Below are 144,179 nucleotides of genomic sequence, written 5' to 3' on the forward strand. Positions count from 1 at the left end.
GAAAATTGATAGGTACCATGCCTAGTCTTTCTTTGCTTGACTAATACCTAAGATTATTTCTCCATCAGAGCTTGCTTCATACTTTTACCTCTGGATTGTCTGTTCTTTTCCCATCGGCTCTTGATCTTTAAGAGGAAAAAGAAAGGGTAACTTCATGACTGGATTTAGATAGGCTGGATTTAATTTAAAAACAGATTCTCTGAAGCCATCTGAGGCTCTGTTTTGGTTGTTTCAACCTTCCAGATTTTCTCACCTGGGATCTCTTTTCTCCTTGTGGGGTCCGTGGTCCCAGTGATGTCCACCCAGTCAGGGCTTGTCCCGAACTCCCTTCCCTTTCTATCTTTTTTTTTTTCTCCTGGCTCAGATTTTACAAAACTCTCTCCTTCTCTGGGTTCTTTTCCCACCTTAGTGCTGCTCTTGTCTGTTTCTGCTCTTCAAACCTATGTCCACTTTTGGCTGGATCTAATCCAGAGTATCCATTATTATTTTGCCACATACAGGATGGCTTTCCCCGTTGTCCGTCCACGGGATGGCTTTCCCCGTTGTCCATCTACAGGATGACCCAATGTCAGTTTGTATTTAAAACAACATAGGTTTCCTCTAGTACCCACAATAATACCCAGATTATGGAGATCTTGATGGTGGCTGGTATATAAGTGGTGGGACATTGTTAGTTAGGCTTTCCTTCCCTCCCCAGTTCAGGAGGGGGCTCCTTGGCAGTAGATCTTGCAGGAAACCGAACGATAGAAGAATAATGGGGAAAACTGTGTAGAGGAGGGGTACTTCCCATAAGACTCTGCCCATTACATCCCATAAGCAGTGCCCTCCATGAATCTTCCTTCTCTGTGTACAGGTCAGATTTTCCTCAATGTTCAGCAAATGGCAGTGGCTATTTTTACTCAGACAAGAAAGGTCTTGGTCTTTGGACTGAAAGTAGAATAAACCAATAATTAAGGAAATGTAGTGCCCTGGATTGAAAAGTAGTTGACTAATTAGTCAACACATCATTGTCTACTGTGTACAAAGTTCTGTCTAAGGACCAAAGGCATATAAAAGGCTGTGAAAGATGTTCTAGCTCCCTTAGGACACGTATGCTCAACTGAGGAGCTATTTATGGAGGAAAACACTTTAGATTCAATCCCGTGATTATGATTATCTAATATTTGAAATGTGTAGGACTAGAAAGGTAAGGTCTGCTTCCTGAAAGAATGGAAGCTGCTCAAGGAGAATGTAAATAATTAAATCCTTTAAAAAAATGGAAAATAGATAACTGGGATGCACACTGCCTGAAAGTGAATGAAGGATAACGGCCAGAGCTCCCGAAGATGGCCAGTGAGGGTGGCCGGATCTGCCTATAAGTTAGGTCAAATATGCACATAAAGCCTCAACCTGGTGACACCAAGGAAAGCCTGGCATCAGACCTCACAGCTTCTTAGATATCATGCATTTGCTCCTCCAATTGCTTACAAGGGGGGTGGGTGTAATCAGGTTCATTCCTGGCTAGACTATCAACAGAGTCCAAATTATGGAGAGAGTCTGGGGCCGAATGAGCTCATAGCATCGACAGTGAAATTGAGAAAGAGATTTTTAGCTATAAAAGCAGTTGGCATGATCCAATCTCAGTTCTCTATTAACTCGACTGTGTCCAGGCTGTGAAAGGGGATAGAAAAATGAGCAGCTCATCCTGGGAGGTGCTGGATATAAAGGCATATGTCAGGTGAGGGACAGGAGAATCTAAGGGGCAGACAGCACAGGTATAACAGACACAGAAAATCTCAGATGCTACCAACCCAGAGCATCTCTGTTATCTGTGGGTAAAGGAGAGAACTGATAGAAATAACTATAGGACAGCAAATTCTGGAAAAGGGTGGAGGCAGATGGTGAAGATGCTGCTCTTCTAGTAAGAGCACAAATAGGCACGTTTTTGCTTTAGTGTAGCCTGTTCTATGACAGACCAGGTACATAAAACAGGTGAATGAACAGTTTATCAAATGAGAAAAGGAGGCTAGGGAGGGGATGTTTAATACCAAGGAGCTGCTTATGAATGTGTCTATAAGATGTAAAAGATAGGAGAATGCAGAGTAGAGGAAGAAACCTTTGGAAACTGTTTTTCATCCACTGGGAATGAGGGGGGGAGGAGTTAGAGTTCGCTGAGGACCTATTGAGTATCTGTGTATCTGGGGACAACGTAAGATGCTCAGTATGCAGGGGCGCTCACCTTAAACTGTGCAGTGAGATGTATACAGATTCTGGGGGGATGTATAGAGATGACCCTGAGAGAGACAACACAGCCATCGTGCATTTTGTGCCATGAACTTTTGTCATGAAAAAAAAACCAAACTAATTTTTTTTATCAAAGAATCAATAGCACTGAGATAATTTGATAAAATGAAAAAGAAACAGTCTTTCTTTCCTGTTATTTTAAGTGAAAAGGAAAGTCAATCTGCTCTGTCTTTCTCTCCCATATTGTCAAGTCATCAATTTTCCTTCACACCTGACAGGCTCACAGTACATTGTTTCTCATAATAACTGGAGGTAATAGACATTATAAGCTTTTAAAATATTAATTTAGTTACTTGGGCTGTATTCAAAGAATTTTTTCCCTCTTTGAAGACTCTTTGGATCACGAAGCCTGATGAAATCTTTTGTATTTTTTTCCTCCTCCAAACCAATGGTAAACTTAAAAAAAAAAGTTTCCTTCATTTTCTTTTGTTACTTCTTAGAACTAAATTTCTTTTGTGATTTGGTCATGCAAGCTTCTTTATGCCGACAATGAGGCTTTTCTCTAAGGAAACAAAAACAATAAAAATAACCTTTTAAATGTTACATGCAAGACATTGAAAATGGGTTTTTTAAAAGGAGAAAGAATCTGGGATACACGGAGCACAATTCCTCCCAGGGCCATTTGCATCATAAAATGTGATTCATCAGCCATTATATCTGCTTGGTTCTCCAACTGACGGACACACTGATTGCAATAACCAGCGGACGCTGCTATTCACGGCGCGTAATGAGCACATTTCTGAGGTTCGCTGCCAGTCACGGGTCAGGCAGAGGGCTGGAGTTCCCTGAAACTCAGACACCTAAACATCGTTGCCACCACCACCTTGCAAAATAAAACCCCAACAAAGCAAACACAAAAACACTCTCTCCTTTAGTCCCAGTTCTATCTGAATTTAGGGTAAGTTGTGGTAGCTCTCTAGCCTTTTCTTATAGAATGTATCTTGCCTGAGAGTTCAGACACTTCTTTCTGTATAACGAAAGGCATGGAATAGCAAAATTTGAATAAGAAAGATAGTCCTTGAAGAACTTAAAGGCTTGAACTCAGTCTAACTGGTCCTTGAAAAAATTAAATCCTCAAAAGATTGGATACAGTTACTAACACTGTAGTTTGTCTGAATCAACTACTTTCCTCCCCTCTTCTCACCACTGGCTTCATATCTAGACTGTCTAAAGACTTAAGCTGCATATCATCGTAGATAGACTCTAGAATTTTAGCAGAACTGAGCTTTAGGTGCAGGAATTTTTGTGCCCACACATCTAAGTCTTGTTTACTCAGTTTAAATTATACAAACACCCAGTCTTTCCGGTAGCTGTAGGTTATTTTTGTGGACTTCCATCAAGTTTTCAGCTTTCTAACCTTATTATAAAGGGTTAACTTTACAGCATAGGGCTGAAGGTTAAGAGGAAATGGTTTTCTAATGCTTTGCACATAGACTTACTTCTAGGAGCACATGTTTTTATTCCTGGTCCTGGTGAACTACCATGGATAAAGAAGCAAAAAAAAAAACAAAAAACCAAAAAATTAAATCCATTTTATTTCTTTTGGTAGGAAAAATTCTCCATCTATAGCTGCTAAAGCAAAAATCTGATGTGGATGAAGTGAAATATGTCCCTAAACGACTCCAAAATTAAAGAAAGATTTACTTGATGTTTCAAATGGATTTAGCAAATCTTTTAAGGTTTTACAAACTACCTTCAGAGTGTTATTCTACAAATATGCACAAGTGTGGGCCCATGTGCGTATGTGTGCGTTCCTACACACACAATAAGTGTGTACCTGGTTGAATTACATGGTCAATTTAGTTAAAGAACACGTCTTTTCAAAAAATAGCTTGACAGGTTTCGTATTCTGAATGGTTAATAAAAATTCTTAAGGGCATTATTTGGAGAAAAATGATACATATTCACGCTGTGTTGCTAGAAGTTACAGCGCTTCCGTAATCTGAGATTTTTCTTTCCTCCCCAAATTTTCTTTTAAGGGTTTTTAAATCAACGGATTTTTCTTTCTCTGGTTTCTATTTTGGTATCTTACCCTTAAAATGAAAGTGAATCTCCTCTTTTGGACATTTAAAGCTTACCTCTTTCAGGCATCGACTGACAGGGTCCCCAAAGATTGTTTCTAGGTAGAGACCACCGCTCCAAATGCCCCTAGATTTGTTTTTGTCATCGTGCAGAGGAAAACATAAAAGAGACAAGTGGGTCTGCAGTGCTCTGGGACCTTTATTGATCTCAATAAGCCTTGCTGAGGATGCGCTTCAAACGAGACGGCGTCCCCGGAAGGCGCACGGTTTGTCCCGACCAGATACTTTTGAACGTGTGAATTCATCCTGCATTCCGGCGTGGATGATTGATGTTTTCTCTCTGAAAGCACTGGGGCTCCTGTGAAATTTCTGAGGTCCAGTGCTATTGGGACAATGATAATTCTGGCGCCACTGAGTTTGCTGTGAATTGGGTCCGTGTTGCAAATCTGGGCCACGTCAGGATGTACGTTCTAACAACACCCCGACATCAGCAAGAGCCTTTTCCCTTTAGGCGACACAACCTCAACAGGCTGAGAGAGAAAGCGCTCGGGTGGTGAACGTCACTCTGCTGTGGATGCCACACCGTCTTCAGCACACAAAGCAGAGCGCTGGAGCTCCCAGCTGAGTGTCTTCATTCATTTTCACGGAGAGGCTAAATTCGTTTCTATATCGATCAAGATTTTGTGGGCTGAAGATAAAATCCAGATCAAGCTTGTTTAAGCAGAGAAGGGAATTCCCTGGGTCAGTGAAACGGAAGTGTAGATGTGAAGCTAGCTTCAGGCAAGGCTGGAACCAGGGCTCAGCTGCTTCCCTAGAGCACCGCCTCCCTGCCTCGCTCTGGGTTGACTTCATTCTGTCTCAGTGTGGCCACAAAGATGACCACAAGCAGCTCTGGCTGATGTGTTGCCAGTTTGGAAACCCTCGTGGAAAGAGAATGTATCTGCCAGCACCCCCAGCAAGAGGTCCAAGACCGATGGGCTCATTTTAGGCCTGTGTCACTGCTGGGTGGGGGTGGTGGGGGGTGCGGGGAGAGGAGAGTACAGGGGGCTGATGTGTCATGGGGTATGACCCACTTGAATCTCATAAACAGACTATTTCCCCATATGGATGCCATTCTGGAAATTAAAAAAAAAAATCCCATTAGCAAGCTTCTAATTGCAGGGAACTTTATACCATATTCAGCTTATTCCTTTTTAGCTTTTAAGGAAACCATTATGAAACCTGAGTCTATAAGAATCTATTAATTTGCAAAGAAGGAAATTTGTGTAGGCCACATTTTCTGAGAGAGTCTAATATAATTCGAAAGTGACCATATTTGTTGCATTTTTAAATAATATGTCTGTTTTTAAACTTCAAACCACTTGGAAAATCCCCACAAATACCTCTCAAATTAACCCTGGGTTAAAGGGAATCAGTATAGATGTAGAATTAGCCATTTCTACAAACAAAGCAGGACATTTATTTTGGTAGGAAATGATATTTCAAGCCGAATATCTGGGCACTAAAGATGCTTTCTGTTACTGTATTGGTCATTGATCTCTTCAGTAGACAAAACTAGAGAAAAAAATGTATATATTATATATAATGTAAAATACCTTATAAGTTCATATTAAAATTTACAATTCAAGTTTGAGTCTACAGGATTGCTGTTTTAAAAAAAACTCGTGTTTTATGTGTGTATATCTATCATCTATCTGTCATCTCTATATCTGTCTAGTATCTATCATCTACCTAACATCTATCTATCTATCTATCTATCTATCTATCTATCTATCTATCTATCATCTATGAGGGTTAGTCAAAAATTATCTGCACGCTGGGTGTAGAATTTATTTTACTTAACTTTTAGAAAAAGACAAATACATCATTTTCCCACATACTCTCCTTGCTTTTCAATACACTTTGTCCATCTGTCAGCAAGCTTTCATATTCCCTCATTAAAAAGTGTTTTAGGCTGAGCTGTGAGCTACCAATGCGCCGCTGTCTTTGTTTCTTCATCAGAAGTGAATCTGGCTCCTTAACACCTGTGTGACCTTCCTTGACCTTCTCTATCCATTCATACACACTTCTTCACGACAAAACACTTTCTCCATACTGCACACAAAGTCTTTGATAAATAACAGCACCAGGTACACCCTCGGACCACAAAAAACGAATCACTGCACGTTGCTCTTCTTTCGTGCAGATCACAAGTGGGGCATCCATTTTTGCTCGCACCACAGTTACACATGAACTGATGTAACACGTTCATACCTGCACAGCAGTGACTGGGGAGACAGTCGCCTTGAATGGAAGTGCTGATAAGACCGTGCAGCCGACAGAAGTTTTAATATAAGCGGAGTGTGGAGAATTTTTGACTCCCCTTTGTATCTGTCTATCTACCTATCATGTATCTATCATCTATCTGTCTACCTTTTCTTCCAGTTGCTCTAGAAATTAAAAGATACATTTCATAAAAACAGATGATTGAACCTGGTGTACCCCCCCAAAAAATATATATATATAATTTAAAAATCTAAATTAAAAAAAAAAAGATACATTTCACAGTTTATTTAGAATCAGTATTTTACCACTTGGAGTGTAATGTAGAAATTTTACCACTATGTAGGTCCCTTTGCTCTCCTCATCTTTTGTTGAAGTTCTCTTATGTAGGATATCATTTACTGAAAACTCTCCCAGACAATGTCATAACTTTTACTATTCTCTGTCAAATATATCTCAAGGAACTCAAGAGGAGAAAAATACCCTGTTATATTTACAAATATTTACTATTTCTGTTCTTTCATTAAGTTTTCGATGATTAAAATTTCCCTTCTTTTCACATTTTTTCCCTTAGGGCACTATTTTTGTTTGCTTGTTTAGTCTCTCTGTGTTCTCACTATTTTAAGTTTTTATTTCTCTTTTACTTTAGATTTATAAATCTTGTCTGAGTTTTGGCTCCTCATTTCTGAATATTTCTAATTCTGATGTATCTTGTATGATATACTTAATACCTTTTATCTTGTCTGTAAATGAGCTGTTGCAGTTCTAATATGTTTGGAGGCCTGCCTCTTGGCCTGCTCTCATTGTTGATGTAGAGATATTAGGCTTCTCACTATCTTTCATCTTATAATAAATTTTTGTGGGATGGTTTCTGCTTCCAGACACAATTTTGTAACTAGAACTGGACTAGTCCTCCTGCAATTAAACAACCATAAAGTTGCTAAAAATAAATGAGGCAATTGCTGAGCAAAGCGAAACCCAGGGCACAAGCCCTGTGATTGCCAAGCTTTTTTCTTTAGGATACTGTCCTGACTAAAGCACAGAAAACTGGACTCTGAGCCGAACATGGTAGTTCTGCTGAGCTCAGCAAGAAGACACTAGAATTCAGAGCAGCCAAAGCGGCTGGAATCCGTGGGACAGAGTAAGAGAGGGGACGAAGCTCTAGAGAGAGGCAGCCCCAGAAGACTGTGCAGCAGGGTCTCCTGTGAGTCTTGCTGAGAAACACACAGCACATGTGCCAGTAGGTCCGTCCAGGGCTTGACAAATAGCAGCTGGTTTGGGGGCTAAGATAGCATAGATCCTAGAGGTCAAGCAGTGCTGGGGGAAGAGCAGTGCCCGAGGGGTATGAGATTTACGGCTCTAACAGAGCAGAGGCATCTCCTTAACAATTCATTAATACCCTGGCACCCAGCTGAAACACCGCAAAGCCTATGCCTTGAGAATCAAAACTAACCTTTAGAATAAAACTAACTCTAGATCAGCTCTGTGTGCTGCACTTGCCCGTTGGCTTCAGTGATGCTGCAGGAGATTGCTAAGGGTAGAGTGTTGCTGCGGATTAAGTGGGGCAGGTGAGGAGCCCTGAGGGTGGTTCATGCCTACTGCTTTAGCGAGGCTGGGAGAGGGTTCTGGTGTGGGGAGCACATCGGTGGCTTTAGAGAGGCAAGAGAATATTGATGGGGCGGGGCACGCCTACAGATTTAGCGAGGCAGAGGATGAGTGCTAGGGTGGGGCGGGGCCCACCCGCAGCTTTAGTGGGGCCAATTCAGTGACTGCAGGGACGCTAAGCTTTGGCCTCCAGAGAAGAGCGATCACCAAGTTCTTCAGGGACTCTGGGGCTCCTCCTACAAATTTATTTCTTATAGCCGATAAAATAAAAATCTATATCTTCTAGACTCTGCTAGTGTGGGTGAGTAGGTCTTCAATGATAGGTCCACTCTCCATTCCAGTCTCCCTAATCCTTGAGGCCCCTCCTCAACAAGAACCAAGGCCTGGCCCGCATTTCCAATTAGCTCACTGTGGGCCAGCTTTGGTCCATGTTTCAGCCAGCTAACCAAACGCAGCCTTTTGCAAGTCCTGGAGTTGCAACCTTCAATGTAGGCTCTCTGCTCAGCGAGCCCGTATCAATAATTCAGCCTGACCCAACTTTATGTTGCTTCCCCCATTGCCCTCCCACCTGTGTTCCCCAGATCTCTTCTGTATAAATGAGCAAAAGCGAGCAGTTCTCTTGGGGTGCAGCGCACTTCCAGGTGAGTTGCACTCTGTAGCTCACCTTTCGGGGCTTGCTGGAACTCAAGTCTGGACGTTGGTCTAGAAGCAAAGAGGGCGGGTGGGGGGTGGCTCGGGAAGAGAACTGGGATTGTCTTGAGTGGCACCTGTCTCAGGGGAGGCCATTAGGGTTTCGTCAGGTAATACAGGTGAATCCCCTCAACAGAGGTGGAGCGGCTGCTTCCAGCAGCAAAAACAGACTCACCAGCATTTAGGGGCTCAGTAGCCCCAGCCTCATCAGGGTCTTCCAACACATCCCCCATTTCAACTTACAGGATCCCATTTCTTCTTGGTCAACGCCCTCACTTGCACAGCAGACACCTTGAGAGGCTGGAAGTTCAACCTGCTTTGTAATGCATCTAGTTGCATGTTGAGATTGTGTGTTTGATTTCCAGCCATCTCACCCTCACAGCTGAAGGAGGTAAGGTCCCCTTTAGGGCACACATAGAAGCTTTTAGGTCATGCGTGTGGCACTTGAGCTGGGATTCAAATCCCTGAGCTCATCCTCTTTCTTCACCACTAGGTCCAGTGACGTGAGGTACCACCTGCCAATCTCATTGCATTTATTGGTTTTTCAGAAATGTCTGAAGGTGTCGTATACACCGTCTCCTCATTCCTTGCCTCTTGTAAGTGGTTGATAAGGCGTATCCAGGGGAGATTTTTTGTGTATCTTGATGGTCGGGTCATGCCATGAACTGTAAACATATCCGTGCTTTGTTTAGTTCTTGAAATCAAGCCATTAGTGTCTTTAATCAGATTAGAGCTCCAGTTCCCAAAACCCCAGAAATAATTCAGGAAACTCATTCTTAAAATTCTGTTTCTCTAGAACCACCATTGGTACCCAAATCTCTATTAATCAGGGTTCTCTAGAGAAATAGAACCAGTAAGATGTACATGGTTAGACTGTGTGCTTAAAATGTGTGAATTTCATTGTGTGTAAATTACACATCAGTAAAGTTGAATACATGTTTATGGAATTTGATGTATGTATTTTCTCTTGTTCATCATTAGATGAACTTAGTTTGTCTAAAATTTTGAAAGAGGAGTGGTTCCAAGTATCTTTTCTGACTTTGCGATACTCTCTTTTTTCCTGTTTCTGTGTAATAATTTAAATTAAATTGTTGAAAAACATGGTAGAATGAAGTCTCCTCTCTCCTCCACTTCCTCTCTTTTATTGAGATCTTTTCCTTCCTTCTTCTCTTTTGCCTTTTTTATGTTCACTTTTGATCCAAATTCTAGTAGTTTCTCTCAGTACAGGGCCCTATCCTGGCAGTGGGCCTTGGCAGGTCAGTTCTGAGGGGTCACAGCAACCTGACCACTCCAGCTCCTTCTGACCTCAGCCCCTGGAGCTCACCTGCTGCTATAGTGGGTATTACCTACCCCTCCCAGTTTCATCAGTTGCTCTCAGATTGGCCGACTTGCCTTCCAAGGAGTTCCTGTTATGGGCTGAATTGTGTCTCCACAAAATTCAAATGTTGAAGTCCTAACCCCCAGTACTCATCATGTAACTACATTTGGAGATAGAGCCCTTAAAGGAGTCATTAAGGTAAAATGAGGTCATGTGGGTGGGGCCCCAACCCAATTTGACTGGTGTCTTTATAAGAAGAGGAGATTAGGACACAGGCACACACAGATGGAATAACACAGGAGGACACAGGGAGAAGGCAGCTGTCCACGAGCCTGGGAGAGACACCTCAGAAGAAAACAACCCTGCCAACTTAGACGTCTGGCCTCCGGAATTGTGAGAAAATAAATGTCTGTAGTTTAAGCCCCCAGGCAGTGGTACTTGATAAGGCAGACTCATACAGTGTATGTTGGATATTTCAGGCTTTCCTGTCCCAAGTCCCTCAGACACCACCCTGATGCTTCCTCTTCCATGTGTGGACCCGGGAACTGTGTACTCTTATGTTTGTTCTTAGACAGCTTTTGGTCTTTGTGGGGATACCTTGTCATTTAGTTTTATGAAATGCTGTCTGTGGATTTTTGCTTTGGCTATCTAGTTGCCTTGTTTTTATGTAAGTATTCAGAGACATTCAAAAACTATTGAACTGCCCCTTTCCTCTTCCCAGCAACCCAAAACTCTTCTCACTCTAAATTTTTAAATAGACACATAAATGTTTCTCCCTGATTAAAAGCATTGAAGCACCAACTGGGAAAAGATAGGTATTTCTTATGACATACAAAGTATTTACTTTCTTATAACACTAAAAATAAAATCACAAAGGATGTACTCTTCAATAAAAAAAGGTAACTTACAATGGCCAAATCTATGAAATATATTAATGTATTTAACTTCACTTCTTAGTAAAGAAATGCAAGTTCATATATATATATATATATATATATATTTATGTATATGTGTGTATATATATATATTTATAATGATGAGTGAAGCAAGTTCACTTTTTGTCAGCCAGGGGTGAGAATAAGTTGTACAACCATTGCACAACCATTTGGAAATATAGCCAAACCTTGAGAATGTACTTATGCTTGATGTAGTAATTACAACGGTATGATTCATCCACATTGCCATTACAAATGTGAAAGAATATATATTGTTAAATGAAAAGGCTAGTAGAATGATAGCCTCTTAGTTTTCTCTTCATCCAGAGATGTCTGTTCTAAACACACAAATGAGCACGAGCGTTGGTGTTTGACCAATGAGGAGGCAACATGCAAATAGTCGGGGTGGTCTCTGTCTTACTTCCCTTTTTCTCAGCTCTTCCTTGGACCCAGGCTTCTGCTGCACCCCTCCCGCAAACCAGGCATGCTGCAAATGCTTATCCGTGGTCCATGCGGAAGCATCCATCCTTTCACTTCGAGAGAGTTAACCTAAAGCCTAAGTCCCACTTTCTGAAGAGTGGACAGTGGAATTACCTCTAAAACCAATGGTGTGCCACTCTCTCTGTTCTAAGCTGGAATCCCCTAGTCTATGAAGCTGCAGTCAACCTACATTTGCACAAATCTACTGAAACAAGAGACAGGACAATGAAAGTGCTGGTTGTAGAATGCTAGAGCATACACAAAATAGCTTATTTTTTTTTAAAGGACCATAATTCTGTTGTTCTGTTAATTTTTTTCTTTACTCCAGAATTGATGCTCTGGGTAATGCTGATTCCTAGGCTACAGGATGGATGTGGCCTTTGCATTTTTTCTCACACACATTTTTGCCTGGGTTGCTTTATGCTTATCCTTTCCTTTTTTTTTTTCTTTTTTAAAAAATTTATTTACTTTATTAATTGTCTGAGTTGGATCTTTGTTGCTGTGTGTAGGCTTTCTCTAGCTGTGGCGAGTGGGGGCTACTCTTTGTTGCAGTGCATGAGCTTCTCAGTGGGGTGGTCTCTCTTGTTGAAAAGCACGGACTCTAGGTGTGCAGGCTTCAGTAGTTGTGGCATGTGGGCTCAGTAATTGCGTTGCATGGGCTTAGTTGCCCACGGCATGTGGGATCTTCTCGGACCAGGGCTCGAACCTGAGCTTGAACCTGTGTCCCCTGCATTGACAGGTGGGTTCTTAACCACTGTGCTCCCAGGGAAGTCTGCTTTCTGCTCATCCTTTTCTGCGGGCAGTGTGTAAAGCATTCTTGAAATCTCTTCCATTGTCTCCAAGGTCCTAGCAGGGACCAAGGACATGACCATCTGAGCATCATTCATAAAGGAACAGTTGTCAGAGGAAGCTCAGTCGATCTTGACATCAAACAATGAGGATTGTGGGTTCGAGCCTCCAGGATAAGTTTTATTCTGTTCACACACAACGACTTAGGACTTTGTCTCAAACTTATGACTACAAATGACCTTGCCAGGGTGTGAAGGACTCAGGGCTAACTTACTCTTCTTCTGGAGAACCAACAGTGTCTCCAGACCATGTGCTACGTTCCTCCCCTTCTGTTTAATGAACAGCAGATTACAGAGAGAAGCCCAGAAGCCCTGCACCGGGCTACCCAAAATGGAGTTATCCTAGCTGCTTGCCTCATTCCCCCGGATTGACAAACTACAAGGAGTATACTTTCTGCTTTAAAATTCCCCAGACCTTTAAAAAATTCAGCCAACTATTTAACTACCCAGTTGTAAAATCTGACGTTAAACCACCAGCAAAAAGTTTGAATTACACAAGTTTCCATAAAAGCATTTTTCTCACCAAACATTCATTTTATTATCCTTTTTTATGGGAGGACTGAAATAGTCAGATCTCAGGTCCCGCCTGCCATTTGGCCAGAACAGCTTGCAACCCAGGTCAAGGTTTCTGCTGACAACTGAGCAGACACATCTCTCAAAAAAGCCCTCCTCTCAGAGTTTACCTTAAGACAGGGTGCCTCTGGAAGACTAAAGGTTAATAATTGATTTAGGGATGATTGATGAGAGGATGTTGTTGTATCAAAGTGTATCCAACGGGTATGAGGAGAAAGCAAGGCGCATAGTGTTGAGAATGTAGATGTGGGTCAGAAGAGGGGGACGGGAGGATGCGCAGATGTAACTCCCTGGAAAGAATCCAGCTGTGGCTCTGTGTAAGGAGGTAAATTGGCTTCAACTCCTATCCCCAACCGAGGGAAGAAGTGAACAAGTACACCCAGAGTGCCGACTCAGTGCAGGCACTAGGCACATGCTGTCATGTGCATTTTCTCATTTCTGGTAGGTGAACCCAGAGTGATGGTGTATGGTTTTCTCCCATCCGGTGGCTTTGGCTGGGGTATTATTACTTACTGCAGAGCTGGCAAAGAGGAGCAAGACTTCTTTATCTATCTTTTCATAGAACCTTATGACAACTCTCTACTGTAAGGGCTAAACAAAAATAAATGCTACATGTAGTCATTTTAAGTGGGGTATGTTGCATTGGAGTTTCCAAGAATCAGCTATAAGATTTTGACTTTCGGCTTATGAATATTACAGCTGCATCTGGATTTTCCTCTAAGTAACTTCATGTCCCTTTCCTTTTCATTTGGATTCTACCAATAAGTCATTTTGATTCTGAGATGAAAGACAGTTATGTGTATCTTTTATGATGGATAAATAGACATTTGTAAAAATGCAAAATCAAGAGGAGGACTAAACATTTCTGAGAATCCGAGAGTCAAAAAGAAAAATGGGAAGCTTTTACTACCTTCTGGAACTCGAATACTTGAAAAGTAATAATTGAGGTCAATAAGACATTACAATATCTTGTCAATGAGTGAAAGATTCATGGGCAAAATATTCATGAAAGTATTTGTAAATTCAAGAAAATATTGCTCATGACAAATATGCATCTTTATAAGGTAAAAGCAATAAGAACAACAACAAAAAAAAAACCCCTGCACAGTAGACTTATTTGAAAACAGTCAAGTTTGTTTTATCTCCACAATTCCAGACACCACAAATTTTAAAACGCAAAGGATCAAGTCTGTTTCTTATGTTGTAAAATGACCTGGGTTTATTCTTTCTTTCAACAAATATTTGCATGCCTATAGGAACAAGGAATTTTCTGAGCATTGGGGATACAGAATCAGATATGATTTTGACAATAAACAACAATCACACAAATAAATTATAGCAGGATGAGCACCCAGCATCAGCAGTGCAATGTTGTGAGGGCACAGAGGATGGAGAGTGGACCATATCAGGCAGATCAGAGAAGGCTGGCATGTCTCAGTCCATTCAGGCTGCTGTAACAGAATTCCACAGACTGAATGGTTTATAAACAACAGAACTTTGCTTCTCACAGTCCTGGAGGCTGGGAACCCTGTGATCAAGGTGCCTGAAGATTTTGTGTCCGGGGAGGACCTGCTTTCTGATTCACAATCAAGATAAATGACCATCTTCACACTGTGTCCTCACATTATGGAAGGGGCGAGGGAGGTCCCCAGGGTTTCCTTATAAGGGCACTAATCCCATTCATGAGGGCTCCACCCTCATGACCTCATCACCTCCCAAAGGCCCCCATCTCCTAACATCCCGTTGGGGGTTAGGATTTAACATATGAATTTTTATGGGGACACAAACATTTGGTCTAAAGCAATGTGCTGCTCACACAGATCTCAAGGAAAGGAGTTACCAGGGAAAGGGTATGGGGAGGAAGAGGGGGCATCCAGGCAGAGGGACAGGCATGTGCACATCCTGGGTTTAGAAGAAACACATTGTGCAAGTGAAAGAATACACTGGGTTGAGTTGCAGAGACAGAGTGGAAGAAAGTGTGGATCAAGACCAAGGCAAGAGCAGGGGGTTCAGTTGGGTGAAGTTTCATGGGTTGCCTTAACATTTTTTGCCTTCATTGAAAGCCTAGGAGACGTTTAAACATGTTTAGAGAGGTTGAATGGGAAAACATTTCCAGTTATAAAGTTAATTTTAAATTTCCCCCAATTCAAAGCAGCATAGGACTTAACTCTAAACTATTTATTAATTCTCCTCGAAGGTTTATGGATCCAGTTGGTAAGACAGAGAAGGAAAAATTATTTAAAAGTACATCGCATAAGCTATGAGTCATTCTTCCCCAAATGGACAAATCATTACAGCTTCTATTTCATATGTTGGAATGATCCCAATACTTTTTAGTATATTCAGTCCTGGATTTCAGTAACAGCTGACAAACCTGCACAGAATTTTGTAAGTTTAGAAGAATTGTCAAGAGCCTGGAACAAAATCTATGTAAGGATTGTCCAGATTGTCAAGTGCCTGGACCAAAATCTTACATATAGTTAACGCCAAAGAAAGTGTGAGAGAGACAGAGAGAGAACAATGTTTCCTGTGTATATTGGGTATTCTTATATCTTTTTTTGGAGAAATGTCTATTCAGATCCTTTCTTATCTTTAAACTGGGTTGTCTTTTTTTTTTTTTGGAAGATTTTTTTTTTTTTTGATGTGGGCTATTTTTTAAAAGTTTTTATTGAATTCATTACAGTATTGCTTCTGTTTTATATTTTGGTTTTTTGGCCACAAGGCATGTGGGATCTTAGCTCCCTGACCAGGGATTGAACCTATACCCCCTGCACTGGAAGGTGAAATCTTAACCATTGGACCGCCAGGGAAGTCCCTGTGTTGTCTTTTGACCACTGAGTCATAGGAGTTCTTTATATATTCTAGATACAAGCCCTTTATCACATAAATGATTTGAAAATATTTTCTCCCATCCAGAAGGATGATTTTTTCGCTCTCTTGATGATGTCATTTGAAGCACAAAAGTGTTTAATTTTGATGATGTCCAATTTACTTTTCTTCTGTTGTTGTTGCTTATGGTTTCTTACCTAATGCCTAATTCAAAGTCACACAGATTTATGCATATTTCTTTTAAGAGTTTTATAGTTTTAGTTCTTACATATAGGTCTTGAATCCATTTTGAACTCATTTTTTTATATGGTATAAGGTTAGGGTCCAATTTCGTACTTTTATGAGTGGCTATCCAGTTGTCCCGGCAGTGTTGGTTGAAAAAACTCTCCTTTTCCTATTGAATTGCCTTGGCACTCTTGTCAAAAATCAATTGAACATAAATGTGAGGGTATTTCTGAACTTTCTTTTCCATTGATTTATGTCATTATATAAGTACCACACTGTCTTGATTACTATATCTTTTTCATACATTTTGAAGTTGGGAAATGTGAGTACCCCAGCTTTTTAAAAAAACATGGTTTGGATATTCTGGTACCGTTGGATTCCAAATGAATTTTAGGACCAGCTTGACAATTTCTGCAACAAAGCCAGCTGGAATTTTGATAGAGTTTGCATTGAATCAGCAGAAAAATTTGGGGCTTACTGCCATCTAAACAATATTATTGTCTTGGATCTATGAACATGGGATGTCTTTCTATTTATTTAGGTCTTTAATTTTTTCGATAATGTTTTTGTAGTTGTCAGAATAATTGTTCTACTTCTTTTGTTAAATTTATTCCCAAGTATTTAATTCTTTCTTGAGGCTATTGCAAATTGAATTATCTCATTTTCAGTTTGTTCCTTGCTACTGTATAGAAATACAATTGATTTTTTTTAATTATTATTTTTTTAATTTATTTATTATTTTTTTGGGGGGTACACCAAGTTCAGTCATCTGTTTTTATACACATATCCTCATATTCCCTCCCTCCCTCGACTCCCCCGCCACCCTCCTTCAAGTCCCCCCCATCCTCCCCGCCCCAGTCCTCTAAGGCATCTTCCATCCTCGAGATGAACACTCTTTGTTATATAACAACTTCCCACTGGGTATCTATTTTATAGTTGGTAGTATATATATGTCTGTGCTACTCTCTCGCTTCGTCTCAGCTTCCCCTTCACCCTCCAACCCCTCCCAAACCTCGAGTTCTCCAGTCCATTCTCTGTATCTGCGTCCTTATTCTTGTCACTGAGTTCATCAGTACAATTTTTAGATTCCATATATGTGAGTTAGCATACAATATTTGTCTTTCTCTTTCTGACTTACTTCACTCTGTATGACACATTGTAGTTCTATCCACCTCATGACATATAGCTCCATCTCATCCCTTTTTATAGCTGAGTAATATTCCATTGTATATATATGCCACATCTTCTTTATCCATTCATTTGTTGATGGGCATTTAGGTTGCTTCCATGTCCTGGCTATTGCAAATAGTGCTGCAATAAACATTATGGTACATGTTTCTTTGGGGATTATGGTTTTCTTTGGGTATATGCCCAGTAGTGGGATTACTGGATCATATGGTAGTTCTATTTGTAGTTTTTTAAGGAACCTCCAAATTGTTTTCCATAGTGGCTGTACCAACGTACAATCCCACCAACAGTGCAGGAAAGTTCCCTTTTCTCCATACCCTCTCCAACATTTGTTGTTTCCAGATTTTGTGATGATGGCCATTCTGATTGGTGTGAAGTGATACCTCATTGTGGCTTTGACGTGACCTAATGAAACTTAAAAGCTTTTGCACAGCAAAAGAAACCATAAACAAGACTAGAAGGCAACCCTCAGAAGGGGAAAAAATAGTGGCCTGTGAAACAACAGACAAAGGATTAACCTCCAAAATATACAAACAACTCATGCAGCTTAATACCAAAAAAGCAAATAACCCAATCCACAAATGGGTGGAAGACCTAAATAGACATTTCTCCAAAGAAGACATACAGATGGCCAACAAACACATGAAAAGATGCTCAACATCACTAATCATCAGAGAAATGCAAGTCAAAGCTACAATTGATTTTTATGTATTGATCTTGTATCTTGCAACCTTGCTAAGCCTATTTATTAGTTCTAACAGTTTTTTAGTGGGTTTCCTAGGATATTCTATAAGTAAGATCATTTCATCTGCAAATAGAGGAAGTTTTATTTCCTCCTTTCCAATCTGGATGCCTTTTATTTTATTTTCTTGATTAATTTCCTTGGCCCGTTTATTATCCAGTATAATGTTAAATGGAAGTGGTGAGGGTGGACATTCTTGTCCTCCTTGATCTTAGGGGAAAATATTCAGTCTTTCACCATTACATGTGATGTTAGCTGTGAGTTTTTCATATATTCTCCTTATCAGGTTAAAGAAGTTACTTTCTATTTCTAGTTGCTTAGTATTTTTATCATCAAGGAGCATTATGTCAAATGCTTTTTCTATGATTAATGAGATGTGTTTTGAAGTTTTTAATTTCATATGTGTCAAAATCCGAGAGATTTGTTTAAATAACACGATGACCTCAATCCAAAATTATGCATGCTACAGCTAAGGTGAAGACTTCTTTGGAATGAATGAAAAACTACAACAACCAAATTTTCATGTGGCAGAGTGTGAAAAATATTCACAAAGAAGCTGAAAGATCAAGTACAGTAGTGTTTTTTTTTAATTGCAGACTGTTTTCTTTTTGTTTTTTTTAAAAATTTTTTTTAATTGGAATATAATTGCATTACACTCTTGTACCAGTTTTTGAGGTACACCAAGTTCAATCATCTGTGTTTATACACATATCCCCATATTCCCTCCCTCCCTCAACTCCCTACCCATCCTCCCTTGAGTCCCCCTCACCCTCCCCATCCCAGTCCTCTAAGGCATCATCCATCTTCAAGTTGAACTCCCTTTGTTATACAGCAACTTCCCACTGGCTATCTATTTTACAGTTAGTAGTATATATATGTGTATGCTACTCTCTCACATCGTCTCAGCTTCCCCTTCACCCCCCGCCCCCATGTACAGTAGTGTTTTAAAAGAATAATACGCCATGACGAAGAATACTGAGATAGATAGCTCAATATAAGAAAGTCCACTGACACTATCTTTCACTTTTATACGTCAAAGGAGGAGAGTCCAAATACTTATAATTATCTACTGATGTTTAAAAACACATTTGGCAAAATTTACATTTATGATAATTTAAATTGTTGCAGTACTGAAAACATCTCTGGCTTCTATCTGCTAACTCCAGTAGCACCCCAAGGTTGACAAAGAGAATATATAACAAGCATTTCACTTGGCCCTGAAACACTGGAAACATTTCTATTAAAATTTGGGCGTCATTGTTTTCATCATTATAAGCATCACTCAATATCGTTCTTAAAGTCTCAACACGTGAAAACAAAAATGTGTGAATATTGGAAAAGCAGACAAACGTATTATCTTTACATGGCTTGATTGTATACCCAGGCAATCCAAGGGCCAACTGGGAAACTGCTAGAGTGAGAATTCCTGGTAAAATAACAAAACATCAATATTCCTCTCATAACTTAGCCATGTAAAAGGGAGAAAACAATGGGAAAATGCGTTTATAATGGGTAACACAACAAATAAAATAATGTTCCTGGAAAGATGGAGAAGCTAGAAAAGGTACTAATACCGGTCTGAAATGGTCCAAGGCAAGCTAAATAGCACAAAACCTTACTTTATCAGCGTTGAAACTAGGGAAGTATGTCTCATGCCCCAAACTTTGAGGAATTTGCCATAAAGACACAGTGCAGATAAGACCAGACTTAATGAGTTCACAAAAGCCAAATGATCACTCCTCTTCGTGCAAAAGAAGTGTAGCACCTTGGTAAATAAGTAGAGAAAATCTTGGCGGGAGGCCACTAACATCTTCCACTTTGGAGGTTCGGAGTGGGAGAGTGGGATAACTTTGGAGACACCGTTCCCTTTGCAGAACAATATGTTCAGAGACAGCTGCACCGCAGATCTGATAGCAGAGGTGACGGGGCCTCGTGTCAACAGCGGGACTCTCCCCACGTGGCCCCTAGCTTCTTCGGATGTCTGGCACTTTTTCCAAAACAGGAGCTTTGGCCCTCAGTCGACAGAACTCATAACCAAAAAAGACATTTATTTGATCACCTAAACAAAATAACCATAAACAAAACTAAAATAAATGATGTATGGAATGCATTTGCAGCAGGATTAGAGGTAGACTTACTATTGTTAACATTAATATGCAAGGACCCCTTACAAATGAGTTTAAAAATCGCCCAGTAAAACATGGGCAAGTCTACGTAAGTAGATAAGCCGTGAACACGCACACACCCAGAGACAGAGGGACCAAGACGTGAAAAGATGCTGCTCTTCGTTCATCAGCAAAGATAGTTGTGTAAATGTTGAGGATTCATCGAGTCTGTCATTTGACACATAATTCAAATGATTTAAATGTTGTAATACTGCAAAGAGTACCTATGTGCCTGGTGGGGTGAAAATTGCAACAACTTACCCAAAGGGCAGTTTGACAGATATTCCAGAAGTCCTTCCAATGTCCTTTCCCTGACCCAGGAATTCTACTCCAGGAAATTGCAACTGTCACTACACAGCACAGATCTAGCTTAAGAATGTTCACCGTAGTGTGGTTTGCACGGTGAAAATTTGGAAACCATTTACATTCCCAACAGTATGAAGTGGTTTAAAAGGTTAGGGAAGTCCTGTATAAATACCACAGAGCTATTAAGCTGTGACAGATGAATATTTGATGTTCAAAGAAGAGCTTCTTGATAAATTCAAAATCCACCTTAAAACATGGTTTTATAGACAGACACACACATGACAGTCCAGGAATGTTAACAGAGTTTTTCTCTTGGTGATGCATTTTTGTTTTTCTTAGGAGCAAAAGGAATAAAGGTTTGCAAATAGATACAGATGGAATAAACATCTTTAGGAGAAGGCGGGCTGTGTGAAATGGAAACCGGCTATTTTTGCAGAGCTGGTCTCAAGGATCCGTCACAATTTGCCCCAGTCAGAGCAAAAGGGTCAGTGTCCAGACTTCACTGAGGGAGGAATTTGTTTGGTTTGGACTTCATTCATTGTGTCAAGAGATCTGCTTATTCTCTGTAAGTGGCTCTTCGAGCTCAAACTCAGAATAAGAAGGGCAGTCTCTGGATAACGCCCTGCTTGCGCAAACACTTAGTGACTCGAGTTGTTGTCTTTTCCTGTGGTGCCTGTTGTTTGGACTGCAATCAGATCAATCCTGAACAATGCAACTGAGTAAACAGAAGGAGGAGGTGCCAGCTCTAGATGGGAGAGGCTTCCGAGTGATGGACGTGTCATTGTCTGCCTCTTTGAAGCGGCCAGGACCTCTGCAAAGGGCAGGGGAGAGAGAGGAGGAGGAAGAAGTTAAGGGGTCCGGAGTGGGCAGCCTGGGACAAGACGTGGAGCAGAAACTGCAATGCCCTTTCTTAACTACCCTCCAAAGTCGCACACCATCACCTCCTGCATACTCTCTTGGTCACGGAGGACCAGCCCTCCTTCAGTGCAGAAGATTACCCAAGAATACTGAGTGGTGAAGATGACTGGGGACCATCTTGGTGGCTGCTACCAAAGTCGGCCAGGTCCTCTGCATTATTTCTTTTCATTCTCACCTCCCTTGTGGTGACATAAGGGAAAGACAAAGCACAGGAGCTGCTAAGTGACAGAGCAAGGATTTAAACCCAGGGCCATCTTCTCCAAAGTCCTTGCTACGCCCGCTGCACAGTGAGCTTCTGGGCAGGTAGCTGTGTTCACAGCACCTGGGACTTCGGAGGAAGGACACGAGGCGTCAGGAGTCCCAAGGGACTTGACTTTGCAGGACTAGTAAGTGCCTGAATAGGGGTTTGCTCTCAAGACTAGTCACGTTCCACTGGGAGTTTGTGCTCATAGGGAGAATAGGAGGGGAGGGAATGGAGTGACAAGAGCAGGCAGGCCTGGAAATGAGCCCACGTTGGACAGACAGCAATGGGTGACAGGAGGAGAGCAGAAAAGAGTAAATCTGCTGGAACCAAGGCCACATGCTCTGCTTGAGCCGGGCAGTGGCCAGTTTAAGGGGGTGTAGGGCCTGTGGTTCAGGGGTCTGGGAGGGCGTGTGGCGGTGATGAGGAAGAGAGTTTCAATGACATTGTGTGCAAGCCTAGAGTGCGGCTACAGCTGGGATATCACCTGAGTCCAGGTGTGTCGTCTTCCCTGATAACAACTGCAGGAGCCACTTGTGTGCTGTCCAGGGTGCGTCAGAGATTAGGTCTCAAAGGGCTCCCCCTGCTGCAAAGCTCACACCTGGCACAGCTTTGAAACAGACCCGTTGCCTCCCCTCCACATGTGGACTCTTCTGAAGCTAGACTTCTTCCGGAAAGCATCCCTCTCTTCTGATGGTTCTTGCTCAGAGAACTCCGTGGATTTTTTTTTTTAAGCTCTTTATTGAAATATAATTGCTTTACACTCTTGTACCAGCTTATGAGGTACACCAAAGTGAATCAGCTGTATTTATACACATATCCCCATATCCCCTCACTCTCCTGACTCCCCCCCCACCCTCCCTGTCCTGGCCCTCTAAGGCATCACCCATCATAGAGTTGATCTCCCTTTGTTATACAGCAACTTCCCACTAGCTATCTATTTTACAGCTGGTAGTGTATCTATGTCTATGCTACTCTCTCACTTTGTCCCAGCTTCCCCTTCACCCCTGTCCCCCCGACACCGTGTCCTCCAGTCCATTCTCTGCAACTGCATCCTTATTCTTGCCCTGTCACTGGGTTCATCAGTACCACTTTTTTTTTTTTTTTTAGATTTCGTATATATGAGTTAGCATACAGTATTTGTTTTTCTCTTTCTGGCTTACTTCACTCTGTATGACAGACTGTAGGTCTATCCACCTCATTACATATAGCTCCATCTCATTCCTTTTTATGGCTGAGTAATATTCCATTGTATATATGTGCCACATCTTCTATACCATTTATCTGTTGATGGGTATTTAGGTGGCTTCCATGTCCTGGCTATTGTAAATAGTACTGCAATGAACATTATGGTACATGTTTCTTTTGGGATTATGGTTTTCTCAGGGTAGTTCTATTTTTAGTTTTCTAAGGAACCTCCAAATTGTTTTGCACAGTGGCTGGACCAACTTACATTCCCACCGACAGTGCAGGAGACTTCCCTTTTCTCCACACCCTCTCCAACATTTATTGTTTCCAGATTTTTTGATGATGGCCATTCTGACAGGTATGAGGGGATACCTCATTGTGGCTTTGACTTGCATTTCTCTTATGATTAGTGATGTTGAGCATCTTTTCATGTGTTTGTTGGCCATCTGTATGTCTTCTTTGGAGAAATGTCTATTTAGGTCTTCCACCCATTTGTGGATTGGGTTATTTGCTTTTTTGGTATTAAGCTGCATGAGCTGCTTGTATATTTTGGAGGTTAATCCTTTGCCCATTGCTTCGCTGGCAAGTATTTTCTTCCATTCTGAGGGTTGCCTTCTAGTCTTGTTTATGGTTTCTTTTGCTGTGCAAAAGCTTTTAAGTTTCATTAAGTCCCATTTGTTTATTCTTTATTTTATTTCCATGATTCTAGGAGGTGGGTCAAAAAGGATCTTGCTTTGATGTATGTCATAGAGTGTTCTGCCTATGTTTTCCTCTAGGAGTTTTATAGTGTCTGGCCTTACATTTAGGTCTATAATACATTTTGAGTTTATTTTTGTGTATGGTGTTAGGAAGTGTTCTAATTTCATTCCTTTACATGTAGCTGTCCAATTTTCCCAGCACCACTTATTGAAGAGGCTGTCTTTTGTCCATTGTATATTCTTGCCTCCTTTGTCAAAGATAAGGTGCCCACATGTGCTTGGGTTTACCTCTAACTTCTCTATTCTGTTCCATTGATCTTCCTTTCTATTTTTGTGTCAGTACCATACTGTCTTGATCACTGTGGCCTTTTAGTATAGTTTGAAGTCAGGAAGCCTAATTCCACCAACTCCATCTTTCCTTCTTAAGATTGCTTTGGCTATTTGGGGTCTTTTTCATTTCCATACAAATCGTAAGATTTCTTGTTCTAGTTCTGTGAAAAAATGCCATTGGTAATTTGATAGGGATTGCATTGAATCTGTAAATTGCTTTGGGTAGTACAGTCATTTTCACAATGTTGATTCTTCCAATCCAAGAGCATGGTATGTGTCTCCATCTGTTTGTATCGTCTTTGATTTCTTTCATCAGTGTCTTATGGTTTTCAGCTTACAGGTCTTTTGCCTCCTTAGGCAGGTTTATTCCTAGATATTTTATTCTTTTTTGTTGCAGTGGTGAATGGGAGAGTTTCCTTAATTTCTCTTTCTGCTCTTTTGTTGTTAGTATATGGGAATGCAAGAGATATCTGTGCATTAATTTTGTATCCTGCTACTTTACTAAATTCATCAATTAGTGCTAGCAGTTTTCTGGTAGCATCTTTAAGGTTTTCTATGTATAATATCATGTCATCTGCAAAGAGTGACAATTTTACTTCTTCTTTTCCAATTTGTATTCCTTTTATTTCATTTACTTCTCTGATCACTGTGGCTAAAACTTCCAAAATTATGTTGAATAATAATGGTGAGAATGGGCACCCTTGTTTTGTTCCTGTTCTTGGAGGGAATTCTTTCAGTTTTTCCCCATTGAGAACGATGTCGGCTTTTGGTTTGTCATATATGGCTTTTATTATGTTGAGGTAATTTCCTTCTATGCCCATTTTCTGGAGAGTTTTTATCATAAATGGATATTGAATTTTGTCAAAAGCTTTTCCCGCATCTATTGAGATTATCATCTGGTTTTTATTCTTCAATTTGTTGATATGATGTATCACATTGATTGATTTGCATATATTGAAGAATCCTTGCATTCCCAGGGATAAACCCCACTTGATCATGGTGCATGATCTTTTTAATGTGCTGTTGTATTCTGTTAGCTAGTATTTTGTTGAGGATTTTTGCATCTATATTCTTCAGTGATATTGGCCTGTAATTTTCTTCTTTTTGTGACATCTTAGCCTGGTTTTGGTATCAGGGTGATGGTGGCCTTGTAGAATGAGTTTGGGAGTGTTCCTCTTTCTGCTATATTTTGGAAGAGTTTGAGAAGGATAGGTGTTAGCTCTGCTCTAAATGTTTGATAGAATTCGCCTGTGAATCCATCTGGCCCTGAGCTTTTGTTTGGTGGGAGATTTTTAATCACAGTCTCAATTTCCATACTTGTGATTGGTCTGTTCATATTTTCTATTTCTTTCTGGTTCAGTCCTGGAAGATTGTGCTTTTCTAAGAATTTATCCATTTCTTCCAGGTTACCCAATTTATTGGTAATAGTTGCTTGTAGTAGTTTCTCATGATCTTTTGTATTTCTGTGGTGTCAGTTGTTATTTCTCCTTTTTCATTTCTAATTCTGTTGATTTGTGTCTTCTCCCTTTTTTTCCTGATGAGTCTGGCTAATGGTTTATCAATTTGGTTTATCTTCTCAAAGAACCAGCTTTTAGTTTCATTGATCTTTGCTATTGTTTCCTTCATTTCTTTTTCATTTATTTCTGATCTGATCTTTATGATTTCTTTCCTTCTGCTCACTTTTTTTTTTATTCTTCTTTCTCTAATTGTTTTAGGTGTAAGGTTAGGTTGTTTATTCGATATTTTTCTTGTTTCTTGAGGTAGGACTGTATTGCTATAAAATTCTCTCTTAGAACTGCTTTTGCTGCATCCCATAGGTTTTGGGTTGTTTGGTTTTAATTGCCATTTTTTTCCAGATATTTTTAGATTTCCTCTTTGATTTCTTTAGTGATTTCTTAGTTGTTTAATAGCATATTGTTTAGCCTCCATGTGTTTGTATTTTTTACAGTTTTTTTCCTGTAATTGATATCTAGTCTCATGGCATTGTGGAGAGAGTAGATGCTTGATATGATTTCAATTTTCTTGAATTTACCGAGGCTTGATTTGTGACCCAAGATGTGATCTATCCTGGAAAATGTTCCATGTGCACTTGAGAAGAAAGTGTATTCTGTCGTTTTTGGATGGAATATCCTGTAAATATCAATTAAGTTGAGATGGTCTAATGTGCCATTTAAAGCTTGCATTTCCTTATTTATTTTCTGTTTGGATGATCTGTCCATTGATGTAAGTGGGGTGTTAAAGTCTCCCACTAATATTGTGTTACTGTCCATCTCCCCTTTTATGGCTGTTAGCATTTGCCTTATGTGTTGAGGTGCTCCTATGTTGGGTGCATAGATATTTACAATTGTCATATCTTGTTCTTGGATTGATCTCTTGATCATTATGTAGTGTCCTTCCTTGTCTCTTGTAATAGTCTTTAAAGTCTAATTTGTCTGATATGAATATTGCTACTCCAGCTTTCTTTTGACTTCCATTTGCATGGAATATCCTTTTCCATCCCCTTACTTTCAGTCTGTGTGTGTTCCTTGGTCTGAAGTGGGTTTCTTGTAGGCAGCATATATAAGGGTCTTGTTTTTGTATCCATTCAGCCAGTCTGTGTCTTTTGGTTGGAGCATTTAATCCATTTACATTTAAGGTGATTATTGATATGTGTGTTCTGACTACCATTTTCTTAATTGTTTTGGGTTTGTATTTGTAGGTCTTTTCCTTCTCTTGTGTTTCCCACTTAGAAAAGTTCCTTTAGCAATTGTTGGAAGGCTGGTTTGGTGGTGCTAAATTCACTTAACTTTTGCTTGTCTGTAAAGCTTTTGATTTCTCTGTCGAATCTGAATGAGGTTCTTGCTGGTTAGAGTATTCTTGGCTGTAGGTTTTTCTCTTTCAGGAATTTCAGTATATCCTGCCACTCCCTTTTGGCCTGCAGAGTTTCTGCTGCAAGATCAGCTGTTATCCTTATTGGTTTTCCCTTATATGTTATTTGTTGCTTTTCTCTTGCTGCTTTTAATATTTTTTCTTTGTATGTAATTTTCATTAGTTTGATTAATATGTGCTTTGATGTATTTCTCCTTGGGTTTATTCTGTATGGGACACTGCACTTCTTGGACTTGATTAATTATTTCCTTTTCCACGTTGGGGAAGTTTTCCACTATAACCTCTTCAAATATTTTCTCAGACCCTTTCTTCTTTTCTTCTTCTTCTGGGATGCCTATGATTTCAATGTTGGTGTGCTTAATATTGTCACCAAGGTCTCTGAGACTGTCTTCCATTCTTTTTTCTCTTTCTGGCTCTGTGGCAGTTATTTCCCCCATTCTACCTTCCAACTCACTTATTCGTTCTTCTGCCTCAGTTATTCTGCTGTTTATACCACCTAGAGTATTTTTAATTTTGGTTATTTTGTTGTCCATTACTGTTTGTTTGCTCTTTAGTTCTTCTGAGTCCTTATTAACCGTTTCTTGTATTTTGTTGTAGAGATTGTGAATTCTGAATTCTTTTTCAGGCAATTTTCCTATTTCCTCTTCATTTATTTGGTCTTGTGGGTTTTTTCCCTGCTCCTTTGCCTGCATGGTATTTCTTTGTTTTCTCATTTTGTTTAATTTATAGGATTTGCTGTCTCCTTTCCCTATGCTGCGTAGTAGTAATTCCTCTTGTTTCTGTCCTCTGCCCCCTGTGATGGGGTTTGTCCAGTGTCTTGGGTAGGCTTCCTGGTGGGCGGAGGGGTCTGGTGTCTGTTTGCTGGTGTGTGGCTCTGTGTCTTTTCTCTCTGATGAGCAGGCCCATGTCAGGTGGTGTGTTTTAGGGTATCTGTGAGGTTAATATGGTTTTAGGTAGTCTGTGTGCTGATGGGTGGGTTTGTGTTCCTGTCTTGTTTGTAGTTTGGTGTGAGGTGTCCAACACTGGCAGTTGCAGATAGTTGGAAGAAGCCAAGTCTTAGACTCTGATACAAGGCTCTGTGAGAGTTCTCTGCAGTTAATCTTCCCTGTGTCTGAGGACTCCCTAGTAGTCTAGCATCCTGGATTCAGTGCTCCCTCCCCAGAGCCTCCTAATTGACTTCTGATGGAGTAGTCCAGACTTCAGAGGTTGCTTGTCCTGGCAATAAAGGGGTTTAAAGAAGGCTGTCCAAGCCCAAGACTAATGGCAGAGTGTCGAGTCAAACAAATACTAAGTCAAGGAAACACATACATGTATAAGACACACAAATACTGAATCCAATAGAACCTAAGGCACTAGAAAGACCTGACAGAAGAACCCCAGTATGCAATCAGACAATCAAAGAGAAAACCAACAGATATTCAAAACCAAAAAAAAAAAAAAAAAAAAAAAGAGAGAAAGAAAGAAAGAAAAAAAAAAACCACCCACACACAAACACAAATCCAGGGAGGTTTTGAAAGCTAGGATCAAATATAATAAAGAGCAAGAGTACCACCAGATAGACTGAAGAGTCTCAGAAAGAAATCAGACAATTATACTTCGAACTGAGATAAAGATAAAACCTAATAATAAAAACCAAATAATAAAAACCAAAGTGTGTCATCTGGAGAATAAGGCAAGGAAACAGAGCAGACCAATAATATTGATTATAAGTATATTAAAATGAAAGAAACTAAAAAAGGATAGAAGACAGGGCAAAGAAGAGTGTAGTGTGACTGGAAATATGAAAAGAAAAAGAGAGAAATAGAAATGTATAAAATATGGAGATGAAAAAAAGGTAGGATAGATACAGTCAGCACTACAAAAAACTTAGCTAGAAATAGAAATATATAAAAAGGCTAAAAAATAAAAATAGAATAAAAAATATCTTATAAAATGTGTAGATCCCTTAGGACTAAGATCATAATTAATAAAATTAAAAAAAAAAACAACAACAACTAGAACTGACCCCAGAATGGCCCAGATCAATATAATTAATAATAATATTTCTGTCTCCTTGGGGTCTCAGCTGTAAGTGTCCTTCTACCTGCCTTGGGTTTTTTGTATTACTCTGCGACCAGCAGAGCTTCCTTTATTGTTCGTCTGTAAGGGCCGGTGTGTGGAGAGAGAGGGTGCAATAGTGGCTCCTTCCCCTGGGAGTGAGTGAGCAGCGGTGCCCTGCCTGGGTCACGGCGGCTTGAACGGCTCAGGCCGAGAGCATGACTCCAACCACAGCTCCTGCCCCCTGCTATGACTCTGCCAGGTGCACTGCCTGGGTCACAGCAGCTCAGTCGGCCGTCGTGGTGCCTGTTGCAGAGGGATGCCAGAAGCTCAGGTGTAAACAGAATGTCTCCAGAGATGGGCCACTCTGTGGGCTTTTGGCTCTTGGCTGCAGGCACTCTAGGCCTGCCCCACCCGGGGGCCTTTGTTATCCCTGAGTGCATTAGCCAGCCCCACAAGGGTCCTTCCTTTGTCTGTCACAGGCATGGAGAGAGAGGCTGCACCCACAGATCCTCCCCACTGCTTGTGAGTCAGCAGTATTGAGCCGCCATGACCGCCCAACTTTCCGCGGTAGGCACTCTCCACTGTGCATTCCTTCCCTCCTGTCCTCTCAGTCTGTCTCCCTACTGCCAACAATGTTTCTCACCCTGAACCAGTTCTCTGGTTCCCACGTTCCAGCTCCCAGACCCCCTGTTCAGCTGTGAACCGATGTCTCAGTCCAGACACGCTGAGCCGCAGTGCAGACACGCCATGTGTTTCTCCCTCTTTCCCGTCTGCCACAGCTCAGCCGCTTCACCCTCTTTGAACAGTCCCAAATGCCTCCCTTCTGACCCAGGGAAATTCGCCATTGGGAAAGGGTTTCCCCGTCAGATAAGGGATGTTTCCCCAAATTCGGCAATCTCCTCTCTGTTTCAGATCCCTCCGCCCCAGGGTGTGGGACCCATCCCTTTCCTTCCTTCTCCTTCTCTTTCTCCTTTTCTTCCCCCCTCTGTCCTACCCAGTTATGTTGGGATCTTTGCAGTCCTTTCTGGTGTCCGAGGTCGTTTGCTGGTGTTCAGCTGGTTCTCTGTGGGAATTATTGTGTCTTTTGGTGTATTCCTGATGCATCTGTGGAGAGGGATGCATTCCATGTCCTTCTACTTCACCACCACCTTTCCGACCGAGCTCAGTGGATTTTAACTCTGATTTGTTTGATGATTATCTGCTTGGAAAAAACTACATGAGCCCCTGATGTTTCCTGTGGAACACACCTACTGAGAACGGCTGGACTGGTGTGGGAGAGAGTTGCTCTCTGAAAAGTAATGGTGCAGCAGAGGCTCTATCACCTGCTTTTAGCTTTAGAGAAAAGATTCTTTAAATGGAAACAGATTAAGAGGGCAAGTGGGAAGCCTGCAGCTCTGGCGCTCTTCTTCCCCATTAACCAAGGCTAAAAGGCAGGCCTGGAAATCCCTTTTCAAGAGCTACCAGTGACACAACTTCATGTTAATGTACTACAAGTCCTTACAGGCACATGCTTGATTTCATGTTTGCATCTGAATTTCTGATGTCAGGGGACCCAGTGCAACTTTTAACTTGGCCAGCGTCTGACAACCAGGCTGCTGGATTCTGAAGAACGCCATCGGTGGAATGTGTCCTTTTCATCTTTGTTCTCTAAATCTACTTTTTATTTGCCTGCATAAAGGGGAGAGCGTCCCTTTAATGTTGTGCGGATAAAAGCCACAAGAAAGAGATAAAGCATGGAGCATGTACTGGGCCCTTAGGGGTAGACAGAGCAGGGAGTTCGGGATGGCTCTTTTCACCAAAGAAAGGCGCTTTGCCAGTTGAGACAATTACAGACAAGACAACTGTGGTGTAATTTGCATTTGTGGAGGACTAGCGCATTGTGTAGGAAGAGATTTCGGCAATGACAGATGAAGAATCTATCACCCACAGTCAAACTCATGACGGTGATGACATTGATGGGAAAACAAACAGCTTCAATGCCATTTTAAAGCTATTTGCTACTGGCCCCAGACATTCACCAGAATCTCCAGGCGTGGCTTAGAGCAGAGTGTTTGCTTGTCTTCCTGCTTCCTCAAGATTGTTTATCAACGGCCAAGAATGCCCTTGGGATGATAACGCCATCGGCTCTGCGTACATTCCTCTTCCTCCTTGGTGCTGATTTCAAGAGGCCCCATCGTGGATGTTCCAGCTGTGGCCTCCCTTGTCTGACTGTATCCCATTAAGTCCCACTAACATCTTACGGAAAAACCTGAACAAACTTTTTGGCCAACCCAATACTTTTAAGAACAACAGAAGGCATCATTCATCCCTCTCCTTGTTAAGTTTAGGAAAGTGTCGTTTTTTTTTTTTTTTCACATTACAATAGCAAGAAGCATGATGAGAATTTTATGAAGGTAGACAAAGCCCTCCCTTCACATCTTTTAAATTCCAAAGTTGAGTTGAGTGAGATCTTTTTCCATGGGGAGAAATCAGTAAGCCTTCACCTTTTTCCCCGATGCCTTACTTTCTCCTGAGCTTTCAACATCTGCTCATTGCACAGATGGGCATACAGAGACTCGGGACACCAGCAACATAAGGCAGCCCAGAGGGAAGTTCCTAGTAATGAAATCCAGGAGAATTTTCTCACATCCTATTAATGAGCTGCAAGCCTGAGGCTACATGAAAACCAAGCCCCAGCAACTTCTGCCGTTCATTCACATTAGGGAGAAGCTATTTTGACGTTGCGTAGCCCCAGAGAGATCTCATGCTCCTGGCTGAGATTTAAAGGACTATTGGACATGCTCCATTGAGTCTTAAGGTTTGGGCAACATTTTCCCAAAATGCAGTACATGCGACACCCTGAAAACCACCCTCACACACTCCGGGCTTCTCTGTGAAAGCACCTCGCCTGGCCTTCCCCGGAGCCTTATTTATACCCTCCAGTAAACAAGTTGCACCAAAGGGCTTAGACTGCAATCAAAAGTCAAAGGGAGGCCCCTCGAGAGACTGGAGCATCCCTTCATTTCCATATTTCCAGATTTGGGGTTCTGTGTTCAGAGCATGAACTCTCCCCAACGGGCTGCTTCCTGTCAATGCGCCCTCTTAAGCAGCGAGATTTGTTGCTGGATGATTCTAAATGACCATCGCCCACTAACAAAGCCATCCTATTTAGACATGGGCAGACAAGATAGAAAAACGGGTGGTTTGGGTAGATTTCATGAGGTCTAATAAATCTTCAGTCAATTACAGCTCATCCCCACGTCTCCCCTAGTGGGCTTTGTGTTGCTAATACACATTATGCCTTGGCTGGCTTCACACTTTCAGGGCTTTCAGAGGTGAGGCCTGTACAAAGCTGCAGATGTGGAAACAGAGGAGGCCTTTGCCCCGAGTGTTACCCACTGACATTGGCGTGGCCCACGGAAGAATTTTACCACGGTTCTCTGGTCTCAGAAGAGCTCTCAACTTGAAACTTGGGAGCTTAAAGTGACAAGAAGAGAGATGGGGAAAAGAAGTAGAGGAGACCATTGTATTTTCTGGTGAAAAATTGCATGTTTTCAGTGTAAACTATCCCGAGAGAGAGAGAAAGGCGCGTGGCCTTTTAAATTACAAGAGTAATACGGTTAGGGAATTTTAAAATTATAGTACCCATGATGGGAAGTGAAAAGTTAATTACCTTCTCTCCCTGCATTTTGATAACTCACGTTAAGTTCCTCATACACGCTCCAAGAAAATTTCTAAGCATATGAAAGTAAAAGAAAAAAATGCATCATAAAGAACTAATCTCCTTAATGCATAAAATACTCTTATAATTCAATCAGATGCTGAATAATGACCTTGTGGGAAAATGGGCAAGATATACAAAGCAGCAGCTTACACAAAAAAAGTGATCAAAGGAGCCCTGCCCACTCAGCAGAATAAATATGATATTCAACAACGACATCACACTTCTCCTATCAGATTGGTGCAAATTTATAAGCTTAATAATTCCCAGCATTATCAAAGATGCAAGGAAACAGATATGTTCTTTTAATTCTGGAGGGAGTATATATTTTTGCACAGCTGTGTGGCTGCTTCCTGAGTGAAAATCCTTGGACTCGGTAACTTCCCCATTGGGGTTGATCGTATTAACGGAATTGGTACCCTCCTACGAACACTCCTACCGGAGGGTTCATTGCAAACCACAGTAGTAGGATAAAAGGGGGGATATCTAGATTTGCATAAATAAGGGATAGTTTAAATAAAAATATAGACTCTTTATGAAGTAGACTACTATACCTATGTTCAGGACATAGACAGTCCCGACTTGCAATGGTTCCACTTACAGTTTTCTACTTTAAGACGGTGTGAAAGCGATACTCATTCAGTAGAAACCATGCTTTCGGTTTTGAGCTTTTCCAGGGCTAGTGACATGCGGCACAGGCCTCCCTCATGATCCTGGCCAGGGCGGCCACAGCTCCCAACCAGCCCTGTGATCACCAGGATGAAAAACCCACACTTACAGCTACTCTGGACCTAGATATCTGTTCTGCTTTTTACTTTCAGTACAGTATTCAACCCATTACATGAGATATGCAACACTTTATTATCAAACAGGCTTCGTGCTAGATGATTTTTACCAGCTGGAGGCTAATGTAGGTGTTCTGAGCACATTGAAGGGAGGCGAGGCTAACCTGTGGTGTGTGGTGGGTTAGGTGATTCAGTGCATTTTTGACTTAACGATATACGGGTTTATTGGGATGTAACCTGATTGTAAGTAGAGGAAGGCCTGTGACGTACAACCCTGGGGAAATTAAGCTGTCCAGGATACAATATCAGGGATTTTGACTCCCAGACGCTCCCTCACAGCCTCTGTGACACCTACAGTGACCACACGGATCATTACAGGGGGCACATCCCCTGGGCGGTCAGGAGAGCTGACTCCCATCAGACTTCTTGGGTCAGAATCTCAGGTGTAGCACTTATTTTGGGCAAAATGCTTAAGCTAAGTCTTACATAATCTATACAGTGACAGTAATCATGTCTTCCTCACATCATAGTGAGTACTCCATGAAACACTGTATGCAAAGTGATACACATGGCGCCCAAATTCTATTTCCAGTCCAGACCTCTCTTCTGAACCTCAGAATCACATAGTCGACTGCCAGCATGCCATCTGCTTCTCTGAGCATCTCTACCTCTGCAGGCTCAGAACAGAACTCTCAACCTCCTCCTCCCCAAAACCTCTTCTTAATCTGCTGCTGCCTTGACTTCTCCCTCCAGGTAGATAATACCCCGTCCTTCCAGCTGCTCAAATCTGGACCCATGGATGCATCTTCTATTATTATGTCTCCAAAGCCTGGGAATGCATGTGGGCGTGCACACACACACACTCACGCACACACGCAAGCACACACATACATATACACACGCACACACACACGAGTTCTCGCCAACCCCATCTCATCTCTCGCCTGGACCGCAGTCCTAACTTCCTCGCTAGTTTCCCTACATCCTCCCTAGGCCCTCTCCGCTCTATTTTCTAACAATCAAGGGATCTTAAGATAACGCAAATCAGTTATGTCACCCCCCTGTATAACCTGTCTAAGCCTGCCCAAAGCTCCAGAATGATTCAACGATCAAGTCCAAAATTATTTCCATGACCGACAGCATGCTCCACGAGTCTGCTAACCTCTCCAGCTTCATCTCCCAATGTCTGCCTAGCGATAGCCTGCAGCCACCCAGGCCTCCTCTGTCCTCACACGTGCTCTTCCCCCTCAGGACCGTCTATGCGTGTCCTTTCTGCCGGACCTCTCGTCCCTCTAGCCTCCCTCTTCACGTCCCACTTCGTAACCTGGGGGCCCATATGAAAACTCTCTCCTCACTGCACCCTGCAATCCTTCACAGCACTTATCACAATTCTAAAATGATATATTTATTCACGTAAATATGTTTAATATTTGCCTCCCCCCCAAGACGAAATGCTCTCCAGGGCAAGAGAGGACCCTCTTGATAGCTTCTGGACCTGGAACTTAACACAGTGCTTAAAATAGAGTGGAAACTCAGTACGTATCTTTGGAATGAATAAATCGAATGAGGGTACGCAGGCACACCAAGCAGAACCATCAAAGCCCTGAGCAAGGTCTAAATCAGTGGCTCTCAAGTTGGGGGTCTCCAGATCGGTGGATGACGTTGCTGCTGGGAACTATCCGGGCGATAGTTTCATCTGCAAAATGGGAATAATTTCTGCCAAGCAAGGTTGTTGAGAGAGTTCAATTGCAACCTACAAGGAAACGCACAGAACCCTGTAAACAACTGGTGCTCAATAAGTGTTCGTAATCTCTCTCAGTCTCTATTGCTCTCCGTAAACCACTGCTATGCTATTAGAAAGGCAGCGTCATAAACAGGCTATTTAGGAAAGCATTGTCTACACCGAGACTTAGAAGCAGGAGGTGGAATTAAGGGCCTTCCCTTGACCAAATGGAATACACAAGGTCTTTTAGGACTATTCCAACCAATTTCTTTGTTTGGAACAAACAAACAAACTTCCTTTGTTCTCTCTTTTCAACTGGATCTTAGCTTCAACGTAATCGAGGAGATCTAAGCAACACTTAAACCCTGGTAAGTAGATAATGGTTCCCAGCACCTGTCAGAATTTCTGGAAAAGGAGAAGATCAAAAACTAAAAGGATTTTCTCCGCGAAAGCTCCTATCTATGAGCTCTTGTTATATCGCATCCTGTTGGGTCGTTCCGCGAGGTGGGCGCGCAGCCTACATCTGCTGCTGAAAGATAAACTTCAGATGGTGCGATTGGGTATGGACCCCCTCACACCCCCCATTAGACTTGTGAGACTCCAGCTTCCAAATTTATGGGGGGAAACCACTGCTATCTCATGGCTTTAGGAAATGCTGGCTGGAAACATGACCTCCTTGGTACAGGCTTTGCCATCATTTAACTAGGAATTTAAGATTTAGCAAAGGGAGATACATCCAGATCTCAGTGACAAAAATGGCCTTGGAGGTCTTTCATCTTTGTTGTGACTGCTAATGGCTGACAAGGGGTACAGAGTCCCTTTGCCCAAGTCTGTCATTTTTATGGCAAAGGGCAAATGGAACACGCTGGGGTGTGAAAGCCTAACCACCTCGGGGACTGTTTGCTCTTTTCTACTCCCACTGCCTTGGTTCGCTTCATCACCGCCTCTACACAGACATCACCTCTGATCACGCCTTTGGTGTCCAATGTCCTCCTTTCCCAAGGAAAGAAAATCACTGCCCTGCTCATCCCAACCCATTTCACTCAGTGAGGTCACACCTAAAGGACACAGCCCGCATCTGGCATCTCCACGTCTGTGATGAGTTACTGAGAGCTTAAAGATAAAGGACTTCCGTTTCTATTCCAATCCCGCAGGGTGAAGCCACTCGCAGGGTTACAGAGAGGAGGGTGGACAAAACGTCCGATTCTTCCCATCCCTAAGGTCAGTCTGAGCTCTCCCCCATCATATAGAAAGAAGTCACGAGTTCCTCTTATAATAGCAACAAAATATTGAAGATTCTAACATTAAAAAGTATCGTATAGAAGCACTAAGAAGCATTCACTGTCTTCTTTACTCCATACATACAGATGTGTGTATCACATTTCTAAATTTCATAAACAAGTCCATCCCCATCTTATGTAAGAATCCCATACTTTGTTTTGTCTCTCTCACTCAAAATACGCCTGAGAAATTTTTCTATCAGTTCATGCATAACAATCCCATTTTTTTCTTTTTTTCTTTGGCCATGGCGCGCAGCTTGTGGGATCTTAGCTCCTCTACCAGGGATCAAAACCGTGGTCCCTGCAGCGGGAGCTCGGAGTCCTAACCACTGGACGCCAGGGAAGTCCCCGCAGTTGCACCCTTTGGAAGACCTGCATCACCTTCCAACAACCACTTCCGCACCGAGAGGCAGGGCTGTTTCCTGTTCTGAGACTGAGGACCCACCGTGCTATGTGGACAGTCCTGCGCACAGAATACAGGGTCCTTTTGTGAAGAGAGCCACGTGGTAAATCCCAGTGCGGAATTGCCGAGTCCTTGAACAAAGTGTGTGTATTCTGCACACGGTTACAAGTCTGGAACTGGGCTCCAAAGGTTGTTCTGATTTATGTTTCCAACAAGTCAAAGTTGCATGTGTTTCTCCGCACAGCCTTTCCTAAGCCGGACATTTTTTTAGTACATCATTTGTGTCAGGCTCTGTTCTTTTTTTTTTTTTTTTTTTTTTTGGCGCACGGGCTTAGTTGCTCCGTGGCATGTGGAATCTTCCTGGAGCAGGGATCCAACCCGTGTCCCCTACATTGGCAGGCAGATTCTTAACCACTGCGCCACCTAGGAAGCCCCTCAGGCTCTGTTCTAAGTGCTTCTGTGTGTACTCTCCCATTCTATCTTCCTCGCAACTTTGTGAGCTGGGCACTGAAGAGGAAACAGACACAGAGAGGTTAAGTAATTCACCTGAGCACACATAGCTGGTAAGTGGTGAAGCCAGGATTTGAACCCAGGTAGTCTGGTTTGGGGAGGCCATATTCCTTACCTACTATAAATCTTAGTATTTCCCAACCTGGTAGGGAAAAACTGGCATTGCACCGTTGACCTGATATGCACTTCCTTCATTGTGAATGAGCCGTCATGGGTTTATTCTCTGCTGATATTTACTTGTGTTGACTACATACTCGTGCCCTTTGTTTTTGTATTGGGTGATTTTTAAAAAATTGATCTATATGAGCTCTGAATGTCACAAAAATTAGCCCTTCATCACATGTTGCAACTTTTTCTTTCCTTTACATTGTATGCCCTGACTTTGTATACGATATTTCAAGAACTTTTGCTATGCACTATGCAAGTTTTAAATTATATGTTTCAATTTATCAATTTTGATTCAGAGAATTTCTATAAAGTTTTAAAAGTCCCTCCCACAACAGGATCATAAAAAATAGTTTGCCTGGATTGTTGTCTAAAATACTATGGTTTTCTTTTTCAGTATTTTGATATTCAATCAATTTGGTGTAATAAGTAAACTGATACTCTGTTCTTTCCCTTCAATATCAATTCACCTGAACCAATATTATCTTTGAAATATTTCAAAAGGGCCACGCTTATCATATTCAAAATTTATATTTATGGATGTATATTTAGTGTAAAATGAAGTGTTTTTTGGTATATTCACGGTTGTGCAATCATCACCACTAATTCCAGAATCCCCGATATATATTGGGACTACTTCTGAACTTGCATTCAGTTAAAATTACTTGTGTCTATAGGGGTCCTAGCACCAGAATCTTTTACCTAGCGGCACTGTACAATGCATTTTAATAGATAAATCAATATATTAACTCTTTTTTTAAAAAATTATTTATTTATTTTATTTTTGGCTGTGTTGGGTCTTCATTGCTGCACGTGGGCTTTCTCTAGTTGTGGTGAGCAGGGGCTACTCTTTGTTGTGGTGCGCGGGCTTCTCATTGCGGAGGCTTCTCTTGTTGTGGAGCACGGGCTCTAGGTGCGTGGGGTCAGTAGTTGTGGCTCAAGGGCTCTAGAGCACAGGCTCAGTAGTTGTGGCTCATGGGCTTAGTTGCTCCTCAGCATGTGGGATCTTCCCAGACCAGGGATTGAACCCGTGTCCCCTACATTGGCAGGCGGATTCTTAACCACTGCACCACCAGGGAAGTCCTAATGCATTAACTCTTATATGTTCTCTTTTCTGGAAGACAGGGATGAATTATTCTGTAAAGTGTTAGTCATTTCTGGGATACAAATACCCCAAACATTTTCACTTTCGTGAAAACAGATTTTGAAGGTGCTTGATTTGCTTTGCCTGTTAACCCTTAGTGATCCAGATTCTATTAATTCAAAGTCCATAATAATTCATACATTTCTTATTTATTTACCCATGAAAAGTAGCCCCCATATGCTTGGTTAAGGGTTCAACTTTTGTTTTTCCGTCCCCTTATTTAACAAGCTTATCACAGACATCTTCTCTGTGAATTAAAGTTCAAGCCTCCCTCCAAGTCCTCTGTGGCTAAGATTTGTGTTTATCTCAACATCCCCGCTTATTGAAATAGATGCTGAATGCCCAGCGTTTCCCAGGTGCTGGGTACCAGGAGGTAAAAGGACGATAAAGACAGAGTCCTCACCCTGAATAGGGGTCCAGGAGGCATGTCATAGAAGAGGAATTCTTCTACAGAGAAAGTGAACAAGTCTGAATGTCAGACTTCTCACCGCCCAAGCCCTTATTTCTAATTTGAGGAGGTCATTCTGAACAGACGCTCGTTTCCATTCCCTGAGGGTGAAGCAGCATCCCTGCTTCCTTCTACGCTTGTTCTACACCACGCATCTGCCCCAAGCACAAGGAGTGCATGCATGAAGTGACACAAGGATGATGACATCTGCATAATTGAAACAGCTGGCCCCCGTGCACCCGCATCTGTCTGGGTGTCGGGGCAAACTCATCACCCTGTGCAGGTTGAAACTGCTGGTTTAAGATGTTACGTTCTTAGAGAAAAAGCAAGGCCCTGTTTTGCTTGTTTGCCAGTCCCCGCGACAGCACTGCACAGGTGGGTGCTGGCTTCCCAGTGATAAAATAGTAATAAGCACCTAATTATGGATAATTGCATAATGACGGGTGCTCTCACCTCTGCCAGTTCCCAGTCGCAGCTGGTACCTGAACCCTCTGCTTGTGGCAACAGGCTACTTTCTTCTTGCCTCGCTGGGGGGGAAAGGCAGCGAGCCAGCACACCGGCACGGATTCACTCACCCCAACAAGTTGGTGCCTGGCTCCCGTGTCTCCAGGGCAGGATGGGAGTTTGACTAGTCATTCTCCTAATTATCCAGGGAGATTAGTGTGTGCACGCAGGCTGTGGACTTGTAATAATGCCTTCCCCTTGGAGAGGGCCTTCAGTATTCAGGCTATGCAGCCATGCCCTCCCGGACTTCTGGTAACGAGCTACCCCTGTGTCATTCAGTAGCTGCAGGTATAGCGAGAGGTAAGTTTCAGCCCAGTGGTCCCTGAGTTTCCCTGTTTATACGAATCATCCTGGACATTTATTGAACACAGAGATTTTCAAAGCCCCATCCAAACCTAGTGAATGAAAGTCTGCCAGCCAATCCCAGATCTGCCACTAACACGACTCGGGAAAGTCACGAGTTTTGTTTGCTTGAGTTGTCTCGGGTGTAAGATGAGACGGAAGACTCCAGGATCTGAGAATGTGACTCTATGATGCATTGCCGCACTGGGCAGGGAGTGTTACTTGACTGCTCTCCTGGACCAATCGCCCTTTCCTATGCTGCATGGAGCGGACTGCGTTTCCCAAAAATGACTACAGAGGTGTCTCCAGTTCTGCGTGTTTTTACTGTGACTTGACACTCCTTCCAGTGAGGGATGCTGACAATGTCCCCTCCCTTGAATCTGGGTGGCCTCGTGACTACATGGACGTGGTGACTGTTTGACTCCTGAAGCTCGGTCCTGAAACGTGATACAACTTCCTCCTGGTCAGCCGGGGAGGCTGGTCCCCAGAACCCAGCTACCATGCGGTGAGGAAGCCCAAATAGCCTGTGGTCATGAAGATGCACCCATCCCACAGGCCTGGCTGAGGAGAAATTTGCCAGCTATGTGAACCGATAACCATCTTGAACCGATAACAGATGGACGGCATGACAGTGAGAGTAAGGGGTGTATATGAGCAGTGAAAACAAGATGAGTAGGTGGTGTCGGCTAAATTATAGATAAATTTCATGAGGGAATTGGACGTGATTTAATTGGCAATAATAGGTGTACCAAATGGAGGAGGTTAGAGATGACTTCAGAGGCGAGGGTTGTGGCCAAGGGGCCACCGCATTTACTCCCGCAGGAGCTGATGAAGTCCAGAATTAGGTTCGTGAGGACGGAAAAAGGGAGATGAGACAGTCAAAAAATCAACAGGACACACATTCAGACGAGAAAGGAGGTTGAGATTAATGCTGTTGATCTTTGAGCTCCGCTCACGGCTAGAATCCTGGTCCTCCGGGCGGAAACGGGAAAACTGGGAAACTGGTGTAGGAAAAGAATCTTTTCTTCTCATTTGTAATTTTCATCAAAGCATTGCTATTCATGTTTTAACTCGTTCTTCTAAGCAACAAATTTTAACATCTAAGTAAGTTTTGGGGTGAAAGAAACACCATCTGACACCCTCAAGAACCTCCCTCCAGAATAAAATGATGATACCCGTTCCTCCAGACAACCAAAGTCTATCAAAACCCAAACAACAACAACAAAAAGCCCACACAGAAAACCAAAAGTAACAAAACACATTCTAGGGGCTCAGTGCATTTAGCAGACTTTGCTGCGCTGTCCAATCATCCTTCAGCTGGCTTTCTAAAAATAACACCATGCCTCGTCAAAGTATACATTTTCCCTTTGCTTTTTAAAATTAAAGATAATAATTTAAAAAGGAAAACTCGAAGGAATTCATGACGGATTTCAGTGCCTCATTTAGTGCATGAAGGTCAGGATGGCTGGATGCTGCTCACGTGATGAAAGGTTAGCCAGCTTGAGGGATTAGGCGTCCATTTTTTCTTTCTCTTTTTCAGGCCTTTTGTGTTTTCTTCTTTAATTTTTTTTATCTCCTATCCTGTTTAGTCTGCCGTGGAACTCAGACACTTCCTAATTTCACTGGTGTTCATTTTAGGGCTGAAAGGATAAGTGCTTATGTGCTAAGCCAAAGGAATGTTCCAACCAAGAGCCTGATTTCCTAGGGGAGAATCACATATTTATTTTTAAAATGTTCATATCTTGCTGAATCCTTTCTCTCTCTACGGGAGAGGTCGCTCTTAGCAAAGTATTAGTGATCATGTGCTGCTCGGGGCAACGGAGTTCAAGACTTTGGAGTAAAAGGCTTAGAGAATGTTCTAGAATTTATTGTGAGATTTAGGTCTTCCCCCAGCCCATTACTTTCACAGGCAAAGTCCACTTCTCATCACTGGGCACCTAGTAGAGGAATGCTGAAGTCATTACCAAGTTCATGGCCTGCAGCCCACATTGGGTGCATTATTGGATATCTCCAAACTAATATTTCAAATTAGGGAGGAAAGAGTTCCGTGGAGATGGCAGGGGATCGTTATCTAAGAGCATTTTAGAGAGACCATCTCTTCTAGCGCACAATCACCTTTTAAAACAATATTTGCTTTCAAAACTCTCCCTTCCGTCTGATGTTCTTACTGTTAACCGACACTGTTTCTTCAAAGTTGTCACAGGCTTCGTGATAAACCTGGGATCTTTCTTCAAATTGTAGATGTCCCCGGTGCTTGGTCATTTTGTTTAAAAATAATGTACCTCAAATTAGTGTTTAAATGGGAATTTTTGTATGTGTTCCAAGAGGGTCAGCTGCCCCCTATGTATTCTGGTGTAAACCTATTTTTTCGTCAGAAGTAAGTCATTCGATAGGTTCTAAAGAGGACTGGTAACCTCCCATCCCATCATGTACTTTCTGGCTAATATTCAATGTGAAGAGGAGAAAGGAGGCTGTTTCAACCATGAATTGTTTAAGCATCATAAATTGTCAAGAAAACCTCTGATTAGGGGAAAGGACAATGAGACCCTAAAGTGTAAAGAATGGAAAATCTACCTTTCATACAGTTTCACATCCTAAGTCAAAGGAACTAGAGACGCCCTTTTGGAAGTTGAGAGCAAACTTCCGGGAGAAGCTTTAGTAATAAGTTTGTTCTGAATTTTTACAGGATCCCAGGAGATGTTAAAATACAGATGCAGGGTAAGCCAGAAAGAGTTAGCATCCAGATCAATTCCAGATCCAAACATCAAGGTTAGATGAAGGGGTGATCGATGTAAAACACATAAGTCACAGTGAAAGGCTTAATTTTCTGTCCCCAGGGTAGCCTTTGAATTTATCTCTCATTACAATGGACGTCCTTACCTGTTGCTTAAAAAAAATCTTGTTATAAGGAACCACACAGGAAGGCACACAGCCCTGGTTGTGGAGACTGGCGAATGGTCCCCCGACAGCCTCAGATGTCAGGGGCGTTGCCTAAGAATAAACAAACTCTCAAAAGGGGACAAACAAGCTTCAATCTACAAAGTGTATCGTCAGACCCTCTTGCGGCTGGGTCAGTAACATATGCCATTCTTGGCTTCTCTCTTTCGAAATTTTTCTCTTTTTGGTCCTTTGTCATCTCATTGCCTGCATTGCCCTGGTACTTGTTGGCTTGCATTTATGATTCTTACACTTTTTTTAGACGGTCCCAAAGCCTCAAAGCTTTGACATGATTCTGTGCAGGTTTCCCTTGGACACGCCTGTTCAATCCTTCAACCCTTTCTTGCTTAGAAATCAACCTCTCGTAGGAATCTCATTTCTATTTTCTGGTCCACATAGCTTCAAGGTGGCTCTCATGGGACACGGTCAGAACTATCTTCAGGCATCACCCCCAACACAAACGTGAAAATTAACTGATTTCCATTAGTGTGAGGTTGACACATCACGGACCCAGTGAGAGAGACGCTAGGAAAGAGAAGCAGAATGGCCCCAGACATTTTACTATAACCCCTTGTCCAGAGCAGAGTGCCTCGCTCTGAAAAGGGTGTGTATGGTGGTTCCCCAGTGAAGTAGAGAGATGGAAATGCCCCTGACGGTGTCAGGCATAGTCTCAGAGAGAGAGAGAGAGAGGGACTGCGGGTTGGATGTGGCTTCCATACCCATTGGAACCCATCTCATTACAGAGCCATCTGACACCAGCCATCCTCAGTCTGCTCATTAAAGAGTAGCCTTAGCTGCTTCTCTTTTTGATTTCCGTCCCCATAAGAAGACTGGTGATTATGAATTCGCTTCGTACGTAGGTCTGCCCATGAGGAAGGAATGAACTGTCCATGCTGACAGGTGAAGTCCAGGTAGATGACATCTCTCACTGTAAATCGTTGAGTTAGAACACTGGTTTTATAAGTTCACCTATTGATCTTGATTCATGCTTCTGTTCCTCAGCCCCGAGATGCTGAAAGAACAAGTTTCTGATCCCGTAAGGCTGGGAGCCAAACCTCGAATGTGGAAAGTCACCAGGTAATGCCACCTGACAAAGTCTTGTGGGAGACAGCTGTCCTGCATGCCATGAACAGTGCTCTGACCTCAAAAGACTTTGAACATCCACAGATGTCACGTTTGCTCTGTGTTCTTTCGTGAGAGAAACGCTCAGTAAATTCACCTTGACGTCAACTTGACTCAACCTGTCAGGGATGGGAGATGTTTCCTACACCGGTTTCCCAATCTTCCCATTTCTGCCAAGAGGACCAGGATCCTTGAAGGGGGCTGAGCAGCATTCATCTCAGCCTCATCACTCCTTTTCAGCCTGAAAATGTGTCCTGTGGATTTTTTTGACCCCTCGAATCTCTCGTCTCTCATACCTTCGTGAATGTCCCACAGAATCAGTGATTTTCAAGAGTTAAGCTCTTCCCACTGTGCAGACACAGTTTATGTGGTGTTTACAGAAGGACCACAGAGCATCTTGTAGTCTTAGACTTCCGGAAAAGCTCTTTATGGCGGCTCCTCCCAGAGCACTCCAGTCTCTGAAGTTTACACACCCTCCCCTGCAGGGAGAGCATCACTCTGGCTAATTTCTTCCTGCCCCAGCACACAGCCTCAGAAAGGAAACAGTAGAGCTCCTGGGCTCTTGTCACACCAGTCCCCTGCAGGCTGCAATCTCGGCTTTGTGGGGACATGTCATAGCCCTCCCCTCCTTGTCTGGTTCATAGCCTCTCTTCATCCCACTCCAAACTCTATCTTCTATCCGGGGCTGCCGGACGTGAGGCCCATCTGGGAGCTGAGTCACCCTCCAAAAGCCTTGGAGAAAGTCCACCTCGCACTGTAAACATTCCCGCCAAGTGCCTTCCTTTGCAGGGTTGTTTTGAATACAAAGGTCACCATTCCCCCAGCTCCCCAGCAGAACAGGGTCCACAGCAGAGACTCTGAGATCAGAGATAGGGGGCCTGGTGCTCCGGAGAAGAGCTTTCATCCTTCCTCCACTGCGTGATACCTGCTCACAGAAAGGTCCTCCCACTGGGGAAGGCTGCAGAGGAGGCATAGCTGAAAGGCTCCACCCACGGCTGTTTATGACCGCCTGCGGCATGCCAGGTAAGTTTTACTGCCTTTGGAGCAAGATCTAAAGCCAAGTGCTACACCGTTTCAATCACCAGTTATCAAATCCAGGTACAGTATTTGCATCACCAGTTGTCCTTCTGTGAAAGGCGTGAGCCACTCGCCATTCCTGTAGCCTCCAAGGCAACAGATATCTGCCCTCTGCACCCAGCCTAGACCTTGGGTGTTTTAACACCCAGTTACTGTGCTGCCTTCGGGAAACCCATCAACCTGTAGTGACCTCAGGGTGGAGAGGTCAGGCATGGGCAGGGCAGGCGTGGGTGAAGTGCCTCTTGGCAGACATCCCACCGCGAGCAGGACAGCCCAGCAGCTGGGGACATGGGGAGCTGCTTCCCTGCACAGCCCAAGCCCAGGCTCCAGGAGAAGCACAGAGAGGCCCCACGATATTCACAGTGGCATACTTACCAGGAGCCCTGCAATATGAGTCAATGCTTCCCGTTGCCCCAAGAGTTAAGGACTGTTATTCCATTCTACAGATGAGGAAACCGAGGCTAAGTGAGGTGAGATGACTTATCTAATTAATAGGCAGGGTCAGCACTGAGAGCCCAAGGGAGTGACATCAAAGGTGCCTGTGGATTCTGGGTACCTACCCAGCCACAGTGCCCGTGGGTTACTCTCAATTTAGGGCAGGACTCTGCTGCAAAAAGCTTGTTGTGGATTCTGAAGAGTTGCCCCCTCACCTGGAGTGGAGACTTGCTCACCTGAAGGATTCATCGCCGGAGTGGATCATCATCAAAGTCAGGGGTGGGCTACACTTGGGAAGTCGGGTTTAAGATACAGATGTCCAGGGACTTCCCTGGTGGTGCAGTGGTGAAGAATCTGCCTGCCAATGCAGGGGACAGGGGTTCGATCCCTGGTCCGGGAAGATCCCAAGTGTCGCGGAGCAAGTAAGTCCATGCACCACAACTACTGAGCCTGTGCTCGGCAACAAGAGAAGCCACCAAAATGAGAAGCCCACGCACTGCAACAAAGAGTAGCCCCCACTCAGAGCAACTAGAGAAAGCCCACGTGCAGCCACGAATACTCAACACAGCTAATGAATAAAATAAAAATTGAATTAAAAATAAATACAGATGTCCAGTCCATACCACCAGAGATTCTGATTTAATTGGCTGCTGTGGGGTATTTTTGGTAAGTTCTCCAAGGGATTCAAAATATGCAGCTAGGATCAAAGTGCTTTTCAGGTGCACAGGGACAGCCCCTTCATGAGAGGGTACACCTGTCACCCTGTACTCTCCTTCCCATCACCTGGGGATGACAGCTGTGCTTTTGGCCAAAATCAGAAGTAAGGGCAGTCCCCACAGAGGTCCTAGGAAATTTGCAAAGGAAGCGGAGAATTTCCATGTGTCCCCAGATGGGACACTTCAACAGGCTCTGTGGGTGGGGAGAGCCCATGAAGTCAGGAAGACCCCAGATTTGGAATAAGCAAGGAGGGAGGGGAAGGAAGCTTTGGAGTGAGCGGAAGAGTGGCTCAGCGGGCATCCCCACTCCTTCTGCAACGTCTTGGGCAAACTCACGACTGATGAGGTGGAATTTTCAAATTATGCCCACGTTTTCTATTAATATTTCTAGGGGTATTAATTCCTAGAAGTAAATTGTTCTAGGGCAATAGATCACTCACTGGAGCACATTATGACAGGTGAAAATTCACATGAGTGGCCTCTCTTGGGTTCGTGAGAAACTCCTGTTCTACCGGGAGGTGGATGTTCAGGGATCTGGAGGCCGACTTAAGGGCTGCCCTGTCCGAAATCCCTTCGTCCACTGAGCCCGTTTCCTCAGGAGGAGAAACAAACATTTACTCAGGAGCTGTATTCGTTTCCTTTTGCTGCTTTAACAAATTACCATGAACTTGCTGGCTTACAGCAACACAAATGTATTTTCTCATGGTGCTGGAGGCCAGGAGTCCAAGATGAGCTGGCAGCTCTGCACGCCTGGGGAACCTCGTGGGAGAGGCTGGTCCTTGCCTTCTCCAGCTTCTGCAGGCTGCTGACATCCCCGGGCTAATGGCCCCACATCACTCCAACTTCCGCTTCTCTTGTCACGTCTCCTTCTCGTACTCTGACCCTCCAGCCTCCCTCGTACATGGGACCCACCTGGATGATCCAGGATAATTTCCCATCTTGAGAGCCTTACTTTCATCATGCCTGCAAAGTCCTTTTCACCACGAGGGGTAATGTATTCACAGATTTTGGGGACAAACATGCACATCTTTGGGGGCCCTGTTCTGCTTGTCACAGGAACTCACTGGGAGGAAACAGATCAGGACCCCTAACCTTGGGATATTCAGGGTCACCAGAGTCTCACTTATGCCTTGTGGTGGTCCCCAATCATTCCACAGCCAGCAAACCATGACAGGGGCCCACAGGGCCCTGCCCCATGGCGGGAGGGGTGTCTGCGTGGGTGGCCGGGCAGTGCATCTTCAGCAAAGGCTGGATCAGGGGCCTTTAGACTCTGGCACGTGATTGTGCTTTGGGAACAGCATCCCAGAAAATGAGCAAGAACAAAAAGAGCAACTCAAGGAGCTCATCTCGGGGTTCACGAAGGATGCAAGGCAACAAGAGCATCCCTGCAGCTGTGAACCTGCGTCTACCCGGCGGGTTATGACCTGCCTGCCCACGTGGCTCTTGAGGGCCAGCCAGACTTTCCCGGGGTGGAAGGAAGGACTCACGAAGGAGAGGCATGGCTTCCTGTGCAGACGGTACATGTACAACCACCTGGAGAAATAAAAAACGTGGGCATGTGTGCACCGCAGGGAGGTGATGGGGAGACACTCCAGCACACCCCTGTGCTCTGGAAACCTGCCTGATGAAGGTGAGCACAGGTGGGAGGGCTCAGCGATGCCTCCTCAAGTTTAAGGGGCACACAGACCCCCTCCCCCCACCCGGGGGGTCTTGTCAAGACGCAGACTGTGATTCAGTGGGTTTGCGGCGAGGCCGAGAGTGTGCATTTCTAATTAGCTGTTGGGAAGCCAATGCTGCCGGCTCTGAGCCCACTCTGAGCGGCGAGGAGCAGTCACACGGCCCCACCTACAGAAGGATCCCCACCCCTTTGGTTTAATGCTCTTCTGCTGCCATCTTGAAATTCTTAATTCATTTTTAAACAAAGGGGCCCCATAAGTTACGTATCTGGTTCCTGATTCAGCATCAGGGCTGGGTTCAAATCACGACTCTGCCCCCCACCCGTGCCCAGCGCTGGGGAAAGGTCCTTCACTCCCAGGCTCGTTTCCACGGATGATAAACAGCATGCGTGGCAGTGGCTGGGAGGGTGAGATGAGAAGGGGGAGTCTACACGTGATGACAAGAGATGCTGATGTTACCCACACGGCTGCTGCTGCCCTTACCGGCAATTATTGAGTGCTAATTTGTGCCAATACTACACTATTAGTGTTACTATTGTTTTTTGGCTACTTAATTCTTCGTAATCATTTCCTCTTTAATCTCACTTGATTGGTATTAAAGCCCTGTGGTTACTTTTGTTTTAATGCTGATCCGGAGCCATGGCGTGCGGAAAGGAAACAGGAAGGACTTTTCAAAGAGAAACTGTGTAACCCCGAGGCCAGCCATCTCCTCCTAACAGTGTCGGCCACAATTCTTTCTAGATGTGAGTCTCCAGTCCTCACCAGGCTGGCTGGTCGCACCATCAGATGTCTTAAGTCTTCCCTGAAATCTACTGCCTGGGAACTGATGCTCCCTCACCAGGTAACACGCAAGGTGCAGAGTTTAGGCAAGAGGGTTCAGGTCAGACGTTCCCAGGTAAAAAATGGTATAGTTTTTTTCTGTCGGAAACAAGAAGGAGTACCAACTAAAAGCACAGCGAGTACAGCTGTCAGTGCACAAAGGTCTGTCTCATCAACAGTATCCCAAAGCCACAGGGAGGCTCATCCAGTGTCTTGATAGACCTCACCACGTGCTGGCCTGCTTCTTTCTTAGGTCTGGCTTTTTTGGAGCCACATCTCTGTAGAAAAGCATCAGGTACCACCCCTCTTTGGGTTCTCCTCCCTAGAGGGTATAGAACAGCCTTCGGCAATGCTGTTCTCCCAGCTGCTTCCCAAGAAAAATCAGCTAGGGATCAGCACAGTCACCCACCATTGTAGCAAAATGCTCTCCATCCTGGCTGCCGCCAGCATCATCTGGGGACCTTAGACACATACCAGTGCTCTGGCCCCACCTGCAAAGATTTGGCTTCAATGGTTGGAGACGGTCCAGGCATTAGCACATTGTAGAAGCCCCCGAGTTGAGTCTAATGCGTAGCCCGGTCTTAAACAGACGAGATTGTCTTAACCTGAGTCAGTTATCAAGGATCAGAGCCTGGCGGCTAAGAGCATAAATGCTGGACTCACTCTATCTCGGTTCAAATCCCTGGGCTGCTCTTTACCAGCTGTGTGACCTTGGCAATTCCCTTAACCTCTCTGTGCCACAGTTTCTTCATCTTGTAACATGGGGGGTGGGGTGGGGAGAATAACACCTCCTTCATAGAGAACTCAGTGAGGTTTCTTCTGCAGATCACTTTGGACGATGTCTGGCTCATGGTAAGCCCTGTGCAAGCTTTCGATGATTAAATACGTTCTACATACGGTAAAGCAATGTGATTTAGACGAAAGGTGTATTTCCGTCTTAAGCTGTTTTGGCTAATTACTTAGATTAAATGATTTAAAAATTTTGTGACGTGTCGAGTTTAACTTATTTTCTGATTCTAATTTTGAAGACTTTCTTGGGCTCAATTTCCCCCCTTCACTTTTTCTCCAGTTTACCTGTGTTGGTTGACTTAAAAAAAAGAAGAAAAGAAAGAAAAGAAGGTCAGATATTCTTTACATCTCCTAGCAAGACTTTATTGCTAACAGGTCTGTCCAATTACAGCTAATTAGAGAATGTATATTTTTCTTTTGCACAAGGGTGTATAGAAAAGCTTCTCCTCATTAGCAAGGCTTAAGTCCCAAAGACTGTGATCCTCACAGACAATCCTGCTGGTAGACACAGCAAGATGAAGTGGGGCTGGGAATCCAATCCCCGTATCTAGATTCAGCTCCGGGGAAAACCTACAAACCAGAAGGAGCAAGCCAGTGACTCCAGGGTAGCGGTTCTCAAAGTGTGGTCCCTGCAGCACCTACTCCCCCTGGGAACTTTAGAGAAATGCACATTGGGGGCCCCACCCAGAGCTGCTGAATCAGAAACTCTCCCTGGATGGGGCTCCGCTACCTGAGTTTGACCCTCATGCTGCTAAAATTTGAGGACCGTTTTCAGTACGTTCTCTCCAAATCGAAAATGATAGAGTTCTGTTTTCCCAGAAAATTAAAATGAGAAACTTCCTACGCAAATTCCCACCAAATTCTTATCTTTAACCTTTGAGAATGTATTTAAAAAAAAATAAAAATGCTGTACAGAACTACTGTAACTTTACTTAAGAGTATGAGTCGATTCATTTGGTTGACATGTTTTGAAAATATTGAGTTTAGTTAATTTACTGTCAGTGTCTCTGTCAAGTCAAAGGGCTAAATTGTATATTTATCTCTCCAGAGACATTTCCTTTCTATTATGAACTTCTGTGTTTTATTTACTTGTCTTTCCCCCCTTTTAGCTGTTTTTACTATTTTTGAGTGATTTTCTTCTTAACAGCGTAATGTTATATATATATTTTTTTATTTGTTTCAATTATGTTTAGAGTATGAAATCTGAAGTATCCTCTTATATGTACCTTTTAACTTATCTGATAGAAATCCTTAATAGCTAAAAAAAAAAAAGTGAGACGTATTTGCTTAGCATGTCCTGTGCAGTGACATTTATTTTTATGATTTTTCTTCCTGAAAATGATCTATTTTGGGGGCAAAATAAAATTGAATAGTCATAAAAACAATGAGCTTTACACAGTGTGTTTTCCAAGATACTATGATTTCCCCTTTCTAAAGCATGAAATGGTATAAATTAAATTTTTTTAAATGAAAGACAAATCTCAGAGAAAATATCAAGAAGTAATAACTATTAAATTATATTCTTACATTTATAATTCTAATACTCACCGCAGTGTTTTAGTATTATAATTTCCTTAGAGAAAATGAAAGGACATATTTATTGTACTAACATCTTAATGAATGCTGAGATTTAAATAAAATGGATCCTTCTTTAAAAAAAATTAGTTAATATGAAATTTTATACAAATAATATCCTGACTGACATAAGTTAAAAGTTTTAGTTTTGTGGCTTCTGTCAATATGGATTTCAGTGTAGTTCAGGGTAGTTGCTATATACGTGAGCCCAGACATTTGAATTTGAAAGATACTTTCCACATATCAAGAAATTGATCTCTTTGGAGTTCTGAGAAGAATTATACACGTAAAAGTTTAATTTCATCGTTTCCAAAGGATTCTGTGAATTTCGACAGAAGGACGCAGACTCTTCGTCAGTGCTCCTCTGTGATGCAAGCTCTACCACTTTATATTTGTGCAGTGTTTTATAGTTTTCAAACCCCTTTCGTGTGGACCCACTGGACAGTCTCCTGAGATAAGGCAGGGCGGGTATTCCTATTCCTTTTTGCCATGTGAGGAGACTGAGATAAAAACAGTTGACTCTCTTCTTCAGAGCTGGGTCTGCAGCTGGGGGCTTCTGACCTTGAGAGAGGCATTTCTACTTTCCATAAATCTTATGACATGCAGATTTTCTATCCAAATCAGAAGCAATTTCCTAGCACTTCATAAAACATAACTTCCCAGGACAGATGGCAGTGACTCCACCAAAAAGAGTGTCTCCATCCATAGAGTGTCGAGTGGGAAACAGAAACTTTTCTGCATTAGCTGCAAACTTCTGTGGAACCTTCTCTGTCCACATATGAACTTTGATCAGATGCTCTTCGACTCACTGATTAAAAAATGCTAAAGAAGATTGAAACTCCGGAACTTGGTGAAAGGCTGCAGAGATGGTTTTAAAGCGTACAGAACATTTCCTGATTCTTTTGGGGATTCATGTGAGAAGAGAGAAGAACCCTAGACAGAATTATTGGGGATCAGAGTGGAAATTGGGGTGCGGGATGGGAAGCCCTGAGGAGAGCAAGTTCTCCGTCACGTACCCATACTCTGCAGAAATAGTGGCAGTACGTGGATGAACCAAGCACAGATTTAGAACGGGGGTTTGTAGTCAGTGAGTAGAGGGAAATGTCTGCATTAGGCATTTTCCCAAATGTCAGACCGCTATCCTTTAGGTTTAGACAGTGAAATATCATAATGAACAACCCAAGTTCTGGAATCAGAACGCCTGGTACAAAACCTGACCCTGACACTTTCTTGCTGTGTGTCTCGGCCAAGTCACTCTCTGCGGCTCTTCATCTTTGCCGTGAGGATGAGCACCAGGAGGGGCGTGGAGCCAGCTTGCTCCTGCCTATGGGAGACCCTCAGGCACATCTGTCCCCAGCTCAGCATTCGGTGATGTAATGTTGGTAGCTTGAGGGTGGTCATTTGTGGGAGTCTTTACACCATGAAAACTGGCAGAAGCTACAGAGCAGCACTTTTTTTCTGTTGACATATTTGTATATAAATATACACGGAGGGCTGAGGCTTAAACATTTACCAGCACTGAGGACATCCTCCTATAGTTGTTGGCAGTGTTCATGGAAATAAGTTCCATCGCTGGCTGGCACAGTGGCTGGGACATGGGAGGGGCTGAATTAATGTGAGCTGCCGATTTTAATCACAGCAGAAATAGTAGAAGTTATAGGAATAGCCCTTCCTTTGTCTATAGGCAGCCTTAGGGTCAGAACCCAGCTCCACTTTTGTGTCACTTGGGGTAAGTTTACTTTGTGTCTCTGAACCTTACTGTCTTGATTTGCCTGGATGCCACTTTACTCCAGAGGGACGCCAGATACCAAAGCCCTGTCCTTCTTTGCTGCCTCCAGAATCCCTTTTTAATCTCCCCGGATGTCCAAACATTCCCTCTTATTGTACTTTTAACAAGCGCATCCATGAGAACACACTCAACAATTTTCAAAAACCCATCAATCAGGTAACATGGCTTTGGACCTGACACCACAGCTTCTGGATTTGGGCTTTAGGAACAATGGCTCACATTACCACAAACCTCGTCATTTCTTGGAGCTTGTTCTCATTTAGATGTAAATGACTTCTGTTTCCAAGTGGCTGAGACAGACTAGATGTAGAAAAGATGAGAAGGCTCTCTTTCCCTCCAAATTCGGTAAAGGAATTTCGTAGACGGCACAGAAAACCCCAAGGAGCCAGCTTGTGGATGATAGAGCCCTGAAATGCACCCCCACCCCCAAATTTCCAGAAGTCAGAGGATTTCCTGGCATGTCAGAGCTGGAAGGGACCTTCAGGGTGATCTCATATAATCCTCTCCTTTCATAGATGAGGAAAGAAATGCCTGAGACCTTAAATCACCTGCCCGAGGGTGCGCAGCTGGCTAGAGGCTCCGGCAGAAGGGGAACTGGGTCTCTCCTCTGCACCGTGTGTGCAGGATGCAAACCCATTTGTCAAACCCAAGAGTACTGACATCAAAGCGAACCCTCTCTGACCTCAGGGGTTATCTTCTGTAAACATCTACTAATTGGTTTTGCCAACCTGAGACCTTTATGGTCTTGCCATCTAATTTCCCTTGTTCAGTGTATTTCTTCCTCTATAAAAATATCCATCTTCCCTCCCTGTCACACCCATACGCTCACGGCACCTCCTTTCGGCCCCTCCCTCGGCTGAGGATATAAAGCTGTCACGTCCACCGGTGACGAGAGCCAGGCGGACCGCTCTGGTTTCTCACCTTCGTGTGGGGAGATGTGTGTGTGTCCCGCAGGCTGGCTCTCTCCGGAGGTCGATGGACCAGACGAAGGGCTGCGTGATAGATCTGCTAGTCTGCTTGGGGCTGGGGTCTCCCCAGCCTCACTCCTACCACCTATTATATCTAACCCTGTGGTCCAGAATGCGACGGGTGTCACGTTCCCAGAACCTTCCAGCAATTTTTGAAGCAAGACAAGGCAGTGGTTTTCCATTCTTGGGTGACTTAATGTCATTATAAAACATCTCACCTCTCAAGAATCCCACCTGGGGCTGGAATGACCTCCCTGTCAGGGTGAGTGAATTTTCCTTCCTTTGGGAAATGGTTTTAAAATTTAATTAATTAGTCATTTAAATACATTTATTTAAATATTATTTATTATTTTCTTTTATAAAATAAGAATTTCATTTTTATTTTAAAAAGCATTATTTAAAAAATGAAAGCAATGTGATGTTGATTTGCGTGCAGGGATGATGCTTCATGAGAAGCCTGGGTACTTGGGTGATTTTTTTCCCTCCTGGAATAAAGTGCTGACATAACCAATCACACCTCCTTTTTGCCCCTTTGAGGAAGTCCCCAAATGCCGTGACAAATAATCGGAAACCCATCGTTCTCTATGTGGAGCATGTGTCAGGCTCCGCTGGAGGGCTTATGAACCCCCAGCTTGCTGGGTTCCACCCCCAGGATTTCTGGTTAGCAGGTCTGGGTTGGGTCCCAAGAGTCTGAATTTCGGTACAAGGTGCCCGGTGATGCTGCTGCCGCTGGGCAGGGGACCACACTCTGGGAAGCACTGCTCTAGCGCTCGGGGGCCAAGCTATCCTCTCAGTGCTCATCCGCTCCCCCAGGTCCTGAATCGCTACACGTGGCCCCTTTTCGCAATGAGCTACATGCTTGAGCTAATTGGTCCAGATGTAGGACACACAGCACCGTCAGACCTCATTTCCGAACAGGCAGTGGGTGTGCTTCTGAAGACAGACAAGGGCCAGAGCTGTGAGTGCATTTCCGAGAGGAATTCGCAGCCCAGCGCTGGCCTGAGCACGAGAAGCGTGGTCCGTGCGGGTTGGATTCATGGGTCAGAGGGTGGCGCTCATCTGTGAAGATTCCACGGCAAGAGCAACGCTTTATTCTACCTCATTTAGTTTCTACGTAAAAGTATGTCCCCAAGGAGGAGGAAGCTGGCTGCGAACTTTCTAGGGAATCTGCACTACTTATATATTTGGCCTGGAAGAGTAGGAATCGGGGCTACTTAAATTACGGGTGATGTATTTCAGTGGAAAGCTTGTGGTTTTCAGAGTTAAAAAAAACTAGTTTATGTATTCATTCCACCACTTACCAGCCATGTGACTTGAAGGAGTCACGCTACCTCTTCAAGACTGATTGTGTGAAAAGGGGGACACAGAATCAATGAAGAGCGTTGGTGGCAGGGTTGACAATTGGTGTGTGTGACGTTCACGCCAAGGGAATGGGTCTGACTTGAACCTCGGGAGGTCTGTTGCACAAGCTGAGCTTATGAGCAGGAGAGTAAATGATGGTGAGTGTGCAGGCTGAGACACATGGTGACGTGAGCCGGGGGCCCCCCCACCACCACATGCAGCTTGCACAAGTGGATTCTGAGAAAGTCGATACATCACGTATCCTGAAACATCTTTGTGGTCCAACTGCAGGCACGTGGTCCCCTAAGAAAGATAAACCAGCACACACAAGCACACACACCGAAACCAACCAACCAACAAACACACACCCAGGCTGCCACTGTTCGATGCCGTCACCTCCGCCACGGCCCTTGTTTAGTCCCTCAATATTCGTTAGCAGACCATATACGACCTTTTCCTGACAAACGGGCCAGAACACAACTTGATCAACGTGACTTTGTATCGTCCCATAGGTAACTCAGTTCTGTTTAAGTTCTTTCTTACCCCAGTAAATGGTAAGCGTGCAATTCATAGTGACGTTTCCTTTTTTCTTATTATGAGAACATAAAGCAAAGGACGTGGCAATTGTCCTCCCTTCTCTAAAATAGTCCATACACACCAAGCCGACTTTACCTCCTCAAACAAAGCTACTCGCAAACACTATCTGAAAATGTGGCATTGGACACCCTGGGAAAATAAGTGTCAGAGACCCTGGGATGGGAAGGTGTAGCAGAAGTTGACTCGTTGCTCAAAATGTTATGATTGGGGGAAACAGGCTACATACAGGACTTTTTCCTTAAATGCTGTCTGTCACCACGAAGACACGGAAGAAGAGGGGGTAAATGAGAAACTGTCTAAACACGCTTTCTGTAAGAGCAGTGCATTAGTCAAGGTTCTGCTCAGAAACAGGACATCTATCTATCTGTCTATCTATATCTATCTATATCATCTATCTATCTATCATCTATCCATCTATCTATCATCATCTATCTATCATCTATCTATCCATCTGTCTACCTACTTATCTATCCATCTATCCATCCACCCACCCACCTACCTACTTACTTACCTACCTACCTACCTATCTGTCCATTCATCTATCATCTATCTATTATCTATCTATCATCTATCTATCCATCATCTATCTATCCATCCATCCATCTACTTACTTATCTATCTATCATCTATCATCTATCTATCTGTCTATCCATCCATCCATCCACCTACCTACTTACCTACCTACCTACCTATCTGTCCATTCATCTATCATCTATCTATCTATCTATCTATCTATCTATCATCTATCTATCTATCATCTATCTATTTATCTGTCTATTCATCCATCCATCCACCTACCTACTTACCTACCTACCTACCTATCTATCTATCCATTCATCTATCATCTATCTATTATCTATCTATATCTGTCTATCTGTCTGTCTATCTATATCTATCATCTATCCATCCATCCATCTACCTACTTATCTATCCATCCATCCATCCATACATCCACCTACTTACCTACCTACCTATCTATCCATTCATCTATCTATCTATCATCTATCATCTATCTATCTATCTATCTATATCTATCTATCTATCTATCTATCTATCTATCTATCTATCTATCTATCATCTATCATCTATCATCTATCCATTAGTAGAGAGAGAAAGAGACAGACAGATTTATTGTAAAGAATTGGCTCATGCAATTAGGAAGGCTAAGTCCAAGATGTGTACTCAGTAGTTTGGAAGCCTAGGGGAGCTGACGGTGTAGCTCTAGTCTGAATCTGAATCCAAAGGCAGGAGAAGATGGTTGTCCCAGCTCAAAGACAGTCAGGCAGAGAAAGCAAATATTTCATCACTGCAGCAGGCTGAATAATGTTCCCTCTGCCCCCGCCCTGCCCCAAAGAGGCCCCTGTTCTAATCCCCAGAACTGGTGAATATGTCACCTTTGATGGTAAAAGGGACGGTGCAGCTGTGATTGAACCAAGACTCGTGCGACGGGGAGATTGCCCTGTTGTTTAGGTGGACCCACTGTAATGACAAGGGTTCTTCAGAGGGGACGTGGGGGGCAGGAGACTCAGAATCAGAGTGGGACATGTGCCCACAGAGGCAGAGGGCGGGCCTCCAGAAGCCAGAAAATGCAGGGAAGTGCTTTCTCCCCTCGAGCATCCAGAGGGAATGCCGGCCGGACGGTTCATTTTAGACTTCTGGCCTCCAGACCTGTAAGAGAGTTTGTGTTGCTTTAAGCCACTAAATTTGTGATGAGTTGTTACAGTAGCCCCAGGGAACCAATACAGTCATTCAAATTGTTTTATACTAGCGGCTAAAAGAGGAAGAGTTTCTAATAGTGGTGGAAGAATACGCTAAATATCTGGAAAAAGGAAAATGATATGCAGCATTGCTTCACTCCTTGAACCACAATAAATGGTAAATGTATTAAAGATTTCTAATTAATTAATTAATTTATTTATTGGCTGCATTGGGTCTTCATTGCTGCACGCAGGCTTTCTCCAGTTGCAGTGAGTAGGGGCTTCTCTTGCTGCAGAGCAAGGGCTCTAGGCACGTGGGCTTCAGTAGTTGTAGCACACGGGCTCAATAGTTGTGGCTCACGGGCTCTAGAACACAGGCTCAGTAGTTGTGGCACACGGGCTTAGTTGCTCCGCAGCATGTGGGATCTTCTGGAGCAGGAATTGAACCCGTGTCCCCTGCATTGGCAGGCAGATTCTTAACCACTGTGCCACCTAGGAAGTCCTATATTAAAGATTAAAGAGGATTTAAAAAAAATACTACAGGAGCAGAAGAAAAATGGGATACTCAAAAAAATAACCTTGATGTAATGAAGGAGGCTTTTTTAAGCACAGAGAAGTTCATAAGCTTTAAAAGTAAAGATGACTAAAACTGGATATATGATAAGAAACAATCATCACAGGCAAAGCTGAAAGCAATGAACTCCTGCAAAAAGTTTTGTGACAAATGTTACAAAGGATAAATTTCCTAAATATATAAACAATCCTTACAAAACAAAGTTATCAAGTGTTCAATAGTAAAAAACAAAAATTGGGAGAGAATATAAACAGGAGAGTCACAAAGAAAGACTGACAGCTGATAAACAGATGAGAAGATAATCATTCTTGATTAGACATCATTTAAAAATTCACAATTTTAGAAGTGAAAAACTATTTTGCACCTAGGATGTTTGTGTTTTCCAAATTTTCTGTGATGAGCATTATTGTGCTTTAAATAGAAAAACACTTTCATGCTAGGCATAAAAATTGGGAAAATCTCTTTAAGATATAGTTAAAAAAAAGAACCATCAGATTCTTGAAGGCTTCCTGTGATTAAACCAAATGAAAACTCTTTTTCATTTTGTGGAATCATTTTTCAGAAAGGATGAGAAAATACATTGAGTGAGTAAGGGAACTTTTAACATCTGATTGGGAAACAGTCATTGGAAATAAAATCTGGAAGATAAAGCTGCTTTGAGGCGTATCCTTCCAGTTTGAGCTGCAGGGGATAGCAATATGAGAGTTTTCTGTGTCATGCTTTCATATTGATTGCGATTAAATACATGAAAACCTAAAGAAAAGAGAGCAGAACATCACGTACATGTAATAGACGCTGAACCTCTGTGATTCAAACCAGAAATGATTGTAAGGAAAGCTCTAGCAAGGGGCTTGGTGGCAGAGGTATGGGGTCGACGGGAGAGATAGCAAGAGAACTTAGCATTTAAAACCCCAAGTGAGGAACAGCCAAGACATGGAAACAACCTGAATGTCCATCGACAGATGAATGGGTAAAGAGGATGTGGTACGTATATACAATGGAATATTACTCAGCCATAAAAAGGAAGGAAATAACGCCATTTGCAGCAACATGGATGGACCTAGAGATTATCATACTAAGTGAAGTGAATCAGAAAGAGAAAGACAGATACCATGTGATATCACTTATATATGAATCTAAAATATGACACAAATGAACCTGTCTATGCAACAGAAGTAGAATCACAGACGTAGAGAATAGACTGGTGGCTGCCAAGGGGGAGGGGATTAGGGGACGGATGGAATGGGAAGTTGGAGCGAGCAGATGTAAATTTTATATACAGGATGGAAAAACAACAAGGTCCTACTGTATAGCACAGGGAACTATATTCAATATCCTGAGATTGACCATAATGGGAAAATACATAAAAAAGGATGTGTATATGTGTGTAATGGAATCACTTTGCTGTACAGCAGAAACTAACACAACAGTGTAAATCAACCATACTTCAAAAAATTTTAAGTAAATAAAAAGCCAAGTAAGAGAAGGACAATCCTATTTTTGTATTTGAGAGAGAAAGAAAAAGGGAGAGAGTGGGGGAGAAAAAGAGAATGAGAGTGGGAGAAAGCACAATCCCCTAACCTTTAAAATACTATAGGAGGAGATACTCATCTACGTTCATGTGCTTTTATTTCTTTAAACTTTGCTTAATAGCATATCTATTCATTTCCATCCTGATTAAAACACTGAGCAATAACCAGTCTCTTTGTGGAAGCTGTGCGCTAGTGCAGCGGAAAACCACCAAAAAAACCCTGCACACTTTTTCAGTGCCACATTAACATTTCATGTTCCCAACCTTACTGACTCACTGGGCAGACACATCTTAATGAGAACAGAGAAGAAGCGATGAGGCATAGGCCAAAAAAAAAAAAAAGAGAGAGAGCGAGCGCTTCTAGAAGGCATATTAAATTTTATGAAGAGATGAGTATTAAATTGGCATGCTTCAGGGGAAAATGGAAAATAATGACACCATTATTGGCAAATATATTTTTATTATGAAATATGGAAAAGAACAAACACATAGATAACCGCCAACACCCAAATTTAATGTGTCAAAGTTTTGTCACATTTGTTTCATGGTATTACCTTTTTTTTTTTAAGAAGAGATACTCATCTTTTTAAACTGTTTTTTTTTTTCCGTTTTTTTTTTTGACTGCACCATATGGCATGCAGAACTTCTCTGACCAGGGATCGAACCCATGCCCCCTGCAGTGGAAGGCACAGAGCCTTAACCACTGTACCACCAGGGAAGTCCTCATGTTATTACCTTTAAGAAATAAAATGTTACAAATACTGCTGGAGCCTCCCCTGGACTTCTGTCCTGGACCATTTTTCCATCCATCTTCCACCACATAAGCATTGTCCTCTTTCATGTTGCTGTACATATAAATTTCCATAAATAATATACACTACTGTGTGTGAATTCAAACTGTTTATAAAAATGTCATCTTGTATTTATTCTCCATGAGTTGCTTTTTCCATCTCATCCTATGTGGATAGGACTTAATCAGGTTGCTACATGAAGATCTAGTTCATTCATTTCTACAGCTTTAAAGTGTCCTGTGGATATCACACAACTGATCAATTCTTCCATTGGTGTATATTGAGGTCTTTTCACTCATTTACTTTAATAGGCAACAATGCCACAAATATTCTTTATCTCCACATACATCTGCTGCTCTTGAGTTTCTTAGGTAGTGAAATTACTGGGTCTTAGGGAGTATACAGCTTTAGCCTTAATAGACATTGTCAAATTGTTCTTCAAAGTAGTTTTACTCGTACAAATTTATGACATACTTCCATGAGCAAGGTAGCAGGATCTTTGTTTTCCTGTGTCCTTGTCAGTTAGAATTTCACACACTCTAATTTGTGCCCTTTTATTGGGAGTGAAAAAAAAGTGCATCATTTTGCTTGTTTTAGCTTTCATTCTCTTTATTATAAGTGACAATCGTACTTTTTTCATATGTTTATTGATCATCTAGATTTTCTCTTCTGTTAAATGTCATTTATGCTTTTATTTTTGGTATTTTTAAATTAATTTGTAGAATTAAAAAAATATATTTTCTAGATGATACTTCTTTGCCAGTTACATGGGTTGAAATATAATAGCCCAATCTGTAAACAATATAAATTTGTTACATTGTATTTCTTTTTGCCTATTATCATATGGAAATAGGTTTAAATGTAATGAAATTTACAAAAAGTATTTCCTTTCATGGTTTGTGTAATTTCCTCTGCATTGAGCAATCTTGCCCTATTCTAAGTTACGATGATACATTTCCTTTGAAAAGTTTTATCATTTAGATTTTCATGTTTCATTCATCTGTTCAGCTGGAATTTAATTTTGTGCACAGCACGGAGTAATTTCATTTTCTCGCTTGTGGATGGCCAATTTTCTGGTGCTGCTTGTTGAATACTGCATTGTTTTCTTACCCATTTGTTATGCTACCCCTCTGTCCCTTATCACATTTTCACGTGTGGTTGGCTTGTTTCTGCGATATCTACTCTACCCCACTGTTTTACCTGTCCCTGGATGCCTACTCTGACTTTATTCATATGGTTTTATAATAAATCTTCATCAATGGGAGAGCAGATCCTCCCTCCCACATCTTCCAGATCGCTGCTGGTTGTGTTGCTTTACACATCCGTATGCATCTTAGCATCCACTTTTTTTTTTAAGCTCTTTATTGGAGTATAATTGCTTCACACTGAGCATCCATGTCTTAATTTCAGTGAAAGATAGTATTTAACATTTGACTTGAATTTATGGACTACTTTGGAGAACAAGTTACCGGACACCACCATGCATTTTCTTTTTTTAAAAAATTAATTAACTTAATTTTACTTTTGGCTGTGTTGGGTCTTTGTTGCTGTGCATGGGTTTTCTCTAGTTGCGGCGAGTGGGGGCTACTCTTCATTGTGGTGCACGGGCTCCTTATTGTGGTGGCTTCTCTTGTGGAGCACAGGCTCTAGGCCATGTGGGCTTCAGTAGTTGTGGCTCACGGGCTCTAGAGCGCAGGCTCAGTGGTTTTGGCACGCGGGCTTAGTTGCTTCACAGCTTGTGGGATCTTCCTGGACCAAGGCTTTGAACCTGTGTCCCCTGCATTGGCAGGCGGATTCTTAGCCACTGTGCCACCAGGGAAGTCCACCACCATGCATTTTCAAATGTTACCTGTATAACAACTATTACTGAGTGCTTACTGCCTGTCAGGCATGGATCTAGGCATCAGCTATACAGCAGTGAATAACAAAATGGACCAAAAGTCTGCATTTGTGAAGCGTGTGTAATAAAGTGACCAAGTGAGGAGATGAATAAATGTGTTATAAATCAGTACCTGCTATGGAGAAAATGTTACCCAACTCAGGTTTGGCTGCTTATTGCTCAAAAATCCAATACTGAGAGACAAGTGGTGGGTAAAAGGAAAGACAGCGTTATTGAGGAAGCCGGCAGTCCTGGGGAAAAGGTGGACTCATGTCCCAAAGAGCCAACTCCCTGTTATCCATCAGGGAACAAAAGGTTTTAAAGGGGCGTTGCAGGGGTGTACAGTCAGGGGTGCTATGTGCAAAACAGCAAAGTCAGCTCCAACAATCACCTTGGAACTGGTCATGTGCTGGTCTGATCAGCATCCTATTGATTGTTTTAAGCACAGTTAATCTTCAGTTCCAGGGTCAGTTTGTTCCCGCTTCCTTGGGGTCAGTTTGTTCCCGCTTCCTTGGGGGCAGTTTTCTGAATCGTGTAAGATAGAGTGACTTATGTCATGACTGCAGTCTGGTCATCGTGCAGTTAGCTTTTTCCATTTAGTGGTGGTTTTAGTATCCATAAAAGAACTCAGGAATGTGCGTCAGACACTGTTGTCTATGTCCTTCAGGGAGGAACTAAAGATTCTGTAGCTCCGTATGGCTGATTCAGTGTTTAAATTGCTGCCCGTTCTCCAGGTCTCACTGCTGTCTTTGTCTCTACCTATCACTACTCTCACTCTCTATATTCACCAACAAAACAGATCATATTATAGAAATAAGACGATCACTAGTTCAGCCTTTTTTTCCCCTCCAGTTTATTAAGATATATTTGATATGTACGAGTGAGTTTGTGTGAGTTTAAGATGTGATGTGTGATGACTTGATGCACCTGTATATTGCAAAATGATGACCACCACAGTGTTAGCCACTGCCTCTATCACATCACATACTTGCATTTCTTTTTTTTGTGGTGGGAACATTTAAGATGCACTCAGCAACTTTCAAGTATATAATACAGTATTATTAGCAATAATTACCATGCTGTGCAATAGATCCTCAGAACTGATCCAAACTATACCTGGAAGTTCATACCCTTGCAGCAGCACCTCCCTTTTTCTTCCACCCTAGTTTAGTCTTTTTTTCCCCCATATTTTAATATTTATTTGTTTGTTTGTTGATTTATTTATTTTAAAATCTTCATTGGAGTATAATTGCTTTACAGTATTGTGTTAGTTTCTGCTGTACAACAAAGTAAATCAGCTATATGTGTACATATATCCCCATACCCCTCCCTCTTGAGTCTCCCTCCCAACCTCCCTATCCCACCCCTTTAGGTCTTCACAGAGCTTCCAGCTGATCTCCCTGTGTTCTGTAGTAGCCACTAGCCATCCATTTTACATTTGGTAGTGTGTCTATGCCAATGCTACTCTCTCACTACGTCCCAGCTTTCCCTTTCCCCAGTGTCCCCAAGTCCGTTCCCTATGTCTGCATCTCTACTCATGTCTTTAGTAGAGTACTAGTTGATTTCTATCCCTCTAGACTGATTTTTTTAAAAGACAAAAACAAAGGGCTGACATTGTTTATATGCATCAGAAATATCCCATTATCACTGCTTTCCTTTTCTGTTATTCCTTTTTTCTTATTCAAAGCCACTGTGAATAAAGAGCAAGGTGAGAGAAAGATTTCGAGAACCCCTCACACGTGCTTCGTCTCTGGGGGATGCTGTATCATAAGCATCCTTGGGCTTTGTTTCCAGAATTTCAGGCCTGTGGCAGCCAACTCATGCCTTCGGGAGCCATGCTCCAGGCCTCCCACCACCTGGACCTTTCTCCTGATATTCAGCCCACGTGTTTCTTTACAGGCAGTCCCCTACATACGAACTTCCAAGTTGCGAACTTTCAAAGATTCGAATGTGCTTCTATACTCCAGCTGTTGTACTGTGCTACTGTACTCTTCACGGTATTGTACTGTAAGATTAAAAGTGTTTATTTTTTGTGTTTGTTTTGTATGTATTATTTGTGAGAAAAATATTATAAACCTGTTACAGTTCAGTACTACATAGCCGATTGTGTTAGTTGGGTACCTAGGCTAACTTTGTTGGACTTAGGTACGCACTCTCGGAATGGAACTTCTTCATCTGCAGGGGACTTAGGTGTTAAATTCCTTCTGAAAATTTGGAATGATACCCTTGAAACCACCCACAGATGTCTTTCTCATTTGGTTGTTTATTTTATTAGCCTCATCAATCCCCCTCTTTCACTTGGTCTTCAGAAAGGCAATGTGGTTTGTATTAATATCTTCAATCGACCTTCATAAATCAATACTTCGCACTAAGTCACTTAACTATCTCTGTTCCTTTTCTTTCAGCCCTCTGCTGTTTATCACATGCTTCTCCAAACAAACATTTTAAAGCTGTTGTAGGTGTCAAATGAGATGGCTACAGGCATTTCATAGTGATCTCCAAAGAAATCCTTTACTAGTGAAGCGGACAGCGTGGGGGACAGGAGTGGTTAAAATTTCTCACCAGAGCAAGAAAAGAAGAATTCTGGTGCAAAAATGAAGTAGGGCCAAACAGTTGCCCTTGGAGAAGATGAAGGGATAATCCGGGGGTACAAAAGCCAGCAGATAATTTAAGCCAAGATACGAGCACACCTTCCCCTTATCTTGACCAAAAGGATTTTTTTTAATTTTATTTATTAATTTATTATTTTTGGGGGGGTACACTAAGTTCACTCATCTGTTTTTATACACATATCCCCGTATTCCCTCCCTCCCTTGGCTCCCCCCCCACCCTCCCTCGAGTCCCCCCCACCCACCCCGTCCCAGTCCTCTAAGGCATCTTCCGTCCTCGAGTTGAACTCTCTTTGTTATACAACAACTTCCCACTGGCTATCTATTTTACAGTTGGTAGTATATATATGTCTGTGCTACTCTCTCGCTTCGTCTCAGCTTAAAATCAAAATTAGGGGGGGAAACAGGGCAAGGTGGTTAGCATATGCTGTAAGGAGATTCTGCCAAATACAATAAAATTTGAACCAAAGCTAAGGAAGATAAAAGAACCTGAGAAAATCCCCCTCCCCTATGCCCCCAAAAAACAACGTGATTGCTGTGGGAAGCAAGTGAGGAACATTCTAGAAAACCACTCTACTACCCTACTCTGAAAGGACGAGGGCTGGAAGTTGGGTGGGTCCGTGGTGATGTGATGAGAAAAAACAAAAATGAAAATCCAAAAATAAGCTACCGTGTCTCACTTTACTCAGGGCTCTTTTTAATGACAATAAACATACAGTAAAATGTACAGATCTTAACCTCACATAAGTGGAATCATACAATACCTGACTTTGTGATTGGCTCACTTCACTTCACATAATCCCCTCAAGATTCATTCACGTTGTAGCAGGTATGAGAACGTCCCTTCCTTTTCATGTTTAAGGCTGAATAACATTCCATTGTACGTATATACCGCACTTTGTTTTTCCATATATTGGTCTTGGGCTGCTTCCTACTTTTTAGCTGTTGTAAATAATACTGCCATGAACACTGATGTACCAATATCTGATCGAGCTAAGAAAATAGTTGTGTGAGATGAAAAAACCCACCATGAGACATAAGGAATTAGTAAAGAGTGCACGTGAAGACAGCGTGAAAGCTGGGACTGTCTGGGTGTGCTAACCGCACTGCAGAGGAAAATAAAAACGACACAGAGCCAATGCGATGGCAGAAGGTTTTCTGAATCATCATTGAGAAGCCTTAACCTATGACAGGCAGCCTCATTTTTTTTTAATGACTGAAGCCAAGGTGTATCCCGATGAACTTATTTAATTTTAAGAATAAATTGTCCAATCACTTCGATCCGGGTTTCTCTGCCTCAGCAGTAGTGGCGTTTAGGACCAGATCCTTCTGTGTGTGTGTGTGTGTGTGTGTGTGTGTGTGTGTGTGTGTGTGTTTGTGTGTGTGTGGGGGGGGGGGTGCGGGGGCGGGGGGGGGTGCTGTCCATCCTGTGCTCTGTGGGCTGTTAAGCGGCATCCCTGGCCTCCACCCACTGGATGCCGGAGCAGTTCCCCACCCCAGTCCCCCCCAGCCCCTCCAGGCCCCCCCACCACCCCGCCCCCAGCCCCGCCGTTGCCAGAGCCAAAAATATCTCCTGCAGGGCAAAATCGGCCTAGTTGAAAACCACTGAGGTAGAGTAAACACGTCACTAAAAAGACAAAATTGGGCCATTTACAACATTTACAAGATTTTCCCGCAAAGGCCTGGGAAGCAAGGTTGACCGAGCTTTGACAGAAGTCGAATGTGCGCTTAACAGTTCTCTACTCAGTCAAGTGGTTGCTCATTGACTTATTTTTCAACGTGCTTAAAAATCAATATGAAAATATGAGCACCCTAGTAATGAAATGAACAATGATACAAGTAAAAAAATTTACAAAACAACAAAATACAAATATCAAGAAATCAGGAAAAAGTGCAGTTTCATCAAATGAAAGTAATTAAAAAGATATTACTTTTCAAAGATCAACCTGACAAATTGGAAAACAAGAAGATAACATGCAGTGTGGGCTAGGAGGCCTCAAACACTTCTTATATTGTTCTGATGGTTGATTTGGGCCTTATGTATAGAAAATCATTTGTCTTAAAATAATTATCTTAATCATGAATAAATGGAAAGATTTGTCTAAACATGCTTATTGCACATGCTTATAACAGGGAAAAACTGAACTGAGCATAAATGTATTACAATCAAGGACAGATCATTACATCTATATGATAGTTATACAAAGTCATTTTGATACTTTGGTGTACCTCAAAAACTGGTACAGGAGTGTAAAGCAATTATATTCCAATAAAGAGCTTAAAAAATTAAAAAAAAAAGATTCTTATTAGCATGAGTAAAATTCTAATCATGTTAGGAAATAACTATATAAATGCACGTACACATATAGAGAGTGAGAAAGTGACTAATTTAAGGTTAACTATACCAAAGAGCCACAGTAGGTATTCCTGGACAGTAGGGTTTTGCACTTTTTTTTTCTTTTTGTGATTTTTCTATATTTACAACATTTTCTGTATTTGGCATTTACTGTATTTACCATGACTTTTATAATTTTTAAAAGGCCATTTTGAAATAAAAGTATAAACTGAAGAGATATCTTCATTGAGCATTTACTCTGTATTTGGGGGTTAAAAATAAATCCATTTGAATTGCCCTAACACCAGATTAGAGTGAGCAAGAATATTCTGACCCATGCCTCTCCGCCAGTTCCTCTGTTCTCATTTGGGCTGACATTGGACATGAAATATTTCAGACTCCACAGAATCCACATGTCAGGTTATCATACTAGTTGTGGTAATTATGAGCAGGGTCCAAAGACTCTAAAATAACCCAAGAAGCTCAGCTAACAGTGACTCCTGTCCCCTTTTAAGGATGCTGTGACCCCCACAAGCCCTGGACTCAATTGTTTGACTCAACAGCTCATGTGAAAAAAAAAATCACTCAGTTCCATGAAGAAATTTAAGCACTAGAATATGATTTACAAAAATTAAATTGGCAAGGAATGTGACCATAAAGTTGTCTAACGTATTCCAGGGTGATGGTGGAGAGATGATTTAAAATAGCCAGGGGCAAGAGCGATTTAAAATCCGCGGCTGAGCAGTGAAAATTTTCAGAGGCGTCTGAGTCTTGGGTTGGGTGGACGGTGTTTTAGTTCAAAGGCTATAGTCCATTTCTGGGTTTGACAGGGAGAAGTAAGAGGCCAGCTGAATTCTTGCCAGATGCTATAACAGAGAATCCAGAATCCAATACCCAGCCCAGTTCACACAAAACAATAGTTCTTTTTTCCCTTGTTTGAAATGCAAAACGGTCACTTTTCTGTTCCTACAGTTGTAACTAATGAAATCATCTTTGCAGAGCACTTAACAATGGCTTCCCTTTCTGTCTCTGGGCTACTCTTTTCTTATTATTCTTGTTTTCACTTTCCCCAAGAACTCAGGTCTGTAAGACCGGTCACAGTGGCTGTAGAGTAAACATCATGTCCAGGACACATTGCTCTTGGTTATTTTATTAGCCTGGAATCTGCAGGGAGAAGGATGCCCTAGAGCAGAGCTGGGATATGTGACATGAGTCAGAATGAAATATTTGTTTTTCAAGCCATGGTTATTTGTGGTTCTTTTGTTATTGCAGCAGGACTTAGCCAAAGCTGACTGATGCAAAGGAGATGCACCTGTGGCTGGAATTAAGACACATGGGGACACACGTGCTCCTAGTCTAATATCTGGCATGCAGGTCATGCTCCATAAATGTTTGGAAGCATAAATGCAGGGAAAATTGCCAGCTTTGTCATCTGCAGGCTATGAGACTGTCACTTAATTTCATGTAGAATTAAGGCTACGGTGAGCTGTTTGCCATAGGTGTTGTGATGCTACAAAATGAAAGCATTAAAGCACAGAAAGAGCTATAAAGTGTTCTACAAATAAGCTTGCCCACTCAAGTCAGTGTGAATAAGTGTGATTTCTATTCCATCTGTTTGCAGTGGGGAGTAGTCATTTATTTTCAATTTATACACAAGTTAAAAGTTTCTCTTGTCTCTCAACAAGGCATAAAGCAGAGAAATAGGGGTAAGTACAGAGGACATCGAGATGCCTCGTGTCTACCCCTGGATAACTCGTAGTAGCTGTGTGCCCTTAGCCAAGGCACCTCCCATGTCTGGACTCCTGCTTCTTTATCTACGAAATAAAAGGTTTACACTAGATTGCATATGAGATCCTTTTCAAGTCTAACATTCAAGTTCAGCCACGGACCTTCTGAGGTTGGATCCCACAAAACTGTCATGGCAGGTTCATCTCCATGTCTTTGGTTGGGGCTTCATCTGCCAACATTTCTAGATGAAAACCGAGCCATGGTTCATTGCGCAGATGCTTCCAAATGTCCAGATGTCTGGCATGGAGAGCCGGCGTGTGAGTGATTGACTAAACTGCGTCATTTTTCATCCAGACGTTTTGGCTGAATTCAGAGGCATCCCCTCTCTCCAGACCTGGAACCTGGAAGGGGATCTTACACTTGTGTGAGGACCTGAAGTGAAGACCCAGAGGAAAGTATGGATTTTGAGCTCTTTTTCCCATGCACAGATTAAAGCTGAGACTTCTTATAGATAAGAGGGCCAAAGATGTTTCATGCCAGCCCTTCGATTCTTCTGCTTTAATCTCTCCACCTGAATGTAAGATTCATGACACTAGATGCTGTCAGCCCCCAGAAAATATAGAGACCAATGAAATGGACAGGCAGATTCCCTTCAGCCCCGCCACCAGGTTGAGTGAGAGTAACGGAACGAACATCTGAAGGCCATCTCTCTCCCATGGTCATTGCTCTTTCTGCCCTCTCTACATCCTCCTCTGTGGGCATGCCTCAAAGCTCATTTCCTTATCTAGGGATCTTCTTATTTATCATCTTCATAAATATATCTATTTTCTTAAATCAGTAATCGTCTCCTCGTAAGTGTAGAGGGAGGATGGCTATGCACCTAATCCATCCAGACCCCGAAGCTTGTCTTCATGTCCCGGTGGGGGACACGTCGCTACTATTGAAAATGTGATATAATTTTCAAACACCCACAAAAAGTGACATCTGTGGTGAAGTATAACGTGGTTCTGTTTTTTGGTGAAAGTAAATATTGTAAAATTACGTCAAGATAGGAAATGAAACAAAGAAAGGCCATTGATGAATTTAACAAATATTCTTTGATTACTATGCCAGTGTGCCCAATTAGGAATCTCAAACTAACTTGCTGAATAACAACCGACCCCAAACCGAGCATTTAATGCAGTAAATAGTATCTACCACATGATTCTGAGGGGCAGCAGTTTGAGCTGGGCTTGGCTGGGCAGTTCTTCTAGTCTTGGCTGGGGTCACGCGTGCAAGTGCAGTCAGTTGCCGCGTGAGCCAGGGCCCACTCATCTTTGACAGCCTCCAATGGGGAGCACAGTCTCCGGTCTTCCAGCTAGTTCTCAGGGCTGGTTCTCAAGTGGCAGGAAGTTGTCCAAAAGCGCGCACGTGTGTGAGGTCTCTTAAGCTTGGAAATGACACAGCATCACTTCCATCATATCCCAGGGGTCAAAGGAAATCAAACTGGCCCAGATTCAAGGAATAAAGAAAAAGACTCAACATTTTGATGGGCGGAGCTGCAAAAATCACATTGCAAAGAGGAGGGATACACAGAGAGTGGAGAATTGGGACCTTTCTCACAAGCAGTCCCCCACACCCTTCCAGATACATTTTCTCTACCCTTACACACTCTAATTTCTGTCCTGGGAGGCTGATTAGTACACGCTTCATTAATGGAGTCCCACACCCATTATCTTCTGACTGGTGTAGCCAGTGGGAAATCAGAGACGGGGAAGGTGACAGCAAGAACAAAGGCAGTGGATTTGTTTCCTGGCTTCCTCGGCTGGCTTTTTACCTTGACAAAGGTCAGCACGCCTCTCAAGGTGACCACCAGAGGCGGTGGCGTGAAGGAATGAGCTATGCGGGAAAATGAAGATTTGGGGTGTAGCAGGCCAGGCAGAGGGATGCTGATGTAGACAAGACCCTTCCACCAACCACCAGCTCTTTATTCACAGCTGCCCGCAGGGCACTCCTGGTGACCATCTTTCTACCGCCTTCAACTCAACATCTTCCAAAGTAAAATGATCATCTTTGGAGACTCCTGTCATTCTCACTGTCTGATTTTCATCCTTCGTAGGATTTTCTGGGTTAGAAAACTTAGAGTTAACTTTGTTCTCACTCCTGTTCAATAGTTGTTTATATTTATAGGTAATGACTTACCTTAGAAACTAGAATCCCCTCTAATATTTGCAAAGATGCTCTGAGCTCTGTTTAACTTATCTGGAAGAGATGACCGTACACACAACAACAGGGTTGTAGGAAGCATTAAATGAGACTATCTAAGTGGATCTGTTTAACACAATTTCCGGCCCATGGTGGATGCCTCATAAAGGCTCATTTCCTTGTGTGGATACATAAGAAATTTTAAAACACATTTTGTTACTTCATGTTTACTTGAGTCTGTATCAAAGTCATATGCACACATGACAGCCGTAGAAGATGCTGTGGCCGCCCCACTCGTATCCCTGGGTCCTCACCCTGTCCCTGCACCCCACAGCTGCTGACTGGCAAGATCTGCACCTTTGTGCCTGAGAGCTCGTTTTCCAGAACCGCAGCAGACTGCTCTGCCCCCTCGTGTACAGTGGGCCGGAAGTGCTGGGAAATTAGCAACACCCTGGGAGCAGCCTTCAGCCAATGACTGTCGGGGATCAGTGCATAGATACCTCCCGGGTCCCTTGCTTCTCAGATAATTATAAAATATTTTGTTTATGCTATTTTCCAGTTTTCCCATGGAAGTAGCGTTAGTTGCTCGTTGCAATAGCTGGTTTAATAACCTAGTCTTTAGTGGTTCTCTTCCCTATAGCATCTCCCCCACTCTCTTGCAGGCAATCCTTGCATCTCAGTAGATGATGTACCTCTGAGACCTGATTCAAGGTCTACTTCTGGGAGAGCCCCAACTAAGACAATTGCAGTTAAATAGCACAGAATAGCTTGCAATAAAAGCCTAGCATCCCACTCCCCAAGGACAAAATTTACTTATTTCTTCTCTTCTGGTTCTCCTTATGGTGCTTCCAACTGGAGATAAAATGCTGATAGCTCTGTGTTTTGATTTAACCATTTTAGGGATATTTATAGATTCTCTCCTATGAAAGATGAATATTTCATCATTTATGATTTCACCCACAATCTTCAATACTTGACATGCATATTTTTATATTTGGTTTTGTTATTGGCTACACTTAATTTTAAATCATCTATTTAAACCTCTTTCTCAATAAATCAGCTTCAGACAGTACATATCAACACCCCAGTTAGTAAGGTTAGGACGGACCCACATCTTCTCCATCCCCTACTTCCATTACCTGACTTTGGTCAACTATACCTTTACTCTTACTGTGTCAAGGTCATTGACACTTATCTTCTCTCCTACAGTCTCCACACAGCCTTCTACACTTTGTCCATGATTTGATTCTAAAAGTCAAAAAACTGTACTATATAAAATTTTATGTTCTAAAAGTTGAGGAACTACACACACACACACACACACACACACACACATATCCCAATAACGTACATACTGTGTATGGTTCTCAACTCAGAATTTACTTCCAAATGTTGTTTTTGTTATGTTCATAGTTATTAAATACCCACCATACGGCCAGGGGCTGCCATGCAGTAAAGATAACAGTGATGCCCCGACGACTCCCGGTCCTGGCCTCAAAAGGACAGATAGAAAAGGTAAAACCAAGCAAATGAATAATGACCAATGTGTAAGTGTTTCAAAGGAGAAGTACAATAGAGAAAGCTGATCTAGACAGGAGGAGGGTTAGGAAAGACCTCTTGGAAGAAGTGGTATGTACTCTGAGACACGAAGGTCGAGTAGATATTAGTGATTAGCGTGATGTGTGGGTGGGTGTGTTTGGGGTGAGAAGGAGCAAGATACAGGGTCCCCGAGACAGGTGAGAGCCTGACATCACGATGACGGTAAACTTCGGACTTCGGATTTTGTCCTAAGCATGAGGGGAAACCATCCAAGAGGTAGGACAGGAGTCAAATGATGCCAGGGAGCTGAGCAAGGGGATTCAAGGAACAACGAGGATGATTTCAGGACCAATAAGTGAGATCACGTAGGTTTTCTTAGCAGAGTGTCTGGTATATAGAAAGTGTTGAATAAATATGAGGCATTATTATTATTATTATTATTTTAATTAATTTTTTGGCTGTGTTGGGTCTTTGTTGCTGCACGAGGGCTTTCTCTAGCAGGTGGGGGCCACTCGTCGTTGCAGTGCACAGGCTCTAGGCGTGAGGGCTTCGGTAGTTGAAGCACGCAGGCTCAGTAGTTGTGGCAGGTGGGCTTAGTTGCTCTGCAGCATGTGGGATCTTCCCGGACCAGGCCTCAAACATGTGTCCCCTGCATTGGCAGATGGATTCTTAACTACTGCACCACCAGGGAAGTCCCTATTATTTTCAATTATCATTAATTGGAAAACGATTTATACTCCTGGAGGTTCAACTGCTTCCCTTGTAAAATAAGGGTAATATCCACCCTGACGTGTGAATACAAGACAGGAACCACATCATGAACTAGGAAGCATGAATAATTCTTGTCCACAGATGGATGTGGCCAGTGGAGTGGTCTCGTTCCTCTTTCCTCTTGAGAATATTTTCACTGGGGTGGAAATTGCTCTTGGCTCTCCAAAAGTAAACCAGTGTGTGTGAGCAGCTTAGCTCTGGAAGTGCCACTGGCTTCCTTTGCTTTGACACAAGTGCTTTTCTTCCTTAACACTCCCCAGACCTTCCGTGCGGGAGGGGAGGTGTCTGCCAGGAGTCGCAAAGTGAGCGTTCGGCCCGGGAGCACGTGCCTTGGCATTTTCCCCTCCACCACTGCCAAAACATCCAAACCTGAAACTTAGCGGCACTGCAGGTTTAATGATCCACAGACGGAAGCCTTTAGAAATGTGTGGTTTCTCTTTGTGCCAACGGGGTGTTTTCCCTCTTGTCCCCATTTTCTGCAGGTGGTCCATTTAATTGAACGTCCAGCCACTACCTTCTGCTTTGATTCAGGGAAGTTACTTGTCATCCCCATACATTTCAAATTCCGGAATCCTGTACATTTCCTGTGTTTTTCTCCTTCTCCCCTCATCCCCACTGCCCTTGAACTCCAGTGCAAAAAAAAAAAAAAAAAAAAGATTAAAAAAATCCTTCAGAATAAAAAAATTTCCATGAGTCTGACCTGAATCTGGCATGGTTTATACCTGAGCAGCTAGTTGACTCTGTGGCCGGAAATGGTTTGCCTTAACACCTGAGATGTTTTTTTTCAATGACCTTATTTTAATGGTCCGATTTGGACAAATCCTGAGTTCTTACTGAAAGGGATATGTGAGACACCTCATTTCTCTAACTGGTGACAGGAGTTCATGAAGTCTGGGCTAGTCCAGTGAGGCAAAATTAAAAGAATGAACAGGAGTTTCCAGTTGGGACAAGCCCCAGAAGGGGTGAAGCTCACAACCCATCCCTGTGGCCAGGAGAGGAAGGCTTCCTGGAGGAGGCAATGCTTCCAAGCAGCGGCTAGGGGATGAGAAGGCACGTACACAGGAGGACCTTCCAGGTGCAGGAGGGGTCACTGAGACAGGGAGATGGGCAGACCTGGAGGCTTTGAGTAGGTTGTCCTGGGAGGAACCGGAAAGAATGTTCAATGTGAAGGAGTCTAGACGGCATGTCAGGGCCCACGGCCTGATGCAGAACTGGGAAACAGGTGAGAATCCGCCTAGCACACAGGTGTGTGCACAGGTGTACATCAACAATGTAAGTCTTCAGCTCCACGCCAGTGTTGCCCCGACAAGCTGGCACCAGGCAGCCACGTCATTTCACCGTTCCCTTCGGAAAGTTGAAGGGCACAGCAGTAGTGCTTTCTAGAGGTTTGGGGGAAGGAAAACCGGAATGAACAAGTAAGGCACCTTCTGGGCTGAGATGCCCTGTCCACTGCAAGGGCCTCAGTGTCCCTGGGAAGCAGCGTGCTGCAGTGACCCAGCCAGACAGGCTATGAGATCGGGGGGAAAAATCACTTAAAGTCTTCATGCCTCATTTTTCTTATCTGTGAAATGGGCACTGTTGGGGTGCCTTCAGTCAGAATGGGGGAGTATTCTTAGCTCCTCTTCCAAGACTAGGAGGTATGAACTCGTGACCATTTCAGGAATAATAGGTGACAGGTCATTTATTATTAGTCACCTATTAGTTCTATTAGGTCACCTATTAGTTCAGATCACAGAGTGATAACCTCTCTCCCTCTGACCTAGCATAACCCTCCCCTCTCTGCCGGTTGCCTGTAGATGCAATGTCATTTGAGGGGTCTGTCTGTTAAGCTTCTGATGCCAAACATGGGACCGAGGGGTCTAGTAAAGCCTGGGACCCTCGTGTTTGTGGGTGGAGCACCAGACCATCCCAAGAGCTCATAGGGGAGCCTGCAGGCTCCCAAAGTCAAGGGTGAGGTTTGCTTCTGGTGCTGGAGTTGGAGAGAGGGGAGAGACTGTGGAAAGCTGTGCTACGAGGTTTTCTGTTTTCTTTTGTCCTCTCTTTAACTCGTGTAATTCAAGGTCAAATACATAAAGCTTTGAAGCAGGTTTAAGGTATAATGCGCCTTATATTTGTATGAGCCCAAGGCTTCACAAGAATAATAAAAGCTGGAGTTCAAGTTCAGGCAGCTAAGTGGTTCGTTGCTTTCTTTTAATTATTCTCATATCTCAAAGGGCTACTCACCCTTTGAAGGGCTCTGACACTGGTAAGATTCAGGGGTAACTGACCCCAGGAGGGTGTCTGGAGGATTAAATGAATTGATGGTACATGTAAACAAAGAAGACACGCCCGGGAGTCGGGTCCCTTCTTCTGTGCGTCCCTGGGTTGGAGTCAACCCTTCCCTCCCATGTGCCCTGACATTGCGCTGCCCAAGTCTCTGGTCCAACACATGTCCTGTTTCTTTCTTAGGTCAACCCTGCAGCTGGACTGTACACCGCTTGAGAGCTGGGGTCACATCTTGTTCATTTTTATCAACTTCACAACCAAATGTAACGAAAACACCAGGAAGGAGAAAGCCCCTGTAATGAGAGGCTCTTCTGTCTTGAGCAGCCCTCCTAATACATTTCAGGGCTGTAACAATGTATTGTTGCGCCTCCAGTTTTTGAAGACCTGCTTCATTCAACCTTCCTCCCTACTACTCTGGGGCCTGTATTTTCACATCCTGAGTTTCCTCAGGGCTCACTGGCTCAGGTTGGAGGGCTGCAGTCCTTGATAACCGTGACATCCTTTGTTTACTGATATGGCAGGAAATGTTCCATTTATATATTCCATTCATCACCTGTTAGATAAGCAAACAATAATAATAAAAGATAACACTAGATTGTGGAGCAACGGGAACTCTCACTGATACAAGGCACTTTGGAAATGAACTTGGCAGTTTCTATTGTTAAACCTATACTAGCCATATGATGAACAATCCCATGCCTGGGCATTTACCCAAGAGAAATAAAAACATCTTCACACGAAAACCCATATGCAAATGTCTACAGTAACTTTATTCAAAATTTCCCCAAACTGGTAACAACCCAAATGTCCTTCAATTGATGAATGGATAAACCACACATTGTACTTCCATACAATTGAATTCTATTCACCAAGAAAGAAGAATGCAGGACGGATCCACGTCACAGCATAGGCAAATCTCACGGGCAGTGTGCTAAACAGAAGAAGCCCAACTCAAAGCCTGCATGCCTGTGCCTCTGTTTTTATGACGTTCTAGAAAAGGCAAAGCAATGCGCCCTGTGGGTGGGGGTGGGGCTGACCACCAAGGGCAGGAGGGAATTTTAGGAGGTGATGGAACCCTTCCTTGTCTTGATTGAGGTGCTGGTTACAAAATGGCATGATTTGTTGAAACTCCTAGAACGGTCCCATTTTCTTTTTCTTTCTTTCTTTCCCTTTCTTTCTTGCTTTCTTTCCCTTTCTTCCTTCCTTCCTTTCTTTCTTCTTTCTTTCATCTGTATTGGAGTACAACTGCTTTACAGTGTTGTGCTAATTTCCACTGTACAACAAAGTTCATCAGCCACATGTATGCATATATGCCCATATCCCCTCCCTCTTGAGCCTCCCTCCCACCCCCCCTATCCCACCCCTCTAGGTCATCACAGAGCATCAAGCTGATCTCCCTGTGTTATGCAGCAGCTTCCCACTAGCTATCTATTTTACAATTGGTAGTGTATATATACCAATGCTACTCTCTCACTATGTCCCAGCCTTCCCATCCCCCCTCAGGTCTGTTCTCTACATATGCATCTCTATTGCTGCCCTGCCACTAGGTCCATCAGTACCAATTTTCTAGATTCCATATATATGCATTAGCATACGGTGTTTGTTTTTCTCTTTCTGGCTTACTTCACTCTGCATGACAGACTCTAGGTCCGTTCACCTCACTACAAATAACTCAATTTTGTTCCTTTTTGTGGCTGAGTAATACTCCATTGTATATATGTGCCACATCTTCTTTATCCATCCATCTGTTGATGGACATTTAGGTTGCTTCCATGTCCTGGTTATTGTAAATTGTGGTGCAATGAACATTGTGGTACATATATCTTTTTGAATTTTGGTTATTTCAGGGTATGTGCCCAGTAGTGGGATTACTGGGTCATATGGTAGAACTGTCCCATTTTCAAAGGGTGAATTTGCACTATGTAAATTACGCCAGATATTTTTTAAGTTCCAAATGCAAATCACTGTGAGTGATAACACTGGGCTAAAAGCCAGTGACATTAAAATGAGGTCAATTGGCCAACAACGGCCAGGGGTTGGTGTTCTGATCCTTCCTGATGTTGGAGAACAAACATGAAGGAGGGTGGAGTGCCCCGGGCTTGTGAAGGGAAGAAAGGCTGAGGGAGGTGGGGGACAGGCAGGAGACCAGCTGGTGGAGCTTCCTCTGGAGACCCGGGCGCCGTATTCCAGTCCCTTGGGGCGCTTGAATAAGCCATTCAGTTGCTAATGATTCTTCAGGAGCAGCTTACTTGGAGCCCTGGTGCCCAACCCCCAGCCCCCAGCCCCACATACCTCAGGTGCTCATTAAATTCTTTTCCTTGATTTGCCAGAAAAATATTCAGAGACCAAAACGATATATCAGAGGTACACTGAGTCCTGCTTCAGTGAAAAGCCGGTTGCAACCTCGTCCTAAGGTCCTTTCCCCTGGTGTTTTGCACACACGGTGCCATGTGGCTGGAGAACGGACCAGGGATCTGAATTCTGGGCTTTCATCCAGGAGCATCGTCCCTTCATGAAGCCTCAGTTTCACCACCTGTCAAATGGAAATCGTTGTTCTGAGCAACAATGCACTTTCTGTGTTGGTAAGCGATTTGTATCTGAAAAAATGTTATTTATGTGGGGAAGCACCTGTGGGGACCTGAACCCCCTCAGCCGTGACCCGGGCTCCCCCAGCCTCTCTGGACGGCTCAGACCTTTGTTTCACCGTTTTTACATCTGTGATACGATGGGCACCTCTGCGGGAGGATCCCGGTCCCACTAATGCAGCCCCTGACAATGGCTTCGATGAAAGAGATAGGCAAAGAGGCCAGAGGGTCTCGGGAAAGAAAGGGAGCTTGTAGCTTTTCAAGTTCAATGAGGCTTAGGAGGTTGGAAGGCTCTCCACAGAAAGGCCTGTTTGAAAGAGCGCCCCGGATTCAAAGCCCAGGCTTTCCCAGACCCCTGACCACTTGCAGCCCTCCAGGGGGGGACGTCTGTGTACCTTGTCTCGCGTTCCCTTCTCCATCATTATTTCACCCTAAGCCTGGACCCCAATCTGTAAGGACCTAAGTGGATTACCTGAAAGGTCTGACTGGTGTCAGCCATGGGAAACCCGGGTGGCAGGTGCAGCCGGCTCGCATCCCAGGTCGGGGACTTGATGTATGCAAATGCTGGGCCTGTCAGGCCGGGGACAATGCAGCATCCTTAATCCCCCCAGGCGAGGGAGGGGGAGAGCCCAGGTCCCCACCCCTCCCCGCTGCGGAAGCCCTGCAGGACGGAGATCTTCCTGCACCTTCAAAGTGTGCAGCCCAGAGGGAGCTCCCCGTTCCAGCAGGGACGCCTGGGAGGCTCAGGCCAGTGCCCAGGGGGCTGCGAGGGGACCCTCAGGGGTTCCTGCTCCTGGGTGAAAACAAGCCAGCCCTGGAGGGAGAAAGGGGCTTGTCGGGGTCTGATTAGGCTGTGCAGACATCAGCCTCCAAGACGCATTTATTTATGATTTATTTCACGTAAGCAAACCCCCAGCTCTTACCTTACGTGGGCAAGTCACTCTCCCCTCAGTGACTGAGACAGCCCTGCCCCTTCCGAGGATGCAAAGCAGAAGGAAGGTGGCTTCTGTCTGAAAGGTCTGGATTAAGTTACCACCACCTCCAAGGGCACCAGGATTTCCGTCCCCACTTTAGGTCTTGGAAACCCTCTTTCGTGTTCACTCCTTAAACTATGCAACTCCCCACCCTGCTAGGCACCTAGAGGATAAAGATGGAAAATGCATGGTCCCTGATCCCCCCCAAAACATGATTTTGCCCCTCCCAGCTCTGCTCTCATCCCACAGAGCAACTCAACCTTCAACGTGCATATATTTCACTCTTGGGCAAGAAAAAGTGCGATGCAGCCTGCATGCAAATTAGGAAAGTTTACAAGAGGGTCTCACGTTGTTCAGGTTCTGCCAATATTTCCTGTTCTTTCTTCCTCCTTCCAGATGCCTTATGAGGCCCTTTCTTTCACTCAACTCCCTTGATCACAGTTCTGGCCTCAGGTGAGTACCAATAGCCTGCTTTGATGCTGTTCCCAGAATTTCCCTGGGTTTTGTGCCATTTTCTAGAACACAGCTCACTTTAACATGGGAGGAGGTGCATTAAATAAACCCTGAGGTTCCCTCCAGGTCTGAGATTCCGTGACTCAGGGACAGTGCAAAGCTTTCCCATAATCCTGCAACGTGCATATCTGGTATCAGATGCCACTTTAGCTTTACCCCCGGGACAGGAACAGAGCTTGGGCTGATGCCTTTTGAACAGCAAGACTAAACACTTTCCGCTATGTTTTCTTATCTCCGGGAGGATGTGTTTCTTAGACACTGTGGGTCCGACTGCAGTTAGAAGAGGCTCCTGGCTGGCTCTTGGCTCTGGCACTGGGTCTGGGACACCGTGACCCTCTTCTGGACACCTTGCCTGAGTTTGAGCCCACCCAGAGGCGTCATCTGTGGGGCGTGTGGAATTGCACAGACGTTCTCTTCCCTCCATCAAAAGCTGCAGAGATGCCAAAGGCGCCGCCCGCTTGCGCTCCTGCTACAGGGAGAGCATTACTTTCTAATGTTTTCTGATGTTTTCAGATTCAAATGATCACGTCAACTAGCGATAGGAAATCACCATGAGGTCATTTTTGCTCTCCTCTCGGGGGCTGAAGTGAGATCAATGTGCGTTCTACAGCCCTTTGCTCTCCCTTGTGTTCAATAATGTAAGGAATGAGGCTTCTATTCTTGAGAGAGTATTACCTACTCTAATAGATTTTCACAGTTAAGAAGGCCTTTCATCTTTGGCCCAAAGTTTCCTTTCTTGAAATTCATTTCATGACTTCATTCCTTGGGTCTCCTTTTACTGCAGACTCTCCCTTCTGGGATTTAGACCCTAAAGATTCAGTTTGTAGCATTGGTTCTGTGAGCGAGATATGTGAGCCCAGCCTGCCGGGGATGGGAAACGAGTCCAGGTGGACCACATCTTTGAAACAGATGATAGAAACAGGATTATAGAAACAGATGAGTGGGTGACACTGACGCAGAGCCTGGGATGTTGTGGGTCAGAGGTTCCATTGGAAATTTTCTCTAGATTTTTAATGATTCAAACAATATAACTTGTTCTGTTCTATTCAGAAGGGCCGGCACACCACTTCGAAGCATCCCTTTTCCTTGCTGTGTTTCCCAGCCGCATCCTTCTGTACCAACACCACCTGTTGCATCTGGGGATAAAGGTGGGGGTGGGGGAATCACAGACTCTTGGGGACTGTAGAGGAAAAGTATAGGTCTTGTAGGATGCAGTCTCATAGGATGTGGCCTTTTCAGTCCCAGTTGAGACCAAAAAAAAGAAGTTTCATTCTTCAAAGATGCCCGTGAAGTATTGGCTTGTTCACAGGCTGTAGATACTTTGTTCAACACTGTGCTTCTGGCTGGTTCCACAGAAATTTGGAAAATCATTTGCAAATTTGGCCAGGACTCTTTCTAGACTCTTCTCTCAGTTTTTTCAACTCCTGGCAACCTGGCTCAGAAACCTCCAAACCCTGCTCACCAACCCTGCACCTGAGCACTTCCCTTTTAGACTTCTCCCCTCCCTTGGGTCTTGATTTCCAAGTCATTGGAAGGAATCCTGACAAATTAATTCAAGGTCAAGTTCCCCTTGAGGGACAAGGTGTGTGGCTAGTTTCCATCCTCAGTAGCTTGCACAAGACTTGTCTGTGCAAAGTAGGTGCTCATTCGATGTATGTTAATTAGAAGAGGTGCTACTGTGTTCAGTAAAAGATTTCAAAGACGTGGCTCATTCTTTAATCTTCTTTCCTTTCCTTCCTTCCTTCCTTCCTTCCCAGTCTCCATTTCTCTCTATTTTTTATTTTTTTTGGCACACGGGCTTAGTTGCTCCGTGGCATGTGGGATCTTCCTGGAGCTGGGATCGAACCTGTGACCTCTGCATTGTCTGGCAGATTCTTAACCACTTCGCCACCTAGGAAGCCCTCTCTCTTTACTAATATTGTTGAGCACTTTACCACAGCAAGAGCCTCTCCATCTTCCAGGGGTATAGAAGAAAACAAGGCAAACAAGGTACTTTTGTGAAACCCAAGTCTAGGCAGGAGTACGTAAGATAAACTCAGCGCGTGGCCAGTGCTGTGAAGAGCCTCAGCTGCGTGACGTCCTGCAGCTACAGGGTAGCGATGGGGGGAGGGGTGTGGGGTAGGAGCCTCTTGAGATTGGTGACCTGGAAACCTCTCCGAAGTGATTTTTGAGCTGCGTGTTGACCAACAAGAAGCATTCACCCGTGTGAAGCTCTAGGGGCAGAGACAGTGCAGGGCAGACTGTGAAGTCGGATCACAGAAGTCCTTGTGGCCGGTGGAGACTTGGGAAGTAAGTAGGCTGCAGTGGGGCTGGCATGCGCTGAGCTGGTGGTCAGACCTCATCGGGACCTGTTGCATCAACGTAAAGCCTGTAGACCGTAGAAACAAGGATGCACTTTAACTGGAAAGATAATCCTTTACTGTGGTCATTTTGCCTCTGTCCTGTCCCTGCGTTGGGGGTTATATTAAGTATTTATGGCTGTGTTACAGCTTACTTAAGACTTTGTGCCTTAAAATCACAATGATCACGTATGATTCAAAGTGTGTCTGTGTCGGGAATTCAGATGGCCTCACTGGGCAGTCCAGCCCAGGATTCCAACCCTGCTGTTGGAAGGTTCGACGGGGGTGGGACGATGTCCTCACCAGGTGGCTAACTCACGTGATTGGAGCCACTGGCGGTCAGAGGCCTCAACTGTGGCCACACGAAGCCCTCTCTGGGACTGCTGGAGTGTCCTCAGGACATGGGAGGTGGTTTCCTCCAGAGCGAGTGATCTGAGGGAACGAGGCAAAGCTGCGATGTCTTCCATGACTGGGCCTCAGAAGTCACGCATTACTGTTTCTACAGCATCCTCTAGGTTGCACAGGTCAGCTTTGGGTCTACAAAGGGCATGGATACAGGAGGTGAGGGTCATTAAGGACCAGCCACAGGTCTGCTTGTTTATCTGTGCTTAACGACATTTATGCTGGATAATTTCTGGGGTCTTTTCTAAGCCTGGTATTTTGGGGTGATAACTTCTATGAATACTCATGTTCTCATAGGATTCTGGTTTTAATTATGTCATGCCTCTGCTCTGAGCAAAGGGCTTGAGAAGATGGATAAGAGGACTGGGATGAAGCTCATGGTCCCCTCAAATCAGACCACGAAAGATCCTCCCAGGCTCTCAAGCTGAGGCAATCCTGACTGCACGGGGGAAAAATAGAGCTGATGAGCTTTATGATTCACCTTGTAGGATGGACTTGGCAAGCCTGAGCTCGCCGAATATTCCAGCAAAGCAGGGTTGTCTTCTCTGTTGCTGCTGGGGCTTCTCCAAGCCGCACACATACCGGTGTTATCGGCGGGGAAATGTTACAAGGGGGCAGCCTGACAATGCGGCATTGTCCTCTGGGATTTATGACCAGGTTTTAACAAGCGACCCTTTATCCCATGTGCTTTTTGCTGGGTCGTTCACTACGCCTCAGCGCGGGCTCGCAGGGGAGGTTTGGGAACACCTGTTTTTCTGTTGTGTCTCTAGTATGTCTCGGTACATCTTTCCACTCCTGATTGGCACTGTCCTGGCAGCGTCGTGCAGATGGAATGTTGTTTTAGGGCAGTCCGGGGGAGCTGGCAGTGGCAGTCCTGGTGGCAGCTGTGATTTGTGGCAGAGAATGTTCCAGAGTTGAATTTGCCCCAGCAAATCTCCTGCTGCAACTCAGCATGGGATGGAATGTCAAAATCTGGAGAAAGGAGAAGAGGGTGTAGTATGTCAGCCAGGCTTAAGGGGGGAAGATCTTTCAAAAGTTACAAAAACATTCTTAAGGAAATACATCATTGCATCACTATGATTTGTCAGGAAACTAGGGTTCAGACCCTGATGTCTTACTCTCTATGTCTTAGAGCCTCATAATTTCTTTGCTTCTGCTTTGTCATCTATTAAATGGATATGAATATCTTTATTTGCTACTGTGAGAATCAGATGAGAAGGTTATAATTATTAGAAAGTACTTTCAAATGTATTCACAGTTCAGGAGAAGAAGCCACAAATAGGAACTTGGCTTTGCAAGCAGTCAGCTCTGGATTCAAATTTAGTTTCCGCAAGATACACGCACCCCAGTGTTCACAGCAGTACTACTCACATTAGCCAAGACATGGAAACAAACTAAATGTCCATCAACAGAGGAATGGATAAAGAAGATGTGGTACATATACACACAATGGAATGCTACTCAGCTATAAAACAGAATGAAATAATGCCATTTGCAGCCACAGGGATGGACCAAGAGATGATCGTACTAAGTGAAGTGAGTCAGAAAGAGAAAGACAAATACCATATGGCATCACTTACGTGTGGAATCTAAAATATGACACTAATGAACTTATTTACAAAACAGAAACAGACTCACAGACATAGAAAACAAACTTATGGTTACTAAAGGGGAAAGGGGGGTGGGGGAGGGGTGAATTAGGAGTTTGGGATGAGCAGATACAAACTACTATATATAAAATGGATAAATAACAAGCTTCCACTGTATAGCACAGGGGACTGTATATGATATCCTGTGATAAATCATAATGGAAAATAATATTTGTATATATAACTGAACCACTTTGCTGTACACTGGAAACTAACACAACGTAAGTTAACTATACTTCAGTAAAAAAAAGTAAAAAGTAAAAAAAATTTAGTTTCTGCAGTTGAGCTGTGACTTCGTCCTATTCTTCTCGAAATTTAATGTGCTCACACATCCCCCGTAGGTCAGGTGAAGACGCAAATTCTGATTCAGCAAGACTGGGGGGACCTGGGGTTCTGCACTTCCTGGTGTTAACTAAGCTGCCTGTCCTCACTTGGAGGGCAAGGAGTTAGCTCCCCAAGCCAGGGATTCTTGGCCCTGTTGCCCACTGGAACCACCTGGGAGCTGTGAAAAGATCCGATGCCTAGATTGCATCTCAGATCAATTAAATCACAGTCTCTGAGGACGGAGCACAGCATGAGCATGTTTGCGCTAAGACTTGGTTTATTAATCTGCAAAATAGGAAAAAAAAAACCATCTTCCCCTTCTAGACCTGTATTGGGATTCAAAATTTCAAGTAGCTTCACACAGTGTCTGTGTTATATAAAACTATCAAGAATGCATAGATAGCATGGTGGGTTTGAACTGACAGAGTTCTTATATGTATGTCCTCTCACTCAATTCTCAGAAGAGCCCTGGGAGATAGTTCTATTTTCCAGACTCTGAATTGGGAGATTGGGATTGACATATACACACTATTGATACTGTGTATAAAATAGGTAACTAACAAGAACCTCCTGTACAGCCTCAGGGAACTCTACTCAGTGCTCTGTGGTGACCTAAATGGGAAAGAAATCCAAAAAAGAGGTGATATATGTATATGTATAACTGATTCACTTTGCTGTACAGCATTTTCAGAATTGATACAGACCAAGAGAGTTCTTAATTATTTTGAGAAAAAGGGAACTAAATGGAAATAGCTGTGTTATTGAACAAGTCATTGAAACACACCACACAGGGAAACTGTCTTTCTCATTGCTGACAACCCACGTGCTTCCTCTCTTATCATAGGCTTAGGATGTTCAATCCAGAGCTGACGAGGTTTCGCTCTTATGGGATATTTCCTCTTTGTGAGAGTGCAGAGATATGAAGACACTTTGGCTCGTCCCTTTTGTCCTGGCGAGGTCACCTGAAAACACCCAGATATCCAATTACAGGATATTTTGGCTAGACCGGGTGTAGGTGTCCCATCCTTGCGGGTGGACAAAACTATCCTTACCCTGGTAAGAAGGCCTTTGGGGAGGGGAGAGAGGAAGCTCTCGGCTCCTTTGATGTGAGGCTGAAACTCATTACAACACGTCTGATGGACTGAGGTTGCCCAGTTGGGGCCAGTTGTCAGAAAATGAGCATTGGGTCTTGAGGGGAAATTATCGTAAGAGTCAGGGCACTCTTGTCTGGTGACCCCTGGCTTAATAGTAAGGACCGAGACAATCCCAAGACGATGGCTCTGGGCTCATGGTGAAGTATCCTCTGCTCTAGGCTTCCAGGAATAATGAGTACCCTTTGGGGAAAGCATATGCAAGTGTTTGCGCTTGCTTGCATTTACGCATAGGTTATAAAAGAGCTGCAGTGTTGGAAGCCCAGATCACTGCCGTGAGGCTCACCTGTAGTGAGTGTAGGCTTTCTGCACAGCCTGAGAGCGACAGCTACACCTCAGCTGAAGGTAGCACCCTCCACGGACCTACCAGACAGTGAGTTTCTTACCAATGATGCAACTGTGAGCAGCACAGAATCCCCTGTGACAGGCACATTTCCTCTGGTTTTTTGGACTTATCACGGGAGGGCAAGAAAAACGCCTTTCTTTCAATTTGCAGAATAAGCCCTGGGAGTCATAATCTGGACACACAAGAAATACGAGCTGAAGTTGCAGCCTTGGGCAGTGAAGTGGGACGTGTCAATTATCCCTGACTGAGGAGTGGCCAGATTTCCCAGAGGCGAGTTTAATCAAGACAGAGAGCGGCACACGCTCCTAGGAACCCGCGGCCGTCTTTTCCTTTGCAAAGTTTTCTACCAGCAGCAGCTTTCAGGGATTTGCTGACACATTGTGAAGGAGGAAAGATGGACTGTGTGCCAGGCACACAGGTGTTTGGGAAAATCCCTGCCTCTATGGAGCTGACACTCTAGTGGAGAGAATCAGATTCAATAAGGAGTGAAAATAATACGGAAGTGAATTACACAGCATGCTGGCGGTGGCAGGGGCTGTGGTAAACAGCAGAGCACAATCGGGCGGGAAAGGAACAGGCCAGGTGGGCAGGCGGGTTGGCAGCCTGCGATTTTAGGAGAGAGACCAGGTCTCGTTGAGAAGGTGCTCTCTGAGCAAAGATGTGAAGGAGGTGTGGGGGGAGGTGGGGAAGGGGCTTTACCCAAAGCAAGTGCCGCTGTGAAGGTCCTTGAGTGGGGGTGTCAGGTGTATTTGATGGACAGCAAGGCAGCCAGGGCGGCCGGGGCCAAGGGAAGGAGGAGATTGGCAGGCAACGGGCCAGTGGAGAAACGGGCACAGGGTAGGCGAAGGTCATCAGACCATGGAGGGTCTTGTAGGTCATTGCAAGCCCATGGGCTTTCTCTGCCTGAAATCGCTGCTGGGGGATTTTGAGCAGAGGACTGGCCTATGCTGACTTATATTTGAAAACTGCATCACTCCTTCTATGGTGTCAAAGGGGAATATTGGGGGTGGGGGGAAGGCTGGAAGCAGGGAGCCCAGTGAGAGGTTATTGCAGTGACCTAGGCGAGCGATGCTGGCGGTCTGGTCTAAGTGGTGGCCATAGAGATGGGGAAAGAGCTGCGGCTGGGCCCATGTGGTTTGAGCTGCCAGCACTCTCCCCACTCCTCAGACCTCATCCCACTATTCTACAGATGGTGTCCAGCTGCCTGTATCTGCATATGTGTGTCTGAGAGCTTTTCCTTGGGACCTCAGAGGGTCACCTTGCCCTCAGTGCCTCTCCAGGACCACCATCCAAGGGGGCTCCCTGAGGGTCTGATTTATGTGCCCTGGGACCAGCCTGACATAGCGTCAGACCCAGGGACCCACTTTTCAGCCAAAGAGGAGGGAGGTGGGCAGGTGGCTGTGGAGTCACAGACTCCACCCCCAGGCTGCCGGGGCAACGGGGCAGCTTCTCACAGGGCAGGGCTGGATCCCCAGCCCGCAGATAACACCCAGCAGAGCGGGGAGCCTGGTCCTTAGAGGTGAGCCTGAAACTGTGGGACCTGGAGCAAGGGCTGGTTAGGAATGCAGAACCCTACCCTGCCTCTGAAAGCCTGTATCCGATCCTCCCAGGTGGGGCCCAGGAAGAGTATTTTAACAAGCTTTCTAGATGATTCTAATACCTGCACAATTACAGGGAGACTGCAGTGTAGGGTGCCTGGTCCACAAGAGGTAGAATACATAGAGTCAGGAACCAAAGGGTTCTGTCTAGCCGTCTTGTTAATAATTTGTCCCTAGATTCTTCTTTTTTCTTTTTGATTTCCCAGTTGCATAATCATACTATCTGTGAAAAATGAGGTTTGTTTTTCTTTTTTACCATCTTATGTTTTATTTCTTCTCATTGCCTTTTTGCCAGTTAACTGTGTGGAGTTATATACAAGTGGTAATCGTGAGTATCCCTGTTCTCAAGCTCAAAGAGAAAAGCCCTTATTATTTTGTTATTGAGTACAATTCTTACTGTAGTTTTATTGTACATACTCTTATTTTATTAAAGACATCTCTTTCTATTCCTAGTTTGCTAAGATTGTTTTTTTAATCTCAAATAAATGATGAATTTTATCATATGCTCATTCTTTCTCTATTGAGATGATCGTAAGATTAACTCTCCATTATTAATTTTCTCTCCAGGCTCTTACAGAATATAAAACTTCCAAACGTACCTTAAAACCTTCCTGGAATATACCTTAGGAAATGACGATGCCTCTAGATTGGGATCTTCCCAAATTATCTGGAGTTTCTGTGATTTCCCTCCCTGTTCTAGACCTGGATCCTTTAAATGCCGTATTCTCTTGGGAGGACAACTCACTCTTACATAATGAAGTTTTTTTCCTAATCTCAGTGTCTGTAGTATTAGTTTTATCCTCAAAGTCCTTCAGACTCTTAGCCTTTGAGGATACAAAATACTTCTCTTCCCCCAAAAGCCCATGCTCACAAAAAAATTTTTAATTTGAACATTATTATACCATTTTACAGTTTTACGGCCAATTTTAGAAGAAAAAAGTGAAGGCTCTGACGTTTCGTTTTCAGAGTTTGGTCCCCTGTTGCGGTAGCAAACCTCAGTCTCAACATGCAGCATTTCTAACGTAAGTGCCCAGAAAGCAAAAATGAATTACTGAAGTTAAAACATAGTTAATTTTTTCAAAATACTGTACCGTGATTTGTTCACTGACTTGAATGGCCATAAAAGTAAGAGGGTGTCCAGGTAAGAATATACTGAAATTGTCCAGGTGACAAATGATGGTGGCTTGGTCTGGAGGGGAAGCAGGGAAGAGAAATGGTCACGTTCACAGGATATACAGGAAGTCGAATCAGTTAAAATTGAGCCCTGAGGCTGAGGAAAGAGTCGTGGATGGTGCCTGAGATCCTGAAAGGATGCCGGTCCACCTTCTCAGACTGGGTTGATGCTGCTCAGAATCATGATTTCCGTTTTGGACCCAGTGAGGGTGAGGTGCCTGGAGAGACCTCCGCGGGCTCCTGTCTGAGGAGCAGCTGCGTGTGCAGGGCTAGAGTCCCAGGGAAGAAGCCTGGCTGCAGGTAAAATCTGGCAGTGAACTTACAAGTGTTCACCGAAGCCGTGGAAGTATATAGATTGGAGGATCCAGGGAAAGGGCACAGAGTGAAAAGAACCAAACGTTCAGGGCTGAACCCTATGGAATTCCAACTTCAAATTAATAATACATTGAAGTGAAAAAAAAAATCAAGTTACCAAACTGTATATACCATGTTGTATATTTTTGGGTAAAAAAAAATCATATGTTTACGCACAGGGTTGATTTGCAGTGGGTGCATACCCGACACTGTAACAGTCAACAAGCCGTGCTGGGAATCTCGTTGTAACAGTATTTTGAGTATTACTTGTTTATACCTTTTGGTAAAGAAGACTGGAAGGGCAAACAGTGGTTCTCTCTAGTTGATGGGATTAAGGATAACTTCTCTTTTTTCTTTTTCTGTTTCTTTACATTTTCCAGACTTTTGGCTAAGAACATGTCTTCAGTGCTTTGTTTCTAGGATTTGTCTTTAGTAAGGTTAGTGAGGATGATGTGTGTTAAAAAAAAAAAAATAAGGATTTGGGGACTTCCTTGGTGGTCCAGTGGGTAAGACTTTGCCTTCCAATGCAGGGGGTGCAGTTTCGATCCCTGGTTGGGGAGCTAAGATCCCATGTGCCTCTCAGCCAGAAAACCAAAAAACATAAAACAGAAGCAATATTGTAACAAATTCAATAAAGACTTTAAAAAAAATGGTGCACATCAAAACAGTCTTTTAAAAAAGTAAGAATTTGGAGACGTGTGGGAGGGAATTATTGAGAGTTTGGGTTTAGCAAATGCAAACTCTTGTAAGTAGGATGGAGAAACAAAAAGGTCCTACTGTGTTGCACAGGGAACTATATTCAATACCCTGTGATAAACTGTAATGGAAAAGAATATGAAAAAGACATATATGTATGTATAACTGAATCCCTTTGCTGTACATCAGAAAGTAACACAACATTGTAAATCAACTATGCTTCAATAAAATTAAAAAATAAGGATTTGGGGTTTGATTCATGGTTCTAAAATGTAGTTGATCATCAAAATCAGCTGAGGAGCTTTTGTACAAGGACTATTCAGGCCCTGGACTAGAGGTACAGAGTCTGGGTCTCTGGATGGGAGGCTCAGTCACCAGTGTTACCCCAAGTCACTAATGGTTGATGAGATTGGGCAATTTCTGGGCTAAATATGTTCTAATGTCCATTCTACACATTTCACAAGTGTCGGTACGAGGATGGGATGTAAAAAATATTTAGCCAAAGAAGGAGGTTTTTAATGTGTAAATATTAATTACCCTAAATGATAAAATTAGCTAAAAACTTAAATTTTTTTGACTGAAAGTCAAATTAGGAGATGATTATTCCCATTAAAAGAGATTCGGTGTGATATTTCTTTAAATAGTGTCACTCTTGAGTTTATTTAAATATATGGATGGATTTGTCTACATTTTTCAGAAGTGTATCTGAAACTTGAGGCCTAGGGCAGACCCACTGGAGTCACGTGGTAGTTCCAAGTCAGCTGCAGCCCCTCACATGGAAAAGAAACATCATCTGGCATCTAGGATGATCTGAAATGAAGAGTAGGACTATTCATAAGAGGTCCAGAAAAGGTTTTTCTGTTCACGGAACTGAATTTTAAACACGATGAAAAAAACATTAGGTTTTAGCTAAAAACAAAAACAAAAACAAACCCAAAACCCAGAAGGACAAAAATCTGTTGTTTTGTGTCAAATACAGTACACTGAAACAATTCACTAGGATGGCTCCAACAACAAACATACCAACAGGTCAGGAGAGAAAACATAGACGCTTTGGCTTGCTGTGTGCAGGGTTGGAGGGTGAGACAACAGCAGAGACTGGCTACATGGAAGCATCACCAGCACAGCTTGCCTAGACCCTACCCAGATCAGCTAAGTCAGAACTTCCAGGCCTGGGGCCTTGGCATTGGACTTTTTGAAAAGATCCCCCAGGTTATTCTAATGGGCAGTCAGGATGGAGAACCTCTGATCCAAGTGCACTTTTACCTGGTTATGGTGCCCTATTTCACTTCTGCATTCCATCCATCTCTGGAGTTCCTGCTTGATCCCCTGGTAGCAGAGGGAGGCCCAAGTCTAGGGGGTTAGAGTGGGGACCAGGGACAGCTTCAAGGACCCATGACGTGTGCAGCTGTCCCACCAGGGTCCGTGCTCAGAGGAACCCACACTTGGCTTAATGCTCCACCACGGTGGTCTTGAACTTTCTGACAGCTTTGTCTATGAACTTCTGCTTGGTAAGTGAAGTCTGATGGGGCAGCGGGACACTCCCAGGAGCAGAAGAGGTACCGGCTGCCCCGCTGACAGCGCGCATGCACCATGCCCCGTGAGCACAGAATTCTGGTAGAGACGAGCTGCCTGGGATTCAGTGAGACTCGACGTGAGCATAGGGGACGCACAACTGAGTGATCAAGGGCCATGGACCCCCAAGAGGCCATGCTTTCCGTGTGAGCCTGAGCTTGCTTCACATCCAGAAAGATGGCAAAGGCCTTGTAAATAGCATGACCGGCTAGGGAACTCTATTGTATCCTTTCTTTTTTATTTCCCTGGAGCAGCCAACCATTTACGCACACAATGATGACTGAGGAGGAAAGAAAAAGTCCTTTCCTTCTGAGAGAGCTGGTAGAACGGGCAGGTATCAAAATTTGAAACAAATAGTTGAGTCACTGTTGGGCAGTGTTTCCGCTATTCTGGTTAAGATCGCTATGAAACACAATGTGAGCAATTCTGGTGATTCTGCATGTGAGTTAAATGCCCTGATATTTGCATTTAAAACTGGCAACGCAGAGTATACAGATGAATGATCACAGTATAAAGATGAATGCTCAAATGTCCGCTAACATTTTAAAATTTTAACTCCTTTAATTGGCACAGCCAATTGGCTGATTGTTAAACAGCCAATCACACTATGACAAGTCAAGAGAGAGACTGAAGTCAGGAGAAAGGAAAAATGCATTTTTCTGGCTTTTTGAACAAAGGGCCCCAATTTTCATTTTGTACGGGGCCCTGAAAATTGTGCAGCTGGCCCTGATGGCAAGTCTATGGACAGAAGTGCCTCCCTATCTACTCGCCCACCCCCCCCCCCCCCCAACACAAGCTCCAAGGAGTCTGGCCTGAAGGACCACAGGTACACAGCCCCCAGGAGCTGAGAACTGCCCTGGGGGAGATTTGACCTGACGGAAGATGCTGGGACTTCAGCTCTGCGGCCGGAATCCTGCCTGACTGTTTCCAGACGGTCCAGGCTGCAGTCAGAGGAGGAGAATGAGCAGTTCCTTCTGAGGAAGAGCTAAGCACAGGCAGGAAGGACGATCATTAGCAGCTCTCCTGTGGATACACTAAGGCCAGCAGAAACGTCTGCAGACAGGTAATTTGACTGGGTGTGTTTTGACAATAAACTCAAACCAGACAGAAGTTGGGTGGGGAGGGGAGAGAGAATGCAGAGGGAGAAGCCATGAACTTTACAGGAGAAAATAACTGTTTTCCTTCATGCTCGTTGCCCCAGAGATGAGCTGCTGAGAGCAGGCTTCCTGGGGTGATAGTGCGGTCTGATGGGAAGTGCCCTGGGCTGAGTGTCAGACATTGGCCCATCTCTGCTGCAGACCGGTTGGGCGACACAGGTCAGTGGTGTCAGCCTTGCTGAGCCTCTGCTAGCATCCTTCTGAGATTTCTATAACCCTGAGCTTATCCATGTGCTTAGGAGGGAGGGATGGGAATGGACCCCTGAGCCTCAGCCATCACCTTCCTGCCTTAGGTCAGAGTGGAGGGTTGCCAGGGAAACGGCCCTCGGTTTGGGAGTACATGGGTGAATGTTCCCATGGACCAGTCAGACTGAGGACAGGGCTGTCCCCCCAGCACCAGCAGGAGGGGGCCAAGTCCACACTGTGGATCTGTCAGACACCTGCTGTAATTCCTGAAAACCATAAGCTCATTTCCTTTTGAGCTCTAGCTGTCTGGGCTCTTTATCTACTTTTAGAAATCCACAGATTAGCAAGCGCAGTGAGACATGTTGTTCAGGCATAATAAGGTCAGTCACTGGGAACTAAAGACTGTAGACTAATATCCATCGTGGCTCCTGACAGGTGGTACTTGCATGGGCCCGCTCCGAACCTCGCTCCCAAGAGCCTTGCTTACCTGGGTGTCTGTGCCTTTGATCTTTGCTGAGGACTTTCCTTCCTGCGGAGCCCAGAGCATCCCTTTGGCTTGTGTCATTTATTTCTGAGGAGGTTATTTTCAAGCACTGTTAAGTAAGAATCTGCTGTGTACAAGGAAGACTTTTATTCTCAGACTATGGGCCTTTGAGAAGATGTCTGAGATGGTCTCTGTCATAAAGCGGTATTTCGCAATCTTTTTTTCCTTATTGATCCCTTAAGGAGAAAACATTTAAATTCTCCCCACCAAAAGCAATTAAGTCATCAGGAACAAGATTTCATCAGGGAGGGTGGAGGTTTGAAGAACCACAGAGCGTTGTGCTAAGATTTTTTTTTTATACTTCCCAAGAAGTATGAATTTTCCTCTTCTTGGAGGCAATATGGTCCCCATTGAGAAAACATGCCATGAAGGGCCCGTTGGCAGGATCCACCTGAAGAGATGAGAGGTTGCACACTAGCTAATAAAAGCCTGAAGGTTATAATCAGACATCCTGGGTTGACTTGGCACAAGCACTTCTGGTCCCCAATTTCCTTACTTGTGAAATGGTCCAATGATGGTTCCTTCCTTATAGTGCTACCTGAGGATTAAGTTAGGTAATACTTTACATCGTACTTAGTAAAACGCCTGGCATGAAGTAAGCACTAAATAAATGGTAGTTTGGGACCAGGATCTGTATTCGTTACCTACTGATGCACTATTAGCTGCCCAAACTCAGAACAGCAAATATTTATGACCTCAGGTGGTTTCTGAGGGTAAGGAACCTGGAATGAGCTGAGCTGCGTAGCTGCAGATAAATGGAACTGCCTTGGCAACAGTCGTTTTTAGCACCCCTAGGCTGTATTTTAAATGACATAAGGACGGCAACTCAAAACTCAGCATAATTTCCATGAAGATACGGTTGAGGATTTTATTTGTTCTAGTACGCGTGTTGTATCCTGTTTTTGAGGACCTGTTGGAGAAAAGTATGAGAAATAACTGGGCTTTTCAGGAGTGGTTGGTTTATTGGCCACTTAAGGATGCTGTAAATGATGCAATAATCTGATTTCACTTTTCATTTTGGAACCGGCAAACGTAGAAAGCAAACGTGCAAGGACTGTGTGACACGTATGTGTGTTAGCATCACGCCTGGCTCTACTGGATGTCCCCTGTCCTTTTGCTTTCCCTTTTCTGTCTCTCCTTCTACGTTTTGGTTTTATTTTATATGTTCTTGTAAGCTTCCTTAAAGCCTTTCTGGAGCAAGACATTAATACATAAAGAGGTAAACAAAGCAATGCTTATAATAATAATATGTCTATGTACAGAAATACAGATAATCTAAGAGAAATACATTTAAAAATGTTAGTCAAATTTAAATTGAAATCAGAAACAATGCCATTTGCAGTAGCTTAAAGACATGAAACCGTTAAAAGAAAACTTAGCAAATTATGTGCAAGACTTCTACATTAAAACATACAAAACATTGCTGAGAGAAAATAAAGACGTGGATTTGAAACTTCTCTCATGGTCCAGCAGTTAAGACGCCACGCTCCCAATGCAGGGACCTGGGTTCAATCCCTGGTCAGGGAAGGAGATCCTGCAAGCCGCAACTAAGACCTGGTACAGCCAAATAAATAAATAAATATTTTTTAAAAAAGAAGACATGGATTAGAAGACCCAATATTATGAAGATAGTAATGATTCCCAAACTGATATAAAGACTCCACACAAATCCAATCAAAATGACACCAGGCAATTTTGGTGGCAATTGACATGATGATTTTAATTTTATATTAAAATGTAGAGGATGTAGCATAGCCTAGAGAAGTTTAAGAAATAAGAAAACTGGAGGACATAGGCTACTAGATTTCAATATTTAGCGTAAAGCTACAGTAACCAAGACAGTGTGGTACTGGAGCAAGCGTAGAACTACAGATCAGTGAAACAGAGGAGAGTGCAGGAATAGACCCAATATAGCCAATTGATTTTAAATAAAATCACCAAGGTAATTCATTGGGGAAAATAGTCTTTTCAATAAATGGTGCTAAAACAATTAGCTACCCATTTGTCAATATACAAATATATAGATTGATGGATGGATAGATAGATAGATATTAACACTTCAACCATACCTAAAAACGAACTCAAACTGGATCATAGAACTCAATGAAAGAGCTAAAACCAAAACTTTAGAAAAAAAAAATGGAAGAAAATCTTTGTGACACAAAAAACACACATCACAGAGGAAAATACAGTCACATGTTGGCTTTCACGGTTTAAAGCTTTTGTTCTTCAAAAGACACGGTTAAGAAATCAAAAGGCAAACTACAGGTTTGCTTTTTTAGTAATATTTGGACCCTCAGACATTGCTGGTAGGAATGTAAAATGGGGGAGCCGCCTTTTGGAAAACAGTCAATTTCTTGTAAAGTTAAACACACACTTACCATTCCACCAGCTATTCCTCTCCTGGGCATCTACCCAGGAGAGAGGAAAACACATGTCTACCCACGAATGTTGAAAGCAGCTTCATTTATCACAGCCCAAAGCTGGAAACAAGACATGCCCACCAGCTGGTGAATGGATGGAGAACATGTGAGAATGGATACCCCACTTTCTTGCCTTGGTGTAGGAGGAGCCCGAGGTGCGATGCACAGCTGCTCCCTGATGTCCTCATGGGACTAAGTCCTGGTTGCCTGCGTGAGAGCCTGCTCATCTCATCAGCTCCCCTGCACCTCTTCGCTGCCTTCTTTGTCACACTCCCTCCCTCCCCCGCCAACGTGTCCTGGCTCTCCCCCAAGTAAACCGCTATCCCTGCCTCAGGATCTGGGGTGATGCAGCCCAAGATGGCTCTGCTGACTGGGAGCTCTGGTTTGCTTTCAAAGCATTCTTCACCCCATAACTACCCCTAAGGGAAATCTGGGGTTTCCCTCAACAGCTTTTCAAACGGCATGTGGCTTTGGTTATGGTAAAGACTGACGTGCCAGGGGACACGTGGGAGCAGGAGTTTGCAGGCTTTGCCCCGATGGGAATCTGCTGCTGTAGCTAGGGCTTCGGGACCCTCCCCTGTCACCCTGCACATGTGACACTAAAACCGGGAGGGAGGCAAGCTGTGCACATCACCTTCCTCTGGCGGGAAATGGCCTTGTCTTTCACGGGGTATAATAATCACACACAGAGATTCTTTACGACACATCTAAGTCCTTAAAAATTGCTGAGTATCTACCACGTGTCTGTCACTCTACTAGACACCGTGAGACCAAGACATGAAAGAGGAGGAGACACACCTGGCAGATGAGACAAATAAACAAAATCAACATGTGAAGCACAGGGTACTTACTACCTGTCGACTAAAAAAAAAAAATATGCACAATGTGACCGTTGTGAGTTGAGTTTTATTTGGGGCAAAGTGAGGACTATAGCCTGGGAGACAGCCTCTCAGAGGGCTCCGAGGAACGGCTCCGAGGAGGGCGGGGGAGGTCAGGGTGTACGTGGTTTTGGTGAAGGGGGGGTACGCACCGTCAAGCACACACTGTGGCAGACGGTGGGTGCTGGTGTCGAGGAGCGGACGTCGCCATTAGAAATTTGATTGCTTTTCTAGAGACAAGGAGATACAAGAAATTCAGCTCATAAAATCTTCTCCCGAACGTATCTAACTATCTGAAGCCCTGCTCTGCCAGTTTTTCCCAGAGCACAGAGCGCCTCCTTCCTGCTCTCCACCCTGAACTCCTTTCAGGGGGTGTTGAAGGTCAGAGACTTCAGTGGCCAGTGACTTCATTCTTCTAGATAGTAAGCGACAGCTCTTAGTTGGCACAGCCTGGGTACGAAGGGAGGATGGAGGATGGAGGGAGACAGAGGGCTCTTTAGCAAAGCTTAAGCTGAGTTTTGAAGCATAAAGAGGAGCCTATCAGATAGAGAAAGGGAAGGGCACTTAGGCAGACAGAATAATGCATGCAAAGGGACAGATGCTGAGAACAGGGCATGATCAGCCGTGCGAATTCTGCAGAACGGCTGGAGAGGACAGGTTTTGTTCTGACCAGCAAATGGGCATGGAGGAGGGGGCACAGGTGGGACCCAGATATTGTCACCCAGCCTTTGCTTCTGAGATGCATGTGTACGGCGTGTGTGGTCACCCAAGAGGCCAAGTAGAAAGCTGAATTTCCCGGTGAGTGGGGTGGGACCAGGGAACTCATGTCCTCGGGCCTGGAGAAGCTTGGAAACCCCTCTCCCTGCGGTCCCCCCTTTTCTCAGACCCACCTACCCCTTCTCCCTACAGCTGCCACTCAGATGACCACAGCTCTGGTTCTCTCCTGCACGGAAAGAGAAAGATTCAGCATACGTCTTTCCAGATTTGCAAACAGTGACAGGGTCTTGGCCGCCCGTTTCCTGGTCTGTCGAGCTGCACGCTTGGCCCTGCACGGGGAGGACTGTAAAACTGATGTGGCCGTTACTGACATCTCCCCTTTCCTCCTGACCATGCCAATAGCCTCTGCCAGATGGCCGCGATATGTTTTACAAGATCATAGCGGTTTTGCCTGCCAAAATACTTAGCTGTAGTATTTACGGAGTTAAAGAGATCATCTCCTCAATGCTAATGTTAGACAGATACAAGAGCCATCCAATCACATTCCTCGGCATCCAGGCGGCTTCTTGAAAAGAGGATGCAGGGGTTGAGAGGCCCCAGTTCCGACATTTTCTCAGTCTTTAAAGATGTCCACGCACGCATCATCTGTACATGGAGATGCAAGGTCCCAAAGAGAAGCCCAGCTTCAGCAGCCCCCAAGCTTTCCAATCTATCTCTGCTTGGACTTTGAAAAATTACAAAGGAGCTTCAGGGTTTGTTCCGTCCTGTTTTGTTTTGTGGGTTTTCTTGGCACAGTGAAGTAGAAGTGAAGGTCAAGATGCTGGAAGTGAACAACTTCTTTTTTCACTTCTCTGCTCAAAAGATGGATGCCAAAGGATCTGCACTTTGGTCCTGCTTTCCTCTTTCCTCCCCTGCTTCCCTCCTGTGAGCTAACCTTTACATTCAGGGATATAAAGGTAAACAACATTGATCCAGCTGCCAAGAAACTTGCAGTGTCTTCAGAGAGAAAGAGAGTGCAAACAAAAACCCCAAGCTGTCCTCCTGCCCTGGTGGAGGCCAGGAGCATCACTTGGAGGCCAGTAGAAATGCAGGGTCTCAGGCCCAGCCCACAGCCCTGAATCTGAGCCTGCCTTGTAACCGGATCTCCAGGTGCCTTGTATGGATGCTGAAGTTTGAGAAATGCCCTGTGCTTTCAAAACAGGAGGCTGTGCAAAAATGAAAGGACCCCAAAACAGGTTCTATGGAAACAAGCCACCAGCTTTGACAAAAGCTCAATGTAAACCAAATAAGTAGAGGAGAGACAGGAGAACAAGACGGAACAGAGAGTGGGTGGGATGGTAGAATCAAGAGAGAGTTTTGGAACAAAACCAAAACCATCCAGATTCTAGTTTCAGAAGTCATCTCTAATCACTTTCGAAACGTGTGATACTGGACAAAAATCTCAGTTTTTCATCAGTAAAATGTGGATCATGATATCTGCCCTGCTAACTTCAGAAGCTGTTTGTAAATGTCATATCTGTTCACGTACATGAGAAAGAGTTCTAAGTGGCAAAGTGCTCACAAATATAAGTTTTATTAAGAAACTAGACAAATAGGCCGGAATTGATGGTCACATAGCTTACATTACAAGAGAAATGTAGAAATAGTTGACCAAACTGAATCTAGTCCATCCTCTTAGAACATCTAGAATAACTTGGGAAGCAAAGATCTGACCCCAGCTCTAGAGTTTCTGATTTGGTTGGTCTGGGCTGGTGCCCAGGGATTTGCATTTCTAGAAAGTTCTGCCTTGATGTTGATGCTGCTAGCCGGGGAAGCACACTTTGAGAACCACCTCTCTTGGATTTGTAAGATGAAAAGAAATATTTACCAGGGCTCGAGGACAGCCTGGTTTTCTATCCTGCCATTGGAAAGGTATCTACTGATTGTTCTTCACCTTAAGACCAAGTCACAGAAGGAGACCTCTTTGTGCTTCTGAGGTTGACCTGTAGCATCTTAGGGCAAGGCAGCCATCTAGGGGAGCGGGAGAGAAGGAGCAGGACTGCTGAGCAGTGAAGCAGGTTGGGAACACATGGTGACCATCGTCTAAGCCAGGGCTTCACCCCTAGAGACCCGTCGTCAAAGTCAGGACTTGTAACAACAAGTGCGTGTCACCTGTACTTGTTATTCTAGTTATTACCGCAAAGGCAGGCCTCTTGCCTGGGGAGATGACGTGTTCTCCCAGCGCTGTGTGCTCGCTTATGAAACCGGGCTCAGAAAAGCCCTGAGAATGCTGGTCTGTGGTTGGCAAGGTGCCTGGGCGTGGAGGAGAGAAGCGTGTTGAGGGTTTTTGTCTCTGTGTGAGATCCCTGTCCTCCTCTACTGTTCCCCCGGAAAGGAAGCTCTTCCACGAGCATCCTTCCATAGCACAGACAAGCCACAGTCGGGTGACTGGTCACATCCTGTGTCTCTGCCCAGAGGTCAGATGTCCTTACCACTCCTCAGTTCATTGACCCAAATATATAAATCATCGGCAATTAAGAATGAAAGCTTTTCTTCCCCTTAGCTGCCCAATCTGAGAAGCAGGAGGTGAAAACTTGGCTGGCGGGGGGACTAGTGACTCTGCTTCCCAGTAACGAGTGGGGTCAATAGACTTGCTGTCTTCAAACCCTGGAGGACTAAGCTTCAGCAGATACAGTAAATGGGTTTACAGACCTCCCTAAGGCTCGCAGAGGGATAAAAAGCGGCAGGATTCCCTTTCATCTTCTCAAAGATCCATAGAAAATGGTCAGTCTCTTCCCCCAGAAAGCAAAAGGAAGGCTAAGAAAGGTAACATTTGTGCATTTCATTTATGAAGGAATGGATGACTTCTACTCAATAAGATGGAAAGTCAGAAAAGACGTTCTATGATGTCTTTTTTTAATGACTCAGCATTTTTTCCTTTCCTTTTTTTAATAAATTTATTTATTTATTTATTGGCTGTGTTGGGTCTTCGTTGCTGCACATGGGCTTTTCTGTAGTTGCGGCGAGTGGGGGGGCTACTTTTCCTTGTGGTGCACGGGCTCCTAACTGTGATGGCGTCTCTTATTGCGGAGCATGGGCTCTAGGCACCTGGGCTTCAGTAGTTGCAGCACACGGGCTCCACAGTTGTGGCATATGGGCTTAGTTGGTCTGCAGCATGTGGGATCTTCCTGGACCAGGGATGGAACCCGTGTCCCCTGCATTGGCAGGCGGATTCTCAACCACTGCGCCACCAGGGAAGTCCCCTATGATGTCTTGAAGCACCTGCTCCTTACCAGGCTGAGATGTTTGGTAAGAACTTCTTGGCAGAGGAATGTGCATTCTAGACGGGTCACTACTAAAAAATCACGAGCCTCTCTCTTAATTCCTGTCTGTCTCTAAAGAGTGGTTTTCCATGACAGTATCATCAACATCACCTGGGGACCTGAATAACAATGCAGATTCTAGGGCCCCCCCAGAACTGCTGAGTGGGAAGTTCTGGGGCTGAGGTCCAGGGATTTGTATTTTTAAAGTGTTCTAGGTGATGCTGTTGCTCATCCAACTTTGAGAACAAAGACTCCAAGATTCGGTTCCACTCTCAGCCTTTGTACATCTTTGCAATGTCATAATATTTAGCCCTTAAGGATGGTGCAGTAGATGGATATATACGTACAGAGAAAATACCCCAGCTCATCCTCTCTGTCTCTGTGAAAGAAGCCGAGGCAGAAGTGCAGTGGCTGGTCCCAGGCTCCTTTGAGAACACAGGGCCAACAGCAGCGCATCCCTGGGGGGCCCTGGTTTTCAGGAGGAAAGAAGCCCTCACTTCCCGAGGTCAAGGTAAGAAGGCTGATGGTGCCAGATCCCCTCTAAATTCTATTCCCAGTAAATTGCAGAAAGGTGGTACTGAGAATATGTAGGAGTGGATTTGCTTTCTAGGCAGCGGCAGTTAAACTGCTAGAACGAGGCAGGCATGGGGTAATGTATTTTTTACCATTTTATTTGGTGAAATTAGCAAGAACTTCTCAAGTTTGACGTGCCTGCTGCTTGGGTACTCATGAGATATTTTCAAGTTCACAGTGACTTGGCTGGCACTCAGGAGGGACACGTTCTTCTCTACCTGTGACAACGTCCAAGGCTCCAGCGTGATTCTCCGGGGCTGGACGGCCACGATCCTGAGCTGTTGTCATTGGATCTGTTTCTCCAGTGAGAGGGCTGTATCCAGGCTGACTCACCGCGTCCCCACCCCTGGGACTGCCGGTGTCCAGGGCGGTGCCCTGGCAAGACCGCTGGCCTGAGGAGGCTGAACCACAAATTCGGTCTCATTGACACAAAGCTCCAAGCTACCCCCCCAGTCAAAGGTGTTTCTTCTAAAGGCGGCCTGTGTGTGGATGCCTGGTCATCTCTTGGCTGGGCTGGAGTCCCTAGGGGCCCTCTGTGATCACAAAAGGGAAATGTGACAGCCTGAACTGGAGACTGCCCCTGCCTTAGGGGAGAACACAGGCCCAGGTAGCCTTGCCTCCCCGGATTAGCTGCACTTGGCTTCCCCTCCCTCACCCCCCACCTCCGCCATAAATTGTACAAAGGAAAGTCGGGAGAAAACCACCCCCAGCCCCTTCCCACTCTCTAGCAGACACTAGAAACATTCTTTATTGGGGTCCAGTCTGTGCTCCCCGGTTCTATAGACGCTCAGTCAGTAAAAGAAAGGATAAAGAATTATAATGCAGAGCAGAGTCCCGGGGGACCACGGGCAGGCGAGGACGTCCAGGGACTGACACGTTCCTAATGGAGCAGACGGGACAGTTCTCACTGTGGAGGTGCCCCCGCCGTCACTCACACGTGCATCCAGGTGCACAACCGGCCGCTCTAATGCACACAATAAACAGGGCCAGAGCAGCACCCCTGACTCACATGTGCGCTTTGCTGCTCCCACAGCTCCTGTTCCCATCTCTACTTCCTACTCCTTGTGCCAAATTACAGCCATTTCTTTACGCCACTTCTCCTCCCTGCCAGGTGCTGGAGGTCAGCAACGGTGCCTCCTTCACCAGTATCCCCTGAATACAGAACAGCATGGTGGGCACGTGGTAGGTGTTCCAAAACAAGGGCCCAGAGTACTGGCTGACCGGCAATGTTAGATGCATAATTACATCATAATGACACCCCCGCCATCCACAGCCCCTCTCCATAAACTCCGCACAAGACAATCACCGTCTGATTTTTGTCCAGTTTTGCATGTGAGAGCAACGTATAAACTGTAAAGCTCTGTGGGTATTTGGGATGGCTTTGTCCACTCCCTTGCAGGATAATGGGACCCAGGTTAAAGAGAGTTTCAACTTGAACGGTCATCCTAAATGTAAATAAATATGAATCTACATCTTAGGTCCCTTGCTCTGTAAGTATATAAAACTCTTCTTTGAGTCTCTTTTCGAATTTCCTCTCCAAATTCCCAAGAGCTATTTGGGAAGTGAGTGAGGAGGGCTTCTTCCTCGATGGGAGGGAGGGATAAAGGTAGGACCCCGGGGAGAGCATTAGGCTGGCATCACCCCAAGGCACCTTTTTATTATTAATAGTATCAGCATAAAGGAGTTTGTTTCCAGAGGGAGGGGGATGGAGCTTCCTTGCGTCTAAGCCCTGTCCCCACCACGAGAAGCAAGGAGAGGCACAAGCTGAGAAAACCAGGAACCATCTAGACATTCCCAGTTTGTGGCAACAAGTGGATGGTGCTTTCCACACACTTGGGGGCACCTGTGTTCCTTCCTGGTCTTTGACCAGGAGCCAAAGACACAAACATGCAGGGAGCACAGGGGGATTCTCTCCAGCAGAGGCAGCAGTGGCAGCTCCAGCCAATATTCAGGTCTAGAAACAGCCACGTCAGGAGGAAAGTGCAGAGTCAGGGACCAGGGGCCAGCTGCCAGCTGCGTGCCCTAATGCTGTGCTGTGTCTCTCGTTCCGGCCAAGCCGGCCTCCTGAGGCGCCCACAATATTTCTAGCCTGGTTCTTCATAACTCCCCACCCTTCCCTTCGTTGCCTGGAGTGCGATGGAGATGACCCGACATGTTTAAACAGGGCTTTGGAAAAGCCTCAGGGGTAACAACGGGACGTAAACCAGAGACGTTGCCGCAGCCAGGGACCAGGCTTAGAAGTGAGGGGCTCCCAGGAGCTACGTCCCCGCAGAGGATGGAACACTCGGCAAGTCTTAGCCTTTTCATCTCCTGCTATTCCTTCTTCCTAGCTCTGGCTTGAGTATCATCCACCATTTCAAAGGAGAAGCCTCACGCGTGAGGACAGCTTTTCCCGTCTTTGGAGTTAAATCTTCGTGGCCACCTCTGCGTACGTCCTTTGGAAACGGGATTCTTGAGTCTAAAGGTATCTGCATTTAGAAAGCTTTTGATGTCTGCTGTCAAATTCTCCTCCACAAGAGTACCAATTTACCAATTTACGCTTCCACTGGCAGTATATGAAAGGCCCTCTCCCTCAATCCTAGCTAACACCAGGGATTAGCATTCTTTTGAGTTTTTGTCAACTTGATGGGTTTACCATAGTAGGCATGACATTGCTGCTTTCATTTGCGCTTTTAAAAATTACTTATGAAGTTGATCTTTTTTTACATGGTCAGTGTCAGTTGTCTGTTCAGATCCTGTTGTCTTATTTCCATGTGTTTGTTGGTTTTCTTTTATGGATTTATAAAGATATTGAACATACCAATCATTTTTTCTGCCGTGTTTGTCACAAAAACTGTTTCCAATTTGCCATTTACTTTATAACTTTTAAATGTTTCCACTCTGTATCTTGTCTAGTGTACCACTGATGATCAAAGTCAATGACAAAACGAAAGAGCATCTTTTGAATCCCTCTGTGCTTCCCACGTTCTTCCCAGAAGAACTGAGCACTTTAATTCTTCTCTCCATTCACTGACTGCTTTTAGTTATAAAATCTGAATACTTAGACCCAGATTACGTTATTATGTTATTATTTTGATATGAAACCTCTTTTATTAGAAGAGTAACTTTTTAAACAACAAGGACCTACTGTGTAGCACGGGAAACTATAAATATCTTGTAAAAACCTATAATGGAAAAGAATCGGAAAATGAATATACACACACACACATATATAAAACTGAATCACTTTGCTGTACACCTGAAACTAACACAACATTGTAAATCAAATATACTTCAATTTAAAAAAAAAGAAAAAAAGGAAGGAAAAAAAGGAGTGATTTTTGACATCTGCATTAAGTTTTATAAACAAACGCATATGGGAAACACTTAGCACAGTGCCTGGGACGTAGTAAGAACTAAATAAATGTTGGCTTTAAAATTATTATTTCAACAAATATTTTTAATTCATTCCATGTTCAACAGTTTTAATGCTCACAATCATTTCTTTTCACAGAATTTCCTGGTCTTGTTTTCTTAACTTTGTTCCACATTTTACATGGAATGAATTTTCAAATAATATATATTCAAGAAATATCCAAAGAAATATATTGTCTTTGGATAGTCAGCAATCTTTCTATTGCTTTCATATATAAAAGAAAAAATGACAGAGTTTACTATTGTTTAATCACAATTCTTTCCCCTCAAATTGTTTCTTTTAATCGAAGTATAGGTGATCTACAATGTTGGGTTATCAAACTGGTTTTTTTTGATTCCACTATTTTTTGCTATTTGACATAACACAGAAGAAATCTGAAACCCACTAGATTTGTATTTCTTTGTGTTTGTTTTGCCCAATTTTTATTGGATATTTATAGAATTTTTCTTTGTCTTTATAAGGAAAAGTTTTGCTCTGGTATTTCTAGGTGTTGGACATCTTTTCATGTTTTTGTCCGATGTAATGTGGTGAGGTCTTCCAATCTGCAGAGCTTCTGTAGAAAAATAAAAGTAAAATACAAACAAAATATTTTATATATGTGCATCTAATTATTCATTCTATTGTACTTGTTTTATTTTTCAGAAATATATTTGACCCCTAAGAGCTGGCCTCTGGTCTCTGCCTTCAATTCCCACTGTTTGCATCCTGTTCACTACATCACGATGTGTGATGCAACGGTGGCGATGATGTCACTACCTTAAGGTGACTCTGGCTTTCTACATCATCCCATGTGCATTTTAATTCTGCAGCTGAAGTTTTGGTTTCCTTACCATTTTTCCTTAGTTTGGTCATCTACCTTTATATTTCATCTTGTTGCATTTCCACCTTTGACAACTGTCTCCTTCTGCTTTTTCATTCCTACTTGACTGGGGCTATGCTAACGTGTATTCTATTAAGGATACCACATATTTACCAGAAACTCTTTTTTTTCCTGGATCCTGGGGAAGATTATCTTCTGAGGTCTGCTCTTCTGAGACTTAGGGTGAGGTCTATCCGGACAAGTGAATGGACCTGGGTTCCATGTAGGTCCCATCCCCTTTCCAGAGCATCTTAATAAGCATCCTCCAGCCCAGCGCTCACCCCTGGAAGGCATTCATATGGGGCCACCTCTATAACTGAGTCCCCCTCCTCTGAAATACACACTCTCTGCCTCACTGCATGAGATGCTGAATCCTTGGAGTGTATGAGAAACCATAGCTTCCTGCATTCATTACTAATAGGAGCATCGCGTGCTCACCTCTTTTCTCCTCTGCAAACATCCATGCCCTGCTTAAGAGGATGACACTTCTGAAGATGCAACTGGGCCTTGGCAACCAGCTCCCTCTAATAATGAGCCATGTTGAGCATCTTTTCGCATGCCTGTTGACCATTTGCGTGAAATGGGTAAACTTTATGATATGTGAAATACTCCCCAATATAATATTTTGAAATAAATATTTGTTGTCATTACATGCCAATACTGCCAATAGGTTGACTTCATGTGCTAATTTTATGTTTTTATATTTTTTTCCTGATACTTCTGAGTCCTTTAAATATGTATTTGCTTTGTTAGTAAAAGAATTGAGGATCTGAAGACTGTGTTGTAGAATATTCCTTGTGTGCCCCAATTTTCCTGCTTCTCACGCTGTCTCCCCAGTTTATAGACATTTTGTTCCACCTTTAACTACTCCGTGTTTGCAGGGTCAGGAGACCTGGATTCCTGTCCTGGCTCTGACATTCGTTGGCTGGAGAATTGGGGTGACTATCTTCTCCCCAACCTGCCTCAGGTTAGTCCTCATCCACCAAAAAGGGGCACAGGAGCTAAATGATCTTTGCTTTTCCTCCTTCTCCATGAGGACCTGACATCATTTCCCATTCTCTCCAAGTTCTTAGATTGATTAGAAGCTATATACACATAACATTTTATTTATATGATGTGGTGCCTATGTTTATAGCTATGTCTCAGCCCAGCCCTATTTCCATCTCTCCTCTGCCCTGTATAGTCCCTGAGGGAAATGTAGCCATGCACCAAAGCCCTCTCTAGTTCCTCAAATAGACGATAAGAATGGAAAACAACTGATGTCCAAAGAGTCAAAACTGGTCTACCCTTTCCCGGTGAGGCCTCTTGAACCAGTCACTTAGCTTCTTTAAACTTCAATTTCCTGGACTTTAAATGGGATTAATAAACCAGAGCATCCAGTGTTGCCATAAGAATGTCACAGCATGCCACGTGAGCACACCTAGCACACCCTGAACAGGCCCTGTGTAGATGAGCCAGCCAGGCATTGATAGATGACATGGGTTTTCCGGGCTCTGCAGTGATGAACTGACCAGAGCTGTCCAGAGCCTGGAGTGGGAAGTCTGCTGAGGCTAATTGAACAGAGACCCCATCTCCTGTGCTCTTCTGCTTTCCGCTGGCACTAATAGACAGAAACGAGTTAATGAAAAGCAAACATTTCCTGGTGAGAGCTCCTCAGACAGCTGAGGGTGCATGCAAGGTTGAGAAAGGAAACAACTTCAAGTCAATTGGAAAGGTCAGGAATTAAGAGAAGCAAAACAATCTCCAGAAAAAAGGCAGTCCCTGGGAAGCCAAGAGTGACAGCAGCCCGAGGCTGTCCACCCCATGTGAAAACCAGGAAGGGTCCTGGGAGAATTGAAATAATCCTCCTCTAAGCTCAGCCTCCATTTCATCATGTCCTCCTCCTGGAAGGCTAACAAATGACTTCAAAGTAATTCACGGGTGTGAATCCTCCAGATTCCATACTAGGTAGTTTTCTTCCCAGGAACATAAAGAAAAAGTGACTCTTAGCCATGTTCAGGTTCAAAAGGATGGCCACTGTTGTCCCTAAAACCTACCAGGTCATAACTTCAAGACGATCATCCTAGGAAACCGAGGATGTCAACCTCCAGGGTGATGAAAGTTGCATGAACGTTGGAGCCAGGCAAGAAGATGAATAGAGACAGATCACCCCACAAAATACCAGGTGAATTCTCATGGGAAGACTGGTGAATTTAAGGTGAAGAAACCTGCAAGACACCAACTTGATTAGGTGATCGAGGCTAAGGTTACTGATGAAAGTATGTTTTGGTGAGTTTGAGCTGCTATAACAAAAATACCATAGACTGGGGGCTTAAACAACTGACATTTATCCTCACAGTTCTGGTGGCTGGAGGTCCAAGATCAAGGTGCCAGCACATTCGGTGTCTGGTAAGAGAGCTCTTCTAGGTTTGTAGGTGCTGCTTTCCTTCCGGGTCCCCACATGGAGGACAGAGAGAGAGAGAGAGCCCTCCTGTCTCTTCTTATGAGGGCACTAATCCCCTTATGAAGAACCCGCTTTCATGACTTTATTGAAACTTACCTTTCAAAGGCTCCATCTCCTAATACCATCACGTTGGGGTTTAGAACGTCAACATGTGAATTTTAGGGGAACACAAACATAATGAAGATTATGTTCCCCTTGAGGCAAGGCAGACAAGAGCCAGGATCCTTTCTGGGGTATTCTTGCTGAGAATATATGACCAGGGTCTGATCACGAGGAAATAGCGAACAAACACAGGTGAAGGGTTCTCCAAAGAAGGAAGTGCTTGTACTCTTTAAGACAAAGACATGAAAGACAGGGAAAGACCAAGGAATTATTTCAGACTGAAAGAGACAATGACACACAGCAAATAAATGTGATGTGTTCTTAAATAGGGATTGGAAATTGTAAAGAGACTTGGTTGGCACAGCTGTCAAAATTCGCAGGGAGTCTGAATCACCTATAATTATGACAGGTGCCAGAGAGTGATTTTTTTTAATGTCCATCATTTTCTTCTACTGTGGGAAAGAGTGTTCCCTTCTCCTCCGTGTATTTATTTACTTATATCAGTATATGGGTGGTAATCCAATATTTTTTCAGCCTTATTTACGTATAATTGACAAAATTGTAAGATATTTAAAGTATACAATGGCATGATTTGATATATGCGTCCATCCTGAAAGGATTCCCCATTGAGTTAGTCCAGTACCTCGCATTTTTACCTCTTTTTAAATGAGAACATTTAGGTTCTACTCTCTTAGCAGATTCAGTTCTGCAATAGTGTTGTCAGCTATAGTCACCATGTTATACAGTAGATCCTCAAACCTATTCTTCTTGCAACTGACAGTTTGCACCCCTCTACCAACCTCTTCCTATTTCCCCCACCCTGGCCCCTGCAGCCACTTTTCTATTCTGTTTCTATAAGCTTGACTTTTCTTTCACTTTTTAGATTCTACAAAGAAGTAATACCATGCAGTATTTGTCTTTATCTGTCTGTCTTATTTCACTAAGCAAAATGCCCCCCAGGTCCATCCATGTTGTCACAAATTATAGTATTTTCTTCTTTTTTAAGGCTGAATAATATCTTATAGCATACACACACACACACACACACACACACACACACACACCACATTCTCTTAATCCGTTCATCCATCAGTGGACACTCTGGTTGCTTCCATGTGTTGGCTATTGCTAATACTGCTACAATGAACTCCAGAGTGCACATATTTCTTGGAGATCCTAATTTCCATTCTTTTGGATATATACCCAGAAGAGGGATTGCTGGGTCGTATGTAGTTTTATTTTTAATTTCTTGAGGAACCTCCATACTGTTTTCCAGTTTCTGTAACAGTTTACATTTCCACCTACACTGTACAAGGGTTCCCTTTCCTCCACATCCTCACTAGCATTCATCTCCTGTCTTTTTTTTTTTCAATTATAGTTGATTTACAATGTTAATTTCTGCTTACAGCAAAGTGACTCAATTATACACACACACACACATATATATATATTCTTTTTTATATTCTTTTCCATTAAGGTTTATCCCAGGAGATTGGATATAGCTCCCTGTGCTCTACAGTAGGACCTCGTTGTTTATCCATCCTATGTATAATAGTTTGCATTTGCTAACCCCAAACTCCCAATCCTACCCTCCCTGAACACCCTCCCCTTGGCAACCACCTGTCTATTCTCTATGTCTCTAATTCTGTTTCTGTTTCATAGATAGGTTCATTTGTGTCCTATTTTAGATTCCACATATAAGTGATACCATATGGTATTTGTCTTTCTGTTTCTGACTTTTTTCACTTAGCTTAATAATCTTATCTCCTGTCTTTGATAACAACCTTTGTAACAGGAGTGAGGGGATAGCTGATTGAGATTTTGCTTTTCGTTTTCCTGGAGACTAGTGATGTTGGGCGCCTTTTCATGTGCCTGTGGGCCATTTGCATGTCTCTGAAAAAATGTCTATTCACGTCCTTTGCCCATTTTTCGCCGGGTTGTTATTTTGCTGTTGAGTGTTATGAGTTCCTTGAATATTTTGGATACTAACCCCTCATCAGATAAGTGGTAGCACCCCAATATTTTGATACTCAAATTGCCCCTGCTGTGTTTGGTGAGGTCCTTCATGCAGACTTCTGCGCCCTTAAGATTTGTGCCCCTGATTCTTCAAACTCTTCCAGGCTTTCTGACACCATGTTCCAGGGTCATCTTTAAATTTCTTGTCCCACCCCCAGACCAGGTCTTTCCTCCAAGGTGCCCTGGTTTCTTTCAGTGAAGTATTTAGAACGAGGGCACTCAAAGGGTTCATTGCTTTGGGAGGTGGGGTGGTGGCTTCATCAAGTTACTCCCGGTTACTAACCAGGAGAGTTTAGTGAGAATCGTGCTTCTGGTTAATGTCCTTGAAATCTGGAAGTAGACCCCAGATAGGGCAGAGGTCTTCTCAGTCCAACCACAGATAGATCCACTTATAGATATTTCTGTAATATTTAGACTCAACCAGTAGCACATGGTTGATAAGTCTAAAAAATGTGAAAAACACAAAAATGATTTTTTTTGCTTTATGCTGGAGGCAGGAACATGTGTTCACCTGGGACCAGTTCAACCACTATGCTTTAGTTCCTGACATTTCTATCCAATTTGTGAACAAAGCAATGAAAAAAAAAAAAAAATCAAGCTTTGTTCTGTATGTCACGTTAAAGAAACTAGGACTACAATTTAGCTTTTTCAACAGGTTGTTTGCAAAGCAGGAAGATACATACACAGCACAAAAGATTTGAGGAAGTAGTCACATTCCCGCTAAGCTCCAGTTTGATCACCTGTCATTTTGAGGTTTGTTTATGAATTAGGAGGAAAAAGTTCTCATGTTTTATAGGTGAGTTTTTCCAGCAACCAGTTTACAGGCCAATGAGATAAATTTAGGGTGCATCAGGTCTAATTTACCCCATTTCCAGGATCGTCTTCCTTCTCCTCTCCACTCCTGGGGTCTCTGATAGGAAGTATAGGTAATTTCCTCACCACAGTATAGTTTGGGTTGAGAAGACTACAGTAACTAGTCCAGTAACCCAGCTGCAGACATTTGAGGACCATGTCACCCAGAGGGTTTCTCACTTGACTCTCAGCTGTAGAAGGGCAGGGACTGTGTTTTGTTTTGCCGTAGAAGTGGTGGTAATAGCCGTTACAGCTACTATTTATTGAGCAACCACAGAGAGCTAAACATTTTGCTATGTCCATTCTAACTCTCACCGCAGCCTTTCAGGATGGTAGGATAACCACCCCTGTGATCCAGATGAGGACCGAGGCTTAACCACGAGGTTATAACGTGGCCAAGATCCAGTTGGCAGTAGGATTGGGATGTGAACTGTGGAATCTGGCTGGCATGCAGCCTCGGTTCTTTCCACTGGCCTAACCGCCCCCGCCCCAGCAATAGGGAGAATGCAAACACATCACAGTGTTGAGTCTGTGGTTATTAAACGGAATTGGACTAGACGGGGTCACGTGCAGGAGGAACTCCCAGCAGTTCCAGGGACATATTCTCACCAAACTGGGTGGGGTGGAGGTGGCGAGTACAGTTTCGAAGTGGTGGGAAGGACTCCAGACTGGCCCGTCACCTATGGTTGGCGTGCTAGAGTAAGTAAGTGGCACCAACTCTTTCATCCTCAGTTTCCAAGATGCTGAAATGAGGTGGGGACACCTGAGCACCAGCATTCCTTCTAGCTTTATTCTTCTTTGCTTCCTCTTGTCAAAAATTCTTCCTTCTGCACCCTTAGGGGGAAAGCCCTGACATTCCTAGTCCCATCTCCTGCCTCCTCACCTGCCCCAACTATTAGCACTCATCTTCCCCCTTATTCTAGAAGCAGCTTTTATAAAAAGAATGCGAAGCAGTCGGCTGCTTTTGGAAGAGTAGATGCTTGGCAGACAGAGATGTGGTATCCAGTCATTCCTATCTGAGTGCAACCCAAGGCATCCACAACGCGCCCAGGAATTAAAGGGGAAAATCCATATTTGCTTATCTTCTTTTTTAATTTGCTTTAAAACAAATAAAGAACGACAGTTTTTTTTTAATGAGGAAGCATTAGCGATGAAGATCAGCACACTTTGTCAAGAAAAGCCAAATTCTCCCTAAAATAAAGAGGCCTTTAGACACGTGATAAAAGCTATTCATTCCACTGTTATTCTCAAATGAAAGAGGGGATGCTGTTTTTAAGCTCAAAAATCTATTTTGTGTACATGTGCTTGGTAAATAAAGTCTGGGGGAAATATCCAACGTGTATTTATGTTTAAATGTATCTATTGCTAATTTATTTATTTAGGCCAAAGTCCAAATGTGAACTGAGATCAGAATTAGGCAAAGAGAAAAAAAAGGCTACCGCTGAATCTCTGGGGGAAATGAACACATTTTCCACACTGGAACACCTTCAAGAATCAGCACTCATTAGCACATCAAGAATTAGGGCGATACCTCTTTCAGCCGCCTTAAACAATTCTTTGTATTTGTTTTTTGCAGAAGGAAGCGTTAGCCCAGCTTCCAGAAGCAGAATTCCTTGGAGGTCAATGCAAGTTCACCTGTCAAAAATAGAAGTACTGACCTATAAAGAATTTTTTCCAATGTAATCTTTTCAGGGCCTGGGAGTATTCTGAAGAAATACACCCTGTGGGGCACACTGATGGCTGCAAAGTGGAGGGCCGCCGAAGCCCCCTCCTTCCCCGGAGCCCCCATCACGTGGGGGCCGCAGCACCACCCACCCCCTCCCACCCCCGCTGTGGAACCCAGGGTGCAACGTGGGCCTGCCTCACCTGGCCTCCAACTCCTCAAAATAGAAAAAGAGAAAACTCCAAATTGTGTCCCAATAACTAAATCAGTGAAAGGAGTCTGGGTGGTTGGGGGAGGATTTCCTACTGCAGAAACACAAAATCTACTTAAAATTTAACTCGCGTTGAGTAAAAGACTGTTGAAAACCTCTCCTAGAAACAGTTAATTCTCCACCTGCAAGTAAAGGGCCCTCTAGAGGGAGCGGATGTGCCCCGTAGGAAGAAACAGAAGTTAGGGTGACTTGCATTACAAAAGGATTCTTCCACTCAGCAGCGGTTTCACTGCATTTTTTAAAAATTTAACTTGTGCATTATAGAACAAAGGTAGAAAATACAAAAATTTTTTAAAGTAGAATAAATTCCCTATAACCCACCACTCAGAGATAAACACTGCACACATCACCCGCCCCTGATATGTTTTTTCCTTTGCATATACAACAACATGTAGAATGAAGTCGCATTCAATGTATTATTTGATGCCCTATTTTTCCACTTAACATACATTATGAACATCTGTTCATGTGAAGGATATATTTCTCTGACACCATTTTTGACAGCTGTATGGACTTTCATGAAGTGGGTTTATTAAATACTCTCCATGGAATTTCATTTAGATTACTTTGGATTTTTCACCTGTAAAGAATGCTGTGGTGTAAATCGTTTCAGCTAAATACTTACTCACTTCTCTATTTGCCGCTCGAGGATCAGTTCACAAATCTGAAATTCTGTTGGAGGATGTGCCCATTTAGAGCGTTCGTTCCTTGTGGCCAGACTGCCCTCCAGAAGGCTGTCATTGAAATGTGCAGTTTGTAATGACCACTTAGAAGGGACATAGCTTTGGAAACTCGTCGGTGGCTCTTACCTATCATTTTCCTTTTCCCAACATGTCCTTACCTATTTGCAGGCAGCCTGCCAAGTGGTCCAGATATATCCATAGTGAGACCATCACAATTTCATCACTAATTGGAAAAGCCTTCAGGAGCAATTTCCTATTCTTGCAAATCTTCTTAATCTTGTTCTCTTTGCCTTTTAAAAAAAAGATTGTCTATCTTGCCTTTTGTAGCAACACGGATGGACCAAGAGCTTGTCATACTGAAGGAAGGAAGTCAGACAGAGAAAGACAAATATCATATAATGTACTTATATATGGAATCCAAAAAATATGGTTCAAACGAACTTATTTACAAAACAGAAATAAAGTCCTTATTTTAAAAATAAAATAAAATAAAATTGTGGTAAAAAATACAAAAAAAAATTGGTATTATCTCGAACATGGGCTCATTTTCAGTGGTCCAGCAGATAAACCAGTTCCTTGGTCCCTGCAACAATCTGGTGAGGTGGTTATTATTTCCCACAATCATAAAATTCAGTGAAATCATGCTTGTGAATCACTTGTAAGTAACTAACTATTTTTGAGTTCCCCTCCAGGAGACCATGGCAACGTAGGGTCCAAGCTTTGTGATGTCCTTGGGGAGCAGGTGAGGAAGGGGTGTCTTTCTAGTTTGATTTCAACCCTTTTCCCAGGCCAGTGAGGTTGGGCCAGCATTTTCCACACTTGGGTGGGGTAAAATTCCCATTTTTTTTATAATAGATCCCCCTTTTAAGAAACTTTGGATGTTTTTCTATTTGTTTGAAACCACAGTCCTATAAGATAAGATACAACTCTAAGGGAGGAAGCAAAAAACAGACATTGAAAACCTGAAATGCAGAGAAGACCCTCAAAAGCCTGTATTCCAAAATGTCAGGTAAGAATTAAAATAAATGTCAGATCATATTAAGATAAAACTCATTCCATTGCTGCCTCATTTTTTTCTTTTAACTTTAAAGAACTGAGTCATTTAAAAAGCATTCGTTCTTGCTCTACCTGTCAAAAGTTTGATAAACAGACATCAACAAAAGACAAATTGTTTCTTAGTTTTTTTGCAAAGTCTGAAAAAATTCTCAGGTTTAGCTCAGATTTTGTTTTCCAAGCACCAAGGTACTAGGTTGGTGGTGCTTCCTGTGTTTGTTCTTCTGGACCCGTCTGGCATTGCGGCCCAGGGTAGAAGGCAGAATTCTTTTCTCACCTCTCCTCATGCATATTTTTTCTTTAAAAAAGAAAGCGCTTTTTGTCACCTTGATGCTAATTTAAATAGGTACAAATTCTGGGCTTAAATTTATGCACTGCTTTTGTCACTATTTCACAGGGTGTTAGCAGCCAGGTTGTTTGCAGAATGCCTTTGTTTTACCTGGATGTTGCCTGTCAGTTGGAGGCAGAGAGGACATACAGGTCTAAGGTGAAGAGGCAATGTCTTGATGGCAACAAAAATTAAGTATTTGAGCATCATCTGAGGCTTCATGTTACCAAAAGCGGGGTCCGGCTGCTCCCTGCTCTAAAGCCAATGAAGGGGCCAGGTTGGTGGAAAGGAACATGTGCTTTACTTTGGCGGGTGACAACGGTTGGGAGGGTGGGGGGCCAGGGCAGTGGTAAGGGGAGGGTGGACTCCTGTCCAAAGGCCAACTCCCCTGCCCTGACAACCAGTGGGCAAGAGCTTTTCTAAGCAGAGGGAGGGGGCTACATGTAGAAACAGCACAGTCAGCTCGGACACTCATCTGGAAGTTCCTCGTGCAGTGATCTGCTCAGTGTCATCTTGGCTGCTTTCAGTACAGTTAGTCTTCAGTTCCGGGGTTGGTTTGTTCCTCTTTCTTTCTTTCTTTCTTTGCTTTTTTTTTTTTTTTTTTTTTTGGCTGCACCTTAAGTCTTGTGGGATCTCAGTTCCCCTACCAGGGATCGAACCCGGGACCCGGCAGTGAAAAGGTGAAGTCCTAACCCCTGGACCACCAGGGAATTCCCTTGTTCCTATTTCCTTGAAGCCAGTTCTCAGAATTGTGTCACGGCTACAGTCTGGTCATCATGCAGTTACCTTCTCTCACCTGGCAGGGGTTTCAGTTTCTAAAAGACAGCTCACAGGGTATGGCTCGGAATATCATCTATAGCCCTTGGGAAGGAATTAACAGTCCTTGACTTTGCTTACTGACTAAACTATTACTGTTTTGTCCTATTTGATTGTTTTCGTTGCTTCTGCATTTTCTCACTTCTCTGATTAAACTTGTTCTTTGGCTAAAGTTTTTCTACAGGCAAAAGGCAGGCGGAGCACATAGGGAGGGGAAGGACCACAGGACCCTGCTCCATTTCATTCGTGCTATCATGATGTGGCTTTAATACATCTGTATCTCATACTTTGGGAAACAATGTAGGTCAAAAAGGATGTAACGGTTTTGGAAAACTTTTTTACTATTTCTTAGGTTAAAAATCTGCTTCCACCATGTTAGGGATATGGGATTAAGTGATACAAACTCCTATGTATAGAATAGACAAGCAACAAAGATACATTGTATAGCACAAGGAATTATAGCCATTATCTCATAATAGCTTGTAATAGAGCATAATCTGTAAAAATGCAGAAGCGCAATGCTGTACACCTGAAACTAATATAATATAAATCAACTCCACTTCGATTAAAAAAATTGCTTCCAGTGGATGCTAGAACATATGGAAAAAAATATACTAAGCTTATATGAATTAAATATCCTTAAACCTTTAAAGGTACAAAATATATCTTGCATCTTGTATAGCATGTTCCTTAAAGAAAATTTGCTGTAATGTTTTCTGCAAAGGGCAGAGGTGGCAAAGGCAGTTAACTGTCCAATCTTCCAACATCAGTGTTGCCAAAGACGATGGTCTCCACCCATCTCCATCTGAGCTCCAGACTCTGCAGTGGCCCCCTGCTCAGCCAGCATCCCAACAACTGCCCAAATCAGTGATGGGCAACCCCATTTCCTCACAAGCACCAATTCAGAAAACATAAAAATCTTTAAGATGCCTCAGTGTTTTTATATTTAGAAATTACAGATATTGTTACTCTTATTGAAAAAATTCAGGATATGCAATAGGACTGAAGGGTGATTTCATTATTTCTCTATCACGGATGGATTTCATTTTAGGGAAAAGTTTTCTGAAACGGTGTAATCAACAAGAAGAGTGCGAATGTGCATTTGTAATGCTGCAGAGATGAAGACACTGTGTGTGCAAAGAAGAAGCCTCATAATGAGGTGGTGATGAGGGGTGGGGTTGAAAGAATTAGGGCTGAGGAACACAGACAGGGATGAAAAAGGCAGATGAGAATGTTTGCAGAAAGGCTGGGAGCTGAAGGAAAGAGTCGTGGCGTATCACGTGTATGATCATGGCTTTTACAGGCCGAATTGTGTCTCCCCCAAAACTCCCATGTTGAAGTTCTAATACCAGGTACCTCATAATGTGACCATATTTGGAGATGGGGTCTTTAAAGAGGTCATTCAATTAAGAGGAAGTCATCCCCTACGACTGGTGTCTTCATAAGAAGAAGACTTGTACAAAGGGGAGACCATGTGAAGACACAGGGAGAAGCCGGCCATCTAAAAGCCAAGGAGAGACATCTCCAAAGAAACCAACCCTGCGGACACCTGGATCTGGGACTTCCAGCCACCAGAACTCTGAGACAGTAACTGTCTGTTGTTTAAGCCTCCCAGTGTGTGGAACTTGGTCATGGCAGCCCCAGCAGACTCACACAATGGCCAACTTTCCTCTCCCGGCTGACCAAGTACTCACTTATAATATTTAGTCCTGATGCAACCACACATAACCCTTCCCTTTCAGTGTCCTACTTGTTGCTACCAAGCCTTGGCTGTCTGGAATAGCACCCATGCCCCACGTTCCCCTACCCAGATCCTCTGTGACTCCTCAACCCACACAGCAGTCAGAACCCGAGACTCTTCTGATGCCGCCGCCCCCTTGGTTCAGATGCTCCTCACCCCTCACCTGGGCAGTTCCACCCAGTTCCATCCACTCATCCCTGAGGGCTCCATCCACAGTGTCTTCTCTCCCCAGGTCATCTTGGCTTTATGACATGATGTCTAGGGATGTCCTGTGAGAGACTAGAAGCAAGAAGATGAAAAGACAGTTTCCCGGAAAGTAAATGGGTGTGGCCACTATGGAGAACAGTATAGAGGTTCCTGAAAAATACTAGAGTTACCACAGGATCTTGCAATCCCACTCCTGGGCATATATTTAGAAAAGGCAAAAACTCTAACTCAAAAAGATACATGCAGTGCTATGTTCATAGCAGCACTATCCACAATAGCAAGGGCATGAAAACAGCATAAATGTCCATTGACAGAGTGGCTAAAGAAGCTGTGGTGTGTATATATATACATACACGATGGAATACTACTCAGCCATAAAAAAGAATGAAATAATGCCCTTTGCAGCAACATGGCTGGACCTAAAGATTATCATCCGAAGTGAAGTAAGTCAGACAGAGAAAGACAAAATATCATATGATATCACTTATATGCAGAATCTAAAAAAATGATACAAAGGTACTTATTTACAAAACAGAAATAGACTCACAAACATAGAAAACAAACTTATGGTTACCAAAAGGGAAAGGGAGGGGAGAGGGATAAATTAGGAGTTTGGGATTGACACATACACACTGCTGTATATAAAATAGATGAACAACAAGGACCTACTGTACAGCACAGGGAACTCTACTCAATATTCTGTAATAACCTATAAGGGAAAAGAATCTGGAAAGGAATATGTGTATGTACGTATAACTGAGTCACTTTGCTGTACACCTGAAACTAGCACAACATTGTTAATCAACTCTACTCCAATATAAAATAAAAAGTTAAAAATTTTAATTGAGGGAATAGATACACATGACTAAAACATAAAATGTTGCCAAAAGGCTTAAAATGAAGAATAACCATTCTATGTCTCAGTCTCCCAGTGTTCATCCCCAGAGCCAATCACTTTAAACCCTTTTCGTTGACTCTGGTGGGTAAGTTGACATTTCTAAATAGCATATTTATATTGCTTTCTTGCGATCTGTCAATTTTAGACACTCCTCTCTGCCATGATAGCTGGGGCCCTCACCCCCCTTTGTCTGCCACATCTCCTCCACACTCCCAGTGTCATTATTTCTAGTAAAACCTACTGACTCTTCTGTTTACTACATAAATGTCTTTTAGTATTGAGCAAGGTAACTTACTGTGATTACATAGTATTATGTGTAGTAAATAACAGCTCACTCCTTCCTACCCAACAGTGAGGGAGGGGGAGGGGGAAGACATGGGAGAAGAGAGATGATGAGACGTGTGACCCAGCTTCCTCCTCCTGAGTGAAATCCCAGGGGGCAGGGGGTGGGGGTTGTGTAGGAAGGAGAGAAAACCCAAAGCAGAAGAGCGTTTACTCAATTTCCATTCGGTCTCTAGGAAGAGACTACACGTATCAGTTTGTCAGGATTAGGTCAAGAAAACAGCTACTTTCTGTATTTGGGGTATGAAAAAGTTTTGTATAGGGATTTAGGGTCTCACACAACCATTGGAAAGGCTGGAAGTGTGGATGAAAGGTGAGCTTTCAGCCCAGAATACCAACGAAGGAATTTCTCAAGAGCAGACCAAGAGGGCATGGTATATCTTGTCCATCCACATAGCTTGCTGCAACCCCATCTGGAGAGAAACGCCTTTCCTTCTCATTCCCCTTCCAAATGTCCCATCAGCACATCTCTTTGGCAGTCTCTTCCCTGGACCATTAAGGAAAGAGAGATTTTAGAAAATGTCATTTCTAGCTTGGCCGTCTTCAGATTAAACCCTAGAAGGGAGTGGCAGTGATTTCAGATTGACAGTCCAGCATCTGGGATACTTTCTTAGCTCCCGTGTGGTCTGGAAGCCACGCAGAGGGTCCTCCTAGCCCCCTGGAGGGGGATGAATAGGTGTGGTAAGCCTGTTGTTGAGGGATTTGAGGCAGACCCCCTGGGATGGGAGGTGGCCTTGACCAAGCAGGGAGAGAAGAGATCACAATTTCACCAGCTGCAGACATTGAACGTCACAGGCAGACTAAGGACAGCATTGCTACAGAGGTCACAGGGACTGGTCAGTACAACTGAGAAGGTGGGTCTGAAATCAACCTCCTGTGCAGTCAAAGCCACTGCCCCTTGTAGCCAGTACTGGCCACATGGACACAGTACTTTTCCTTGTGGACTCAGAGCAGCTACTCTTTCTTTAACTAATATCTCATCTGCTTATCCTTCTCACTCTGCAAACTGGGTCCCCTGCTCCCTCTTCTGACTGTTTGTAATGGTCATGCCCCAAACAGCAGCCCTGACCCCAAGTCTATCCAGCCCTCTAGCTCCACATCTCAACAGGACCTTCGTGCCCGCCTCTACCAGGAGAGAACATTAGCTTGGTCCCAGTGGGAATAACCACTCTAGATGAATGGTTATTCCCAGAAGATGCTGAGGGTAAGAAAGGAACCATTCTTAGAGGGAGTTCTCAGCATTTGTATTGTATTTTCCTTCTCTTGAGATGGAAGCCTCTGAGCTAGCGCTTTCTCTATTTGAAATCAACTAAACATCCCCCCATTGGCAAAGGACTTATTAAAAGATATGTTTATCAGAACAGCGTTTACCCAAAAAGGTCATAGATGCAAACAGGCAACATTCAGATTTGAGAGAATTGAAAGTCTGTAATTGACATTTGCTGACAGTATTAAAGTGAAGCAAAGACTTTGAGAGAATTTGATTGAGAAAGACTCTGTAGTTTGAGTACGCCTTGACACAAGATTGAAGCTTTTCAGTAAGAGCCATCTAGCAAGAAGTGGGCATTCCCGACAAGAAGAAAAAGAATGAGGAGGATGGGACAAAACGAGAGCTGCACGAGCCATTGGCTTCCCCACCAGCTCCTTTGTGAGAATAGAGCTGATTTCTGAACCCATGGTGCATCCTTCAGAATTCACTGTTTATAAAGATATAGTAAACTATGTACAATTCTTTCCAGAACTTATTTCCACTGGTCATTACCAAATCCTTTGATTGTCTCATAAATCCCGGAGATACTGCATCTTCCATGTATTAGATGCATAGATCCTGCAGCTGAGTAGACCACAGTCCCTTTATGGGAATCTCTTAATGAGTCTTATTTTTGTCCTGAATGTGCAGTAAATTTCTATATGGTAGGCTTTTCACTAGGTGGTCAGCTCTTCTAGGACAGAAGCTAAGTCCTATCCTATTCACGTTCTAAACATATCAGCTTGTGTCCAGCACATACAGGATGCTCAGTAAATAGCTGTACTTGGTTTAAGAAATACTGTGAACGTTGTTAGTTGATGAAATTATCACAGGGGTCCTTTTGGGTAAGTAAGAGTATTAAGTGGTATTGACTTGCCTCCACATTTTTCTTCTCTCTTCCAGGTTGCCTTGTAGCACAGGATGGGTGTGTGGAAGGCTGGAGAGATGGGAATGGGAATACTGAGCTCTGAGCATGGGAATCACTGGATCACCTGTTGTCCTTTAGGCGGACTTTCCCACTGCCTCTGAGCTTGAGGGCTTCTTGCTTGAAGGTCTCTTTGCATCTTTCTCATGGGTTTAGATGGTGAAATGTAGGGGTCTGGATGACACGCAGTGCTGAAATGACAACAGCAGAATGGATGAACTGAGTGTACATGTGCGTGTGATTTTTTGGGGGTTAATCTTTCATTTATTTATTCAGCCTTTATGTCAGAAACTATTCATTATAGCAAGCACAGGGCTGACGTTGAGGACATGACGTTCTTTTCTTATACTTTTTTTTTATTGAAGTTGATTTGCAATGTTATGTTGATCTCTACTGTATGGCATGATTCAGTTATACACGTGTATACATTCTTTTTTTTAACATTCTTTTCCATTATAGTTTATTACAGGATATTGAATGTAGTTTCCTGTGCTACACAGTAGGAACTCGTTGTTTATCCATCCTGTATATAATAGTTTGCATCTGCTAGTCCCAAACTCCCAATCCTTCCCTCCCCCACCCCCTCCCCCTTGGCAACCACAAGTCTGTTCTCTACGTCTGTGAGTCTGTTTCTGTTTCGTAGGTAAGTGCATTTGTGTCATATTTTAGACTCCATATATAAGTGATGTCACGTGGGATTTGTCCTTCTCTTTCTGACTTACTTCACTTAGTATGATCATCTCCAGGTCCATCCATGTTGCTGCAGATGGCATGATTTCATTCTTTTTTATGGCTGAGTAGTATTCCATTGTATATATGTACCACATCTTCTTTATCCACTCATCTGTCGATGGACATTTAGGTTGTTTCCATGTCTTGGGTGTTGTGAGTAGTGCTGCTGTGAACATAGGGGTGCACGTGTCTTTTGGAATTAGAGTTTTGAGGACATGATGCTCTTAATCACTCTCCAAGTTGAACAGAATTCACCATTCATATCCAGCAATGGCAGCAAATTTTTTAAAAAAAGAATGTAAGTGGAGTTATAATCAGTGACGTTATGTTTGGACAATTAGCTACAAGCAAGAATTCCCTTGTTTGGTGATAAAATGTCTCCCTGTCGACTTTATCTCACCTGGACATTTACATTAGGTTTTGGTTTAACTGCTCCCCGTCTAGAGAAAGGGGCACGTGTTCTTTGATACAGCCTATGCCAGCTGTGAATTTCCTGGTTACACTAATAAATTTATACAGAGAACATTCTGCTTGATAATCTGGCTAGTCTTCTATTTCTCTTCTGTCACTTACCTATTGATGCTAAAATAAATGTACTGGGGGAGAAATGACCTTTGAAGGGCCACATAAGGAGTAAGCTTCTTCAAAGATTAAAGATCTCTCCATTTTTTCTCTTTCTTTTTATAGATATCAGTTCAAAGGAGAGATATGTTAACAAAATGGACTCATAAGAGATATGGTTGAGGTGAAGCTGCCTGTTCTGCCTGCAATGGAACAAGGCGGGGGTTTCAGATGAAAGAAATTCAGGGATATCGGTGGGTGAGGTTTACAAGGGGAAAAAAACCCGTTTCCACATAAGAAAATGACGAATCTTTTCTGTCTTCTTCTGTAACCTAGTTAAGACGAAGAATGTTTTGAATCCCTTGGGGGTAGAGGAGTGTGGGGTCTGGCTTTGGTGACATTTTTGTGGGTATAACTTCATTGTTTGTGACTTACATCATAATCAATTCTGAACAGCACAGAAGGGGAGGCTTTCTTTATAGAGAAACAAGAGATGCTTTCAACCCTACTCTTCAGCGGTGGCCAGCCTGGGAAGGCCTACTTATCATCTCAGTCTCACTCCTGTTTGCTGTCAGCCCTGGCACTGCTGATCACTCCTCACCCCCTGCAGTGGCACCAGCCCCTCCCCGCTTGTACCCCACACTCCTGCCTAAGCATTTACTGCAGCAGTTTTGATAGTTCTTGCTCTTATTTCTAAACCAGTGTGGTTCCATTGGGGTGTTACTTTCCCAGGGTGCAAGGTGCATTTGGGAGATTTGTGGATGGGGAGGAGGTATTTTTTGGTTGTCACAGTGATCTGGAGGATATTGGTGGCATTTCACAGGAGTGAACCAGGGAGACTGTATCTTCTTCTATGCAAGGAACAAACCCACAAAAAGAATCATCCCTCATCTCTCTTGATTTTTGAATGTTCAGCTGGACATTTACATACAATGAAAACCCAGTTTATACTCCTCTGAGCCTAGAATCTAATTCCACATTCTATACAAAGTAGGTTTCTACATGCGTATATATCCTGAATTCTCTAGGAAGGCAGCTACTGTGTAAGTCAAAGAAAGATTGTACGTTGGTTTGTCTGAAAGACCTAGGTAATTGTCCACTATTTCAGCAGCAAAGATTCTCGTGATAACTGTCAACAAAAAAAATAACAACAAAAATATGAGCCTACTCCTGCAGCTGTCACAGTCAAGGTGAGTCTACACATAGGCATTTGGTGGCTTTATTATGATGTGTCATGCCTGAGTATTTGCATATTGAAATACATATTTCCCATGCAGCACTTTTATTTTTCATTTATATTACAAAAGAAAGGTGTTCTATTGATTTGCTGATATGTGAGCAGATAGATTCTATTATCTGTATAAACAAAATTCAGGATAGTAATAGGGGTGATTATAAAATGTTATAAAGAAGGAAGTGCTGGGTCTGATAGTGGTAAGAACTGCAGACCATAACTTCCTTGAAGATCTTTCCGTCATTCAAGGGGAATCATCAGATTTCTATCCTTATCACTGGCTCATAACAGAATACCTCCTGCTAGGAAACACCAACATGTTTTAATGTTGTTTCATGTGTGTAACCTGCACTTCCTATTTCCTGCTAATGGAAACCCTTCCAACATTAATGCAAGGCTACAGTTTTCCTCTGCAAAATCATTTCCTCTCAACTCTTTCAAGGATTTATTGGGGAGTGTCTAACAGCAAATAAGATCAACTTTGTAAGGCATTGGTCTTTTTTTTTTTTTAGCTCTTTATTGGAATATAATTGCTTTACACTCGTACCAGCTTTTGAGGTACACCAAAGTGAATCAGCTGTATTTATACATATATCCCCATATCCCCTCCCTCCCGTGACTCCCTCCCATCCTCCCTGTCCTGGCCCTCTAAGGCATCACCCATCATCGAGTTGATCTCCCTTTGTTATACAGCAACTTCCCACTAACTATCTATTTTGCAGTTGGTCTATGCTACTCTCTCACTTCGTCTCAGCTTCCCCTTCACCCACCGCCCCCCAGTCCCGTGTCCTCCAGTCCATTCTCTGCATCTGCATCCTTATTCTTGCCCTGTCACTAGGTTCATCAGTATCATTTTTTTTTTTTAGATTCCGTATATATGAGGTAGCATACAGTATTTGTTTTTCTCTTTCTGGCTTACTTCACTCTGTGTGACAGACTCTAGGTCTATCCACCTCATTACATATAGCTCAATTTCATTCCTTTTTATAGCTGAGTAACAAAAACAGAGCTTCGTATATCTGGGAGCTTGGTGTATGAGAAAAGTCACTTTATGACTGAGTAAAGAATGAATGACTCAATAAACGCTGCTGAGAAAATTGCCTATCCATATTGAAACAAAAGTAGATCCCTGCCTCACACAAAGCACAAAACCCCTCTCCAGATGGAATAAAGACACAGATCTACAAAGCAAAACTTGAAAACTGTGAGAATACATAGAAGTATGTTTTTATGAACTTGGAAGAGGGAAGAATTTCCTAATCAAGACCCAAAAAGCACAAATCATAAAGAAAGGATTGATAAATTTGACCATATTAAGTGTTAAGGTCTCTGAATTTCCATATACCAACAAGTATTGCATTTCTTAATGAAAAAAAAAATATTAGCAGTGTATCTAACTCATGAAGTATCCATAATATATTTTTAAATTCCTATAAGTCAGGAAAGGCAAAAAAATGCAAAAGTAGACAAAAGATGTGAACAAATAAATCAATGAATAGGAAACTCAAGTGGCCACTAGATTCATGAAAAGTTCAACTTTGCTAGCAATTGAGAAGTGAGAATGGCAAACTGTTTAGCACCTCTTAACTTGGAAAAAATAGCATTTCGGGAAAAAAAAAAGTGTTGGTGAATATTCAGATTCTCAGATGTGGCTGATGGAAGTGTAAGTTGACACCCCCACCGCAGAGAAAATCTTCCCACACCTCGTGAAGCTAAATTCAAATGCAGTGTATGACTCATCGAATCCCACACCAGGTAACTACTCTCAGCGAAGTGTGCTTCAAGCTGTGTTTAAAGAACCCACAGAAGAAAGTATCTTTTACAGGACAACCCAATACATATGTACATATACATTTGTAAATAAAATAAGACCTCATTTCATATACTACTTTATCGTGTTTCTTAAAAAATTTTGGTAGTGACTTGCTAGATTTATTTCACAATCCTCTAATGACCAATACTCTCCTAGAGACCCTCTCAAACACGCATAAGGAGATGTGTAAGAGGGTTACCAGGGAGAACCCTGTTCTCCTTACTTACAACCATTTTCCGCTTGCAGACCATCTATTCTCTTCTTTGTAAACTAGGAAACCATCAAACCATCGATGGTTGCTTCAAGGCCAAATACATTATTTTGGGGCTGTAATAAAATACTTCTGTCATGGAGACTTTGAAGTTCTTTGAACTCCTTGGAATAAAAGTGCCAGCTTAATATGGTGATGTGGGTCCTTTTAAAGCCAAGCTCCACGTCTTAGGTGATAATCTCCCGTCCATCTTCATACAGGTTTCAGATCCTCTGTGTTTCTCTTACCATCCATTAGATGTTCTTTCCTACCCCTAGCGATCTGAACATCCACCTGAGACCAAGCTATAGTTGTCACTATAAATTTCTCTTGCAATAGCTCAGTTTAATCATTGGCTAATAAAATGTCTCTGCTGGCAAACTCTAATGGTGATAGAATTACACCATGAAACCAGGTCATGTGCAGCAGTAAATCCAAAGGATCAGTTGAAGAGTCCAGATGAAAAGTCACATGAAGCAGAAGATCAGCTCAAAAGGAGGGTTGGAGAAATAGCTTCAATAGGTAGCGTTAAAAGACTCAAAGGTGACCAGTGATTTCCTAAAGTAGGAGGTATGGGTTCCAAATCATTAGACATGCCTTTCACACAAACTGCAGTTGCATAGCATGTCACTACATATATTATGAGAAATATGTTCTCAGCTTAAATAATATTGTGAACTTCGATTAAACATAGTTAAACAGACTGTGCTAATAGCTGAGATTCTTAGAACTCTACATTTTAAATATTTATTGTGGTTCCCCCCAAACCATCCCTAAATGTTTCCCTGCCTTGTTTCATCAGGGAATGTGTTACGTATTTCCCTCCCAGAGCATCCATTAGCCTCCCCTCATACTATTATTTTGTCCAAGTTTCTTTGAAAAACATTATCCTTGGGTTGGGGGTGGGGGGTACATAAGAAAGAAAATGATGAATGTGGGAAAAAGGAATAGAAAGAGCAGAAAAGCACGAACTAAAATAGCAGAAGAAATCGTGGTATTTGTAACATTAAATATAGATGAATTAAACATCCATCGTGACATAAAATTTTCTCATATTAGATGCAAAAATTGAGCCAATTTTAAGTTCAAAAGGCACAAGGGAAAAACAATAGTAAATTAGAAGAACAAAAATGAGAAGAGTTGCCTTTATAGTATAGACTATAAAGTATAAACTTTATATTTTATAAAGACATTTTAAATTAAAAATTTGCAAAAAGAGAGATGGGAAGGAAGGGAGGAAGGAGAAAAGAGGAAAATAGGTTGGCAAAACTAACATTGGGAATAACAGAATTTATAACAAAATTATATTTTTAAAAAAGGAAGAAAGAAATAAGCCACAGTAAGGCAATCACAGTTATGAGCCTATGTAGTCCAAGTGGTCTAGAATTGAAATACATAAATAAGAATTATTATTAGGTATCCAAAGAAGTATGTAGTATCAAAAGCAGAGCTGTGATCATTAGATTAAACCATTGGATTAAAAATACATAATGATATAGATGATTTGAATAATATAATTAATAAGGTTATTTTATCAAATATGTTTATATATCGAATTTGCACCCAATAGAATACAGTTCTTTCCAAAAATCCATCAAACACTTACAAAAGTAATTAATACACTAGGCTGCAAAGAAAACTTTAATAAATTCTAAAATATAGACATTAAACAGGCAAAAATCTATGAATACAGCAGTGTCAGGCAGGAGAAAGAATATATCTGAAGTATATGAATGACAAAAATTAACTAAAAATACATTGAAAACCGGAGTTGATCACTAATAGTGAAAGAATTTGGAAAGCTTCTAGATAATCAATGGCTAAAACCCCAGACCCAGGTGGTTTTGCAGTGAGTTTTTTGAGCCTTCAAGAAAGAGAGAATCCTCATACCATTTAAACGGTCCTAGGAGAAGATGGGAAGTCTGCCCGTTCAGGTCCTGAGGCCACTTCACCTTGGTGCAGAGCCTGACACTCCTCTCCTGAGTGGCACAGTGTACCCCTTCCCATAGGCCTGCCCACCCAGAACCTTGCAGATGAAATTAGCTAAGATGAGGCCATAGCAGATTAGGGTGGGCCCTAAACACCATGACCAGTGTCCTGAGAAGGCCGGGTAAGGGCCATACTCACAGGGAGAGTGTTGTGTGGCAGGGAGGCAGAAATGGGAGCGTTGCAGCCAAAGCCCAGGATGGCTAGCGTCCCCCAGAATCTAGGAGGAAGCAAGGAATGATTCTTTTCTAGAGCCTTCGGAGGGAGCGTGGTCCTGCAGACACCTTGATTTCAGACTCCTAGACTCCAGAACTGGGAGAGAGGGTATTTCTGCTGTGTTTAGCCATGTAATTTGTGGTCGTTTTGAAAAGGAGCTGGACCCTATAGTCCTCCTCCACCTCCATGTCCTCCGTTTGCCTTTTGTCTGTAGAAAACTTTAGTAAAAGAATAGATGTAATCAGAGAAATGAGAAAATGCAGAAGCAAAGGAAAGCAGTCAAACGGGACAAAATAATAATAGTTTAGTCTGTAAGCAAAGTCAAATACTTTTCGTTCCTCCTCAAGGGCTATAGATAATATTCTGAGCCATGTCCTGGGAGCTGTTCTGCAGATACTGAGACTCCCAGTAGGTGGAAGTTAACTACGTGGTGAGCAGACTGTAGCTGTGACATCAACTGCCACAATTCTGAGCACTGGCCTCAAAGAAATGGGGACAAATGGACCTTGGAACTGCAGACTAACTGTACTTAAAACAATCAAGATGATGCTGGTCAGACCACCACGTGACCAATGTCAAGATGACTGTCAAGATGACTGTCAGAGCTGACTGTGCCGTTCTGCAGGTAGCACCCGCCCTCGGTCTATACACCCCTGAAGCTCCCCTTTAAAAGCTCTTGCCCACTGACTGTCAGTGGGAGAGCCGGCCTTTGGACATGAGTCCACCCACCCTGGTTGCCAGCCTCCGAAATAAAGTAAACTTTCCACCAACCTTGCCTCTTTATTGGCTTTAGACTGTTGAGCGGCTGGAGCCTACTCACAGTGACAATTTGTTATTGCAGCCTTAGGAAATGAATACGTGTCTTATGGTTGACAACAGAGAGAGAAGTCAGGCTGGAGATGGGCTAGAGTGGAGTAGACAGTCAGATCCTCTAAATAAAAATGTCAACAAGCCTTTTTTTAACGGAGCTGGACATGTTGATTCTAAGGTTCCTACAGCAAAACAATCTTGTAACGAAAGCCAGGAAAACAATGAATAAGGAAAACATGTGAAGGGGAATTATTTCTGCCAGGTAATAAAATACACTACAAATCCTCCAATTAAAATAATGTGACATTGGTTCACCAATAGACAGACAAGTAGTGTGGACGAGAGTAGAAAGTCCAGAAATAGACTCACGTTCATGTGGAAATTGAATAGCTGATGAGCTTACCTTTTGCTCGTGTGTTGGTTACCTTTCTTCTGCAAATACACTCAGCTCTAAACATTTCCTCAACAGGTAATAGGGCTTGGTGGCAAGGCTAATAGGAGGTGTGATTCTCAAGTGAATTGGGAGAAGCACTGGCCTTTGAGAACAGCTGATGTGTCCAAGAGAAGGTAGCTTTCTTCTTCCACCAGATCACAGGCACTTGGAACCATAAAGAGACATCAGGGAAGGATGGAGCCAACCACACGCCCAGGTGACAGGGAATGCATGTGCATCCCGATGAATCAGAAGTAGGGAGCTTTGGTCTGGAGGACGAGGAGTCTGGAGCCACAGAGACCGGCAGCCAAGCTGTAGACTCGTCTTGAAGCCCAGACGAAGACTCTACCAAGGCTAGCACCACATTTTTTTCTGTGGTCCCCATCTCATGAGGCATGACCAGGAAATGGAAAGTGGACACGGGCTGAGCTTGGCTTAGGTCCTGAGACTCCAAGGTGGACCAGACGTGCCAGGACTAGGAACCCCTGCAACCTGGGTGGAACCTGATCTCAGGAAGACCCCACGCACCCTGCCCGACTCCTTTCTGTGCCGGGGGTCATCATAGACCATCCAGGCTGGGCCAGGTGGCGCCAAAACCGTGCCCAAGGGAAAGACAGAGTGTGAACCAAGTGGTGATGTACATTCCCTTGGGCTTCTTCATGGCTCAGAGGCCACCTCGGTTGTGTGACTCTGGGAAAAGTGGGGAAAATTTGTGTCTCATTCTCATGTTTTTGTTTGATGAATCAGAGGACTTTGCTATGCTTTCCACAAAATGAGAGGGAGCAGAGGTTGATGTGGAAGTGACTGCCATGTCCTTGGACAAGGTAATAAGAACTAGTTAGGAAACAGACCAGAGATGTTCAAATCCCAAATCCCATGTGCTGTCCTGCCCAGGGCTGAGCTCTTTCGGTTCGTGGTGTGCTGTGTTTTATTTCTTCCATTTCTAAGTCGACGTTCTCAGGTGGTCACTGGGCTTACCGAACGGTGACAAGTAGCGCAATTCAATATGTCCAAGTCTAAAATGATGCCCAAAGTAACATTTTCTCCGATGGTTCCAGAATACCTGCTTAATAATGATTTCATGCATTTGGACTCAATTGACTTTTTAGCAGGATGAAATTAATTGCTCTTAATAAAAGTTCAATTTCCAGTCATCTCTTGCCTAATTCATTAAATAAGAGTAATTTTTGGTTTTTCCCTTCCTTCCTCAGTAATCCTCAAAGAGAGGACTTGAGGAGATAAGTCAGCTGCGTAATGAATCCTTTCGGCTCTCTAACTCGAAGTGTCCTATCACCGACTTCTGTATTTACTCTCCTTTATTTACTGAATCAATAAGGCTTTCGAGCTCTTTTTCCTTGTTCAAACAAAAACAACACATTCTCCACCCTCACAACCTCACTTCACGAAGGAATTTGCTTTAATAATAATTAAATTAAAGCTCCTGAAGTTCTATTCCACCACCAATGTCAGAAGGATTCTGGGCAAATAGTTTGCCAAAGCCTGTAATTTGCGAAGTAATACCGTCAGCTCATCTCAGGGATTTGCCGCAATGACTACCTTTTAGCTCAGCCTCATGCCTAAAAAGCATTTTAATGGGCTCAAAATGACCATAAGTGCTATTTGCAAAGACCTGAAAATTGTGGATAATGATATTCTGTGCAGGAAATCATTCTCTTAAACTAATCCCACACATTCTGTTCATTCTGTCAACCCAGGTTTTGCACGACTCGGCTCAGAACTGAATAACATCTCCTGGGGTCACGAGCCAGTGACGTTGGTGGAATTCCTGGAAGATGTTTGACACCATCTCCTCGGCTAAGGCCAAGCAGGGAGTGGAACCCATTTTCTGAATAATTTGGGACAAATGAGCTATGGCATTATGTTCACCTTCCACTGCACTTTGGCTGCAAAGAGCAAAACCACTGATACATCTGTACATCCAGCCAGTTGGATCTTGAGCTCGGGGTGTCAAACTGCTTCGATCAGTTATTCTTCTATCGGTCAACGTGACTGAGTTCACAGAGTGTCAAGCATGCTGTGAGATTTACACAGGGTCCCTCTTCTGTGCAAAACTGTCCTTGGCAAGGCCAAAACAAGAGGGGGAGTCAGACAGTCTATGAAAGAAATATCCCTTGGCGTTTGTGTTGCTGCCAGTTACAGACGGCAAGTGTCCCAGATGCTGGGCTTGACCTCTACAGGCTGACATAGCCAATTAATTCAAGGGAGGTCCATCCAGGATCCATGTGCAAATACCTTTTTATTAAAAAAGCCAACCAGGGAAGGCGGTGTGTCTGGGGAGGGGTGGGCGAGAAGAGTGGAGTGGAGGTCGGGCAAAAGCAGTTGGGTCGAGAGGTGAACTGTGCATCTTAAATCCTCATAAGCCTGTGAAGCAAACGCAGAGTCGTCATTTCCCAGCCCGCACCCAGGACTCAACTCCCTGATTGTCTCCGAGCCTCTTTAAGCGGAGATCAAAGCCTACAACCAGCTCTAGCCACAAGAATCAACGAGTTAATTAACTGATTAGGAGGTATGCAGTTTTCTAATTTTTAACTCATTTAAAAGGATAAAGGGATCCTTTGCAGGTGCTGGGACTGGCGAGCGAAAGGAAACCCTTTGCCTCCTTTTGTTTATTGTCTGATTTTGGCTCAAGGCTCCACACAGAGTGGACGGTGGGGCAGGTCCGTGGGGGCTGGCGTGGCAGACAGATCTGCTGCCAGGAATGCCCCCCACTTCATAGGCTGTGACCGAGGAGGACCCAGCAACCGGAAGATGAGGTCAGTCACGCCAAGTACCCCTTTGGTGGGCAGGGATGTCGGTGAAGCAACGGCATGGGGGTGATGGGATGGGTCCTTCTGGGCAGTCAGGTGTATCACCCCTCTGTTTTCTCCAGGCCACACAAACCACACTCCCCTTACTTTCCCGAGACTTCTTTCTTAGGTGGTCTTGAAGTTGGGGAGTTCCTGTGGAAGTCACTATGCCTCTTGCAAATGATAGATTCTTTCTTTCCTCCAGACCCTCGCCCTCAGGTACGGCCATGGCACTCAGCTTGAGCAGTGATGTACTAGCAGATGCGATGTGGGCTACCTCCATTCAGAAGCGTGAGAAGCCGCACACACTGGACCACGGTGCCCTCTTCTCTGCTTCTGTGGTCCCTGTTGATATTCCCCAGAGTCTCTCCAATGACCGGGGGCCCTGCGTGGGTGATGACGTGGAGTAGGGAAGTATGAGTAGCCAACTCATACTGGACATGTAGCCTGAGAGAGAATAGCCTTTATTTTTCATCCCTGCCTGTAGGCAAATCAACAGGGAACAGGTACATTTTAGCCCTAGTCATGACAGATTCATAATTCTTGCATCTGGATAAGAAGGTTCTAAAAAATAATCATTTTAATAAAAGACTAGATGAACGCATAGTGTCCAGGATAGATGACCTTAGGGTTTGCACGTGCCAAAGACCCACATACACAGCCCGGTTTCAAGAGCTTGTCTCTTTTAATAAAAAAGCAATGCTCATTTCTGGCTCATTTGCATCTCACAGTGCAGTCTGGCAGTCTAGTTAGCTTCTAGTGATATTGACTCTTGGCAAAGCCAACCCGCTTTATTCTCCATCTTGCACACCAGCTGTCTCCCCCCACGAATGATCATATCCCTATGCCCATACAAGCAGGACCCACGGACTGGTTCAGGTGAGACCTGATGTGAGGAGCAGGGGGAGAATTTTCTTATCATCCAGGCATCCAGGTCAACACACTGAGTCCCAAGGAGTTGGAAAGGGTATTTATAGATTACAGTGCTTTACATTAAGTCAACCATTATGTCAACAGCAGGGGGTATGTGTTGCGCTTTGGAAAGGATGCTCTTTCCTCTGCTGACGGCTCACACTCCAAGAAGTGTGTGGCTGCTCTCCTCTATTTGCACTCTCAGTCTAAAAGAACAGCCCTAAAGATCTTAAGCCATTGTAAACATGTGGAGAACAAAGTGTAATCTGTGACACCATTACAACAACGTGAACTGATTTCCATAAATCAGCTAGAACTGAGAAGAGAAATGTAAAAACCATGAGAGTGTGAATGGTCCATTTTGTAATTTAAAAATTCTCTTACTATTGTTAAAATTAAAACATTAAGATGTTTTAAGAATTGAAGCAGAGAACTTATAAAACATGGAAGCAGCACAGGGTGTACACAAATTGGCCAGTGTTCCTTTTGTGAAGTGACTCAAGTGGCTTGACCTGGGAGGTCCAGTGTGTCTCTGTCATTTCACATCTCCCTGTAACTCAAGCCCCCTTGGGATGCTGGGAGATGGCTTCACCAAAACTCATTCATTAAAGATCTAAGGGTGGGGGCGGATCTGCTCATCTGCCTATTCCCCCAGGTTAGTTGGAAACAGCTCTTGGTCCACATATGTCTTCCAACAACTCTGCAATGTGTCCATCAGAATGTGCATTTAGAGTAATGAGTTTGTGTCATTAATATTTTGGGCATGTTCCACGGTTGTAAAGTATCCCACAAGGGGAAAGTCGTTGCTGAGGACAGAGATGTTTTATAGCTGCTGCTGATTTACAGGCTGGTAAAGCCAGTCTCCAGTTGCCCTTGAGGATTCGAAAGAGCAAAAAAGACAGTGTGTGAAATCACCCAGGTAGGTCTTGATCGCCTCTGATATGGGGGATGGGATGCAAAGCCAGTGAGCACCTCAAGTGCACGCTGTTCCTTTCTTAGGTGTCTTTAGTCCAGCCACTCTAAGAGCTCAGTTCTCCTGGTACCTGCCAGGTGGGGGGGTTCTCAGATAGGCACAGAGCCAACAAAGGACAGTAAGGGCCAATGTGGGAGACAGAAGAGGAAAGGGACCAGCTAAGGACCAACAAAAGCAATCTTGCGTCAATAAGGTAGAAGCAAACAATCAAGAAAGGATGTCATACAGATGTCAGCCATGCTGTCATCATCTTAAGGACTGATTGGGGCTAGAAGATCCCTTTCCGATTTGTCTCACTCACAGAGCTTAGCTACCACGTTGGTACTAGCTGTTGTTAGGAACTGTCAGTTTCTTTCAGCATAGACTTCTCCAGTGGGGCTGTTTGCATGTCCTCAAAAACAGGCAATTGGCTTCATTTAGAGCTGGTGATCCATGAGAAAGCATCCTAGAACCAGCAACGTCTTTTATAACCAAGCTTCAAAAGACACGCGCACCTTCCATTATGCCATATTACACTGGTCATGCAGATCAACCCCAATACAGTGTGGGAGGGAAATGTTTGAATAATAGAAGGTTGGGTTCCTTGGGAGCTACCTTTGAGGCTGGCTACAACATTCCTTTTCAAAGCTGTATATTTTTTGTTTGTCTCTCACCCTGTACTGTTAACAGAAACAAACAAACAAACCTCTTTTTAAGAGTAAAATTTAAAAAAAAGCATGTCATAAAATATACACTTCAATATGAAGTGCTTTAATGTTAAGATACCAAGAAGATGATGTGTCCTTGTTTGTGTTGGATGACTGAAATTTAAGGGGGATAGAAACAGTGGGTTTCATTTGGGGAGGAGGGCAGGAGAGGAGCACTGGGTCCCGGAGTCCAGCAGAGTAGGAGAGGTGGACACAGCACAAGGAGTTGGAATCAGGGAAAAGTGGTCACAGGTTAGCATGGGACACGAGTCATGAACCCTCCACCCTCCATTCAAGCTCCCTGCTTAGTGAGTGTCCAGGGCTGGGGGGAACAGAATCACACCGGTGGGGGATGACTGAACACGACGTACAGAGCCATACATGCATCGTGGGACATTATTTTTCAATGAAAGAACCACTATTTGCTGAGGATCTACTATGTGGGAAGCATAATCAGGCTCCTTGCCTATTTATTAATCTCTACAGTAATGCTGTCAATTTGCTAATATTACCTTCTTTTAGAGATGAAGAAATGGCACATGGAGGTTAGCTGACTTATATGAGGTCACAAAACAAGCCCTCTCTCTCCTCTACCCACAGTTTCATTGGCATTCTCCACCTTGTTTGCCTCCTCTGTCCTTTGAGGAACAAAGGTTTCTGATGCTTTTTCTTCTGAGTTCTATTAGTAAATATCTCTAGATTTTCTTACCCCCAAGAGTCAGACATGGTTATAAAAATTCAGTTGGGACTGGAGAGTATAAAATTAAAACAAGTACTCTCCTTTCCCCCCTGTGGTGGCCAAAGCCCAGAGATTACCAAATTTTACTGTTTCTATTGAACTCTAATGTCATAGATCTTTCTCTCTCTCTTTCTTTTTCTTTTTCTTTCTTTCTTTCTCTTTCTTTCTTTCTTCTTTCTTTCTTTCTTTCTTTCTTTCTTTCTTTCTTTCTTTCTTTCTTTCTCTTTCTTTCTGCTTGTTTCTTTTTTGATTATCTTTAGAAAGTGCCTATGGATTCCCTATTATGAAAATGACATTTTAGTCCCCTTGCAATAATTGCCAGTGTTTCTGATTCTCCCCAGCCCCCTATTTTTAAGTTTTTAGTTCATCTATTCATTATCATCAGAGCTTTGCAACAACAAATCACTATTTCTTGACCTCTCATCATTATGCAAAATAAAACCTTTAGCCATGTTACATCTGTCCATCTCTCCCACCTTTACTCCCACCCTCCATCTATCCAGTCATTGCTTTTATATTCTCATGGTTTAAAGCATCCATATTTCATGCTGTAACTGAAAAGTCATTACTATTTTATCTATAAATGGGTTTTACAAATTGAGTACCAGTGATTCACATTTAACATATTAAGACTGTCTAAATATCATTTGCTGCGGAATCAAGTAATGGGTTTAATTCATGATGAAGTAAACGCTAATCCAGTGTCATTCAAGGTCACCTAAAGAATACAGAAATTGAGCAAAGAAATTGACCTGGGCATTGCATCTTTTAAAAGTTACTGTTATAATTTTTTCATCTTTTAAGTGAAATCACCCAGCTTCTTCAGTTTAGTTTTTATGGGGAATTAAAGTTCTTTTTGACATTATTCTCAGAGCCCTTGAACTTTCAGCCAGGTTTTCATGGCTTACTTTTCCAATCTACTGCAAAGAATTTGCTCAGGAATTTTTTTTAATTGTATTCCTGGATTTATTTTCCCTTCACGTGTTACTAAATGCTTGATCTTGTCACTCTTAAAATTATTTTTGCCAATCTGATGGGCATGAAATCACTGATGTTTTAATACTTATTTTCCTGATCTCCAGTGAGGAAAAATAGTGATACTTTTTCATAGGTTTACTGATCATTTGTTCTCCTTATTTTTGTTAATTCCTTGTTAATGTCATTTGACTTTTTTTCTTACAGAGTGTTTACCTTTTCCTTTTTTATTCGTAGGAGTTCTTTGTCCTGAATAAGATTCCTTTATCAAAGATTCTTTTCCCAATCTAAAGCTTGATTTTTACCTTTGTTTTTGGCATCTTCTGAAACACACAAAGTTGTTAAACTTAAAGATTATTTATTTATTTTATTTAAAAATAAAAGAAAAAATTTTAAATAATGAAATTTGACAAAATCAAATGTATCAACAGTTTCCTGTGTAAGTCAGCTTTTATTTCCTGTTTAAGAAATCCCCTCTTTGCTAGCACACACATTCTGCTCTCCAAGTATCATTTTTCAACAACAGGAAACATACCCCTTGAGAAATTGTGGATTCCACATCCAGGGCTGAAAATGTAAAAGATGATCTTAGATCTGAAAGCAAGGAAATTATCAAAGTGTAAGAAGAGTGTGAAAAGGACACAGGAACCAACTTGAAGCAACTCTCTGGTCAAAGTGGGAACAATTTAAGGATCATGATGAATGATGACTATGGAAAATAAAAAGCAGTTAAATCAAAATCCATGAGTCCCTGATAATACGAACAAGTAAACTTCATTGATCATTTCTGGAAGTTGATAAGGTCCAGTGCACGTATTCTTCCTCTCCAGTGAGAACCAACTTCAAGGTATCTACATAGACAATAAATAAATTCTTTACGGAAGAATTAAGCTAGTAAATGCAAAAGGATGACAGAACTAGAAAATAGTCACTTTGCCGAACCTGAGAAATAACGGGCCTGGGGAGGTCATCATCAATGGCCGTGACGATCGTTAGGTGAAAAGCCAGTGAAAACTTCATGGATGGATCATGTGGACGATGTACTTTAATGTCACAAAATGTCTAATGGGCATCGACCAAGATGCACCGGGGAGCACACTGCACAGCCTGCGAACTGGGCTTGCCCTCTGCAAAACGCATATGCACACACACAGGCACGCACAAAACAAACAAAACCCAGAACTGAATTGCATCAAAATGGCAGCTCAAACCACCTGTTTACAAGAAATAAGGGCAGAGACAGGAAGCAGTTGGTCAAGTCCAGAAGATGCGATATTCTGCAAGACAAACGACCTAGTTTTCATCATTGAAAGAAAGAATATGTAGGCGAAAAAAGAAAGAGGGAGAGTGAAAAGGCAACTGCTACAGATTAAAAGGGACTTAAGAAACATATCCAGTAATTATTTAGAGCTTTTTTTTAATATTCTGATTTGAACAAACTGTATAAAGACATGGGAAAAATCAGCATATATGGAGCTTTAGATGATGTTAATTGGGTGTGCTAAGTGGTACGGTTGTTAATTATTTTTAAAATGTCCTTCTCTGTTAGGAACACATTATGGTTGAAGTGATATATTGTCTGAGAATTAGTTTTAAATTCTCCAGCATAAAAGGAAAAAAAAATAAGGGGGTGGGAGAGGAGGAATAGAGGGCCCAAAAATAGAACAAAGTTTTAAATAATTGAAATTAGGTGACAAGTGGAATTCATGATACAATTCTCTCTAATTTTGTATATGCTTGAAAATACGCAGTTAACAGTTTTAAATATCTTACCTTGTCACAAAGGACAATAATTCTCGAAATAAATAAAAAATGAATTTTTAAAAATTTATTTTATTTTTATATAGTTGTTTTACAATGTTGTGTTAATTTCTGCTGTACAGCAAAGCGATTCAGTTATACACATATGTACACACACTTTTCCATATGCTGTTCCCTTATAGTTTATCACAGGGTATTGAGTATAGATTCCTGTGCTACACAGTAAGATCTTGTTCTTTATCCATCCTATAGCTAATAGTTTGTATTTGCCAATCCCAAACTCCCAGTCCATCCCTCCCCTCCCCTCACCCCCGTCCCCCTTGGCAACAGCAAGTCTTGAACAACGAATTTTAATAATAAAAAGAAGAATCGCTTTCTGACATCCCGCAATGTCATTCTCTCATCAAATTGTTTTACGTTTTCACATTTAGAGTTTTGACACAACTTGGGTTTATTTTTGAGGCAGGGATATATATCTATAAAACATTTATTGATTAGGCCATCTTTCCCCCTGTTTAATTATAACATCTCCTCAATCATATAACAAAGTCTCATAAAGGTTTAGGTCTGTTTTATACGCTCTCTTTGGATCCATTGATCTGTTTGTCTATCCCTGTGCTGGAATTATAACAGGCCTTAATACCCGGTAAGTCTAGTTCTTCATGTCTTTTCTTTTTGCCCAGATTGGCAGACTGTAAGAAGCAGCACCTGGAGATGGATGAAGGGGTTATAGACTCTGGACTTTGCTAGGAGGCAGCAAAGAGTTGAAACTTTGCTTTTACTCCCTTGGGGAGGGATGTGGATGTGTTGTGTGCATTATATATTTCCACGATTATTTCCGTCAAATAACTAACTTTGGTTGATTTGCTCAGCCATGGCAGAGAATGCAGTTTCTATTTTCTCTTTCTTCCTAAGTAAGAAAACCTCAGATTTTGGCTGGGCTTTCACTTCCCACTTTTCCTCACACTGATGTATAACATGCTTAAATTCTGGTCAATGATGTGTGAGTGAAACAACTTCCAAGCAATGTGTCTAAGCGATTGCTGACATGCGACCTCTGCCCATTTTCTTTTTTGTTTATCCTTCCATCCTTTTCCCCCCATTAAATTGGGCTTTAACATTCTTTTTCTTTTTTTGTGTGTGCAGCAGATTTTTCTTTTATTTCTTTTTTGTCTTAATCTACTTTTTTTTAAATTTATTTTTTCTAATTGAAGTATAGTTGATTTTCTCTTCTTCCAACTTGATACCTAGAGCTCAGATATGATGGTTGGAGTCCGAGTCTTTATCTCTGATCATGAGAACAAGGTCTCATTGAGACAGGCTGGGCCCTGGGCCCTGGGCCCCTTCACTGCAGTGCTTGCACCTGGACAAATGTTTCCTTGAGCAACAAAATACGAAGAGACTACGAGGGACTAAAAATAATTGTGTGCACGTGCAGCTGGGGCAAATTATGGAAAACAAGATACAAAAAGACCAAAAACCCAACTGCCACTTGTGAAGAGCCGGGAGCAAAAGCCGGGCACCGCACAGGCACCTGCACTCCATGCCACTAAAAGGGGCGGGCAATACACCAAAGCCACCCCTTCCATCCAACCTCTGGACCCGCCCCTACCCTCACCCCACATAAGGACCCCCTCCTCAAGGAGTGAACAGGGAACTTGTTACTTGTTTTTGCTTCCCCCTGCTTCATCGGGGGCCCCAATAAAGCCTTGTCTGAATTTCTTGTCTGCCCTCTTATCACTTTCTATTGATTTAGGAGACCAAGAACCCTGGTCAGTAACATCACCACAGAAATCATGGACCAAGAACACAGGCTGCCAGTGACGGAGCTCCCTTGGGGTCCTGGGGCTGCCTACCTCCTTCACTTAAGGGATCCCCAAGGAGCCCTGTGTTATGCAGGTGGGGAGTGGAGGGGAGGAGGGAAGAGAGGACACAGGGAGAATGGAGTTGTACTAAAGGGTAATTAAATTTGTACCTGACACCTCGTATCCCTGTAATTAAATCCAGAAAGCCCAATGCAGAAATACACAAACCAACCTCTACGCAACAGTGTCCGCTGAAATAGGCTTGGTATTCTGGGGAATCGGAGGCTCACCTGGAGGCTCACCCTGGAGAAGCGAGTAAGGCGGTGACGCGGCAGGTTAGGATGTCTGACGCCAGAGCCCGGTTCCTGCAGCCTGGGGGGTCTTGGGGTGGGCTGGAAGTCATTCTCTCCAGATGCTGCCTCGTGTTTCAAAGGCACATTTGGAAGCCTCAGCAACTGATCAAAACAACTACTGAATATTGTTCTCCGTGTGTGAAAACTGCAGCGGGATGGAGAGCCTCCGGAAGTGCTCTGTTGACTTCTGAAGTTGGTCTTACATGCAGTTTTCCTTCTGGGACTCTCTCTCTCTTCTTCAGTTGCAGCCTCCTTCCTTCCTCCTCCCTTACTCCCCTAACAACCTCGCCGCCCCCCTTTTTCTCCCAGGCTTGAAGCTCTGGCTCTGGTTTGTCAATAACGTATCGACATTCCCTTGGCAGTAAAAGATTCCGAACTTCTCACTGATTACTGATCAGAGGTGGAAATGTAGTCAGAATGAATGCTTGTTTGCTAAGTGTTTAAGGGGAAGAAAAACGAAGGCATGAAAGCAGCTAGCATGTGTTTGCCTTGGACTGATCTCTAAATTATCTAGATTGTTGTCCAATTTAACATGAATTTGAATCCCAACTAGAGAAGGGGGTTTTTGCACAAAGAATCCAGTATCATTGGACCATTTCAATAATGTGTCTGACTGTTCCTCTCACCCCCCACAGGAGCCCTCATTCGCCAACACCATTGTTGATTGACTTTGATGGGAAAGGTAATGAGGATGGAATTCAACTGAGAAAGTACAGAATTTCCCAGCATCCTCTCATCCAGTGGCTTAATTGTTATGAGACCTTCTCAACTACAGCATTCTCTAGCATCGCCTCTCTTTTGGTCAACTCTCCTTAGTTCTGTGTAAGTGACCTTTCCAAAATTATCTATGTGATCAAGTGATTCCCTAACCTAGAATCCTTCTGCTGCTTCCCGTGATCAAAAAGCACTATTTCAGACCTTAACCCCACCTGCTTCGTCAGACACATCTCCATCCAAGGAAATCTACATGTAACCCACTGAATTCCTTGTCTCTCCTAAAATAGGACATACTCTTTCACGGCTGGTTTTAGAATAATGCTTGGAAAGATTAACTAACATGTCCAAAGCCCCACAGCTTGGGAGGGACAGAGTTGGAATTCAAATACAAGCAATGATAATAGATCACACGCACTTTTGCACTGGTACTTTTATTGTTTAAAACAAGCTGGGAATTAAAAGGTTTTCTTGAAAAAGATAGAGACATTCAAGAAAGGAAATAAATGTACATCTTCTAACTTTTGGTTTTGATGTCATAGCCATGGTGGTGACCCTTTTAACCTATAGTTTCACTTTTCCTTTATGATCTGACGCAGTTTAATCCCAAGGAAGAATTTCCGGATTACCTTCCCCCAGTTTCCCCACATCTCCCTGAGAAACTCTGTTTAAATCAATCTGCATTGCAGTCATTGCTACCTGTCTTTCTTCGGCTGTGTAAGAAATAAGTGAGGACTAAATCTTGGTTAAATGAAGAAGAAGATGAAGGTCTTTTGTGAATTTCCCCTTTCCTCCGCTCCTGGAGGGAAGGCAGAGAATTAATTTTTCTCCTTCCTCCTCACAGTAACTGAGGTTGTAACTAACATTCAATAAATGCTTTTTATCAAACTGCATCAGATCAGTGATGGAGAAGCTTCTAAATAACCCGCAATTCTCTCATCAAACTGTCAGACCCAATAAAGTGCCAATAAAATTGGGAAGAGGAATTCAATTCCATGGCTGAGTCCCAATGACATTTTCTCACAAAGATTCATAATAATAATCATCGCTGAAGCCTTGGCTGTTCATTCCCTATTGTTCTTTGTCGAAGGGCTGTTAGCTTTGGGTTTTGCTTTGTTTTGTTTTGTTTTTTCAAAAACAAAGAATAATACTCTGTGACTTTTGAGAAAAGCACGGAGTTAATGAAATGGTACCAAAAGGGATAGAAAAGAGGAACTACAAAGGACAAATTAAATTCTGTCCTTTTGAAACTTCAAGGGTGCCAGGTTTTATATTTTCACAAGCATAAACCATCCTTTGTCATTTCCAGAGGGGGAGAGACTCGTGGAAGAAGGAAAACAAAGCGATTCTTGCAGCAGAACTGAGCTCTTTCTCTCTTAAAAAGAAATCTGCAATCCCTGTGAAATATTAGAAAATGTATATGTGAAAAAAGGGGGAAATTTCCATAATCTTGGACAAATGGGAAAGAGGGGAAATATATATTGTTTTGGATTCGGGTGGTCTCTTTTGTATTTGTCTAGAGTTGGGGGGAAATGGCCTTATCAGGGAAGAGGGACTTCTCCAGGGGGTTCAGAAGGGGAGATTGCGAGGGCATTCCAGGAAACTCAGAACCAAACTAAGAGATTACTTTTCACCCTCTTCCTGAGGGTATACGCCATCATGTGGCCCTGATGTATGTTGGGGTTCTCTGATCTGACCTGAATCCTGCAAAGGCCAAAGGCTCTGCCTCTGTCCCAATGTACACACACCCACTGATGCTGGACTTTGGACTTCTCCAATCGATAGATGCCCCAGAAATGGTGACTCCAGGGCTCTCTTAGCATCCTGTATCCATGTGCCCACATGTTTCCTGCCTTCAGAAGAATATCCTTGCTTTCTTACAATTTCATCTTTGAATTTAAAAGGTTTCTGATAAATATTTTCTCTAGTATTTGTGTTTGGTGATGAGCGGGTTTCAGAATTGCTAGTCTGTGGATCATAGTACCAAATGTGAAAGAGTCACCGGAGGGCTAGAAATCACGCATTTGATGTTTGAATGTCTGTCTTATTCCCCGCTACTCTCATCTCCAAACAAAGAAGATCGGCTAAAAAATGCCCTTTTGGAGATCAAGACTCTTTAATATCATATCATTATCTTTTTCTGGAAAACAAGTGGATTAATAGACATGAGTTTTTACACTGTTATTAAGCCAGCTGGGCAAACTGCAAGTCCCCTTTCAGAGAATGTGCTCCATGGCTGCACCAAGGAGGAGAAGAGGGCGTATCTGTAATTTCCTTGTTTAAAGTCTTTGTTTAGAAATTGTGCTTCTATGATATCATGATAGGTTTATGGAGCGAGCTGCCCTTCCCTGCTCCCAAATAAGTTAAGAGATGTAATTGTTTATAACCACAATTTCTGTCCCGAGGAAGAAAATCAAATGAGTCAGAACATTTCCCAACTATCAGAACAATTGCCCAGTTCCCCCCACAGAAGATCAGGTACGCGGTCGCAGGAGGAATACTTGTGTGTGGCCAGCCCCATCATTGAGAACGCCACAGCCAATCCTATTCCTCCAGCTAAATGGTCTCCCTTTTGGCAGACAAATAAACGTATAGACTTAACATCTGAATTGAGTGTTGAGTAGCATACCACTGGATTTGACTAAGGGAATTTTCATAAGTAATAAAGGGAAATTTTGACCAGGGAGAGAGAGACTAGTTTAAGTTTTCTCTTAGAATTCTGAATTTCCCCATTTTTTATGATGAAAAGAATTTTGGGAAAAAAAATGATTGAATCCCAGCGAGGAGAATTATCCCTAATTTTTAAGGCCCTGCATTCACTCCTGCTCCCCCACCGAAACACACACGCCAACACACAAAGTAACGACCATCAGCTGTGTTATCTTCATGCCAAGATCCATTAAGTGAGGTACAATTCCACATAAAAGTGTGTCCCTGGATCTGCTCCACAGTTTACAACGTCTCACATGCTGCATTTTTCTCATTACAAGGGGATAATCCTGTCGCGATCATTTCACCTGATTGTGAGGTTCAGTCTGGGTATTCCAGTCCCTCTCTTTTCCGGGCATTTGGTTGGGAGGACAAGAATGGTACTCGGAATGTTTCCTCTTGCCCTCCTCTGACCTGCAGGATTCTCACGTATCTCCTGGGTCGTGGGGTCTCCGCCACTGTTGGTATCCAATGCCAGCACCGGCGTTTCTATGATAATAAATTTTCCCATCTGCACGAGATGGTTATCATTCTCTTTGGCCACCCAACATCTGAACCTCCACACCCGTCTCTATAAAATTCTGCTCCGGATGAGTCTTCGTTGGAGGTAACTTGCAGCTAGGATTTGGATCTATGACCCAGATTCTATATCATAGAAATTTGACTTTCTTAGACAAAAGAAAGGATGACCTATCTCTGCATCCAGCTCAGCACCTCATGTTGGGAGCCTTCCTATTTCGTTTCGTCGCTGGATGAATGCACATTTAAGTCAGATGTCTAGCTGTTTTCCTTATGGCCTTGAGGTGACAGGCATTCCACAGTTGGTCCTTGACATCCATTGGGCTAAGTGGGCTGGGCGGCCGTAAGTCCCCAATCCCTACAGTTCC

The sequence above is a fragment of the Hippopotamus amphibius genome, chromosome 17 (genome assembly GCF_030028045.1).
Source record: "Hippopotamus amphibius kiboko isolate mHipAmp2 chromosome 17, mHipAmp2.hap2, whole genome shotgun sequence".
Lineage (NCBI taxonomy): Eukaryota > Metazoa > Chordata > Mammalia > Artiodactyla > Hippopotamidae > Hippopotamus > Hippopotamus amphibius.